This window comes from Cynocephalus volans, chromosome 15 (genome assembly GCF_027409185.1).
Source record: "Cynocephalus volans isolate mCynVol1 chromosome 15, mCynVol1.pri, whole genome shotgun sequence".
Lineage (NCBI taxonomy): Eukaryota > Metazoa > Chordata > Mammalia > Dermoptera > Cynocephalidae > Cynocephalus > Cynocephalus volans.
In genome coordinates this window covers 27,567,646-27,680,635 of record NC_084474.1, presented here as the reverse complement: position 1 = coordinate 27,680,635, position 112,990 = coordinate 27,567,646, and the positions used below count along the sequence as shown (strand labels likewise).

Sequence of the window (112,990 nt, the reverse complement as noted above, 5' to 3'; positions counted from 1 at the left end):
GAGGCCCAAGACCCGAGGCAACCACACACGCAAGGCACTAGTGGACAACTGAGTAGTCACAGAGGTAGCCATACCAAATTGGCAACCACAGCAACATCTTAGTCAGTCAATAGTGTCACAATGAATAAACATCCAAGAAAAGATACCAGAATTATGAAAAATCAAGAAAGTACACCACCCAAAGATAATAAATCTCAAGCTCTAGATCCTATATAACAAGAAGCCCTTGAAATGACTGACAAGGAATTTCAAGTGATAATTCAAAGGAAACTGAAGGAGATACAAGAAAACTCAGCTAGACATCATGATGAAATGAGGAAAAGCATACAGGAACTGAAAGAGGAAATGTACAAGGAAAACAATGCCCTGAAAAAAAATGTAGCAGAACTTGCCAAACTGAAGAAGTTATTCAGCGAAATAAATAACACAACGGAGAGTATAACCAGCAGCCTTGTCGAAGTTGAAGAGAGAACCTCTGAACTTGAAGATGGGCTGTTTGAAATAACACAAGGAGACAAAAGAAAAAAGAAAAAAGAATCAAAGGCATTGAAGAAAATCTGAGCGAGATATCGGACAACCTTAAGCGCTGAAATATCCGAGTCACGGGTATTCCAGAAGGGGAGGAAAACAGAGATTGCATTGAAAACATATTCAACAAAATAGTTGCAGAAAACTTCCCAGGTATAGGAAAAATCACAGATCTTCAGATCCAGGAAGCTCAACGATCCCCAAACGTATTCAACCCAAAAAGGTCTTCTCCAAGACATGTTATAGTCAAATTGGCAAAACTCAAAGACAAAGAGAGAATCTTAAAAGCTGCAAGAGAGAAGCGTAAAATCACCTATAAGGGAGCCCCAATCAGGGTAACATCAGACTTTCCATCACAAACCCTAAAAGCCAGAAAGGAATGGGATGATATATTCAAAATACTAAAAAACAGAGATTGTCAGCCAAGAATACTCTACCCCACAAGACTATCCTTCCAAAATGAAGGGCAAATCATACATTTCTCAGAAAAACAAAAACTGCAGGAGTTCACTACCACATGACCACCCTTACAAGAAATTCTCAAGGGAGTACTGTGATTGGCTCCTGAAAAATAACTACCACTACCATAAAAACCCAAGAAAAATCAATACCCACTAGTATAATAAAAATGGCATTCATGAAGAGAAAACAAACAAACAAAAACGCTATCTACAACCTAAGGAACCAACAAACACAGAAAACAAACAGTAAATCAGAAAGCAAGGAACAAAAGACACCTAAGACAACCAAACAGCAATCAATAAAATGCTAGGAATAAATCAACACTTTTCAATGACAACTCGTAATGTAAAAGGCTTAAATTCCCCAATCAAAAGACACAGACTGGCTGACTGGATTAAAAAGGAGGACCCAACTATATGCTGCCTTCAAGAGACCCACCTCACCCATAAAGACTCACATAGACTAAGAGTGAAAGGATGGAAAAAGATTTACCATGCAAACAGAAAAGAAAAACGAGCTGGACTAGCTATTCTTATATCTGACAAAGTAGACTTTAAACTAAAAACCATAAAAAGAGACAATGAGTGACACTACATAATGATAAAAGGACAGATCCATCAAGAAGACATAACAATCATAAATATGTATGCACCCAATGTTGGAGCAGCCAGATTTATAAAACAAACTCTATTAGACCTAAAGAAGGAAATAAACACTAATACCATAATAGCAGGGGACCTGAACGCCCCACTGCCAATATTGGACAGATCATCTAGGCAAAAAATCAATAGAGAAACACAAGATCTAAACAACACTTTAGACCAATAGGATTTAGCAGATATCTACAGAACATTCCATCCAACAACCTCAGAATATTCATTTTTCTCATCAGCATATGGATCATTCTCCAGGATAGATCACATATTAGGTCACAAATCAAGTCTCAACAAATTCAAAAAAATTGGAATTATCCCATGTATTTTCTCAGACCATAATGGATTAAAACTAGAAATCAATAACAAACGAAATTCTGGAAACTATACAAACACATGGAAATTAAACAGCATACTACTTAACGACATATGGGTCCAAGAGGAAATCAAAAAATTGATTGAAACTAATGAAAATAATGATACATCATACCAAAACCTGTGGGATACTGCAAAAGCAGTATTAACGGGGAAATTTATTGTGTTAAATGCTCACCTCAGAAGAATGGAAAGATGGCAACTGAACAACCTAACACTTCACCTTAAAGATCTAGAAAAACAAGAACAATCCAAACCTAAAATTATCAGACAGAAAGAAATCATTAAGATCAGAGCAGAACTTAATGAAATTGAAACCCAAAAAACAATCAATGAACCCAAAAAAGATCAATGAATCAAAAAGTTGGTTTTTTGAAAAGATAAATAAAATTGACAAACCATTAGCATGGCTAACAAAAAAAAGAAGAGAGAAGATTCAAATAACAAAAATTAGAAATGAAAAAGGGGATATTACAACTGATTCATCTGAAATACAAGGAATCATTCGAGACTACTATGAAAAACTATATGCCAACAAATTTGAAAACTTGGAGGAAATGGATAAATTTCTGGACACACACAAGCTCCCAAAACTGAGCCATGAAGACGTAGAAAATCTGAACAGAACAATAACAATAAAGGAGATTGAAGCTGTTATCAGAAAGCTCCCAACAAAGAAAAGCCATGACCAGATGGATTCCCAGCAAAATTTTACCAAACATTAAAAGAGGAATTGACACCAATTCTTTACAAACTATTCCAAAAGATTGAAACAGACACAAATCTCCCAAACTCATTCTATGAAGCAAACATCATCCTCATACCAAAACCAGGTAAAGATATAACCAAAAAAGAAAACTACAGGCCAATATCCTTGATGAATATAGATGCAAAAATCCTCACTAAAATACTAGCAAACAAAGTACAGCAACACATACGTAAAATTATTCACCACGATCAAGTGGGATTCATCCCAGGGATGCAAGGTTGGTTCAACATATGCAAATCAATAAATGTGATACACCATATTAATAAAGTCAAACACAAGGACCATATGATCATCTCTATAGATGCTGAAAAAGCATTTGATAAAATTCAACACTCATTCATGATAAAGACCCTCTATAAGTTAGGTATAGATGGAAAGTATCTCAACATAATTAAAGCCATATATGATAGACCCACTGCCAATAGCATCTTGAATGGGGGAAAAGCTGAAAGCTTTTCCTTTAAGAACAGGAACTAGACAAGGATGCCCACTCTCACCACTCCTATTCAACATAGTGTTGGAAGTACTAGCCAGAGCAATCAGAGAAGAGAAGGAAATAAAGGGCATCTAGATTGGAAAAGATGAAGTCAAACTGTCCCTGTTTGCAGATGACATGATCCTGTATATCCAACAGCCTAAAACCTCTACAAAAAAACTGTTGGAATTGATAAATGATTTCAGTACAGTAGCAGGATACAAAATCAACACACAAAGATAAGTAGCATTTCTATTCTCTAATAGTGAACATGCAGAAAGAGAAATCAAGAAAGCCTGCCCATTTACAATAGCCACCAAAAAAATAAAATACTTAGGAATTGAGTTAACCAAGGAGGTGAAAAATCTCTATAATGAGAACGACAAACCACTGCTGAGAGAAATTAGAGAGGATACCAGAAGATGGAAAGAGATCCCATGCTCTTGGATTAGAAGAATCAACATAGTGAAAATGTCCATACTACCCAAAGTGATATACAAATTCAATGCAATCCCCATCAAAATTTCAAAGACATTTTTCTCAGAAATGGAAAGAACTATCCAGACATTTATATGGAATAATAAAAGACCACGCATAGCCAAAGCAATGCTGAGCAAAAAAAATAAAGCTGGAGGCATAACACTACCTGACTTTAAGCTATACTACAAAGCTATAATAACCAAAACAGTATGGTACTGACATAAAAACAGACACACTGATCAATGGAATAGAATAGAGAATCCAGAAATCAACCCACACACCTACAGCCATCTGACCTTTGACAAAGGCACCAAGCCTACACACTGGGGAAGAGACTGCCTCTTTAGCAAATGGTGCTGGGATAACTGGATATCAATATGCAGGACAATGAAACTAGACCCATACCTTTCTCCATACACTAAACTCAACTCAAAATGGATTAAAGAATTAAATATACACCCTGAAACAATAAAAGTTCTTAAAGAAAACATAGGAGAGACACTTTAGGAAATAGGACTGGACACAGACTTCATGAATATGACCCCAAAAGCATGGGCAACCAAAGGAAAAATAAACAAATGGGATTATATCAAACTAAAGAGCTTCTGCACAGCAAAAGAAACAATTAACAGAGTTAAAAGACAACCAACAGAGAGGGAGAAAATATTAGCAAAATATACAGCTGACAAAGGATTAATATCCAGAATATACAAGGAACTCAAGCAACTTTACAAGAAAAAAACAAGCAACCCAATTAAAAAATGGGCAAAAGAGCTAAGTAGGCATTTTTCTAAGGAAGATATACAAATGGCCAACAGACATATGAAAAAATGCTCAACATCACTCAGCATCCGGGAAATGCAAATCAAAACCACTTTGAGATACCATCTAACCCCAGTTAGGATGGCTAAAATCCAAAAGACTCTGAACGACAAATGCTGGTGAGGTTGCAGAGAAAAAGGAACTCTCATACATTGTTGGTGGGACTGCAAAATGGTGCACCCTCTATGGAAAATGATATGGAGGTTCCTCAAACAATTGCAGATAGATCTACCACATGACCCAGCTATCCCACTGCTGGGAATATACCCAGAGGAATGGAAATCATCAAGTCGAAGGTATACCTGTTCCCCAATGTTTATCGCAGCACTCTTTACAATAGCCAAGAGTTGGAACCAGCCCAAATGTCCATCATCAGATGAGTGGATACGGAAAATATGGTATATCTATACAATGGAATACTACTCAGCTATAAAAACGAATGAAATACTGCCATTTGCAACAACATGGATGGACCTTGAGAGAATTATATTAAGTGAAACAAGTCAGGCATAGAAAGAGAAATACCACATGTTCTCACTTATTGGTGGGAGCTAAAAATAAATAAATAAATTCACACACACACAAAAAGAAAAAAACGGGGTGGGGAGAATACATAACAACTACAATTCCTTGAAATTGATATGACAAGCAAACATAAAGGACACTTTTGGGTGGGAGGGGGGAGAGGGAGGAGAGAGGAGGGTTTCGGTAAAGGGCCACAATAATCAACCACATTGTATATCGACAAAATAAAATTAAGGGAAATATAAAAAAAGAAAATTTTTTTAAAAAACAGAAACATTCAAAAAAAATATATAAAGTTTCCTTCATGTGGCTTAAAAAAAAAAAAGAATGAAGTGGAACTCCTGAAACTGAGGAATTCATTCAATGTATTGAATAAAATGAAAAAACACACTGCAGATCTTAACCAACAGTTTAGAGTAAGTAGAAGAAAGAATTTCTGATCTTGAAGACAATCTTTTGGGGTAGGGAGGAAGCAAAGCAGGAAAGGAAAGGGGTGGGAGTGAGAGAGAGAGAGAGAATAATGTTTTTAAATAAAATGTAAGAGAGCTAGCAGACAACATTAAGTGCACAAACATTCAAATCATGAGTGCTCTGGAAAGTGAGAAGAAAAAGAAGGCATTGATAAAAAGTCAACAACATAATTATGGAAAACTTCCCAGGTATAGGGAGAGATGTGGGCCTTCAGATCCAGGAGACTCAAACATCCCCAAACAGATTCAATTCAAAAAGGCCCATTGTGAGACATTTTAGAGTCAAACTGGCAAAAGTCAAAGACAAAGAGAGAATCCTAAAAACAGCAGGAGAGGGCCGGCCCCGTGGCACACTCCGGAGAGTGCGGCGCATGGGAGCTCAGCAGCGTTCCCGCCGCGGGTTCGAATCCTATATAGGGATGGCCGGTGCACTCACTGGCTGAGCACAGTGTGGGCGACACCAAGCCAAGGGTTGCAATCCCGTTACCGGTGACAAAAAAAAAAAAAAAACAGCAGAAGAAAAGCATCAATTCATATATAAGGCAGTCACCATCAGACTAACAGCAAAATTCTCAGCAAAAACTCCATAGGCATAAAGAAAATGTGAGAATATATTCAAAATACTAAAAGAAAAGATCTATCAGCCAAGAATACAATACACAGTAAGGCTATCCTTCAGAAATAAAGGAGGGATATTGTATTTCCCAGACAGACAAAAACTGTGGGAGTTCAGCACCACATGACCAGCCCTACAAGAAATCCTCAAGGGACTCCAGCATCTGGAATACAAAAAAAGATAATTGCTGTTATGAATACAAAAGAATGAACAAAGCCCACTGGTAGAACAAAAATGCAAATGAGAAAGACAAAAAACTATACCTTAGCACCTCAAAAAACCAATAAATACTCAATACAAGCAATAAAAGGGGAAGAAAGGAACAAAAGATATTTAAAACATCCAAATGAAAATTGATAAAAGGCCAAGAGTAAGACAATACCTCTCAATAACAACCCTAACTGTGAATGGATTAAATTCCCTACTCAAAAGACACAGACTGATTTGATTAAAAAGCTAGACCCAACTATATGCTGTCTGTATGAGACTCATCTTACCTGCAAAGACACAGACAGTGAAAGGATGTAGAAAGATACACCATGCACATGGAAACCAAAAATGAGCAGGAGTAGCTATTCTTATATCAGATAAAATAGACTTTAAACAAAAAACCATAAAAAGAGAAAAAAGGCCATTATATAATGACAAAGAGATCTCTCCAGAAAGAAAACATAACAATCATAAATGTATATGCACTCAACACCATAGGACCTGGATATAGAAAGCAAACACTATTAGACCTAAAGAGATAGATAAACCCTAATACAATAATAGTTGGAGACATGTACGCCCCCTCGCTCAGAATTGGACAGATCATCTAAGAAACAAATCAACAGAGAAACACAGGTTTTAAACTACACTTTAGACCAATTGGACTTCCCAGATATCTACAGAACATTTCATCCAACAACTACAAAATATTCATTCTTCTCATGAGCACATGGAACAATATTCATGGTAGACCACATGTTAGGTCACAATCAAGTTTCAACAAATTTTTAAAAACTGAAGCCATTTCAAGTACCTTTTCAGACTTCAAAGGATTAAAACTAGAAATAACAAGAGAAACTATAGGAATTATACAAGTACATGGTAATTAAACAATATGCTCCTGAATGACCTATTGGTCCAAGAAAAATTAAACATGAAATATAAAATTTCTTGAAACTAATAAAAATAAAGACACATCATTGCAAAAGCTGTGGGATACTGCAAAAGCAATACTAAGAGGGAACTTTATTTCAATAAATACTTACATCAAAAAAATAAGATTCATATAAACAATCTAATACTACACATCAAAGAACTAGAAAAACAAGAATAATCCATTCCCAAAATTAGTAAATGGAAAGAAATAATTAAGATCAGAGCAGAACTAAATAAAATAGAGACCAGAAAATGACACACAAGATCAATGAAACAAAAAGTTGGTTTTTTGATAAGATAAACAAAATAGACAAACCATTAGCAAGGCTAAATAAAAACATGAGAGAAGACACAAATTACAAAAATAAGAAATAAAAAAGGAGACATTACAAACAATACCACAGAAATAATAGAGACTATTATAAACAACTATATGCCAACAAATTTGAAAATATTGAGGAAATGGATAAAATCCAGGACATATGCAAACTACCAAGACTGAACAATAAGAAATAGAAAACCTCAACAGACCATTAACAAGCAATGAGATTCAAGCAGTAATCAAGAGTCTCCCAACAAAGAAAAGCCCAGGACTGGATGACTTTAATGCTGAATCCTACCAAACTTTAAAGAGAAATTAATAGCAATTTTTTTCAAAATATTCCAAAAATTGAAACAGAGGCTATTCTCCCAAACTCATTCTATAAGGCCAGCATCACCCTGATATCAAAACCAGATAAAGATACAACAACAAAAAAAAAACTACAAATCAATATCTCTGATCCATAGAGATGCAAAAATCCTCAACAAAATATTAGTAATCAGAATACAGGAATACATCAATAAAATATATACACCATGATCAAGTGGGATTCATCCCAGGGATGCAAAGATGATTCAACATACAAAAGTCAATAAATGTGTACACTATATCAATAAAATCAAGGACAAAAACCATATGATTATCTCAATAAATGCAGAAAAAGCATTTGGTAAAATTCAACATCCCTTCATGTTAAAGGCCCTCAGCAAATTATGTATAGAAGGAAAGTACCTCAACACAATAAAAGTCATATACAACAAATCCGCCACCAATTCATGGCGAACGTGAAAAGCTGAAAGCTTTTCCCTTAAGGACAGGAACAAGACAAGGATGCCCACTCTCACCACTCCTATTCAACATAGTACTGGAAGTACTAGTCAGAGCAATCAGGCAAGAGAAGGAAATAAAGGGTATCCAGACTGAAAAGACAAACAAACTGTCCCTGTTTGCAGACAACATGATACTACATAGAGAAAAATCTAAAGATTCTACAAAAAAAACTCTTAGAGCTGACCAATGATTTCAGTAAAGTTGAAGGATAGAAAATAAACGTGAAAATCAGTAGTGTTTTTATACTCCAATAATGAACCAACAGGAAAAGAAATCAAGAAAGCAAGCTCATTTACAATAGTCAGTCACCAAAAATAAAAAATAAGGAATCAATTTAACCCAGGAGGTGAAAGATATCTGCAATGAAAACTACAAATCATTGCTGAAAGAAATTTAAGAGGACACAAAAAGATAGAAAGATATTCCATGCTCTTGTATTGGAAGAATTAACATTGTGAAAATGTCTGTACTACCCAAATTGCATTGACTCACAGATTCAATGCAATCCCCATCAAAATACCAATGACATTCCTCACAAAAACAGGAAAAAAAATCCTAAAATTCATATGGAACAACAAAAGACCCAGAACAGCCAAAGCAATCCTAAGCAAAATAAATAAAGCCAGAGTCATAACATTATCTGACTTCAAACTATACTACAAAGCTATAATAACAAAAACAACATGGCCTGGCATAAAAACAGACACTTAGATGAATGGGACAGAATAGTGAACCCAGAAATCAACCCATATAATTACAGCCAACTGATCTTTCACAAAGGCAACAAGAATGTACATTGGGGAAAAGACTGCCTATTCAATACACAGTGTTGGGAAAACTATATATCCATAAGTAGAAGAATAAAACTAGACCCGTACCTCTCTGCATATACCAAAATCAACTCAAAATGAATTAAAGACTTAAGTATAAGACCTAAAACTATAAAACTCCTAAAAGAAAATCTAAGAGAAACATCACCTCTCCCAGGGTGATGGAGATGCAAAGGATTACTCAAAGCCCATTTCTCCAGAGCAGTGAGAGGCCCAGAAGGGGTTAATCCCAGGACCTATTTCTTCAAGCAAGGAGAATTCCTAGGAGTAACTCCGAATTAGGTTTACTTTCCAGTTTTATTCTCCAGGCAAGAAAATTACAGAAAAGGAACATAGGTGTTTACAAAAAGAACAATGAGATAATTGTTATGGCAACACTCAGTTCCCTAAGAAACTTAAAGAAAAAGCTGAAGACAAGATGAGCAACATCCCCCAACCAAAAACCTTGAAGCTTTTTAGCTCACATACTTTCCCATCATTAGGTTTAGCTGCACCAAGGACGACTGCCCTTAGAGCAAGCATTTTTGCTGTGTTACAATTTTTTTATCTACAACAGAGATGTCAGTCCTGTGAAAGTTTTCTGTTTTTCCCAAGCTTAGCATTTCTTTTTCTTTTCTTTTTTTTTTTTTAAAGATGACCAGTAAGGGGATCTCAACCCTTGGTTTGGTGTTGTCAGCACCACGCTCAGCCAGTGAGCCAACCAGCCATCCCTATGTAGGTTCCGAACCCATGGCCTTGGTGTTATAAGCACCACACTCTCCCAAGTGAGCCACAGGCCAGCCCCCCAAGCTTAGCATTTCTATGTGTAATACTAAAATGTTAGGCTATACCTTAAACTATAGGGCTGTGAACTCACTAAGCTATAAGTTAGGCCCTGTGAAATACATTTGTTTTATTCATGTTGGTATCCTCCACAGAGAGACACTTCAGGAAGTAGGAATGGGCAAAGGCTTTATGAATAAGACCCCAAAAGCACTGGCAGCAAAAGAAAAAATTTTAAAAATAAATCATAGCAAACTAAAAAGCTTCTGCTCAGCAAAAGACACAATTAACAGAGTGAAAACACAAGCTATAGAATCAGAGAAAATATTTGCAAACTCTATATCCAAAAAGGGATTAATATCTAGAATATACAAAGAACTCAAACAACTTAATGGTAAAAATACGAGTAAACCATTTTTTAAATGGGCATAATAATTAAATAGGCATTTCTCAAAGAAAGACATACAAACAACCAAGAAACACATTAAAAAATTCTCAATATCACTAAGCATCAGGAAAATGCAAATCAAAACCACACTGAGATATCATCTCACCCCAGTTAGACTGTCTATTATCAAAAAGACAGAAAATCACAAATACTCACAAGGATGCTGAAAAAGTGTAAAAATCATACACTATTGGTGGACTATAAATCACCTCCACCCAGTGTCATCCTCTTCTGCAAGGAGTTGCTGAGTACCCTAGCACCTAAGCCATGAAGGCATTTATAGTCAACTCCAATGTTGAATATAGTCAAAGAAATTACACAAAGACTACACTACTGCATTCACCCAGGAACAAACCTAAAACACCCTACCTGACTGATACAATCAAACATATCTATAGGAAAGAGTCTCTTCCTTCAAAAGCAACTCCAGGGGCTGGCTAGTTAGCTCAGTTAGGAGACTGTGGTGCTGATAACACCAAGGTCAACAGTTCAGATCCTTCTACTGGCCATACACACACACACACACACACACACACACACACACACACACACACACAAAGCTAATCCAGAAAATTAAAAGAAGTGAATTTTCTGATGCCCAGTCATTAACACAGGGATATGAGAAACATGAAAAAACAAGAAAATATGACACCCCCAGAGGACTACATAATTCTCCATTATCAGAACCCATAGAAATCTATGAAATGCCTGTAAAGGAATTTCAAATTATAATCTTAAGAAAACTGAATGATATGCAAGAGTATAGAGATAAACAACACAATGAAATCAGAAAAACAATTCATCAGTTGAGGAGAAATTCAACAAAGAGATATATCTCCAAGCAGAAAATCTTGGAAATGAAGAATTCATGAAATGAAATAAAATATTAAAAATGACAGCTGAAGCAACAGGCTAGATCAAGCAGAAGAAAAAATTTTGTAACTTAATGACAGGTCTTTTGTAATAATTGAGTCAAACAAAAAGGAAGGAAGGAAGGAAGGAAGGAAGGAAAGAAATAGAAAGAATAAAGAAAGACTACATGATCTATGGAACAACTCTAAGAGTACGAGCATCTGTATTTTGGGTGTTCCAGGAGAAGAGAAGGGAAAACCTATTTAACAAAATAATACCTAGAATGTTCCAAGTAGTGGGAGAGATATGAAATTCCAAATCCAAGAGGCTAAAAACTCCCCACACAGATTTAACGTGGAATGGTCCTCTCTGAATTACACTGTAGTCAAACTGTCAAAAATCAAAGACAAAGAGAGAATTCTAAAATAGCAAGAGAAAAGCATTAACTAACCTACAAGGGAATCTCCATCAGACCAACAACAGATTTCTCATCAGAAACCTTACATACCAGAAGACAGTGGAATGATGTATTCAAAGTGCTGAAAGAAAAATACTGCCAACCAAGAATACTATATCCAACAAAGCTATCCTTCAGAAATGAAGGAGAAATAGTGACTTTTCCAGTCAAACAAAAACTGAGCGGATTCATTACCACTAGACCAGCCTTACAAGAAATCCTTAAAGGAGTTCTATAACTAGAAGCAAAAGAACTAAAACTACCATCATGATAACACACAAAAGAATAATACTCACTGGCAGAGCAGATACACAAATAACAAAGAGAAAAAAATTATACCTTGTTACTTCAAAAACCACCAAATAGCAAATAAAAACAATAGAAGAGAAAGAAAGAAACAAAGGATATATAAAATAGCCATAAAAATATTAATAACATGTCAGGAGTAAACAAACATCTTCCAAAAACAACCTTAAATGTAAATGAATTAAATTCTCCATTTAATAGATATAGACTGGTCAACTATATGCTGCTGTCAAGAAATTAATTTCACCTGTAAGGACACACATAGACTAAGAGCAAAGGGAAGAGATTAAAAGAAGATATAGCACACAAATGGAGACCTAAAACAAGCATGAGTAGCTATACTTATACCAGATACAATAGATTTTAAACCTAAATCTATAAGAAAGACAAAGAAAGGCATTATATAATGTTAAAGGCATCAATTCATCATGAGGATATAACAATTGTAAATACATATGCCCATGACATCAGAGCACCAGATATATAAAGCAAATAAAAGGGAGAGATAGACTCCCAAAACAATAATAATTGGGGACTTTAACACCCATCTCTATGCACTGGACATATCCTCTAGTCAAAAAAGTCAACCAAGAAACATTGAATTTAAACTGCAGTATAGATCAAATGGACCTGACAGACACTTAGAGAACATTTCATCCAACAACTCCAGAGTATACATTCTTCTCATAAACACACACCTCATTCTCCAGGCTAGACCATGTTAGGCCACAACTACCATATGATCTAGCAATTCCACTTCTGAGCATTTATCAAAAGAAAAGGAAATTGGCATACTGAAGAGATATCTGCACTCTCATGTTTACTACAGCATTATTCACAATAGCCAAGACACGGAATCAACCTAGGTGTCCAATGACAGGTGAATGGATAAAAATAATGTGGTATATATACTCAGCCATGAGCAAGAATGTAATCCTGCCATTTGAGACAATATGTATGAGCCTGGAAGACATTATGTTAAGTGAAATAAGTCAGGCACAGAAAGATAGATAAGTACCACATATTCTCACTCATATGTGAAAACTAAAAATAATAATAAGTTGAATTTTTAGAAATAGAGAGTAGAATTGTGATTACTAGAGGCTGGGAAGGGGATTGGGAGCAGGGATAGGAAGAGGCTGGTTAATGGACACAAAATTGCAGCTAGATAGGAAAAATAAGTTCTAGTGGTGTATAGTAGTGCTAGACAACTATAATTAACAATAACTTATTCTATGTTCTCAAATGGCTAGAGGAGAGAGGAGATCAAATGTTCTCATCACAAAGAAATGATAACATTTTACAATGATTAATATGCTAATTACCCTAATTTGATCATCACACATTGCATACATGTATTGAAATATAACTCTGTATAACTGTGGCCCTCACAATATGTGCAATCAATACATTTCAACTGAAAAAATAAGCTCTTTTTGAAAAGATTGTAAAATTTATATGGAAAAGCAAAAAAATTACAATAATTAAAACAAATTTTTAAAAGGAGAAAAACGTAGGGCTAGCCAGTTAGTTCACTTGGTTAGAGCACGATGCTGATAACACCAAAGTTAAGTGTTTGTATCCTCGTATAAGCCAGCCATCAAAGAAAAGGGGGGTTAGGGAGAAGAAGGAGAGGAATCAGTCTATCTAACTTCAAGACTTTATATATAATCAATACAGTGTGTTATTAGCAGAGGGATCGACATACAGAGCAAAGGAACAGAATAGAGAACCCTGAAAGAGATCCACACAAATATGACCAACTGACTTGACAAGATTGCAAAAACAATTGAATGGAGGAAAAGTAGCCCCTATAACAAATGGTGCTGGAATGATTAGACACCCGGGGAGGGGGGGAGGAAAGAAACTCAACCTAAGTCTCACACCTTCCACAAAAATTAACTCAGGATCTAAGGCTAGGCAAAATGTTCTCGGACTTTATATCAACAGACAATCCATAAAAGAAAAAATTGATAAATTGGACTTAAAAATTTAAAACTCTATAAAAGACACTTTTAAGAAGACACAAAGAAAAGCTATAAATAGGGGGAAAATAGATGGAAACCACATATCCAACAAAGAATCATAATCTAGAATATATGAAGTACTCTCAAAACTCACCATCAAAAAAACAAATAATCCATTTAAAACATGGACAAAAAACATGAACAGATATGTCACAGAAGATACATAGATGGAGATAGCACATAAAAAGATGTTAAACATCATTATTCACTAGGGAAATGATAGAGGAATGTAAAGTGGTACTGTTTGGCAGATTTTTTAATTCTAAAAATGCAGCTAGTAAATGAAAATACTAAATGCATAAGACCCAGCAAGTATACTTCAGGGCATTTATCTCAGAGAAATGAAACTTACATTTATACAAAAACCTGTACATGGATGTTTATAACAACATTATTCATCATAGTTCCGAACTGGAAATAACCCAGATTTACCTTCAATAGGTGAATCGTTAAACAAACTGTGATACCTACATGCCATGCAATATTTCTCAGCAATAAAACGGAATCATCAGGGAATTAAGCTGAGTGAAAAAAAAGACAATCCCAAAAAGTTGTGTATGATTTCATTTATATAACATGTTTGAAATTACAAAATTATAGTACTGGAGAATAACTAGTGGTTGTCAGGGGTTAAGGAGAGGGTAGGTGCAGGACAGAAGTGGGAGCAGATGTAAAAGTGTGGCATAAGGCTTCCCTATGTTGATGGGAATGTTCTGTATCTTACTGTATCAATGTCAATAACCAGGTTAAGATATTGTACTATAGTTTTGCAAGGTGTTACTACTGGGAAAAACTGGGTAAAAGGGACCTAGGCTATCTCTGTATTATTTCTTACAAATGCATGTGAATCTATAATTATCTCAAAATGAAAATTTTAATTAAAAATAAAGAAAACATTGATGGATGTACATCAAAGGGGCACAGGAACCAAGTGATAAAGCTCCCCAAGGTCAGAACTGGAACAATTTTGGACACAAATAGTGTTGGACTATAACCTAAAGTTTAAAATAAACATCCATGAATCCATACTGATATAAGTAAATGATTGAAAATATTAATAAATGGGGGAGAAGAGATAAATCTCCCATGCAGAAAAACTCTAATTATGTAGAAACTCTGCCTTAAGGCGTGGGAGCATAATCCCCACTTCTTCAGTGTTTGCTGCACACGATGATTTCCATCTAAATATTACAGTGTAGAAAGGGGATTTTTTAAAAAGAGTACCTTTACCATGGAGAAACCTGATGAACAATTCTTCAAATATGTGATCAAAGCCAACATCAACAGTCATACATAATGTTGGTAGTATTCGCCCTTGATACAATGTAATGAAAATGCACTTTTCCTCTGTAATCTTCTTCCCCAAAACCTACAACTCCATTCTAATCATGTAAGATATTATTAATAGGGAAAACTGTTTGGGAAGGGTATACAGAACATATGGGAAAGGTAATGGGCATTCCATTTTCATTACATCATATCAAGGATATATGGGAATACTCTGTACTATCTGCTCAATTTTGCGTAAAACTAAAACTGTTCTAAAATAGTTTTTTCTTACAAAGCTAAACATAGTCTTACCATATGATCCAGAAATCACACTCCTAGCTACTTACACAATTGAGTTGAAAATGTATGCCCACACAAAAACCTTCACATGAATATTATGTCAAATTTATTCATAATTTCCAAAACCTAGAAGCAACCAAGATGTCCTTCAGCAGGTAAATAAGCAAACTATGGTACATCCATACCATGGAATATTACTAAGAAAAAGAAATGAAGTAGCAGGCCAGAAAAAGACATGGAGGAATCTTAAATGTCTATTGCTAAGTGAAAGAAGCCAGTCTGAAAAATTATCTACTGTATGATTCCAACTATTTGACACTTTGGAAAAGGCAAAACCACAGCGACAGTAAAAATATCAATGGTTACCAAGGCTTTTGAGGAAGGAAGAAGAGGGATAAATGGGTGAAGCACAGAGGATTTTCAGGTTGGTGGAACTATTCAGTATGAAACTGTAATGGTGGATACACATCATTATGCATTTGTCAAAAACCCATAAAACTGGGGGCAAGCCAAACCCAGCCACACCCAGGCATGCTGCCATTGCCACCCTGGGGCCCTGCCAGGGTCCTACGGCATTGAGCCGCGGGAAGCTGAACCCAGCTGCAACCAGGCACACTGTTCCTGCTGCCACCCCAGGACCCCACCAGAGCCCTGAGGCAGCACACTCCAGAATAAGAAGAAGCATCTGCTATACAATAATAGTGGGGAACCTGAACACACCTCTCTTAGTACTGGAAAGATCACTAGGCAACAAATCAACAGATAAACAGTTAATCTATCAGAAGGAGAGAATAAATCTACAGTTATTAGAGAAGGGAGGGGGAGGAGGATGGGGTGAGATTGGATAAGGAGCATAAAGAATAAGTATGATTCATAACAATGAATATACTAATAAAAAAATAAAATTATACTCCACAGAGTGAACCTTAATATAAAATATGGACTACAGTTAATAATAATAATATATCAATATTGGTTCACTAATTATAACAAATGTGCCACATTAACGTAAGATGTTAATAATAGGGAAAACTGGAGGGGTGAGTACATGAAATTCTATGTACTATCAGTTTAATTATTCTGTAAATCTAAAATTGTACTAAAAAATAAAGTCTATTAATTATTTATTTATAAATAAATAAAGGAACAAAGAACAGATAGTACAAATAAAAAAACACACATTGGTAGATTTAAACCCAAATATAATAAAAAAATAAATTAAATGTACATGGTCTAAGGACTCCAATTAAAAGGCAGAGACTAGCAGACAATAAAAAGCAAGACCCAACTATATGTTGTCTACAAGAAACTTGCATTAAAGACACTGGATATGTTAAAAATAAAAAAATGAAAAGAGATATGCCACACAAAAACTGTTCATAAGAAAGCCAGATATATAAACATCAGACAAAGCAGACTTCAGAAAAATGTTACCAGCAGTAGAGAGAAACTTTTCATAATAATAAAGGGATCAGTTCACCAAAAAGACACAATAATCATAAATATGCAGACACCTAATAACAGGGCTTTAAATACATGAAGTGGGCCACCGTGGAACCCATGAAAAAAGCTTGTGACCAAGCGAGGCAAAAAAAGAAGCAAGTATTAAAGTTCACCCTTGACTGCACCCACCCTGTAGAAGATGGAATCATGGATGTTGCCAATTTTGAGCAGTTTCTCCAAGAATCAAAGTGAATGGAAAAGCTGGGAATCTTGGTGGAGGGGTTGTAACCATTGAAAGGAGCAAGAGCAAGATCATGTAAATTCTGGGGTGCCTTTTTCCAAAAGGTATTTGAACTATCTCACCAAAAACGATTTTAAGAAGAATAATCTATGTGATTGGTTGCATGAAGTCACTAACAGCAAAGGGAGTTATGAATTAGGTCACTTCCAGATTAACCAGGATGAAGAAGAGGAGGAAGATTAGGATTAAAACTCATTTATCTGGAATATTTTGTATGAGTTCTTGAATAAAACTTGGGAACCAAAATGGTAATTAAATGGTAGTTTATCCTTGTATCTCTGCAGTGTGGATTGAACAGAACATTGGAAGTAACAGTAAAGGGCTTCACTTGGGCTACCACTCACCTATTTGTAATTACGGTTATTCTTAGAAATTTCTTTTTTTTTTTTTTTTTTTTTTTTTCTGACCAGTAAGGAGATCGCAACCCTCTGCATGGTGTGGTCTGCACCACGCTCAGCCATCCTATATAGGATCCAAACCCACAGCCTCAGCGCTACCAGTGCCACACTCTCCCGAGTGAGCCACAGGGCCGGCCCTTCTTAGAAATTTCTGTTCTCATGGTAGTGATACCAAAATAGAAGGAGAAGGCTAAGGGAACTGACAGTGATTTGACCTTGAACAAGTAGATAAGGGAGTGGAGGTGTGAGCCTTGGTTAGTCACAATTTTGTTTTTAAAAGTGTGACAGTCAATGTACACTTTTCTCAAAGATTCAGGAATACAAATGTGGGACTTCTGTCATTCATTAAAAGCAAAACAGGCAACTTCTTTCTGAGCTTCTCTTGTGGGAAAATGGCAGTATCAATAAAATGCAGTTTTCTGGGGCATTTATCTTATTTTCATTTTCTGATTACAAATTACTCAATGCACACAAATATGTGTGCTAATCCTTTTTCTTCCTACAGAAATAAAATGTGCTCCTTTAGCATTGCTGCATATTCTGCTACCCTTCACTAAAGGGTTTGGAGAATTACTATAAAAATCCCAGGTTTTAAATTAAGTAAATGTGTACAAAAGTGAATTTGTAAATAATTGCTTCTACAAGTCTTTGCAACAAACTGTCACTTTAGCTTCCAGCACAGAGAGCTGGAGACAGGAGTAATAGAGCTTCCTGTCGTGGCCTCCTGTGTGTTTCCCAGTGACGGAAAGCCTTTGATACTGAGAGCTCTGGCGTCTTTCACGGAGGGTGGCATGAAGGAGACGTGATTGCCGAGGAGATGGGAGATACCCAGGAAATAGCTGCTTCCATGCCACTTAGGCCATGACTGAATTTAGTGTCAAAACTCATTCTGCAAACAGAAAGTGGTGTGCCTGCAAGAAACTGGGGCAGAAAATGAGGCCTCATCTTGGGATTCTGTGCCAACATGTGCAGAGGCTAGAGAACTGTGAAAGGTTGTTACTAAGGCTGGGAAGATGTAATTGTTGCTAAGCATGACTTTGAAAGAGACCTTGATGCCTTATGGTGCTCTTCTGAAATCCAAACAGTACTACAGAAATGTTTGCTTTGTTTTATAATTATGGTGTATAAAACTCATGTTTTTAAAGAGCTTGCCTACAGCTGATTTCCACACCTAAATTCTTGTGCTCTGTGAATCACATAGTCGAAATGTTCCAAGTCCTACCTTGGCTCCAATTTAAAATTTGGTGCTCCTTGGATTGAGTTTGACATGTGGAGGCTTTGCAATTTCATTTGTGGTAAAGGCTCTAGCATTTTCCCATTTTTATGCAAATTTCTTGGGGCAGAATTGTTTGCACATTTCTTCTCTGCCCTCACAGAAGGCAGGATTTCTTTCAAACTTAGCTGAGGCATCAGCTGCTCTTTGGCTATGTCCCTTACCATGATTATTAGCTATAAGTTTTTAGGTTTGCAAATTTTGCTTGTTTGTTGCATTGATGTTCCCATGTAGTAATTTTTAGTTTGGTTGTAAAAAAAAAATTAGCCCTGGGCAGAAATTAGCATGTAAGTTTTTGTTTTAATCAGTCTCAGATTTTAAAATTTGTAATAAATTGAAACTCATTGGTTTTTCTATACTTTTTTGAACTCTTGTAATTGAGAAAAAAATCATATTTTACATTAAAGTGGCTAACACAGAGAAAAAATAATAATAAACAAGTAAATAAAAATAAAATACATAAAGTGGTCCCAGACTTGATCCAGCTGCCAAAAATATGAATAAAATAAAATACATGAAGCAAAAACTGACACAACTAAAAAAAGAAATAGACAAGTTCACTATTGTCACAGATTTCAACACTCCTGTCTCAATAATTGATAGAAATAGTAGGAAAAAAATCAGTAAGGATAAAGAAGACCTAATACAATTGACCAATTTGACCCCACTGACACTTACAGAGCACTGCATCATATCATCAGCAGAATAAACATCATTTCAAATACACATGGAAAATTCACCAAAATAGATAATACACTGGGCCACAAAATGAGCCTCAGTAAATTTTTCTCTTTTTTTGGCAGCTGGCCTGTACAAGGATCTGAACCCTTGAACCTGGAGTTATCAGCACCACACTAACCAAGTGAACTAACCAACCAGCTCTAGTCTCAGTAAGTTTAATACCACAAAACAAGTTTCAATAAATTTAACAAAAATAGAATCACACAAATTATATTCTGGGACCCCAATAGAATTAAAATAGAAATTAATACTGGAAAGATATGTGAAATACTCCAAAATATGGGGAGACTGAACAATACATTTCTATATAATCCATAAGTCAAAGAAAAAAAATCATAAGAGAACTTAGAAAATATTTTGAACTAAAGGAAAATGAGAACACAACACATCAAAATTTGCGGGATCATCTAACGCAAAGGCTTAGAAGGAAATTTATAGCTTTAAGTATATTAGAAAAGAAGAAAGGTTTAAAAGTCCATTGTCTAAGCATCCAGCTAGGAAAAAGAACAGCATATTAAACTCAAAGTAATTAGGAGAAAAGAAATAATAAAGATAAAAGTAAAAAACAATAAAATAAAAGACAAACAAAAGAAAAAAATTTACAAAATATGAGAGTTCTTTGAAAAGTTCAATAGAATTGAAAAAAATTCTAGCTAAAAAAGAGAGAGAGAAAGAAAAAAGACAATTACTAATATTTGAATTAAAAGAAAGAAAATCACTGAGATCCTACAGGCACTTAAAAGAAAATAAGACCATTATAAAAAAATTTTAAGCAAAAAAATTTTGATCATTTAGATGAAATAGACAAATTCTTTAAGAAAAGTTCAGGAAGGCCGACCCCGTGGCGCACTCCAGAGAGTGCAGCGCTGGGAGCACAGCGACATCCTGCCACGGGTTCAGATGCTATATAGGAATGGCCGGTGCGCTCACTGGCTGAGCGCGGTGTGGGGCGATCCCCTTACTGGTCACGAAAAAGACAAAAAAAAAAAAAAAGTTCAGGAAATGGATAGTGTTGATAGTTGTATAATTGTGAATGTGCTTAATGACATTGAACTGTACACTTAAAAATAGTTAAAATGGTAAATTTTATGTTATGCATATTTTAAACATAAAGGGAATAGTGACTACTAAGTTTTAAAATAATACCTCATAAAGTGCTTTGTAATAATGCACTCTACAAGTGTGAAGTCTCCAAGATACATAAGCTATATAAATGACATGTCTTATTTACTCCAACAGGAGAAACAAAAGTAATCAGTTAACAAGCTGACAGGTAAAATAGATGAATATTATCAGTAGTCTTACCACTTTACAAAGCAGTTTGAGGTCATTGTATTTTTGTTCTTACTTAAAAGTAAATTGACTAATATATAAAAATATGTTGTCCTAACAGAATTTGAAATAGCTATAGAATGATGCCTGATAAAGACATGCTAGTTTGATAATTAAATAATTATTTTTAAAGGTCATTATTCATTCTGCAACAAGTAACTTAAAGTGTGAATGTTAAAATATACATTATTTGAAATTAAAAATATGAAAGAATATAGTAAAAACAAGTTAGTACACCAAGTCCTCTAAAGAGTTAACATAAGCTGTAGTCTTTGAGCAGTCACCCTCTCGAACCATGTCTTTATAAATCTGATTCATTTATAGAGTGTTTTTGATGATAGGCAATTCTTTGTTGAAAGTTAAGTGCTCTTTTATATGAATAAATAAAGAAGGCTTTGGCTTGAATAATACATTATTTTGACAAATGTTTATTGGAAACCCAATTATGGGTTCATAACTCAGAGTTTTTTGTGGTCCATCAGGTGAGCTCACCAATGCCACCAGATGTCATGGTGAACACTAATAGGGTAATTAAAACAAGTCCACAGAATGCTGTCCCCTCTATATAATGACAGTAGTCAAAACAAGAAGAAATAGCTTATTATCTTTAATTTAACTTACTGAAAATAATTCTGCAAGATGTCATAACCATACCTTCAAAGAAAAAAAACATTTGTTTTCTATGTACTATTGGATTAAAATGACAAGGTCAAGCATGATGCATGATCTGCCACACATATGATTTTTAAACATTTCTCACAACAAAAGGGAAAAATATTCACCTGCATATATCCCATGACTGAACTACGTCCTTAGAAGAATTATTCCTTTTTATTTTTTTTCTTTCCTTTTCTCTCTCCACCCTCTTTCTCAAATAGCTGTTATTTCCTAAGAAGTGGTCCTTTAAATAATTCCTAATATACCTGGCCCAATGTGCATTCAGCTGCATATTGCATGGACCTAACCTGTTTGAAAAATTCCATGCTAAAAAAAAAAAAAAAGAAAAGAAAAATTCCATGCTAAAAGCTTGCATTCTTTGCTACCAAAAAGAAAACAGTTGTCAAGACAATTCTGGCAAAACAATAAATCCATTTTCAACTGAAAATTGGGAATACTTTTTACTATATAGACTTTTGCAAGTCCCTGTACAGTCCTAGTGCTACTTAGCATGAAAAGGAAGAATAAGGCATTTGATGCAAATAGGTATTTGCATATTATAGCCAAGAGAAGGAAATCTTCTTGACATTTGATTATCTAAATCCAGTAAAATATATAGAAAAATCAGATCTCAGTGATTAGCATGATAGTATATTACAAAACCCAAGAATTATGTCTCATCGATATCTCCAAAATTATTCAAATTATTTTTATTTTAAACCCTTTCTTGTTATAAGTACTTAACAGACTTAGTTTTGCTTCCTATGTAGACAAAGGATCTCTTCCCTCATAGAGAGAATGACACATGATTCCTTTAAGATATTTGAGTATATTTTGTGATAGAAATAGAAATTTTACATTTTCCTGTATAATAAAGCTCTAAATGGCTTCTGCTGATTTTGTTTACACATCACTGTTTAGTAGTGGGAACTGAAGGATCTCTGCCTGTCACAGGTTGGTAGACATACCTCTACATAATTCATCCCAAGTAATCACAAGTAACATAGACCAGCACTTCTGAGATTTGCCTCTAGACCAGCCAGGCAGCTCCATGTGAAGTGCCAGTATGGTAAGGTCACACATGCAGAGCTCTGCTATTACTTTATAACTGCACTGCCCAAACCTGTTGGCTTGGCTATTGATGATAATGTAAACAGAGGTTGAGAGACAACTTAAAAGGCTAGCTGTTGAGCTACTTTAATCTTAAACCAAAGAAATTATGTCATCAAGCTGACTTTAAAAACTATGTCTAAATACATCTATTATTTGTGAAAGGCAAAAAATGTTGCCATTGTATCACAGGGCAGTGTTTAGGAAGAACTGAACTGAGAGCAGAACATCCATGATTCCACATTATCTGGACAGCATCATATCAAAAAAAGTGGGAGGGAGCCCTACCAGTGCTGCTGTCATTCAAAGCTGTGCCTCCCTGAGGAGCAACATCAGAGGCTTAACACTATGGGAGTAGGGGACACAGAGCAGGAAGGACAGAGGGGGAGACTTTACTAAAATAATCCAGCCAATCTCTAAACAGATAAACAAGCAAATAACAATAACAAAGCCCCAGAGTAGGGGGACCAGTACCCAGAGCAGGTATATTATCTAAAATGTCCAGTTACCAACAAAAAATTATAAGGCATGCAAAGAAACACAAAATTATGACCCATTCTCCAGAAGAAAAAAATAATAAAAAGGCAGGCAATACAAACTGCCTGTGAGAGCAACCAGATGTCAGATTTAACCGAAAAAGATTTCAAAGTAGCCATTATAAAAACATGTTCACAGAAATAAAAGAAAGCATGATTAAAAGACTTTTTTTTTGGCAGCTGGCCAGTATGGGGATCCAAACCCTTGACCATGGTGTTGCAAGGCTGCACTCTAACCAACTGAACTAAACAGCCAGCCCAGAAAGCATGATTAAAGAAGTAAAAAAATATATATCAACAATATTATATCAAACAGAGAATATTAATAAAGAAATAGAAATTGTAAAACAGAACCAAATTGATATTCTGGAGTTGAAAAGTTCAATAACTGAAATACAAAATTTGCTAGAGGGGCTTAACAGTATATTTCAACTGGCAGAATAAAGAATTAGTGAACTTCGAAATAGATTGATCAAAGATTATGCAAGCTGAAGAAGAGGAAAAACTGGATGAAGAAAAATAAACTCTCACAGAAATGTGGAACACCATTAAGAACACCAACATGCACATAAAAAAAAGTACCAGGAGATGAAAAAGAAGATCCATGACCAAGTAGGATTTATCCCAGGAATTCAAGGTTAGTTTAACATCCAAAAATCAATTAATATATCATGTAAGTAAAATAAAAACCAAAATTCACATGATTATCTCCACAGACACAGAAAAAGAATTTTTTAAAAATCCTTCACCCCTTCATGATAAAAACATTCATTTAACTAGGAATAGGAGAGAACTTCCTCAGTCTGATAGCGCATCTATAAAAATGCACAGCTAACATCATACTTAATAATGAAAGACTGCATGATTTCTCTTAAAATGAGACACAAGTCAAGGATGTCCACTCTCACTACTATTCAGCGTTGTACTGAAGGTTTTAGTAATGGCATTAGGCAAAAAATAAATAAAATAAAATGAAAAACTAAAAAACTCTTATAACATATATAAGTTCAGCAAGACTACAGGATATAGATCAATATACAAAAATCAACTGCATTTCTGTACACTTGCAATGAACAATCTGAAAATAAAACTTTTTTTTTTTTTTTGGTGCCTGGCCAGTGCAGGGATCCAAACCTTTTACCTTGGTGTTACAAGACTTTGCTCTAGCCAACCGAGCTAACCAGCAAGCCTGAAAATGAAATTAAGAAAACAATTCCATTCACAATAGCAGCAAAAAAAAAAAAAAAAAAACTTAGAAAAAAATTTAACAAAAGAAGTGAAAAATTATACTCTGAAAGCTATAAAACATTGTTAAATAAATGAAATAACATCCTGTGCTCATGGACCAGAAGATTTAACATTGCTAAAATGGCAATATTCCCCAAAATCATCTACAGATTCAATGCAATCCCTATCAGAATCCCAGCCAACTTCTTTGTAGAAATTGAAACACTAATTGTAAACTTACAGAATTTCAAAAAGCCCAAAACAATCAAAACGATCCTGAAAAGGAACAATAAACCAGGAGGAATCACACTTCCCAATTTCAAAACTTACTACAAAGCAACAATAATCAAGACAGTGTGATACTGACACAAGGATAGACATAGGGACCACTGGAATAGAATTGAGAATCCAGAAATAAGCCCATACATCTGTGATCAACTTATTTTCAACAAGGGTGCCAAGACCAGTCAATGGAGAAAGAACAGTCTTTTCTAAAAATGGTGATAAGACCACCAACTGAATAGCCATAAGCAAAAAAAAAAAAAAAAGTTGGACCCTCATCTTACACTATACATAAAAATTAACTTAAAATGGATCAAAGATCTAAATTTAAGAACATAAAGATAAAACTCTTAGAAGAAAACATAGAAATAAACCTTCATGACCTTGGATTTGGCAAAGGACTTTTTGGATATGACACCAAAATCATGAGCAGCAAAAGAAAAAAATGATAAAATGGACTTCATTAAAATTAAAATTATGTGTTTGAGAAGATACCATCAAGAAAGTCAAAAGACAATCCATGAAGTGGGAGCAAATATTTGCAAATCATACATTTGATAAGGAACTTGTATCTAGAATATATAAAGAGTCCTTACAAGTCAATAATAAAAAGGCAAGTCAATTTAAAAATGGGCAAAGGATCTAAACAGACAAATAGAAATATATTTCTCCAGAGAAGATAGACAAATGGCCAATAATAAACACATAAAATGATGTTCAACATAATTAATAATCAAGGAAATACAAATCAAAACCACAATGTGATACCATTTCAAACCTACTAGCATTTCTAGAATCAAAAAGTCAGAAAGGTGTTGGTGAGGATGTGGAAGAATCCTCATACTCTGCTGGTGGGAACATAAAATGGTGTAGCTGCTTTGGAAGTCTGGCTGTTTTTCAAACACAGAGTTACCGTATGACCCAGCAATTCTACTCCCAAGACAAATGAAAACACATAACTGCACAGACATTTGCACACAAATGTTTATAGCAGAATTATTCATAATAGCCAAATAGCTGAAACAACCCAAATGTCCATCAATGGACAACTAGAGAAACAAAATGTGCCACATTCATACAATGCAATATTATTCAGCCAGAAAAAGAAATGAAGAACTGATACATACTATGACATAAACAGACCTTGAAAACATTAAGCTAAGTGAAAGAAGCCAGTCATGAAAGACCACATCCTATATAATTCCATTAACATGAATGTTCAGAATAGGGAAATCTATAGGATGGAAGTTAGATTAGTCGTTGCTTAGGACTGGAATCAGGAAGAAGGGAAATGAGGTGCTTGTATACACATCACACACACACATCCAAACATACTTCCAAAGGCCAGAAAATGACTTGCAATTTAATCCTTATTCTTGATCTCATTACTAACTAGTTGTATTTAACAGTTTCTATAGATTATATGTTCTACATATCAGAAATAATAACAGACAACATTCTAATGAAAAACTAATATGTTATAATGCTAAAGGATTAAACTTGTCATATGTTTCCAAATTTTTTCCAAAATTTATGATTATTGCTATTTTATACATGTATGAGTAATTTTTCAAAGATATAATAACATCAAAATCAAGTTTAAAAAACCACATAGAAGTGGAAGAATGTCAAAAATAGAAATTTTCAGGGATAGTTACAATCTACAAAGCACTATCTACAAAGCACATATAGTATCTCATTGATTTTTAGCAACAGCCCAAGGAGACAATATTATCATTATTAAATATAATTCATATTCTGCATATGTAGAAATTGAGACTGATTAAATGACTCATCTAGGTCATCCAGGTAATACTGTCAAGGCTAGAAATCCAATTCAGGTCTTCAGGTTTCAAATAAAAATTTCCACAATACAGTGAAAAGGAATTGCTGGCTTTGGGCTGGCCTGTGGCTCACTCAGGAGAGTATGGTGCTGACAACACCAAGGCCACAGGTTCGGATCCCATATAGGGATGGCCGGTTCACTCACTGGCTGAGCATGGTGCTGACAACACCAAGCCAAGGGTTAAGATCCCCTTACCAGTCATCTTTATAAAAAAAAAAAAAAAAAGTAATTGCTGGCTCAAGCCAAAAATCAAGACTACTCAAAAATGTGTCTAAGACTCTACCAATCAAAAGACAATTTTTAAAGAGTAGGAACAGCAACAGCAAAGGCAGCCTTCAAATTCTGTGCCAGGATAGGCAAAAAGAAAATACAGCAAAATTTCCACTGTTAAATAAAAATTATAGGAAGCCATTGTTTTGGACTAAGTTTCTGTACTAGGTCCCAAAAGACCAGAATAAAAATCAAAATGGACTCACCTCTGCTAAGTTCTGTGTCACTTAGACTGTGGTCTGACCTGAGAAATCAGGAGAAAGAGATAACAGCCAATTTCCCAAACAGGCCAATTTAAAGTTTCATTAGGTGTGATAATGAAGTTCCCTTTGCTATAAACTTTACACAAAAGAGATAGCCTGAAGTATTTGATATTAACTAGTCAGTTATTTTTCTATTATTCTGTCTTCCTGTCACTACCTTACAAGAAAAGTGACTTTGAAATGACCAATCTACTTTTTGTTCTTTGTTTCTGCTTTCTTCAGCCTTTTTTTTTTTTTTCTTTCTTTTTGTCTGTATTACTCACCTCTTCCGGTTGGCTCACAGGAACATTTATTCTATTTTAAGGAATAACATGTTGCTGGGTACTAGAATTGCAATAAAACCAATTGAGATCTTTAAATTTCTTGTAATTTTGTTCTTTGACACTTCAAACATGTAGTTTTGATTTTTCTCTAGTCCTTTTCTACTATCAACACAACTATTTAGGAGAAAGCAATCTTCAAATTCCCCATACCCTGTGATCTTTATATTCTGCAAACTTAGGTATATTATATACTAAGATTAATATTTTTAAAAGTACTTAAGCCACTTTTACAAAATAAAAGGCACATGTTTTAAAACAGTAGATACCACTTATGTATGGAATTGCCTCCACAACAAACTGATCTAACATGAAAATGTAGTCTCTTTGGGAAACCACAAATGACTCATATACCCCAGAGACTACTAGGTATATGTGCAAATGCTCACCTATGAAAGTCCAACTTTGAATTTATTGTGATCATTAAACGGGGCATCAGCCAGAGTTAAAATGCATTATATATCTCTGACCCCCACAACTACAAGGATAAGCTTTATTCTTTATTACAATTAGGAATGACCCTCAAGAAATAGTGCAGGAAATTAATGTTTGGTTTTGTTCTTGTGGCAATACATATTTGACAGCATAAAACAGGGAACTGATTAAGCAGCATGTTCAATTTGACTGTGGTTCCATTGCCCTCTAGTGGCTATTTGAAACCGGCTGGTATTAAACAGTGAAACCAGCCTTCAAAAGACAGCCGTGATTCTCAAAGTAGGGTGGGGAGGCCAGCATCATCAGCAACACCTGAAAACTGAAGATGTACAGATTTCAAGCCCCATCCAAGACCTACTGAAAACAAACTCTGGGGGTGGTGGCTAGCAATTTGTTTTAACAGGCTCTCCAGGTAATTCTGATGCACACTAACCACTGAGACTCAGTCTAAGAGAAGCATGGTATTCATACTTAAAGTAGATGTGAAAATGCATTTGAGTGTTGCTCATAATTATTTCTCTGCTTTTTCTAAATTTCAAAAAGGCTTTTATGTGCACAGAATCTAGAAACAGCTTAAAATTTAGTTGGGGAGATTTAAAAGTGCTATAAAGTCATGACAGAACAATATAAAAAACAAAGAGATAAAGTGAATAAAAGTAAATTCATTAGATATTAAAAGTTCAGTTTATGAGCTTGCCCACTAGCCAAAACATTTGATCAAGACCTACCCATTTATCCCTTGGCTATAAAATCAATGAGAAAATGTTTGTTGAACAGAATGAATATTTAATCATGATTTGAGGGGGGGCATTTAATATTCAGGCTCTAGAGGTAGATGTATTTTATTTTCTATTTATTTTTTCCATTACATCAATTACTATTTCCCATTACATAAATTTTTTTTCTTTTTCTTTTTGGTTTTTTGTGACCAGAACCCATGGCTTGGTGTCGCCTGCACCGCGCTCAGCCAGTGAGCACACCGGCTGTCCCTATATAGGATCCGAACCCGCGGCGGGAGCGTCGCCGCGCTCCCAGCGCCGCACTCTCCCGAGGGAGCCACGAGGTCAGCCCATTACATATATTTTTAATTGGATTACTCAAACTATAGTGACATTACTCCAGCCCTACCCTGAGCTAAGGCTGAAAAATAGCTGGGCCAGACTTTTTAAAATTGTATTGTGGAAAAATAAATAACACAATAATTTTAAAATCATGCATAACTTAGTGTCAACTCTAGAATACTGATGGTCACTTACCCTATTCATCGGATAAAGACAGCATGGTTCCACAGAAAGTAAACTGGACTTGAGATCAAAAAGCCTGAGATTTGATGTGTGAACTTTAGCAAGTTACTTATTCTATGAACCTTGGTTTTCCCAATTAAAGGGTAGTAATGATAATGTCTATACTGCAAGGTTTTTGTGAGGGTCAAATAAGCAGGGATAAGGGAGAAATAAGTATTAAATTTAAAAAAAGCTTTACATGTCTTATTTAAGCAAATATTACAGAAAGATTGCTGAAAATGCTATAGACTAATAAAAAAATGGGTGTAGCTCCTACTGCACAAACCCTCACAACCTCTGTAAACTCTGGACAAAACATAAAAATTACCTGAAGCACTTGAGAGCAAAAAAGCAGGCAGACACTGGAGAGTGGTTGGCATTTGGAAGGAGGAATGGCATTGACTGAGGATGGACCCTAGTCAGCACACCAAGTATACAAAACCCAGACAGAAAATCTGGAGTCTTAGTGGCTTTATGGGCAAGAGGACAAAATACAACGTGGCCACAGCCACTGAAAAGTGAGGAAGAAAATCGTGGGAAGGAGAGAACCAACAGACAGAAAGTCCCACTCCATGTATTAACTCTACCCAAATCTCTGGCTGACTCTGAACTAAGCATATGAGGGGCAGACTCCAAGCAGCCCACTTAAGGCTAAACAAATAAAGACTGTTTACAGTTCAAACGTTAAAATTCAAGTTAAATGCCTATTAAAAGAAAATTAAAAATACTCCTTTGAAGAACAAAAGAATCAAGAAGGTCTAAAATGCATCATTCAAGTTGGTCCGAGCGTTGTGGGTTATTGTTAAGTTGATTTAAAATGCATCATTCATAACATCAAGGACACAATTCAAAATTAGTAGACATACAAGGAAACATGAATATGTGACCCATACTCAAGAGAAAAGGCAATCAATGTAGACCAATCCCAGGATGACCCAGACAATAGAATTAGCAGACAAAAAGATCCTCCCCAAGACACATTATAGTTAAATTCGCAAAGCTCAAAGACAAAGAGAATTCTCCAAGCAGCAAGAGAAAAGCATCAGGTCACTTATAGGGGAACCCCCATCAAACTAACAGCAGACTTCTCAACCAAAACCCTACAGGCCAGAAGAAAGTGGAATGAAATATTCAAAATACTAAAAGAAAAAAACTGCCAGACAAGAATTCTTTACCCAGCAAGGCTCTCCTTCAGAAACGAGGGAGAAATAGTGTATTTCCCAGACAAACAAAAGTTGTGGGAGTTCACCACCACATGACCAGCTCTGCAAGAAATTTTCAAGGGAGTCATTCATATGGAATCTGAATAATGGTGACCATCATCATGAATACAGAAGAAAGGGCAAAATCCACAGTTAAAACAGAAATGCCAGCAAGAAAGAGAAAGAAGCTAAATCATTACACCTTAAATTCCCAACTAACATTGAAGAACAGAAATAAAAGGAGAAATAATGATCAAAAGATATTTAAACCACCTAAACAAGAAGCAATTAAATGACAGGAATTAAGCAACACTTGTCAATAACTAATGTAAATGTGAGTGAACTAAACTCCCCATTCAAAAGACGCAGACAGCTGGGTTAAAAAGCTAGATCCAAGTATACGCTGTCTTCAACAGACACATCTCACCTGTAGAGACACACATAGACTAAAAGTGAAAGGATGGAAAAAGATATACCATGCAAATGGAAACCAAACACGAGCAGGAGTAGCTATTCTTATATCACACAAAATAGACTTTAAACCAAAAAACATTTCAAAAAAGACAAAGAAGGACACTATACAATGACAAGTGGATCTATCCAGCTAGAAGACATAACAATCATAAACATGTATGCACCCAATACCGGAGCACCCAGATATATAAAGCAAATACACTTAGAAAGAAATAGATCCTAATGCATTAATAGAGGGTTATCTGAACACCCCTCTCTCAGTATGGAACAGGTCTTCCAGGCAACAACTCAACAAAGAGACACAGCATTTAGTCTATACCCTAGACCAACTGGACTTGGCAGATATATACAGAACATTTCACCTAACAGCTAAAGAATACACTTTCTTCTCATTGGCTCATGGTACATTCTCCAGGAAAGACCACATATTAGGTCACGAATCTAGACTCAGCAAATTTTAAAAAATCAAAATCATTCCAACTATCTTTTCAGACCACAATGCACTAAAATTGGAAACAAACAATAAGTAAATTGCTGGAAGCTATACAAATACATGGAAACTAAATAATAGGCTCCTGAATGACCTATGGGTCCAAAAAGAAATTAAACAGGAAATCAAAAAATTTCTAGAAACTAATGAAAATAAAGACACATCATACCTGTGGGATACTGCAAAAGCAGTACTAAGAGGCAAATTTATTGCAATAAATGCTTCTATCAAAAGAATGGAAAGACTTCAAATAAATGACCTAACTCTATGCCTCAAAGAACTTGAAAAACAACAACAATTCAAACCTAAAGGTGGTAGATGGAAGGAAATAATTAGGATCAGAGCAGAACTAAATGAAATAGAGAAACAAAAAAACAATAAAAAAGATCAACAAAACAAAAAGTTGGTTTCTCAAGAAGATAAATAAAATAGACAAACCATTAGCTAGGTTAACAAAAAAAAAAAAAAAAGGAAAGAGAAGACCTAAATAACAAAAATCAGAAATGTAAAGGGAGACATTACAACTGGTACCACAGAAATACAAAGAATCATTAGAGACTATTATAAACAACAGTATGACAACAAATATGAAAATCTGGAAGATATGGATAAGTTTCTAGACACATACAAACTACCAAGACTGAACCAAGAGGAGACAGAAAACCTGAACAGACCAATAATAAGCAAGGAGATTGAAGCAGTAATTAGCAATCGTCCAACAAAGAAAAGTCCAGGTCCAGATGGTTTTACAGCTGAATTCTATCAAACTTTTAAAGAGGAGTTAATACCAATTCTCCTCAAACTATTCCAAACAATTGAAACAAAAGCTACTCTCCCAAACTCATTCTATGAGGACAACATAACTCTGATACCAAAACCAGATAAGACATAACAAAAAAAGAAAATTGCAGGCCAATATCCTTGATGAACCTAGATGCTAAATCCTCAACAAAGTACTAGCAATCAGAATACAGCAACATATTTAAAAAATTATACACTATGATCAAGTGGGATTCATCCCAGGGATACAAGGATGGTTCAACATATGAAAGTCAATAAATGTGATACATCACATCAACAAACTCAAGGACAAAGACGATATGATTATCTCAACAGATGCTGAAAAAGCATTTGACAAAATTCAACACCCTTTCATGATAAAGACACTCAACAAATTAGGTATAGAAGGAAAATATCTCAACACAATAAAAGCCATTTATGACAAGCCCACCGCCAGTATAATTTTGAATGGGGAAAAATTGAAGGCCTTTCCCTTAAGGATAGGAACAATACAAGGATGCCCACTCTCACCACTTCTATTCAACATAGTACTGGAGGTACTAACTAGAGCAATCAGGCAAGAGAAAGAAATAAAGGGAATCCAGATTGGAAAAGATAAAGTCAAACTTTCTCTTTTTGTAGATGCCATAATACTATATATAGACAAACCTAAAGACTCTATCAAAAAACTCCTAGAGCTTGTTAATAACTTCTTTAATGTTGCAGGATACAAAATAAATGCCCCCAAATCAGTAGCACTTATATACTCAAATAATGAATTAACAGAAAGACAAATAAAAAAAGTAAGCCCATTTACAATTGTCATGAAAAAAATACAATACCTAGGGATCAATTTAACCAAGGAGGTGAAAGACCTCTACAATGAGAACCACAAACCACTTCTGAAAGAAATTAAAGAAGATGTGAAAAGATGGAAAGATAGTCCATGCTCTTGGATTGGAAGAATTGACATTGTGAAAATGTATATACTACCCAAAGCAATCTACAGATTCAATGCAATTCCCATCAAAATACCAATGACATTCTTCACAGAAACGGAAAAAACAATCTCACCTTTCATATGGAAAAACAAAAGACCCCGAACAACCCTGAGCAAAAAAAAAAATAAAGCTGGAGGCTTAACACTACCTGACTTCAAATTATACTACAAAGCTATTGTAACCAAAGCATCATGGTACTGGTATAAAAATAGACATTCAGACCAAGGGAGTAGAATTGAGAACCCAGAAATCACTCCTCAGGCCTATAGCCATCTGATATTGGACAAAGGCAACAAAAATCTACATTGGGGAAAAGATTGCCTCTTCAACAAGCAGTGCTGGGAAAACTGGATGTCCATATGCAGAAGAATGAAACTAGATATGCATCTCTCACCATACACCAAAATCAAGTCAAAATGGATTAAAGACTTAGGTATAAGACCTGAAACTATAAAATTAGTAAGGAAAAATATAGGTAAAATGCTTCAGCACTTAGGTATGGGCACAGGCTTTATGAACATGAGCCCAAAAGCACAAGAAGTGAAAGAAAAAATAAACAAATGGGATTATATCAAACTAAAAAGTTTCTGCACAGCAAAGGAAACAATCAACAGAGTGAAAAGACAACCTACAGAGTGGGAGAAAATTTTTGTTAACTATGCATCCAACAAGAGATTAATATCCAGAATATACATAGAACTCAAGCAATTATACAGTAAAAAAATAAATGACCCAATTAAAAAATGGGCAAAGGAGATGAACAGACATTTTTCAAAGGACGACATACAAATGGCCAACATATACATGAAAGAATGCTCAACATCATTAGTCATGAGGGAAATGCAAATTAAAACCACATTGAGGGCCGGCCCGTGGCTAACTCGGGAGAGTGCGGTGCTGGCAACACCAAGGCCACGGGTTCGGATCCCATATAGGGATGGCCGGTTCACTCACTGGCTGAGTGTGGTGCTGACAACACCAAGACAAGGGTTAAGATCCCCTTACCGGTCATCTTTTAAAAAAAAAAAAAAAAAAACCACATTGAGATACCACCTCACTCCAGTTAGACTGGCTATAATCAAAAAATGGTGAATAACAAATGCTGGCGAGGTTGTGGAGAGAAGGCAACAGTCCTACACTATTGGCGGGACTGTAAATTAGTACAACCACTATGGAAAACAGTATGGAGCTTTCTCAAACAACTACAGATAGATCTTCCATATGATCCAGCAATCTCTTCTGGGTATATACCCAGAGGAATGGAAATCATCATGTCGAAGAGATGCATGTATTCCCATGTTCATCGCAGCTCTGTTTACAATAGCCAAGATATGGAACCAACCTAAATGTCCATTGATGTATAATTGGAAAGGAAACTGTGGTATATATACACTACGGAATACTACTCTGCCATAAAAAAGAATGAAATACTCCCATTTGCAACAACATGGATGAACCTGAAGAAACTTACATTGAGTGAAATAAGCAAAGCACAGAGGGATAAATACCACATGTGCTCACTCATATGTGGGAGCTAAGAGAGAAAGGAAGGAAGTAAAGAAAGACAACAGTAGTGTGGTGGTCTTACAGAGGGAGGGAACATTCCTAGGGCTACAAAATGGAGTGGGGGGTGAGGGGGAGGGAAAGGGAGGTTGAGGGATAATTGGGTGGGAACATGGGGTACAAAAGTAATTTCTGATAATGGATATGCCCCCAGTATGAATCTTGCCCTCATATCATGGGCAAGAGGGGTGATAATTAGCTTTGTATCTCATGAATATTCTTAATAAAAAAATTTTTAGAAGATAATATGGGGCTCCTGGTCAAGATGGTGGAATAGATGGTCCCCAGAGTCACTCCCTCCCACAAATCAGCCAATTTACAACTATTAAAAAGCAACTACAGCCATTCTGGGGCCACTAGAGCTCAGGGGAACAGGAGAGACCTACAGAGTTCATAAAGGCAAGAGAAGGCATGATGAGAGAAAGAAAGGATCGCTTCCACTATTTCGAATCCCAGCCGCTTCAAGGCTGGAGCTGGTGAGCACACAGAGCAAGAGCTGGCAAAATCTGCAGCTGTGCCCGTTGTATGATGTTGCTTGGAGGTGGCAGGGAAAAGAAGACCTTGGCGGCCCTCAGGCCAGCAAGACCATTAACAAGTTTCCCATGGATCCACATAGAAGCAAGAAGCCACAACAACTGAAAAAAGGAGCCACTCAGAGGCTGGTGAGTCATCGCAAGGGACCAATACATGGACTGTCCCATGGGAAGTGTTTGGAGTATGGGCAGTTGGGAAGATGGGCCACTGGGGGAACACTGGGGCACAGCATGGACAGCTGATCTGCCCTCCAACCAGCACAGGACCACTCAGTGGAGACTGGTGAGGAATATAGAACTGCAGGGGGTACAGTTTGCTGAAAAGACTCAGGTCCAGACCAGAGTTTCTGCACAACTCAGTTGTACCACATCTCAGGAGACCCAAAAGTACCTATAAAGTCAACCATTAAAACCTGAGCTGCACAAAAAGCCTTCTCCAGATAATCAGCAGCAAAGCAACAATTTAGCTCAACTACAGGGCTCAAGTGCTAGTCCCCACAGGAAGTTCCCCTATTCTAGAAATAAGCAAAGGACAACAAATTCATTACAATGCAGGGTTTAAGTGGAGGGAACAGCAAATAATCCAACACAAAACTGAAAGAAAAAACAAAACACCCACAGACTAGAGACAAAATTTGATATTAACTAGTAAAGATCTCACATCACCAAAGAACACTTATAAAATCTAGAAGGACTGGGCGGGAGGAGGGACAGGATCCTCAGCTGACACCCACAACCAGCCCAGCAACAGCCACCGAGCCACTGCAGGAAGCACCCTGGGTTCCTGACCCAGGGCAGTGGAGGATAGAGGGCCTCAGCCATGCCCCCCTACACCTACAACTGGCCCAGCGATAACCACTTAGCTGCCACAGGAAGTGCCCCAAGCTCCCAAGCTGGGGCTGTGGGGGGCTGAGGGCCTCAGCCACACAACCTTGACACCCACAACTAGCCCAGCAACGACCATCGAACTACCACTGGAAGCTCCCTGGTCTCCCAAGGGGGGGCTGTGGGGATCTGAGGGCTTCAGCCAAACCCCACTGACATCTGCACCCAGCCCAGCAATGACCAAGCCACCTCTGGAAGCCCCCTAGTCTCCCCTGCAGGAATGAGGGGGGTGCCACAGGCCTCAACCATGCCCCTCCTTCTTCTTCCTCCTCCTCCCACCATATTTCCTTTCCCCTTTCTCTCTCCGCCTCCCCCCAACTGCTCCACAACACCTTAGAATGTAAAAATATATATTAATAAATAAACTTAAAAAGAAAAAAAATATGAATCTTTCCATGAGCTTTTTGAAGTAATCCTCATAAACAAAGAAAAAACTATACCCAAGAAGACAATAGTCAAACTACTGCAAACCAAAACACTAAAGGTACAAATCTCAAAACAGCCAGAGAAAAATGACAAATTACGTACAGGAGAATCATAATAGGAATGATCACTAAATTAAAAACAAAGGAGGCCAGAACACAGTGGAATAACATCTTTAAAGCACTTAAGGGGGGAAAAACTGTCAATCCTGAACTCTATATCCAGCAAAAATATCCTACAAGAATAAAAGACAAATAAAGACAGTTCAAATGAAGAAAGAAAAAGAATTCATCACCAATAGACCTATAAAACTATAAAAACATGCTATGAGAAATTCTCTAGGCTGAAAGGAAATGGTAACACAAGGACACTTAAATCTTCAGTAATGAATGAAGAGCACTCTCACTTTATGACTCAAAGTCTCTTGGTCCTTTATGACTCAAAGATTCTGACTCAGATGCTGCCAAGCATGGCTAACTTCTTTTCCCATTCACTCCCTCAAACATATACGTATGTACACCAAATATGCAGGGACAGTGAGATATGCAATAAGTGAGGTTCACATATGTAAGGATCACATGCCCAAGGTAAACCATAGATTCTTGTATTAGTCTATTTCTGTTGCTTATAACAAAATATCTGGAACTGGATAATTTTCAAGAAAACAAAACTTATTGCTTATAGTTTCAGAGGCTAGGAAGTCCAGGGAACACATCTGGTGAGGGTCTTCTTTGGGGGTGGCTTTACAGCAATCCTGGGTTCTCACACGGCAGAAAATGGTGGAGCAGAGAGAAAGAGAGTTCCTTATGCCCTCTCCTTTTAAAACCTTCAGAACCATATCCCTGACCACCATTATTAATCCATTTACTACAACATGGTCCTACAGCCCAATCACCTATTCAAGGCCCTATATTTCAATCACCATAATAGGATTTCCCACCCTCTTTACATTGTCACAGTAGGGACCAGGTTTAGAGAGGTGGGGGGTAGGGGAGACATCAATCCATAGCAATTCCCTAGCTCCCGCTAGAGTAAATGGTTTTTCCATACTGTCTAGCTTTCTCAAAGAGTAGCACAGGAAACATCTTGAGTCTTTATAAACTCTATGTAATATAGAAATGTAACCACTTCTGTTATTCAGTATTTGTTTCATTTACAAAATGAAAACTACAAACATTATAGTAAACATTCTGAACCATAGCTTATCAATATCTGTAAATGCTTCAGTATGTAACATTTCAAGCAACAGAATTCAATTCTGCACCTGTTTTGTAACCACAACAGTACTTGCAAAGTGCTGGGACAGAGCGTTAGAGCTTAACATCTATTTATTGTTTTCAAATAGTCGAAATGTGCTGTATCCTATAAGATCACCCTTCTTCCCAAGAGCTATATAGCAGTTTTGTTGTCAGGCACTCGCACAGAGGAATCCAAGACCAACATTGGTTTTATAGCTCTTTTAATAGTTGACAGCTCTTTTTGGTGTTATAACTCTTTATGATGTTGCTGCGCTTCATTGCTTGCAAGCAAAGAGAGCATGAGCATTAGGCTCATGTCTCCCCAAATGAAGGAAAAGGCCCACCTTACACAGCCAAAAACTTCCCACTCAAGTTCTCATTTAGGTCATCTTATGCAAATGAGGGGTGAAAGTCTGTTAGTCTGGACTGGTTGGCTATGAGACATAGCTCATTGGTCAGTTCTGGAACCTAATTTGCATGGGTGCAGGAAGCAAGCTAGGTTACAAAAGCTAAAGTTCACAATTAAGACAGCTAAGCATAAAATTTCTAAAACAGTTTCTCCAGTGGAAGGGGACAGGTTTAACAATCAGAAAATGTTCAGGGTTCCCCACTACAGTTTCATATTAAGTTGTAAGACTAAATGTGTAACTGTCAACTCTTTTTCTATTGGTAATAGAGAAGGCTATCATTTGGGTACTCATTCATTAAGAGGTGACCCCAAGGAGAAGAAAAGATGAAGAACTGAAAAAGAAAAGGTGGTTTGATGGGAAAAGTTTATTTTCAGGACTTCAGCCTAATCCAACTGGCATCTATAGTACTCCTAGGACCAAAATTTACTTCTTACTAGAAGGAATTATGCTCGAAACTACTAATATATATATAATTTGGTTACTTCAAGTCCTTTGCCATTTTTAATTGGGTTATTTGGTGGTGACGTTGAGTTGTAGAAGTTCTTTATATATTCTGAATATTAAACCCCTATCAAATATAGACATTTCTCCAAAGAAGATACACAAATGGCCAGTAAGCACATGAAAAGATGCTCAGTGTCACAAATCAGGAAAATGCAAATCAAAACTGCAAAGACATATCACCTCACACCCATTAGGGTGGCCATGATAAAAAAAAATTAAAAGATAACAAGTGTTGGTGGGGATGTACAGAAATTGGAATGTTTGTGCACTCTTGGTAGCATTGTAAAATAGTTTAGACATCATAGAAAGTAGCATGAAGTTTCCTCAAAAGATTAAAAATAGAATTACCATATGATCTGGGAATCTCACTTCTAGGTATATATGCAAAAGAATTGAAAGCAAGATCTCAAAGAAATATGTGCAAACCCATGTCCACTGTAGCATCATTCATAACAGCCAAGAGGTGGAAGCAACCCAAATGTCCATCAGTGGATGCACGGATAGAGAAAATGTGGCATATACATACAATGGAATATTATTCAACCTTAAAAAAGAAGAAAACCCTGTCACATCCTACAACATGGATGAACACTGAGAACATTATGCTAAGCTAAATAAGTCAAATACTTAGCAAGAATATTATGCTAAGTGAAAAAATACAAATACTGTATGATTCCACTTATATAAGGTATCTTAAGTAGTCAAACTCATAGAAACAGAAAGTAGAGTTGTGCTTTCTAGGGGCTTGGGGGAGGGGAAAATAGAGAGTTGTTTAATGGATATAGAATCTCAGCTTTCCAAGATGAAGAAGTTCTAGAGATCTGTGGCACAAACAGGGTGAATATAGTTAATACTGCTGAACTGTAAGCTTAAAAAATGAGCACAATGGTAAGTTTTGTTATGTGTTTTTTACAATGTAAAAAAATAAAAATAATAAAATATGATTTGGTTACAATTTTTAGCACAAATATATTTAATATAAATTATATGTCAAGAATGCATTAATTCAGAAAAGCTAGAAAATAAGTAAATAAAAGTTTCAGTCTTCTCAAATGCATACCAATTCTCTTCTACTTACTAAATTTGGCAGTTCATAAAATGAGCATAGTAGGAGCTTACTAAGAATTTTTTCTTCTTCTTTCCTTCCTTTCTCTTTTTCTCTACTCAAACTGCCCCTAACTCAAAATATATGCACTGAATGAAGACAGTAAAGGAAAGAATGAGTTATTCTGCTCTTCTCTTCCCTTTGCAGTTCTTTACAACAGGTATAGCAGTTGTAGTTCAGAAACAGTGAGAGAAAAGTGAGGGGGAAGCTCAACTCCAGCCTTTTAATTATTGGATCCAGACCATGTCTTCCACTTCAGGGTCAAGATGGCAGCTCTACATGACAGCGACAAATATCTGAGTACCAGAGATCTTCAAAACCAAATGAAAAATTAATTTAAATAACAAAATATTATTATACACTCTCATATTCACAATTAATGTACCAGAACTGATCCCAAATTAAAGGTATCAAAAATAAAAGACTACATGCACACACAACATACATTTTCTTTACTAACCAATAAAACAAAAATAAAAAAAAAACAGAAGTCATAAATGAAAAGCTTATTCCAGTAAGAAATACCTCATTCTACAATCTCTTTGAACTGATTTTCTATCAATTTCATCACATCTTCTTGCTTCACTTCTGTTTGGGTGAAAAGTCCCATAATAAACAATAAGAAAAATAATTCCGGCCCTGTGGTGCCAGCATGTAACCCAGCAGGTAGGCCTCGCCACCGCCACCCTACTCCATCACCAGCCTGGCTGATTGTGCACCAATCAGAGAGGCGCCCAACCAGAGAAGCAGAAGATACGTAGAGACCACACGCCCTGCAATGCCAGTGTGCTACCCAGCAAGTAGGCCTCACTGCTGTTGCCCAACTCCATCCCCAGCCCAGCCCAGTGCATGCTGACCAGAGAGGCGCCTCCCTGGAGAGGCCCAAGACCCAAGGCGACCATGCACCCAAGGCACTAGTGGGCAACCAAGCAGACACTGAGGCAGCCATACCAAATTGGCAGCCCCAGCAACATCCTAGCCAGACAATAGTGTCAAACCAGTGGACCATGAAATCCCCTGCCACAATGACTAAACATCAAAGGAAAGATACCAGAAATATGAAAAATCAAGAAAGTACACCACCAAAGGGTAATAACTCTCAAGCTCTAGATCCTATAGAACAAGAAGCCCTTGAAATGTCTGACAAAGAATTTCCAGTGATAATTCTAAGAAAACTAAGTGAGATACAAGAAAACTCAGCTGGACAACATGATGAAACAAGGAAAAGTATACAGGACCTGAAAGAAGAAATGCACAAGGAAATCAATGCCCTGAAAAAGAATGTAGCAGAGCTGGCCAAGATGAAGAATTCATTCAATGAAATAAAAAGCACAGCAGAGAGTTTAACCAGCATGCTTGCAGAAGCAGAAGAGAGAACTTCTGACCTTGAATATGGGCTGCTTAAAATAACACAGGCAGACAAAAAAAAAAAAGAATTAAAAACATTGAAGAAAATCTAAGAGAGATATCAGACAACCTTAAGCACTCAAATATCCAAGTCATGGGTATTCCAGAAGGGAAGGAAAAAGGACATTGCACTGAAAACATATTGAACAAAATAGTGGCAGAAAGCTTCCCAGGTATAGGAAAAGACACAGATCTTCAGATTCAAGAAGCTCAAAGATCTCCAAACGTATTCAACCCAAAAAGGTCTTCTCCAAGACATGTTATAGTCAAATTGGCAAAACTCAAAGACAAAGAGAGAATCTTAAAAGCTGCAAGAGAGAAGCGTAAAATCACCTATAAGGGGGCCCCAATCAGACTAACATCAGACTTTACATCACAAACACTAAAAGCCAGAAAGGAATGGGATGATACATTCAAAATACTACAAGACAGAGATTGCCAGTCAAGAATACTCAACCCCGCGAGACTATCCTTCTGAAATGAAGGGCAAATCATACATTTCTCAGACAAACAAAAACTTTAGGAGTTCACTACCACATGACCACCCTTACAAGAAATTCTCAAGGGAGTACTGGGTGTGGTACCTGAAAAATAACTACCACTGTCATAAAAAATCAAGAAAAATCAAAACCCACTAGTAAAATAAAAATGGCAACAATGAAGAGAAAATAAAAAAAGTTTATCCACAACGCAAGGAACCAACAAATACAGAAAACAAACAGTAAATCAGAAAGAAAGAAACAAAAGACACTTAAGACATTCAAACAAAAATCAATAAAATGCTAGGAGAAAATCAACACTTCTCAATAACAACTCTTAATGTAAAAGGATTAAATCCCCCAATCAAAGGACACAGACTGGCTGACTGGATTAAAAAGGAGGACCTAACTATATGCTGCCTTCAAGAGACCCACCTCACCTATTAAAGACTCACATAGACTAAGAGTGAAAGGATGGAAAAAGATTTATCATGCAAACAGAAATGAAAAATGAGCTGGAGTAGCTATTCTTATATTTGACAAAATAGACTTTAAACTAAAAACCATAAAAAGAGATAATGAGGGCCACTACATAATGATAAAAGGATTGATCTGTCAAGAAGACATAACAATCATAAATATGTACGCACCCAATGTTGGAGCAGCCAGATTTATAAAGCAAACTCTACTAGACCTAAAGAAGGAAATAGACACTAATACCATAATAGCAGGGGACCTGAACACCCCACTGTCAATATTGGACAGATCATCTAGGCAAAGAACCAGCAGAGAAACACAATATCTAAACAACACTCTAGACCAATTGGACTTGGCAGATATCCACAGAACATTCCATCCAACAACCTCGGAATATTCATTCTTCTCATCAGCACGAGGATCATTCTCCAGTATAGATCACATGTTAGGTCACAAATCAAGTCTCGACAAATTCAAAAAATTTGCAATTATCCCATGTATTTTTTCAGACCACAATGGACTGAAATTAGAAATCAATAACAAACAAAATTCTGGAAAATAAACAAACACATGGAAATTAAACAGCATACTACTTAATGACATATGGGTCCAAGAAGAAATCAAGCAGGAAATAAAAAAAATTATTGAAACTAATAAAAATAATGATACATCATACCAAAACCTGTGGCATACTGCAAAAGCAGTACTAAGGGGGAAATTTATCACATTAAATGCTTACTTCAGAAGAATGGAAAGATGGCAAGTGAACAACCTAATAATTCAACTTAAAGAACTAGAAAAATAAGAACAATCCAAACCCAAAGTCAGCAGATGGAAAGAAATCATTAAGATCAGAGCAGAACTTAATGAAATTGAAGCCCAAAAAACAATACAAAAGATCAATGAATCAAAAAGTAGGTTTCTTGGGAAGATAAACAAAATTGACAAACCATGAGCATGGCTAACTAGAATAAGAAGAGAGAACACCCAAATAACAAAAATTAGAAATGAAAAACGTGATATTACAACTGATACATCTGAAATACAAGGAATGATTCAAGACTACTATAAACAACTATATGCCAACAAATTAGAAAATCTGAAGAAAATGGATAAATTTCTGGACACACACAAGCTACCAAAACTGAGCCAAGAAGATGTAGAAAATCTGAACAGACTAATAACAATGAAGGAGACTGAAGCTGTTATCAGAAGGCTCCCAACAAAGAAAAGCCCAGGACCAGGTGGATTCACAGCAGATTTTTACCAAACATTCAAAGAGGAATTGACACCAATTCTCTATAAACTATTTCAAAAGATTGAAATAGAGGCAATTCTCCCAAACTCATTCTATGAATCAAACATCACCCTGATACCAAAACCAGGTAAAGATACAACTAAAAGAGAACACTACAAGCCAATATCCTTGATGAATATAGATGAAAAATCCTCAATAAAATACTAGCTAACAGAATACAGCAACACATACATAAAATTACTCACCACGATCAAGTGGGATTCATCCCAAGGATGCAAGGTTGATTCGACATACACAAATCAATAAATGTGATACACCATATCAATAAAATCAAACACAAGGACAATATGATCATCTCTATAGATGCTGAAAAAGCATTTGATAAAATTCAACACTCATTCATGACAAAGACCCTCTATAAGTTAGGTATAGATGGAAAGTATCTCAACATAATTAAAGCCATATATGATAAACCCACTGCCAATATCATCTTGAATGGGGAAAAGCTGAAAGCTTTTCCATTAAGAACAGGAATTAGACAAGGATGCCCACTCTCACCACTCCTATTCAACATAGTGTTGGAAGTACTAGCCAAAGCAATCAGAGAAGAGAAGTAAATAAAGGGCATCTAGATTGGAAAAGATGAAGTCAAACTGTCCCTCTTTGCTGATGATGTGATCCTATATATCAAACAGCCTAAAAGCCTCTACAAAAAAACTCATGGAGTTGATAAACGATTTCCGCAAGTAGCAGGATACAAAATCAACACACAAAGATCAGTAGCATTTCTATTCTCTAATAGTGAACATGCAGAAAGAGAAATCAAGAAAGCCTGCCCATTTACAATAGCCACCAAAAAAATAAAATACTTAGGAATTGAGTTAACCAAGGAGGTGAAAAATCTCTATAATGAGAACTACAAACCACTGCTGAGAGAAATTAGAGAGGATACCAGAAGATGGAAAGAGATCCCAAGCTCTTGGATTGGAAGAATCAACATTGTGAAAATGTCCATACTACCCAAAGTGATAGACAAATTCAATGCAATCCCCATCAAAATTCCAAAGACATTTTTCTCAGAAATGGAAAAAACTATCCAGACATTTATATGGAATAACAAAAGACTATGCATAGCCAAAGCAATGCTGAGCAAAAAAAATAAAGCTGGAGGCATAACACTACCTGACTTTAAACTATACTACAAAGCTATAATAACCAAAACAGCATGGTACTGGCATAAAAACAGACACACTGGCCAATGGAATAGCATAGAGAATCCAGAAATCAACCCATACACCTACAGCCATCTGATCTTTGACAAAGGCACCAAGCCTATGCACTGGGGAAAAGACTACTTCTTCAGCACATGGTGCTGTGATAACTGGATATCAATATGCAGGAGAATGAAATTAGACCCATACCTCTCACCATATACTAAAATCAACTCAAAATGGATTAAAGAATTAAATATACATCCTGAAACAATAAAACTTCTTAAAGAAAACATAGGAGAAACACTTCAGGAAGTAGGACTGGACACAGACTTCATGATTACAATCCCAAAAGCATAGGCAACCAAAGAAAAAATAAACAAATGGGATTATATCAAACTAAAAATCTTCTGCACATCAAAAGAAACAATTAACAGAGTTAAAAGACAACCAACAGAGTGGGAGAAAATATCTGTAAAATATACATCTGACAAAGGATTAATATCCAGAATATACAAGGAAGTCAAACAACTTTACAACAAAAAAACAAATAACCCAATTAAAAAATGGGCAAAAGAGCTAAATGGGCCTTTCTCAAAGGAAGATATATGAATGGCCAACAGACACATGAAAAAATACTCAGCATCACTCAGCATTCCGGAAATGCAAGTCAAAACCACACTGAGATACCATCTAACCCCAGTTAGGATGGCTAACATCCAAAAGACCGTGAATGATAAATGCTGGCAAGGTTGCAGAGGAAAAGGCACTCTCATACACAGTTTGTGGGACTGCAAAATGGTGCAGCCTCTATGGAAAATGGTATGGAGGTTCCTCAAACAATTGCAGATAGATCTATCATATGACCCAGCTATCCCACTGCTAGGAATATACCCAAAGGAATGGAAATCATCAAGTAGAAGGTATACCTGTTCCCCTGTTCATTGCAGCACTCTTTACAATAGCTAAGAGTTAGAACCAGCCCGAATGTCCATCATCAGATGGGTGGATACAGAAAATGTGGTATATCTACACAATGGAGTACTATTCTGCTATAAAAAAGAATGAAATACTGCCATTTGCAACAACATGGATGGACCTAGGGAGAATTATATTAAGTGAAACAAGTCAGGCACAGAAATAGAAATATCACATTCTCGCTTATTTCTGTGAGCTAAAAATAAATAAATAAATACACAAACAACTGGGGGTGGGGGAAGAAGATATAACAATTATAATTCCTTGAAGTTGATACGACAAGAGAACAGAAAGGACATTGTTGGGAGGGAGGGGGGAGAGGGAGGAGGGAGGGAGGTTTCAGTGATTGGCCACAATAATCAACCACATTGTTATTGACAAAATAAAATAAATTTTAAAAATAAATAAATAAATAAGATGTAAATATATACTTCAATTTAACGATAAAAATAAAATAAAATAAAAAATTTTTAAAAGTTAAATAATTCCAAGGAGAAGAGTAGAAACTACAGTGATACTGATACCTATAAAATAGTCTGAATTAAAAATAGACAGTGGGAAAACCCAGAACACAATCAACATGCCCACTGTGGCCAGTACCCTTACAATATAATAACAAGACATTGGACATTTGGTATTCTGTCTCTTAATATTAAAATATGTAAAGATAAGAATGAATCCAACAACAATTCTGTATAAGAATTATATACTAATAGAAGTACAAAACTGAGTTTGCTTTTTAAATGCCCATATTATACCTAAAAACCAAAGAAATAACAGCAGAATTAAAGCAATCATAACATTCGGGCCGGCCCGTGGCTCACTCGGGAGAGTGCGGTGCTGATAACACCAGGGCCCCGGGTTCGGATCCCATATACGGATGGCCGGTTTGCTCACTGGCTGAGCGTGGTGCTGACAACACCAAGTCAAGGGTTAAGATCCCCTTACCGGTCATCTTTAAAAAAAAAAAAAAAAAAAAAAAGCAATCATAACATTAAAGAATAGCAGAAGTACAACACTCAGCATCCAAGATAATAAGGTAAATAACTTGTAAAAGAGATATGTGACTTTTGGACAGAGTCCATTAAGGAGATTTTTATCAGGCAAGGATTTTCTTTAAGCTATTTGATAACCAACAGTTGACCAAGAAATAGCACAGCAAGAGACCGTGATGGCAGCATCTAAAAAACAAAAAATAAAAAAAGATATATTTTTACAGGAATAATATTAGCAATACTAAGTTATTAGATGCCATACATACTTTATCTGTACACACACAACCACAAACCCATTCCAGCACTTTACATACTCATCTCACCTAATCCTTCAAGGTAGATATTAATATTCCCATATTATATGTAAGGGAACTGAGGCTTGGAGAGATGTATTACTTGTCTCAAGTCACATAGCTAGCAAGTTGCAGAACTAAGATTTGAACCTAAATCTGCCTGATTCCAAAGTTGGTGTACGTATGTACTACATTAGAGTGCTTTATAATGATTTTGAATAAATTCACTGGACAACTTTTATCGAGAAACTGGCATACTGGAAACTGCATACTCTAGGAGTTAAGAGACTATGGTTATAATCCTAGGTTTTCTAGACTTTTTGGCTTTGACCTTTGGCATATACATACCTAATTCACTAAGATACAGCTTCATAGGAGAGAGAAAAGTTAGAAGAAATTATAACACAATATGAGGTATTAAAAAGCTCAATTTCTCACCTCGTGAAGATAATGAATCAAATGAACAAATATGTTCTAAAACTTACAAATTTCCATAGGTATGACATCTTTACTCCATTTTTCCTGCAGTAACAGAATAGTAAGTTCATTACTACTTTGGGAAGGCAAGTCATTATTAGCCCCACTGGCAAAGCTGGGGATTTTTACAAAAGTGAAAGCAAAGATTTTAGAGAATTAAAAAGAAATATTTTAAAGCAGAATACAGAGTGCTAGTCATTTCCATTAAGCCTCATTGGAGGTCTATTTAATATGATAGAAAGGCAGACTTATCATTTATCTACTGATGAGGGTAATGAGGACAGGACCTTGGGCCTTTGTGCACTCTTGGATTTAGCACATACCACCTTGGACCTCACCAGTTGAACTTATTTTCTTTTCTTAACTCAAAAATATTTGAATTAAAACATCACTTTCTCCAAATTGCCCTGTGGTTTCTTTCTTATAATTGGTTTTAATTTCTACCAAATTAACACATATACATAGTTTTAAAAAGCTAAAAAGTTCTACAAAGCTTATAAGAAAAAACCAGCAGTACTTCGCTCTACCCCTCCTCATCCCTCAGCAGCAACCCCCAGAAAAAATCATTATCCACTCCTCTAGCTTTTGTTCTGACACTTATTGCCATATTTCTAAATAAAACACACATTCTGCTTAACTTATCTCTTTTAGATACTGTTTATTGATTTCTTATTTGGAAAGAGAAAATTTTACTACATACACACATATATATACACATCCTCCTTCCATTTTCCTTTCCCTCTCTCCACCCAAAAAAGTAACATCGCAATTTTTGGTAAAATCAATATTTGGTATTTATTATAACTACATAACAAAAGCTTTTTTTTCCCACCACTCAGCCACTCTGATTACTTATCCTTTCTTTTTAAACTTTTCACTTTTCCTAGAGTTAACAATTTTCTTGTTACTAGCTTAGTTTTTCATGGCTCTATCACTATTTCTTAGCAAATTCTTCAAATTAATTAATAAAACTCCTCTATATACATCTATTAGTTCTTTTTTATCTTTTCTCTTTTTTTAGAATACCATCCTCCTGCTCTAAGCTGGTTGCTCTCAAGTCTTGCTTCTCTTCTTCCCAGAACTTCCCTTCACCTCTCTTCTATGTTGACTTTTCTGTTTCCTGGTTCTCACGAATCTTCTTTCTTGCTTTATTCTCTCTTATGTTTTCATTAAGCATTTTCCAGGCCTTCCTGAGAAAAGTTGTACAGAAGCCAAATTTTTTGAGACCATTTATGTCTCAAAATATCTTTATTCTACCCTCATACTTGACAATTTTGCTAAAAAAAAATTCAAAATTTAAAAACGTTGTCCATTAAAACTTTAAAATCATTGCTCTATTATGTTCTAATTTCAACTGTTTCAGTTAAGAACTTTAATACCATTCAGTTTCTCTGTCTTTAGTAAATGGTCTTTTTTCTTCAAATCTTCTAGAATCTTATCTTTGTCTTTGCTTTTCTGAAATGATATAATGCTGTGCTTTTTTATTTTTAAAAAAGCATTTTTATTCACCTTTTCAATTTAATGACCCACATCCTTCTGTAATATGCCTTGTTTTTATTCTTTGGTGAGTTCCCTATGAATTGACATGAAAGTTTAAAGCAAATAAATATGGTTCCCTTGGAGGCAGATTGATCATGAAGATAGTGAAGCTTAAATTTCTTTTTTTTTTTTTTTTTTTTAAAAAGACGACCGGTAAGGGGATCTTAACCCTTGACTTGGTGTTGTCAGCACCATGCTCACCCAGTGAGCTAACCGGCCATCCCTATATGGGATCCGAACCCGTGGCCTTGGTGTTATCAGCACCGCACTCTCCCGAGTGAGCCACAGGCCGGCCCGTGAAGCTTAAATTTCAAGGACTCTCACTCCTTCTGAGGCTGGCAAAAACCCCCGGCAATGTGCTCACCTTGTCATATGTTTTTATAAACTTTGCAAAAATAAGACACTTTTGATTTCAGATGATTAAATTCCCCATCTCTTTCTACTCCTACTTTCCTCTCTCACATTTCTCCTCAGCATTAAAGTGGCCGTGGCCATTGTGGGGATCGGCTAAGAGAAATTAAGTTGAGAATACATTTAGTTTAGGTGTAGAGACGTTTACAAGGCTTGCTTGGATAATTAATATTAGTAAGTGGGAGAGCCTTTCATATGATTATGCCATCAACAGGCCTTTGATTCGTAATGTTAGGGCATGATGTCTATCCTCATCCTATTGACACTATTAGTTTGACATTGCTGCCCATTTCCCACTTACTACCTGCTTCTAATATGTTTTTTTCAGATCGTATTGCTGCCTTAACCTATACATTACACTCTATCCAAACTGAATTCTTTATCTTCACCAAACCATTCCTTTAGTTATACATTTTCCTTGGTCTGAAATGACCCTGCCAGTCACATGATACAGACTCATTAATTTCTTTCTGATTTGACACTAAATACTGACACCATTGAAGAAAATATAAAATTCCCACTATTCACTAAATAAGATATTGACAATAAATTAGTGATGTCAATTCAAACAGTATTTAAAATTAGTCACTTCATCTAAAAACAAAATCTTGAAATATCCTGAAATCCTATAGCACATTATTAAAGAAATTGGTAGAGGTTTTCCAAAATTTGACAGCATTCCAAAAAATATACATATTACCAATCAATTATGAAGTTGAAAAAAACTTTTCTAAATTAAAAGTAATAAAAAACAAATTTCAATAATTATGCTAGAGAAAGTATTAATTAATTTCTATTTTCTCTATGGAAATTATACTATAAAATTGCTATCAAATCAAAAGCCAATCAAAGAGTATGACGCAAAAAAATCTAGAGAAAAGCGTATTAAAAAAGTAAAAATATATTTTTCTTCCTTTTGTAAAATTTGTGGTGTCAACTTTCACATATCTGTAATTTGCTGTATTTTCTTATTTTAAATAAATATTTACTTTCATATCTTTTATGAACTGAATTATGTGTCTCCAAAACTTATACATTGAAGCCCTAACCCCCAATCCCCCAATGTGACTGTATTTGGAGAAGAGGAAGAGACACTAGAGAGTCATTTTCTCTCCCTCCCTCCCTCCCTCCCTCCCTCTCTCTCTCTCTCTCTCTCTCTCTCTCTCTCATTGTGTGTACACAGAGGAAAGGTCATGTGAGGATGAAGGGAGAAAGCAGATGTTTACAATCCAAGGAGAGAGGCCTCACCAGAAACCAACCCTGCTGGCACTTTGATACTGAACTTCCAGTTTCCAGAATTGTGAGAAAATAAATTTCTACTTTTTTAAGCCACCAAGTCTGTGTTATTCTGTTATGGCAACCCAAGCTGACTAACACAATTCCCTAATATTATATTCTTTTTCTTAAATAAAGTCTCTCTAAATGTTTTTGTTTTACATCGCAAAAAACCCAGATCCACCTTTGCTTTAACTTTCTCCTGGACTATACAAGGAATTTAAAAGACTGAGTCCACGTATCCTCCACCTGACTTACATGTTATTGTTGTCCTGTATTTTCATTCTGTCTTTTTCTTAACACAATAGTATTATTTTTGTTTTATATAGTCAATGTTCACTTAGATTTATCCGTATATTTACTACTTTCTTTGCTCTTTATTCCTTCTTGCACCTCAGAACAGAAGTGTTCTGACTAAAGTACATTCTTTGGAATTTCCTTTAATGGTGACATGCTGTTGTATGGATTTCTTTATACTTAGTATGCTTGTGAGATGATGGGCTTCTTGACTCTCTGGGTAGGTGTCTCTCATCAGTTCTAAAATTTTTTCAGCCATTATCTTTTCAAATATTGCCTCTGCTTCATTCTTTCTCTTTTCTCCTTTGGGGACTCTGCTCAGATATATATTAGACCTTCTCATCCTATCCTTCATGTCTCTTAATATCTCTTTCATATCTTCCACCTCTTTGTCTCTCTAAGCTACAATCTGAACTACTTACCTAGTCTACTCAGTTGTGTTTAATATACTGAGTTTTTAATTTCAATTCTTGAATTTTTTAATTCCCATAAGTTTTTCTTCTTTTTCAAATATAAACTCATTTTTAACAGCTTCCTATTCCATATTTTCAAGTTCATCATTTACTTCTTTAAACATAAAAGAACAGGTTTGGATCCCCAGCCACCCACCCCCCACCAAAAAAAAAAAAAAAAAAAAAAACAGAATGTTTGTTTTATACTTTGCTTTATATTTTACGCTTTATACTTTATATTTATACTTTCCAAAATCTAAAGTCTTAATGAGTTTTTTCTATTCATGCTGGTTTTTACTCATAATACCTCATTACTTTTGGCACTATAAACTACTGTCAACCATTCATTTTGCTTGGAATACTATTTGTGAAAATTATTTGAGGCCTAAGAGAAGGCATATTCCCTCAGGGAGGATTTATTCTTGTTTCTGCCAGATATCTATGGGCACTATCAGTCTTGGACCACTTTAAACTATACTCACAGCTTGGCTTTTGTTAGTTTTCTGGACTAGCCAACAGAAGTAAATTTGGTCCAAAATCTGATTGTTATCACTTCTCAGGGATGTTCTCCCCTGCTCTACTGAGCATCAAAGCAATATTCATTAGTCTCTTGAAAGTGGTGAGGTAGAAAACTTCACTCTTACCCTGAGAAGGGTGCGTTTTGAAGTCCCTGCTTTATAGATTAGGATTTATAACCATAGAGATGTCCCTCCTTGTGGGAACCCTTAGTTTTATTTTCTGTCTTCTACACCCTGGAAAGTTATCAAAACTGAATCTCCTATTTATAAGGTTCAGCAAAAACCCTCAGGGCATAAATGCCTTCAGAGTCCTACTTAAGCATACTGCATTCCCACTTTCATGTATATTTTGGCCTGTTGTATCAGATATTTTATGTTTTAGGAAGACTTTTAAAAATATTTTATCCAAAATTGTTAGATATTTTCAGTGCGAGGGGTGACTAAAATAATTTAGCCTTTCAGTAGAAGGGTTGATTCAAATAACCCAAGTTTTCCATCTGCATTCCATCTTCTAAACATTTATTGACATTTCTAATCTGCTATTCTACTCTGCAATCTCTTTGTCCCTATGTTTATAATGTTTTTACTTTTTTATTCTCCTTTTTAGTGTGATTTCAGAAGCAGAGATAAAAGAATATGTTCAGTTTTCTGAAGTATTTCTATACGTAACTCTGCTAGAGTGAACAAAACTGAAGGAGGAACATGAGAAGAAGGGCAGGACCCTCCGTATTTGATCATATTTGATCCTTTTCCCCTAGGGCTGGAGCACACCTCAGCCTTGGAGGAAGTTTGCAAGGCAAACTTGCTGGCTGAATCCCCAGAAACAGGAATTTGCTTGTCTAGTAGAATACAAGACAAACATAAAAACTAGCTTAGCATGCATTTCTCTGAGTTCCCTCTTTTCCCATGGTTATTTAATATGAACCTTGGTTTCAGGGTAGGACAACATTATTTACATAAATGTAAAGCTGTTTTCCAGTCAGCCCAGAGTTGTAGACTTGCTATGAGGCACATATTATCCAGATCCTGAGAAACTCAGGAAGATATCAATAAAGCTATGCTGACTCCACCCCAAAGCAAATCAAAATCCTGCAGGATCCTAAGATAATGTCAAGGACGAGAACAGAAACCAGACAGAGCCTTGGCAAGATTTTACAAATGACTCCTTACACAGAACCCCCACAACCAATGTCCTCCTCTCTCCTGCTTTTCACTTTTCATTTCTTACCTTATATAAACATTCAATTAACTTGAGAATATGAGATAGGTTAGCCCACCATCTCCTCAGGGTACCAGTGTTCTGGAATAAAGCTGCCTTCCCTTTTTTCACCAACATTAGACTTTCAAGTCTTTTGTTTCTGTTTGGCAATAGGCAGCCAGACTCGGGCTTAGTAACAACCTGATTTTTTTAATTTTGAGGTTTTTTTTCCTGATTGTCTAATGATACGTTGTTACTATAGAAAATCTGAAAATTATAAAGATGATGAAAAAAATCATTCATAATCCCACTACCAAGAAGCAACCACACAATATTTTGGCACATTTTCTTCCAGACATTTTTCTATATAATAATTTCTTTGTATCCTTAAAAATGTGCTGATAGAAAGTTTTATAAACTGCTTTTTGCTTAAATTTCATTTTATAAATAAAATATACTGTCATTAAAAGTTCTTTGTAAACACTCTTTCTTGTGGCTACATAAAGTTCCATACTAACAGACTACAATAATTTACTTACTAATTTCTCTACTGTTAGACAATTGGATTATTTCTCATTTTTGCTATTTTTAACTAACTTACCACAACTTCTCACTTCAAGGAGAAGTTATAAGGATGAAAACAGAACCATAACATAAAGATAGTTGTCACTGGATCCTATAGCTGGTCTAGATGCTATGAATCACTTGGAATCATCATCACCTCTACCATAATATAGGCTGTAAGCTCTAATTGTTGAATTTCTAACTGCAGCAACTATATGATACATAACTTTTAAGTCCCAACAAATGAATTCTTTGCATCACAAGGAAAAAGAAATCTCATACATAATAGGTTCATTTTTGTGTCTTATTAACAAAGTAAAGGCAAAAATATTAGAAGGGGCTACAGTCTAGAGGTTTATGGGAAATTGGGAACAGGGAGTCTGTTCTGAGGGATAAACTGATCTCACCAGTGAGTCTAGGACAGTGAACTCCAGGGAAGATGACAATCTGCCCCATACTGAGAAGAATCCAAGTCTACGTGAAACCTTAGTCATTAATGAAAATTGGGACCATTATTTCACAAATAAATGGTTTTTTAAGCATCTCAAATGAAATATCTATTAAAAAATGTTTTAAAAAGAATGAAATACGGCTGGCCAGTTAGCTCAGTTGGAGAGCAGCATTATAACAACCAAGGCCAAAGTGTTCAGATCCCCTTACTGGCTAGCTACCAAGAAAAAAAAATTCCTTTGAAAAAATGAACATTTTAACCTAATGAAGAAATCTGCTATAAAACAGCAAGCCTATTGGCTAACTTGCAAAACTTTCATTAGTTTTGTAGCATTTCCACTCTTACTTGGTGATTCCAATTCTGGGAATTTACACTACGGATATATTTCACACATGTAAAATGATATATGCATATGATTATTCATTGGAGCATTTTTTTCAATGTAAAATATTAGAAACAACCTAAATTAACATAAATAGGAGGCTTGTTAAGTAAATATGGTATATCCATAATTTGCCATGCAATGCACATAATAAAAATGAATGACGAGCTCTTTCTGTAGTGATATGGATAGATCTCCAAGATATATCATTAAATGCAAAAAGCAGAGTTTTTATTTTATTACCATTTGTGTTAAAGAAATAAAAGAATATATGATTTTTTAAAATTCTCTCAAAGCACCATCAACTAATTGACTACAGAATTTTCCTTTCTGGGCAGACAAAAGAAGGAATGAGAAGAAACAGGAAGAAGATATTCTTTTTGATATCTGAACCATGTTACTGTACTTCCTTTTCAAAAAAATAAATAATTTTTAAAAGAAAAAGAATTTAAAAATGTAAAACCTGCCAAAGAGTTCACATAGATCTCAGTGGCAACCATCTAACATAGTGTGTTAGGAAAGACTTAACACTGATAGAAATTCACTTGACCATGCTCCAGAAGGACGTAGAGCTGAAGAACAAGTTGGGGGCAACCTTCCAGGTAGGTCTCAAATAGCCTGAGCATGCTCAAATCAGTCACTCTATCTATAACTTCTTTATGTGGATCAATTTGTTCTTCCATGAAGTTATTAGTTTTGCTGCTATAGTTGAAAGCTACATAGTAACCTTTTTTCAAGGCAAACCAATACCTGTAAAGTAAATATGAACATTTATCTTCAGTCATATATTCTTTATAACATATATGTTAATATACATAAAAATTTTGAAAAAGGCAACATGTGTTTATGTCCAGAATTTTTCCAAACTTTACTACAGATTTTTTGTGAACATCTCATGGTGGCTTTACTGAGATTCAGACTTCATACAATTGTATCGTACGTTTGATGCACTAGTTGTGTGATAAGCCTATTAAGCATACATGATCTCATTTCATCTTTACAATAATTACATGAGATGAGTAGGTATTATTCCCATCTCACAGATGGGAAAACTAAGACAGAAAGGTAGGTAGATTTGCTAATAGTTACAGAGAGTAAGGGGCAGACCTGGGGTCCAAACGGGAATCTTATGACTCCTAGTCTTAACCTTTGCTTTCTGAAAGACAAATCACAACTTTCAGTTTATATAATTATCTTAACTACTACACAGATACATTCCCTTATGAGAATGTTAAGTTTGAAGACAAATTAAATTTTCTTTCAATTTAATCTAGCAAACAATTACTCAATATCTACAAGGTGCTAAACTCTTTGACCATTACCATCCTAGAAAATGTATAAAACCTCAAGGACTCTTAAAACATCCCTGATCAGGCTCTTCTTTTGAAAGTATTTTAAAATGAACATGAGCTATCATGATATAAGTAAAATTAATAACAAAAAAACTGAGACACTTATTTAGAAGAAATCTGAGGCTAGCATTAAGGCAACCAGGATTCTATCCCAGAGCTTATCAAAACTTTTCATGTACGTCTCAGTTTCCTCATATATATAAAGGCAGTGATATATACTCTGTTTCAACCTGTTCCTTCTACCAGTTTCCCATTTCAGTAAATGGTGCTAATATTCACCATGTTGCTCAAGCCAAAATGTGGGAATAATTTCCAACTCCTCCCTTTTTCTCATACCCTATAAAAAAATTCCTCAGCAAGTTCTCTTGGCTCTTGGTTGTAACTTCAACCATACCCAGAATCTGAACACTTCTTACCACTTCCACTGCTACCACCCTAGTTTAAGCAGCCAAATCTCTGGCCTGGATTGTTTCAATATCCTCATAATTGGTCTCTTTGATTCTACTCTTTCTCCCCATGTAACCTATTCTCTACACAGCATTCAGATTGAACCTTTTAAACATAATTCAGATGTCACTCCTCTGCCCAAAAGTTCCAATGATTTCCATCAAACTTAGAATAAAACCCAAAGTCCTTGGCATATCTTACAAGGCCCTCTACGATCTGCCTCCCACACAAACTTACACTGCTACCTTTTCATCTCATTTCTCCCACTCTTCTAGTGTGGCCTCCTTGCTGTTTTTCCCAACTTAAAGGCCTTTGTCTTTGCTATTCCCTCTGCCTAGAACTCTTCTAAACCTCAGATATTTTAAAAATTTGTTCCTTAACTTCATTCAGGTCTCTACTCAAATGTCTCTTCCTCATAGAACCCTTCCAGACCGCATCATCTAAAGTAGTATTCTGTATCATATCCTACCTCTTTATGTTATTTTTCTTCATAATACTTACTGCCACCTAGCACATTATTTCTTTTGGTTGATTATCTTTACCTTCTCGCAAAAATGTAATGTTCGTGAAATGAGAAACTTTTGTTCATTGCTACGTGTTTTGCTTATCTGAGGGTAATTTCATGAGAAAGGTGAATACGAATATAAATTTTTTAATCGTAAACAACTATAACAGTACCTGGCACATAGTAGGGGCTCAGAAAATAATTAGTAAATGAATAAATAAAAGCTTATGTCATTTTTCCATAAATATAAAGTAGATATAAAGGGACTTTAGAAAGTTGAAAGTAAACATAAATATAAGATATTCCTATTACAAACAAGATGTATACATATATGGATTCGCAAAGATTATTCATCTAGCACAGTTTTGGAATAAAATGATACATCATATTCAATGTGGGCTAGATGCTAGGATGGAGAAGAATGTCTGCAAAAATGATGAAGGCGTAGTCTCCACCCTCAATGATCTTACAACCTAGTGGGAGGGTCAAGCCTATAAACCACTAGCTGCAATACAAGGCAAAAATAAATAAATAACCACTCATTAGAAATGTAAATACTGTGCTATGAAAGTACGGAAGAAAAAATGATTAATACTGCCTGGGATTTATAGGCAGGATTTATAAGAGAAGTTGTATTTGAGTCTTTTCTGGGTATTTGGCACAACAGGGAGTATGTGCTTTGTGTTCTTTAAGTGGTTTATATGCAGGCGGAAATCATTGAAAAACTTGAAAAATTCACAAACATTGACAGATACATACCCAGAGGATAATTAGTACAGGCTGCATAGACTGGGAGAGGTAGCAGAGCATAGTGGTTAAGAATACAAACTCTAATAATGCCAGAATGGCTGGGTTTAAATCCTGGCTCCACCACTTCCTAGCTTAATCTCTCTGTGCTTTAGTTTCTTTATCTTGAAAATGGGGTTAATCATCATACCTACTTCACTTGGTTGATGTGATGAATAAATGAGTTAATATATATAAAATGCTTAGACCAGTGCCTGGCACCTGTCGAATGCAATATAGTGTCTGTTAAAAATAAAACAGGTCCAGGGTTCCATTCCCTGCACCAGCCTGTGGCCATAAATTAATTCATTAAAAATGAAAGAAATTTTTTTTAAAATAGGGCTGTTTACAAATATGCATATGCACATTTCCAGTCACTTCGGGGAGGAATATTTTCCAATTCTGTAGCAATTAATGGCAAATCTATACAAAGTTTTGTTTATTTTAGTGTAATTTCATAGGAAAGGAAAATATGAATATAACTTTTTAAATCAACAGAACACTGTTTCAGTTTTATGGAATAATTTGTTTGAAATAAAAAGGCACCAGCTTCCATAATGATAAATTACCCTCTATCATGCTAACCTTCCTAATGATGAGAATGATAAATTCTGCACAAAATATTTTTAAAAATGAGGTATAGAAGAGCTGAATGTTTGTATGCCACAAAATTCACATGTCGAAACCTAATCCCTAATGTGATGGTATTTGAAGTGGGGTGGGGAACCCTTTGAGATATGATTAACAAGATTAATGCACTTATAAAGGTGGTCTCAGAGAGTTGCCTTGCCCTTCCACCATGGGAGGACATAGCTAAAAGATGCCATCTATGAAACAGAAAGAAAGTCCTCACCAGATACCAAATCAGCCAGGACCCTGATCTTGGACTTCCCAGCCTCCAAAATTATAAAAAATAGATTTTAGTTGTTTAAAAGCTGCCCAGTTTATGGTGCTCTGTTATAGCAACCTCACCGGACAAAGGCAACAGGTCATGAGAAATCATCCACACTAAAGCACAAACAAAAAAAAAATGGGGGAAAAATGAATATAACCTTGATAACATAGGTATAATTGAAGTCCCAGAAGGAAAAAGAGAGAATGCGGCAGGAAGAAAAATACTTGACAAAATATTAGACAAAAAATTTTCCACATTTGATTGAAAATAGTAGCATACAGATCCAAAAAGCTCAATGAACCCAAGCAGAAAAGATACAAATCATACACAGGCAAATCATACTCAAATTGCTGAAAATCAAATACAAAGAGAACATATTAAAAACAGAGAAAAATGACACATTCCACATGAAGAAACAAGAATGTTGGCTGACTTCTCACCAGAAACAACAAAAGCCAGAAGGCAACTATATTAATAATTACACTAAATGTAATAGGATTAAACATCCCAAGTAAAAGAAATTGTCAAACTGGATAAAAAAAGCAACATACAACTTCATGTGATTTGCAAGGGACTGTCTTTAAACATGAAGACACAGATAGTTTGAAAGGAAATGACCAAAAAGTTGATATGTCTATATCAATATCTCAGACAAAACAGATTTCAAATCAAAGAATACTACCAAAGACAAAAATGATCATGTCATAATAATATAATAATTAATTCATCAGGAAGACATAACATTCCTAAATCTAATAATGGAGTTTTAAGATATATGAAGCAAAAATTGTCAAAGGTAAAGGTAAAAGACAACAAATCTACAATCTTAATCAAGGATTTTAACTCTGTCTCTCAGTAAGTAAAAGAAAAAGTACACATTTCACATTTAAGAAATCAGTAAGGATACCAAAGATTTGAATAACACTAGCAGCCTAATTGATCTAATGGACATTTATAGAAAACTACACTCAACAACTGAAAATTACAAATTCTTTTAAAATGCACACGAATATTCACCAAGTTAGATTATATGGTGGGCCATAAAAACAAGTCTTAATAAATGTAAAAAGACGGTAATCAACAAAGTGTGTTCTCATAACGAAATTAAGAAATCAACAATAACATATTTTAAAAATCCCCAAATATCTGGAGATTGAGGTAAAAGGCCCAGATGCTAAAGTATCACAGTATTATACTCTAGGAAATTGGAACATTACCAGATGACCTCTCTCTACGGAATTTTTTTTTTTTTTTTTTTTTTTGTCTTTTTGTGACCGGCACTCAGCCAGTGAGTGCACCGGCCATTCCTATATAGGATCCGAACCTGCGGCGGGAGCGTCGTCGCGCTCACAGCGCCGCACTCTCCCGAGTGCGCCACGGGCCTCGGCCCTCTACGGAATTTTAAATTGAAAAATAGGTAATGGGCCTACCCCCGTGGCGCACTCCGGAGAGTGCGGCGCTGGGAGCGCAGCGACGCTCCCGCCGCAGGTTTGGACCCTATATAGGAATGGCCGACGCACTCACTGGCTGAGTACCGGTCACGAAAAAGACAAAAATATATATATATATATATAGGTAATAAAGAGGGTTCAACCATTTAATGCCCATTTAAGAAACTCTATAGAAGGACCTAGGGATCTGTGAGAGGAGGGAAACTCATCTCCTATTGTATACTCTTATACAATTTGAGCTTTTTTTTAACCATATATTTTTTTAAAAGCAAAAAATAACTTTCACATTTTAAATCATTCAAATGCCTTTCAAGTGTCCATCAAAGGAAAACTCTCCCTTGGCAAAAAGAGGTTTTCATCACAAATCATACATAAAATAGAAATGCAAAAGTGTCATCTAATTTACATTCTGGAAAATGAAACATTGTACTCCACAAACCCCTGAGCAGTAACAGCATACTTAATAGCAACAGGCACACATACTTAATAAATAATTAATCTTGATATTTCTTGTCTTTCATTTATCAACACAAACTCAATTTATCTATTACTTAGAGAAATGAATCCACAATTCAGCAAATCTCAAGTTTTTCAGTACTTAGCCTGGACAAACCTTTGCATAATTTGGTCCATTTTTATGAACTTTTCTAATTTTTGCTAATTTCTCACTATTTGTCTCAGTATTTTGCCATTTTCCAGACTAAAAAAATACGAAGAGAAAGAAACAGATAAACAAAAAGAGGGAAGTGTCTGTTTATCTAGCTGACATCTTTCAATAGACAACATAATTTGGACTCTTCTTTTTCTCCTTAATTGTTTCTATAGGCAAAATATTCACATAATTCAAAAATCAAAAAATACAGGGCCAGCCTGTGGCTCACCTGGGAAAGCGTGGTGCTGTCAATCCCAAGTCAAGGGTTAAGATCCACTTACTGGTCATCTTTTAAAATAAAAAAATACAGTAAGTTATACAGTAAAAAAAACTCTATCCCACTCCTATGACTCACTATCCAGCCTTCACTCTCCACCATGACCACAATGATTCACCATTAAAAGTTTCATTTCTACCCTTCAAGAGTTTCTTTATGCATATACAAGCAAACATAAATATATAGTACAGGGATGGCAGGTTAGCTGAGCTGGTTAGAATGTGGTGTTGTGATGTTGCAGATCTATCACTCCTCTCTTGTGCGCTCAGCCTGAGAACATTTCTCAGAGGCCAATATTTGATCTCCAGGAGAAGCAATGCGGTAACTGCCTAAGCATCATCGGGGAAAACTGAACCATGTATAGGACTTGGGACCGGAGAGATAGAGAACTGGGGAGATTTCACAGGAACCGCTGGAAAATGCTGTCGAGTGGGGTCTGTACATCAACTGTTCAGCTTCCTGGGAAGGTAGTTGTGGTCACTGGAGCTAACACAGGCATCGGGAAGGAGACAGCCAAAGAACTGGCTCAAAGAGGAGCCCGCGTATATTTAGCTTGCCGGGATGTGCAAAAGGGGGAATTGGTGGCCCGAGAGATCCAGACCGTGACAGGCAACGAGCAGGTGTTGGTGAGGAAACTGGACCTGGCTGATACTAAGTCAATTCGAGCCTTTGCTAAGGGCTTCTTAGAAGAGGAAAAACACCTCCACATCTTGATCAACAATGCGGGTGTGATGATGTGTCCCTACTCTAAGACAGCAGATGGCTTTGAGATGCACATGGGAGTCAACCACTTGGGTCACTTCCTCCTGACCCATCTGCTGCTAGAGAAACTAAAGGAATCAGCCCCATCAAGGGTGATAAACGTGTCTTCCTTAGCACATCTCCTGGGAAGGATCCACTTCCATAACCTACAGAGTGAGAAATTCTACAATGCAGGTCTGGCCTATTGTCACAGCAAGTTAGCCAACATTCTCTTCACCCAGGAACTGGCCCGGAGGCTAAAAGGCTCTGGCGTTACAACGTACTCTGTACACCCTGGCACAGTCCACTCTGAATTGACTCGGCACTCATCTTTTATGAGATGGATATGGCGGCTTTTTTCCTTCTTCATCAAGACTCCTCAACAGGGAGCCCAGACCAGCCTATACTGTGCCTTAACAGAAGGTCTTGAGCTTCTAAGTGGGACTCATTTCAGTGACTGCCATGTGGCATGGGTCTCTGCCCAGGCTCGTAATGAGACAATAGCAAGGCGGCTGTGGGATGTCAGCTGTGACCTGCTGGGCCTCCCAATGGATTGACAGTTGGTAGCAACTGGACCCAAAATTAGATTGCAGCAGACTTCGGAGTATTTCTTGCCAAAATGATTCTCCTTCGAGGTGGCCAAAACATTGAGCACAAAGAGAGCGAAACCTTCCGGCCTTGCCTGCTTTTGTCCAGATAAACCCAGTACACCGCCACATTCCTATCAATGCCTTTCATTCCTGTTACCACTGGAGTTACTAGAGATATCATAGCACAGGAAGAACCTCCTGTGATTTGCACAGCTCATATTTTCCTGCTGAAACCTACTACTACCTAGGAAAATGTAAGCTATGGCAGGGTTGATTTATGGGAATCTGGACAAGTTTCTACCCTCTTGTTCACAATGTAGTTCCTCCCAACCAACCAATCTTCACTTCAAGAGGGCCACACTGCAACCTCAGCTAAACTCCATGAGTCACAGTGGCTTGGCTCAAGAGCAGGGCTTGTTCCTCACCTCTTTAACTGTCAGGGCATCAACATCTGTATTCTTTCAGGACACTCCTGAATCTGAATTATAGCATGGCCTTATCTCTGATAATCTAAGGCCACTTTCCTAGACCACAGAAGAGCTTCCTTTTCTGAGAAGTATGTGGGGATTGGGGGAAGGCAGAAATAAAAACCAAGTTCAAAGTATCATTTTCCTACTGTTTCTCAGACCAGCAAGGGGGTATTGAAAAGAGCACTATGAGAAGATAGGCCACTTGGCTTCAGTTATTGACCCAGAACCATGGAGGCCTCCTTCTTGTACCTTAGTTTCTCTTAGAAAACCAGAAGAAAGGAAAGGCTTTTTGGTCATTTTCATTGTGTATGCCTTTGCATATCTTGTATAGTTATGTAGTTTGGAGTATTTTCACAAAATTCAAAACAGCTGGTAAATGATATGAGCTGGAGCAAACCAGTGTCATCCAGTCTTATATGAATAAGAGCTGCAGAGGGAAGCAGACTCTGTATATGCTGGTAACTACCCACTAAGAACCACATGGTTAAGCAGGAAAGAAGCCCCCAAAAAGAAGAATCTTGGGAGATAAGGCATGAAATGAAGGAACCAGTTAAGAATTTAAAAAACAATAAAAGACATTAAAAAATAGCTCTAGAAGAATTAAGAGTGAGCACCCAAGTTAGCAGGACTGATGAGACACTATCTTAACCAATACCAGTCAGTCAATGTGGCAGGAAAAAAACCCAAACTCAAACAAACAAAAAAAACAATTCTTCATTCAGAAAAATTATCTTAAGGACCGATATTGGTAATTATAGTAAATTTAAGTATCTTTCAGGGCATTTCCTTTCATTATCTTGACAAGATCAAAAAGTCTTTGTCAAAGTTCTGTATTTTATTTGAAGAACTTTTATTAAAGGAAACGCTACCAAAGGAAGTCTGAGGAATTAGTAATGTTCCCATCACTTATTCGGAGTATGTTATTCTAATAGTTTGTGATTTTCTTGAACTGACAATTATATGTTAACTTTGGTGGGGAAGAGTTATAAGACCACAGTCTTCACATATTTGTAAATTAATAATCTTTTATTGAACTTCTTTTGACCATTAAACTACATATTTAGAAATGGTCATTTTATGGAAACATTGGAAAACTTTTGATAATAGTGTAGTAGACTGAATATTTATGTTAAAATGTCAATGACAAATAAAAATTCTTTTCGATTAAAAAAAAAAAAAAAAGAATGTGGTGTTGTAACACTTAAGGTCAAGGGTTTGGATCCCCATACTGGCCAGCTGCCAATCAATCAATCAATCAATTGATCAATAAATAATTGATCCTTTTTACCACTTTTTTTAACACAGATTGTAGCAGACTCTACCTGCTGTCTGCACCTTGTCTTTCACTTAAAAGTACACCTTAGAGATCTTTTCAATTAAGTACATAAAGCACTTTATCATTCTCTGTAATAGCTATGTAGTATGCCATTGCATAGATATACCATAAACTCTGTCAACAAATACTTAAATTGTTTTCAATATTTTGTTATTATAAACAATGCTACAATTAAAAAATTGTGTGAGTATGTGATTTTACATGTATGCAAGTATGATAAATTCCCAGAAGATGAATCTCCAGGTCTAAAAACATATATGTTTGTAGTATGGTCAAACTACCCTCCATAGAGATTGCATAAATCCAAACTCTGATCAACTAAGTATGAGAGTACCTGTTTTCCAATGCCTTATCAAAAGAGTGTATTATAACTTGGACTTTTGCCAATCTGGTAGATGAGGAATAATATCTGTGTACTTTTAATTAGTATTTTTAAAATCATGAGGTTTAGCATCAAGGTTTAGCGTCTTTCATACAACTTAAGACCCATTTGTATTTCATTTTCTTTCTATGAACTACCCTACTCTTTTCTCATTTTTCTATTGCATGGATGATCTTCTACTTTTTGACTTCTAGAAGTTCTTTAAATATTAGAGGACTAGCCCTTTGTCTGTTATACATTACAAATATTTTTCCCTGTTAATCTTGTTTTGCTTTTGGCTTTGCTTTTTATTTTGTCTGTTTGTTCTGGGATTTTTGCTTCTGTTTATTGGCATGCATGTTTTATAGTCAAATCTACAATTTTTACAGATACTGGATTTTGAGTCCCTATTTTAAAAGGGAGGAAAAAAAGAATATAAGACTTCAAGAATTACTATAAAACTACAGTAATCAAGACATCATGGTTTATTTGCAAATAACATGATTATCTATGTAAAGAATCCTAAAGAGTCCCCAAAATGTCACTAGAACTAATAAGGGACTTTAGCAAAGTCATAGGATAAAAGATCAATATAAAAACCAACTAACTCTGTATACCAGCAATGAACAATTAGAAATTGAAATTAAAAATAAATATCATTTAGGGTTTCTGGTTAAGATGGCAGAATAGACATTCCCCAGCATCACTCTCTCCCACAAACCAACAAATTTACAACTATAAAAAAGCAACAACGGCCAAGCTAGGGCATCTAGAGCTCAGGGGAAGAGGAAGAGAGACCTACGGAGTTCATGAAGGTGGGAGAAGCCACAATGAAAGAAAGAAAAACTGCTCGGAGCATTTTGGGCCACAGCCACTTTAAGGCTGGAGCTGCTGAGTACATGGAGCAGGAGCTGGCAGAAGCCATAGCTGTGCCCTTCAGATGGAGTTGCTTGGAGACAGCAGAGGAAAAGAGGGTCTTGGTGGCCCCCAGAACAGCAAGACTATTAATAAGGTTCCCATGGACCCACACAGGAGTGAGGAGCCAAAACAACTGAAAAAAAGGAGCCATTCAGAGGCCCGTGAGTCATCGCAAGGGACCAGCGCATGGCCCATCCCATGGGAAGTGTTTGGAGTACAGGCAGTGGGGGAGATGGGCCCACCAGGAGAACACTGCAACACAGCAAGACCAGCCAATATGCCCCCCAATCAGCATGGGACCACTCAGAGGAGATTGGTAAGGAATAAAGAATTGCATGGGGTGCAGTTTGATGAAAAGACTCAGGCCCAGATCAGTTTCTACACAACCCAGGTGCACCAGGTCTCTGGAGAGCATGAAGTACCTACAAGGTCAACCATTAAACCCTGAGCTAACCAAGAAGTCTTCCCTAGAGAAACAGCAGCAAAGCAGCAATTTAGCTCAACCACACAGCTCAGGCACTAGTTCCCACAGGAAGTTCCCCCATTTTAGAAGTAAGCAAAGGACAAAAAATTAGTTCTGGCCCAGGTACACCACTAGCACCTCAGGCCCAACAGGGGACCTGAGGCTTGGGGCCAGGGACTGGACCTCCAGCCCACATTCAGGCACACCACCAGCGCCTTGGGGTCCACCTGGAGACCTAAGGCACAGAGCCAGGGACTGGACCCCCCTGCCCACAACCAGGCACACCACCAGCACCTCAGGCCCTGCCCAGGGGCCTGAGGCATGGATCTGGGGAGTGGACCCCCCTCCCACAACCTGGCACACCTCCAGTGTCTTGGGGCCTGACCAGGGGACTGAGGCATGGAGCCAGAGACTGGACTCTCCTCCAAGAACCAGACACACTGCCAGTGCCTTGGGACCTGATTGAGTCCTGAGGCACAGAGCCAGGGACTAGACACCCCCACAACCAGGCATACCACCAGCAATAAGGAGCATGCCAAAAACATCACCTCCATGTGGGTGGCCCATCACAGCCACCACAGTAACCACGGCTGCCATGAAAGTGGCTAAATTTTAATTTCTCAATATACATCATAGTTGATTTTCTTGTCCCTTTACCTGTTCCTCTTTCCCCCTCCTTTTCTCCCCCACCCATCAACATCATATCTGTTCTCTTGTCTTAACACGTTCAAGGAATTGTTGTGATTGTTGTGTCTTCTTACCGCCCCCCCATCCTTTGTTTGTTTGTATATTTATTTATTTATTTATTTTTAGCTCACACAAATAAGTGATAACGTGGTATTTCTGTTTCTGTGACTCAACCACCACACAGATGGTCCACCAGCCACTGGAGTGCTTTGAAACAAGGAGAGTCACCAGCAGAGACCAAAGAAAAGAAGAGGATGTCTCTCTCTACAAAGCTCATTCCAGAGAGACAGAAAAAGCATCTGCTCTACAATAATATTGGGGGACCTGAACACAACTCTCAGCATTGGACAGATCATCTAGACAACAAGTCAACAGAGTAACCACTACTCTTTCAGAGGGAGAGAGGAAATCTAAGGTTATCAGAGGTGGGAGGAGGAAAGGAGAGGGGGATAGGGAGAGATTGGACAAGGGACATAAAGAATAAGTACAATTTGTAACAATATACATACTAGTAATATTGATTTGATCAACATATCTCAACAGTGAACCCCAAAAATATGTATAATCAATTATGATTCAATAAAAATTTTAAAAAATAAAAATAAAAATAAAAAAATAAATGTCATTATAACAGCATCCAAAAATTAAAATACTCAGGGATAATTATAACAAAATATGTACAAGACCTATACATTGAAAACTATAAAATACTGCTGAAAGATATTAAAGAAAGTCTAAAGAAATAGAAAAAAAAAAAAACCCTGTTTGTGTATTGGAAGACTCAATATCATTAAGATGTCATTTAGAATTTTGTATTTAACATATGTACATTTTATTGTATATAAAATTATACCTCAATAAAGTTCATTTGTTTACAAATTGATTGATTTATTGCTGACACACATTTTCCTGAACAGATTCACATCCCATGTATGCATAACCTACACAGGCCAGGGAACCTCAAACCATGAAATTAAGTACAGACTCCATTTAATTGAGGCCTCTCCTAGGAACAAACTCAAAGCCTGTAGTGAGGGCTTTGTGAAGACACAATAAATAATTTTTTCAAGGGCAATGACCAGAACATAATCATTAATACCAACTGTGCAGGAAAACAAGGCAATATGAGTGACCAATAGTAGAAGCAGAGCCAGTAGTAACAAACCTAAAAAGGCTTCAGATATTGGAATTATAAATAAAGCAACTATGCTTACTATGTTTAAAGCCATAAATTGGACAAGTTTGAAAAGATCTGCAGTGAGCAGGAAACCATAAAAAGTGAAACTGCATACCTAAAAAGAACTAAATAGAGCTTCTGAAAATGAAACATAATAATCAAATTTCAAACTCAGTGGTTGGATATAACATCTTGGCCACAGCAAAAAAATTAAAAAATTAAAAAGTACTTGTGAAATTAAAATGTTATGAAAAATTACACAGATTGTACCATAATCAAAAAATAATTATTAAAAAAATCTAACATGTAAGCGTAATGTCAGATACAGTGGGAAGATCTAACTTACATTTGATTGGAGTCCCAGAAGGAAAAGAAACAGAAATGTGGTAAAGAAAATGTTAGAAAAGATAATGGCTGGGAATTGTGCAGAAGTGATAGAAGATAATCCACAGACTGAAGAGGACCAGCAAATCCCAAGCAAGAGAAATAAAATCTACACGTAAACATATCATATTTAAACTGGAGAAACCCAAAGATAAAGAGAAAAATCATAAAAGTAGCCAGAGGAGAAAAAGACAAAATACTGTCAAAAGACCAGCAGTAAAACCAAAATCTAACTCCTACAGAGCAACAACAGCAACCAAAAGACAAGAGAAGGTAATATGCAGAGAGAAAATAACTACTTATCTAGAATTCTACAGCACTAAAATATCTCTCAAGAAAGATGCTGAAATAAAGAAATTTTCAAACATCAAAAATTGAGAGATGATGTCACCAACAGACCTTCAATAAATGAAATTCTAAAAGATGAACCTCAGGAAAGCAAAAGAAAAGTGATTCTAGGTAGAAAGTCTGAGATATAACTACAGAAACTAGAAATTGAGTTGATGTTTCTACAGTGCTTGTTGCCTAGGGGTATTTGCTGATCCTGTTACTCAAGACAAAGAGGTTGAAAATCTGGATTTTGCCAGGCCGTTGTTAGGAAACAGAGAGACTAAAATTTTACTTAGTTTAAGAGGTCTTACAAGACTGCACACTGGGGGACCTCAAACTCTGTCAGTTTTTCTCTCAAAGACATTTGCCAAATCTTGAAACCGTAACAGAGACACTAAAAGCTAAGCAGAAAGTCTTGGAAAAGCAAAGCAAAATTTCTGGAAGTCTTGTGGTACTAAGGCAATAAGGGTTAGTGTTCAGAACCAGTGGGGTGAGACTCCTCCACCTATGCATGGCTCTCAGTGCCCTGGAGGCTGCACCCTAGGAACAGAGGCAAATGAAAAGTAGATTAATGAAAGAAAGTGAGCTGAAATGCCAGGTACTGATCAAGCTTTATTAAAGGAAAAGAATCTGCCAGGCTGCCCTCAAAATGGAGAGTAGCAGCCAGGGCTGCCCTCAAAGTGGAGAGCAACAACTGTCGTTGGGGTGGGAGAGCTTATATGGGCTGTAGGGCACCAATGGTTGGCTGAAGCAATCAAGGAAGGGCATTGTGAGGGAGGGGCATTGCACCCATGCAGAAGCAAAAGGATTTTTGTTTCTCAGAAATCATGAGGTTTCTTACAAAGAGAGGGGCTGGTGACCATTTTGTGGTTGGCTTTTCCTAAAATGGCACTGGTTATGTTCAGAACCTATCACTCCCGCCTTTTAAATATAGGGAGGGGAGAAGGGGTGGAGTTCTCCTTCTTCTGAAGCTACTTCCTGCTGAAACTGGACAGAGATCTTTGAAAAGAAAAAGAAGGAAAAATTATGTGGCAGGGTGTTGGTTTTGTGTTGGGAGGCTGTGTTCTTCTGGGGAAGGGTCAATGATTCTGAGGGGCTGATATCCTCCTCCCATGAAGAGTTCGGTGACCTTTTGGTTGGTGAAGGCTTGCATACATTCCCACTCAAGGATGTCGTCAACACTGGAGGTGGTGGGACGAGATCAATATGGAGCAGTTCTTGTATGAATGACACGCAGTGAGCCTGCAAGAGTGAAAGGATAATCAACAGGGAGAAAGATCATCCTTCTTCTGGGATTGGGGGAAGAGAGGAGGTCCTGGAGATTTTTATTTTTGTAGGTCCTAGAACGGATGAAGTGTAAGGTGATGTTAGGTTGGAGGTTGAGCAAGAGGGACCCCTCTGGCTCAGTGTTAATAGGTATTTCGGGTGCTAATTTTACTAAGGATAAATGATATCAAGGGGCTTTTCCTAGTATCTTTACTGTCATGGGGGTGGTGAGTATTACTGTATAAGGCCCTTTCCAACATGGTGAGCAGGGCTTTGGGGTTCAGGTTTTAATATATACTTGAACTCCCAGGCTTAGTTTATAATCTGAAGTAGTGGTAGGGAAGGAATGAGGTAATAAAAGGTTGGCCTGTTCCCAAAGAAGGTTTCTGATGAGAGAAAGAATAGGGAGGTACTGGCCTAGAGGTAATGAATTGGAAGGGAGAGGAGTGAGAGTGAAGGATCTGCCATACATAAGCTCAAAGGGGCTGAGGCCTGTGGGCTTGCGGGGAGCAACTCGCAGGCAAGTGAGTGCTAGAGGGAGAAGTTGGGCCCAAGGGAGGTGAAGTTCCATGGACAATTTAGTAAGGTGTGTTTTTATGAGGTGATTGGCCTTTTCTACTTTACCTGATGATTGAGGCTAATAAGGTATGTATAGGTTCCATTTGATGTGTAATGCCTGTGTTGTGAGTTGTGTGATTTGGGCCATTATTGGGCCATTGTCAGACTGGAGACTGGTAGGTAGGCCAAAATGAGGGATAATTTCAGAGGTGAAAGCGCATGTTACCATTGCTGCGTCCCCTGAAATGGAGGGGAAAGCCTCAACCCAACCTGAGAAGGTATCCACTAAGGTCAGAAGATAGCATGTCTTCTTGTGGGGAGGCATGTGAGTAAATTCAATTTGCCAATTCTGGCCAAGAGTGTATCCTCTGGCCTGGTGGGTAGGAAAGGATTGAACTTGGAGGCCACCTTGATTAGAGCAACAAGTACACGAGGGCCAATTTTCAGTGATTTTTTTAAGTAACTTGGCCATGTGGGGGGAGTAGTATAAGGGCTGAAGAAGGCATAGTAGGGGTTCATAGCCTACATGGACTGAATTATGGAAGTCTAAAAGGATTTGTTTAGCTTGTGTGGTAGGGAGGACAAGGTGACCAGAGAGAGTATACCAGTTGTTTGTTTTGTACTCCCAACTGTTGGAGGTGTTGTATTTCTTGGGGTGTGTATTGGGGTAAGGGTATAGGGGCCATAAGAAGGACCTGAGCAAGAGAGGAAGAGTGGGGGCCCTGGTGGTTGAGCAGCCTGTTTTGCAGATCTGCCAGTTTGTTCCCCTGAGCTATTGGGTTGTTGGGGGTTTGGTGTCCTCTGCGGTGTATAACCCCAACCTCCTTTGGGAGTTGTGCAGCCTCAAGAAGTATCTTGATAAGATGTCTTTATTTTAGGGGCCTTCCTTGAGTGGCCATGTATCCTCTCTCCTTCCATATGGCCACACAGGAGTGCAGGATGTGGTGAGCACACTTACAGTCAGTGTACATATTGACTCATTTGTTACCTGCCAGAGTGACAGCACAGGTGAGGGCAATGAGTTCTGCCTGTTGGGAAGTGGTGCTAGTGGGGAGGGGGAAACCTCAATAGTTTGTTTTAGATTTACTATGGCATAACCCACCCAAGGGGTGGGCGTGGAGATAGTGCTCCCATCTATGAATGATGTATGTTGGGGCCGTGTAATGGGATGTGGGGAGATGTGTGGAAAGGGATTCAGAAAGAGGTCTAAAGCCTCCATGAAATCATGTTCTAAGGGTTGTGAGTGGCTGGATGAGAGTGGCTGGATTTAACGGAAGGCAAAGTTTAAAGGAGAACTGGGAATTTTCAATGAAGGTAAGGTGGATAAGTTGTAGGCAGGAAGGGGAGAGTCAACATGGCCTCATGGCTGAGAAGGTCTTGAAAATGGTGGGGGGGAACAAATAACTGTTTGTTGTCCAAAAGTTAATTTAGAGCTTTCTTGTGCTAAAATGGTGGCTGTCACCAAGGCCCATAAACAAGGGGCTCATCCCCAGGCTGTGGTGTCTAATTTTTTAGAGAGGTATGCAACCGAGGAGAAAATATCTCCTGCCTCTTGTCCCAGGACCCCGACTGCCAGTCCTGGGGTCTCGGTGATGTATAAAACAAAAGGATGAGATAAATTTGGGAGAGAAAGAGCTGGGGCTGTGAGAAGAGCAGTTGTTAATCGCTGATAGGGAGAATGAACGGGCTTTGTGGGACATTAGGGAACAAAGAGGGGTTCTGCAACTTAACAAGGATAAGGGAATGGTACGTAGCAATGGAGGGAGAAGTGTCCCATACTATGGGATTAACCTTGACCAAGGGGTAGGGGAATGTGGAAGCCTCAGGGGCCAGGTATGGGGCAGCCTGTAGCAGGAGTATTGTAGTTGGAGTTAAAGTGTTTAGGGTAAGAGTAGACTTGAATTTGGAAAGGATGTCCCATCCCAGTAAGGGGGCTGGGCATTGAGGCATTATTAAAAATTTGTGTGTGAATTAGGTGTGATGTAGGGTGCAGGAAAGGGGTTGAGTGATCCATGGATGATATTCTGATCCCGTGACCCCTACTATTGTGATAGAGGATGGGGCTGTTGGTCCTGCATATTCAGGAAAGGGAGAGTAAGTGGCCCCTGTATTGATGACAAAAGAGATCAGCTTACCTGCTACGAGAGTTATCCTGGGCTCATGTTGTGATCTCCAGGGGCCTTGGGCCCTGGGCATTGTCAATCCTCCTCTGGGGTGAATCCAAGAAGTTCTGGTAAGGATGGCTGTGAAGCCAAAGGCTGTGGGTTGGGGACTGGACCACTCCCTCTCTGGCAAAGTGAAACAGTCAACCCCCCCAATGATTAGGCTGTTTGCAGTGAGGATAGGCCCAGGAGAGGGCCTGAGGTTAGGACAGGCCTGTGCCCCATAGCCCAGTTGGCCACATTTGAAGCAGTTTCCCAGCAGCTTGCCCCTAGAGGCAGCCAGCTTTGGGGTATGTGAACCCAGACAGCATTAGCCAGGAGCTGGTATTTGGCCTGATCTCTTTTGTAACAATCTTTTTTCTCCTCCTCCTCTCCATTGCTAAAGACCTGGAAAGCAGCATTGAGGAGGTCTTGCTGGGTTGCATTTGGACCATCCTCAAGTTTTTATAGTTTTTTTCAAATGTTAGAGGCTGACTGGGTAATGAAATGAGAGTATAAGAGAGCCATGTCTGCAGGGGAGTTTGGGTCTATACATGTGTATCTATGTAAGGCTTCAGAGACGTGGGTTAGAATCTTGCTCGGATTTTTGGTGGATCTGTGTGATTTCTCTAAGCTTGTCATAATTGGCCAACTTGTGAGTAGCCTTTTGGAAGCCATAAATCAAGTGCGTGATCATGCTATCCCGGAGATCCCGGTCCCCATGGCCAGCCTAGTAGTCCCAATTTGGATCCATGTGAGGGACAGCAACAGCTCCCACAGGCCACCTATTATTTTGAGCACATACCTTGTCTGCCTCCTGCTGGGCAGTTACCCAGACCTGCTCCCTGTCTTCAGGGGACAAAGTGGTAGTATTATGAAAATATCATGCTAGGTGAGATCACAAGACTGGGTGAGATATATGAATTCCTTAAGATATGTGTCCAAGTCGGACTGGAAAGATCCCAGTTGTTTTTCGATTTGGGAGAGATCGGAAAGAGAAAAGGGGATATGGACTCAGACAATTCCCTCCATCCCAGCCACCTAACGGAGGGGGTATAAAGGAGCCAGAACTGAGGTGGGGTTGTCATCTGATGAAGGGGAAGAAGGAGAGGGGCTGGGTGGCTGAGGACAAGTGTCGAGAGACTGGTTATGGGGAGGAGATGGAAGAGGTGAAGGTGCTGGTGAAGAATCTGGTGTGTAAGGAGGTGGTCGGGGAGCAGAGTGGTCTGAGGGATCAAAAGATTGATCCAAGTCTAGAAGGAGAGGTTGGGCATGAGCTAGGAGAATTTGAGACGTAGGACAGTTTTGACAGAGAGAAGGATGCGATTGGAGATAGAACAAGGCTTGAACATAAGGAATCTCTCCAGGTTTGCCACCCCGGTGACAAAAGTTGTCTAGGTCTCTGAGAGTATCCAAATCAAAAGTGCCATCTTCTGACCACTGGGATCCATTGTCTAGTTTGTACTTAGGCCAAAGTTGATTGCAGTAGAAAATGAGGTGTTTGGGTTTAATATCTCCCTGGAGGCCAAGAGGTTGTAGAAGTTATTAATGAAATAGAAATAAAACACAAGTATTTTGCAGGAGAGGACCAAAGTCCTTAGTCTAGGCCAAAGCCTGTAGCTTAGAGGAAATTGGCCAGGAGACAGCCCAGAGGCATGCTCTATTCAAAATTCTGCTTGAATTGTGAGGATCCCATGTGAAGGGTGAGAAAGGAAATGGGCAGTCCTAGTAGAAGAAGAGTGCCAACAAGGAGTGTCCTCATTGTTGTACACCTTCTTTTGCAACTGCAGTAGCGAGAAGAGCCACCAGCTAGAGGAGCATCCTCCAATAGCCAGGGCAAGAGAGGAGTTCCCTTGGCCAGGCTCCTGGTCTTCATGAAGTAGACAGTAGTCATAGAAAGTAGTCTGGGGAACCCATAGAAGTAGGACAGACCCACTGACTCACCCTGAATTGAGGCCGATGTTGAATGTGTTGGTCTTGAAGTGGCAAGAGGAGAGAGTCCTGGAGGTACCCGGTTCAGCAGGTCCGGGAAGGGCAGCCAGGGGCCAATCAACTCAAGAGAGGGGATCATCCAAAGGTCCTAGCCAGGACACTTCCCGGGTTTGGGCACCAAAATGAAAGAAAGTGAGCTGAAACACCAGGTACCGATCAAGCTTTCTTAAGGGAAAAGAATCTGCCGGCTGCACTCAAAATGGAGAGCAGCAGCCAGGGCTGCCCTCAAAGTGGAGAGTAACAACTGTCTTTGGGGTGGGAGAGCTTATATGGGCTGTAGGGCACCAACGGCTGGCTGAAGCAATCAAGGAGGGGCATTGCGAGGGAGGGGCATTGCACCCATGCAGAAGCAAAAGGGTTTCTGTTTCTCAGAAATCATGAGGTTTCTTACAAAGGGAGAGGCTGGCAACCATTTTGTGGTTGGCTTTTCCTATAATGGTGCTGGTTATGTTCAGAACCTATCAATTAACCCATGTGCTAAATGCTTAGCAGAGGAAAAGGGAAACAGTATTATCCAGAGCCCCTATGATTTCTTACATAAATGTTGATATTCAATCAAAAATTACTAGGTACATCAAGAGACACAAAAAATCAAGGCAATTTTGTCTTTCTTTTATAATACAATCTGTAATTTATAGTGCAATGTCTTGCAGTATCTTAAACACATAATTTGAAACACCAATGAAAATAGTTCTGTAGATGTGAAAATCTTCCATTAATAGATGTGGAGTATGCATAAAGCAAATGTACTTCACAGGGCCTGGTTTTCCAAAGCCTTGCAGTTTCAAATATTGACAGGAAATTTTCCCCAGGCTATAGTCTCTGTTGCAAGATAAAGAATTGTAACACAGCAAGATTGCTGGCTCAAAGACAAACAGGTTACTGATTGATATGTAAAGATACTGGGAAATTACTGTAAGAAGAGAATGTTTGCTCAAATCAAGGTTTTGTTGAAAATTGCATTATAGAAGATCACCTTGCTTGTCTTACTGAATGTTATCAGCTTCTATTGTTAAACTTGTTAAACTGTACTTAGAAAAAAACCCACCTATGTTCTCTTCCTGTACCTTCCTGGTCTGGAGAATAAATGCGGGAAGAGAACCCCAATTCATGGTTAATTTCCCAGATGGAAAGAATGCCTCTCTCTTGAGGGTTCTGGGAGATTAACCCCTTTTCAGGGCTTCTCACTGCTTGGAAGAGATGGGCTTTGAGTAATTTTTGCAGCTCTGTCACACAGGGGAAAGGGGTGACAAATCCGTGGGAGGCAAAGCAACAAATGGAATAGCAAATAACAGAGAATGTACCATATTTCTAAACTCTCTGCAAGAATAACTTTATCCTTCTTCAAATATCACAGCTACATAATTCTTATTATTGCTCATACAGAATACTCATTAAATCTTAACACATGTATTTACTTATCAGCACTTTTACCCCATTCCTTTAAACATTTTCATGTTGTTAAGAATGTACAGTTGCAAAACCGACTTCCGATACCAACTACTGAAGTACTTTCTTTCCAGCTTTCCTAAAACAGAACTGCACATTTTTTTTATCTAATATATTAAAACCCTACTAACTCTAGCTTTAAAAAGACAAAGTATTGTGAAAATACTTTGAAAACTATAAATCTCCACACAAATGTAATGGCATTACCATTATTATTAATTAATATAAGAAAAGCCTGAATTTTTTTAAATACTTTCAACTAATGGCCATAAATTTGTGGCTTTTTAACAAGACAGAATCAGAAATTAGCTTCTGTGTAAGCTATTAAAATGGCTTAAATTCAAAATCTAACTGCAAGAAACCAAGATATTATCCTCTTTGAGTAACTATCTTTCAATTTCTCTTTACCGTTAAGATATATATTGTTTTAACAGAATGAAATCCCTTAAGGTAATAACGGAAACGTCACATAAAATTAAGTATAAAAACAACCATAGAACTCTCAGGACCTATTTAGATTCTAGTTTCTTTATAAGATAAAGTTTTAAACAACACAATTTTTAAGGCTGTTTTTACGCATGCATGTATGTATTTTGATGGCTGGCCAGTATGGGGATCCAAACCCCCAACCATGGTGTTATAACATTAAAGCTGTTTTTAATTCTGTCTATGACTCTACACATGACTACTGCATTATTGTAGTAAAAATTTCATTTAGTTAAATCAATGAATGGTTTAAGTAACTTTAAAAAATTAAGTGCTCTCTCAAAGTTGCAATAATAAGGCATATTTGCACAATCAAGCTCAGAACACACACAGAAGACAAATATTTCACAAAACACAGAAATAAGTTCCATAAAAATTGAGTACATATCAGAACAAGTAACCTAATTAGGTAAATAAAAATAGTCTATTAATGAACCTGGAAAATTCCGACAGTACAGCAATGACTCACATAAGCAATGACAGTGAGGATTAAGTTAACATTTGTGCTTCATGCAAATAGGAGACCTTTGTACATTTTGCTATCCAGATACAAAAAGGTAGTTCAGATGAAAAAAAAAAACTTATAAAAACTTCTCCTTGCAAGCAATGAAGTAGAAGAAAATAATGCTGATTTTCTTGGCCTGCTTTCTTTAAATCAGCCTTCAACCAAGAATAACTAAAACAATGGACCACAAGTGTGCCAAGGAGCATTATGCTCAATGTTAAAACACCAAAAACATATTGTCCTTCATCAAAAAATCTTACAGATGCCCATATGTCCACAATTAAATCACTTATAAGGATTATAATGCCAAGAACTGACATCATAAAATTATGTTTAGTATACTTCATTATCAATCACTTTAGCTCTTGGTTATCTACTTTCTTCTCTCATACAAAGAGAAGAAAAAATGTCCAAACAAATATCACGGCATCCTTTGGTATAGCACTGAATTGTAATTTCTATTCCTTAAGAACAAATATGAAATTGGAATACTAAAATCAAAGTGATTGATTTTAACTTTCTTTTCTAAATCTCTAATTCAAGTCCAAGGTTACAAGGCTTCCTTCTGTTTCACAATGATCTTCATTACAAATGACAACACCTAGAACAAAATATATGGTTTTTTTTAATTGGCATATTAAGTTCAAAAACACTGGGCCATGATTTTATCAAAGCTCTATTTTTTCTAAAAATAATATATTACCACTAAAGAGAGTTCTAATAATAGCTTTGTAAAAGTAAAGTCTCAGAAATTTACTTCCTCTCAGACTATCTTTTTAAAATAAATCTACTCACAAAGATATTTATCACAGAACCATTTATAATATCAAAAATGTTGGAAACAACCTAAATATATCAACATAAGGAAGTGGTAAAGTAAACAAAGGTAGATTCATAGAAAGCTACTAATATATATTTAACAAAGGTGCAGTATCTGTGAAAATTCTTAATACACTTTTGATCCAGCAATTACATTTAGGATTCTATCCTAGGGAAATAATCACATATGTGCACCAAGATATGTACTCTTTGCAGAGCCTTTTTTATAACAGCAAAAAATTGAAAACTACCTAATGACAATTGAGTGGCTTAGTTCAATAAATTATGGTACATCCAACTAAAAGATTCATCATACAACCCCTAACAAGAATGCAGTAGCTTTTTGTATGAATTGACTTCAGATGATCTCCAAGATGTGAAAAAAGTGCCAGAAAAATAAATACAGCACTTACAGTTTTTAACCGTATATGGAAAGAGAAAGGGGGTTAGGAGTAGAAAGCAAATACACTTCAGTTGTTTACTCTCTATACTTCTATATTGTTTGAGTTTTTTACAACAGATCTGTACTCGTGTACTATTTATATAATTTCTTAAAATAAAAGCAACAGTAAATGATACTTATGAAGAATTTCAATGACTAGAGAAAATGTTTATGCTACTAATGAAAGCTAACATTTACTTATCACTTTGTGCCAAGCACCAAGCTAAATGTTGTATATGAAATACCCCAACTTAATAAAAACATCGAACTTATGATGTAGATACTATTATGATCACTATTTTATACACATGGATTGAATGCAATCTGCAGACAAAATCTGCCTGACTCAACAGTGTTTTTGTTTGTTTTTCTAACTAACTGCCAACATTTCACAAAAAATCCATATTTCTGGCTGCTATCAAAAAACTGAAAGATTTGCTACACTTGTCCTTCATGAGCAGTAGCTGCCCCTGTAGAGGGAGCATGCTCTCTCCAGTTTACCATAGTAGCCATCTGGCCCACTGCAGTCATTTCAAGAGCTGGATTTCAGTGCTAACGCAGCTACCTACTATCTGAAGTCATGTGTCCTTAAATATCTTCTTTTCTTCCTTGTGTTCTATTTTCTTCACCTGAAATATGGAGATAATAATGGTATTTCCTCATAGGGTTGTTGTGAAGGTTAAGAAAGATAATATACACAATACATACAAGGGGACTTCAAAAAGGTTGTGGAAAATGGAATTAAAAGATAAAAATAAAAACTATAAAATTTATTTCTCAAAACAAACTCCATCAAGTTCAAGACACTTTTATAAGTGACACTACCAGCCATTTAGTCCATCCCTAAAGAACTGAAGGTCCTGGGGACTTAATCATGTCAATGCAGTCTTTTTTATATTACTAACTGGAAAAAAAAAATGGGTGCCCTTTAAAGATTTAAGATTAGCAAACACAAGTCAGGGCCGCCTGGTTGGCTCAGTTAGTTAGATCACGGTGCTGACAACACCAAGGTCCAGGGTTCAGATACTAAAATGAAACTAAAATCACCTGTTAGTCACACGTGGCATTTTCTAATCTAGTGATAAGAGTCTATATCACTGTGAATGAAGTATACCCCTTTATGACTATCTCATTCAAGGGAAGAAATAACATGACTCCTTTTATAGTTGACTAGCTTCCAAGCTTTCCATTGTATTTGTCAACTAAGTCTTAAGAAAATACAATTTGCCTCACAGCATATCCAAGTGGATAGCAGCCCATGTTTGAAAAGGAGACATTCTTAAATTTGAAATACTCTGATAAAGAATTTACAAAGCATCATTAACTTAGCCTGACCTACTTTTCAACCTGTATACCTTCTCAAACTCTATGCCCCAAGAATATATAATTGTTGGTGTCTATTACCAAAATAAATACTATATTTCTTCTATTTCCAAGCCTTTGTTCAAGGTTATTTACTGTCTAGAATAACCGCCATCTATCTGATGAAGTTCTATTAATCCTTTAAGAATTAACTCAAAACCCACTACCTTTGAGCTTTCCCAGGTCTTCCCAATAAATATAATTTTCCTCTTCCTTCTTGCAATCCCATCACTTTAACTGGACTTCTCTTCTACGATATGCTTTAAAATAAGGTTGTGTATGCCTCCTTCATGGTTATGACCCTCTAAAAAACAAAGATTATCTTATTCATTTTTAACACCCCCCCCCCACCGCCCCAGTACATCTACAATACTTTGCATGTTGTAAGTAGATAATAGATTACTGTAACTGAACAGAACGTAGAAATTTTTGGTCTTATTGCTTGGAGAGGAAGTTAAATTTCAAGTCACATTGCTAAACATATCCAGAAAGACTCAATTTTGTATCTGTAATCTAGATCTCTCTTCTGAGATCAACCCATATATCCAACTATCTATATATTTCCTTACCTCGATATCCCACAATCACCAGAATCTCAACTTGTCTAAACCATGTTCACTATCTACTCTCTGTGCTCTTCCGCTAGTGTCTCCCTATACGACCCTACGCAAGTCACTTAATTTTTAAAGCATTTGTTGGGCCTTTTCTTCATCTGTCAAATGAAGAGCTTGGTTAAATGAAATCGAGATGGAAAGCACAGGGAAATTTTTTTTTTTTATTGATTGATTGATTGATTGATTGATTGGCTAAAGGATAAGAGAAAGGGAGGTTCTCAGAGTCTCTCTGGAAGAAGTTACTGCTCCATCCTCTTCTCCAAGGTTCACTGACTTCCCAGCAGGGTTCTTAAAAAAGGAAGATGGGGGTAGCTTCCTGCCTGAAAAGCCATTAATTGATGGCTACTAATAATAAATATTGGTAGGTTGAAATGCCTGATGTAAGAAATATTGATGGTTACTTAGAGCTTTTTTGTGTTTTGTTTTGTTTTGTTGGAGGTCGGCTGGTAGAGGGATCAAACCATAGACCTTGGTGTTATCAGCACCACACAATAATCAACTGAGCTAACCGGCCAGCCCCCAAGCATTTTTCATAGGGTATATTGCTTAACTTCCCACTACAAAGAGGATAATTTATATGATTATTTCAGCAACGGTTTTTTAAATACTTTCCCATTAAGAGCACATCTTTGAGGCACAAAGCAAAGAAAATTCTCACACATAACCACAAGTGTTGTTCAACCAATCTGTAATATGAAACTGCTGATTTGTAAAATAAACATAAGTTAACAGCAGATAGTCTTTTCTTCAGAAATATCTGCCCAAAAAAAAGAATGCTAAAAATGCCTATCCTGAATTTTAGAACCAAGCATCCGATGTGTCATTTATCTTTTAAAAAACAGTGGGCCAGGATAGTAGATATGTTCTACATCACTGTTGGGGTAGTAGTTACATACAGTAGTCATAATTCGATGGAAATGATCACAGGATCTGCGCATTTTCTTTTAGACAACTTATATTTCAACTTTTTAAATGCGGACTGGTAAACACTGCGGTAGTTATTAATTGGCCGACAGTAAAGGACGCGTTACAGTGTGAACAGGTCCCTTCCATGCTGGGCACGAAACTCCTCCACAAAACCAACCTCGTTCCCCTGGGCAAGCAGGTAGCACAGGGAGGGAGAGTCAAGCTCCTTGAATCTCCCCAGATACGTCAAGCGCTGGTGCGAGGTGGGATGTCCCAAGGCTCCCCACCTGGTCACATCTGCCAGTCTCCAGTTTTCATTTGTAAAATGGAGACAAACATACTGCCTATCTCTTACTGTGGTTTTGAGGATTGAATGTTTGTTAAAAAGCACTCAGGACAGCCCTAAGCGCTAAGTAAACATTAGTTACCGCTATTTATCATAAAAGATAAACAGGCTACTCGTCACACACACACATTGCCATTGCCAAAAAACCTGGCAGGCAAACCTCCCTGGGACGTAGTACTCAGTAACTAACCCCAGCCCTGCCCGCCCCTTGCTCCGTCACAGGACTTCCCCGATTAAAATGTCCCTCGCCCACTTCAATGCACTCGCCTGCCTGCACACAAACTCCCGCGAAGGCCGCAGGCTGTGTCACTGGGCCAGACCCCTGCCTTGCCTCACGCCACCTCACGCCACACGCCCGGGAACTCCCTCCCGCGCCGGCGTAGCCCACGCAGTGTCCCGTGGCCGGTGGCCCCGCCCACGCCAGTCCGCCGAACCCCTCCCTCCCGGCTCGCGCGGCGTCACGTGGACGGTGCCCCGCCCCGGCCTGCTTGCTAGACCCGGCTCCGGTCCGGTGGCAGGCGCAGCGCCGGAGGGCGGCTGAGGCGGAGATGGCTGCCGCGCTGAAGCACATTGAACAGCTGTCCGGTCGGGTCGTGCGCGTGTTGGGCTGTAACCCGGGTCCCATGACCCTACAGGGCACCAACACCTACCTGGTAGGGACCGGCCCCAGGTAAATGTCCCCTCTTCTCCACCCACACGTACACACCCGCCCGCGGGGCCCAAGGAGCCGGGGCTAAGACGACTGCCCGCCCCGGGCCGAGAGACTGTGCGTCGGCAGCGTGGAGCGCGGTGTCCTGCCCCGGGCGGGCCAGCCCTACCCAGGACCGCAGGCAGACGCCCAAGCCCGGAGCTCCGCCGAGCTACGACCACCCCGGTGGTAACCTCTCTAATTTAGCGAGAAATAATGCGGGCGGCGGGGGAATGTTTAACTTCCCTTTTGGAAACCCTGTTTACGTTGCTAGATGTTTGAATACCAGGGTGAGCGTGTTTAATATTAAGCTGTTGAGAAATTAGGATCTCCTGGAGTTAAGGATTCAAGAAAGTGTTTACGTACTTTGCTCCCTTGACCTTTGGTGTAACTTCCCTGCACAAAAGCGATTGTGCTGACATTTTCTTGAGGCTATTTCCTAAAGTCAGCAGCAGAGGGCAGGATTTTCTTGCTTCCAAATTGCGTGTGTACACCCCGAAAGAGCCCCCTAGGCCCGGGGAAGAAGAGCTGACCATAACTAATTTTGGTTTTTGTTAAAATTGTCAGTGTGTCCTCATTTGAGCTGTTTTGCAGACGGAGGAACATATCTGTATTTGTAAGAAGATACTTTTCCTCTTGTTCATCTGCATCCTGTTTTAGTGGAATTATGCCAAAGTGGGAAGGGGTGGTTTACTGCACAGTATGCTTTAGTAGGCATTGAGCAACTTCTGTGCAGTCTTTATTATACTAGATGATCTAGATAATACAGAGTTAAAATAAGATTCATGTCCTCCTGAGCGTAGAATTTAACTATGTAGTCGAGATATTACAATTAAAACAAAATAGTTGATTACTAAAAACAATTTAATAAGTTTAGCACGTTGAGTCTTCGTTTGAGTATCTACTGTATTTGCGTTTTTCAGGCAAATAAGAATTTTAGAAGCAGCAGAATGGGAGAGACTGGAAGTACTGCAAGTCAGGCAGGCGAAGGTCCACAGTAAACAAGACGGTCAGTAAAGTACAAGAGCTTCAGGCTGCCTCCAGAATCTAGGAGGACAGAAAATTAAGCAGAAAAAATACTAGATGTGTAGCGTATAGTCTGTCCTGGCTGGGACTCCCTACCCCAGTAAGTGCACAGGCTTTCTGTCTTCGGTGTGCCATCTTAAACACATTGTTGGATATCAGTATACTGTCTCAATAATTTCAACACAACTTGCTTTTCTTCCAACAGTTGAAACAAATGGTAGGTTCTGTTTGAAAACCAGATGAAGTTGGCTTGCGTTTAGGCGACATGTCATATGAAAAATACATATTGTATCTTTAAACACTAGAATCACATTCAGCATAGCAAGTGCTTGTGCTAAAGAAACTTAAAGGACCTGAAACTGAATGAGGGAAGAGGAGATTCAGTCTCCCATCTTAAACTACTTAATTTTTACTTACATAAACTCATGGAGTTGAATGGCCAGTGGAATCACTCACACTATTTAAATTATTTGTCCATGTAGTTGAGGTAGAGAGTCCATATAGTTGAACTAATTATGTCCAGATGATGCTACTCTATAAAGAGTGTAAAGTAAAAGATGGCTAGAAATGAATATTAATTGAGTCCAAGTTAGATGTTCTGAAATTAGTATCTACCTATTCCACTTAATAAAACAGTTCTAAGATCACAGGTGACTACTATATCACTAAACCCAGTGGCATTTTTCTGTTCCCATTTTCCTTGAACGTTGATATCTTTTGACCACTGATCACTACTTCCTTGATTTGGTAATACAACATTCTCAAGTTTTTCTCTTACCTCTCTACCTGTACTTTCTAATTCTCTTTTATGGAGTCATCTTTATCATATCTTTTTTTTTTTTTTTTTTTTTGGCAAATGGCTAAATCCTTGACCTTGGTGTTATAACATGGCATTCTAACCAAATAAGCTAACCACCCATCCCCTATCAGATCTTTAGTTATTAGAGTTCCTCAAAATACAATCCTAATCTCTCTTCTGTTCTCATACTATATTCTCTTCCTATCTGGTCTTGTCTACTTTCTTGGCTTATTGTCTGTTTTTTCAGAACTCCCAAAGTTATAGCTCCTGTTTAGACAAAATCTAAATTTGATTTTCAGACTCCGACAGCCAACTGCTTTCTTAAATCTTTACTTGCGTGGCTCACAACCACTTGAAACTTAGTGAGCTCCCAAACTGAACTCATGGACTTTTCCCTGTCCTCCTCCGGTCCTCCATACATTGGTAAACAGAACCATCCCCACATTTGATCAACAGAAATGCGTAAGTACCCTCCCTGACATTTCTTTGCTTCCTAACACACACTCAAGCCATTACGAAGATCTCTTCATGTCCACAGCTATCACCCAGTCCAAGCCAGTACAACTCTTACTTAGGCTTCTGTAATAGCCCCCTAACTGGCTTCCCTGCATCTACATTTGTCCCTCTTTAATCCATTCTGCTCCATATAGTCAGAGTGGTATTTTAAAAATGGAAATAGGAAAGCTTTGCATATTGTGGCCTCCACGTGCCTCGTAAGGCCCATCTCAACCGTCTCTCCCATTCCAGCCATACTGGGCTTAACAGTGCCTCAGAGGAGTTGTATCATTTCTGCCTCGGGGCTTTCGTGGGTGCTTTCTTCTGTCTCCCACCCATCCCTCCCTTCTACACCCAGCTAACCTCACCCATCCCTCCCTTCTACACCCAGCTAACCTCACCCATCCCACCCTTCTACACCCAGCTAACCTCACCCATCCCTCCCTTCTACACACAGCTAAGCTCACCCATCCCTCTCTTCTACACACAGCTAACCTCACCCATCCCTCCCTTTTACACCCAGCTAACCTCACCCGTCCCTCCCTTCTACACCCAGCTAAGCTCACCCATCCCTCTCTTATACACACAGCTAAGCTCACCCATCCCTCCCTTCTACACCCAGCTAACCTCACCCATCCGTCTCTTCTACACCCAGCTAACCTCACCCATCCCTCTCTTTTACACCCAGCTAACCTCACCCATCCCTCCCTTTTACACCCAGCTAACCTCACCCATCCCTCCCTTCTACACCCAGCTAAGCTCACCCATCCCTCCCTTCTACACACAGCTAAGCTCACCCATCCCTCTCTTCTACACCCAGCTAAGCTCACCCATCCCTCCCTTCTACACACAGCTAACCTCACCCATCCCTCCCTTCTACACCCAGCTAAGCTCACCCATCCCTCCCTTCTACACCCAGCTAACCTCACCCATCCCTCCCTTCTACACCCAGCTAAGCTCACCCATCCCTCCCTTCTACACCCAGCTAACCTCACCCATCCCTCCCTTCTACACCCAGCTAACCTCACCCATCCCTCCCTTCTACACCCAGCTAACCTCACCCATCCCTCCCTTCTACACCCAGCTAACCTCACCCATCCCTCCCTTCTACACCCAGCTAACCTCACCCATCCCTCTCTTGTACACCCAGCTAACCTCACCCATCCCTCCCTTCTACACTCAGCTAACCTCACCCATCCCTCTCTTCTACACACAGCTAACCTCACCCATCCCTCCCTTCTACACCCAGCTAACCTCACTCGTCTTTCAGAGCTCAGTTGAAATATTTCCTCATGGAAGTCTTCACTGATCCCTCAGAGTATGTTAGGTTAATGTAATATACTGTCTTAGCACTACCTGCTATTAATGGCCCTTTTCTCAACCATAAGTGGTTTTTGTGTGTGTGACAAGCTAATGTTTTTCCTCCCCTCCATGCCCCACTAGAACGTAATTCAGTGCAGATGAGTTGTGTCATTTCTGCCTCAGGGTTTTTGTGTGTGCTTTCTATATTCCCAGGACCTAGCACAGAGCTTTGTACACAGCGTGGATAGTACAGTAAATATTTGCAGAATGAATGAGCATTCTCTATGTTTTCTCTTAATTCCCACTCTTATTATAGGACTGTTGTGTAGCTGCAGTTTTAGCTGGTCTTCCTTCTTCATTCTAGACCTGTTATGGCGCATAGCACACAGGTACTCAGTAAGCATTTGAATCAACAAACAGCCAAATTTTCCATAGTATTTCCACATTCTTCCTCTGCTCAAGAATCTGTAATAGCTGCAATTTTAACCTTTCCTATCAAAACTGTGCATGCTTTGAGGGCAGATAGTGTATCTTATGATGGGAAAAGGCAATCTAGTGGAATAAAGTTAAAACTCTTGACTCTGGTTACCTAGATTAGCCAGATGACTTTGGACAAGACATTTCTCTCTCAGCTTCAGATTTCTTACCTGTACGTTGGGGGTTGTATAGTACCTACCTTGTAGGGATGTTATGGGGATTCACATGAAATTTAAATGAAAAGACATATATCGAAAGCACTTAATAAATTCTAGCATGTGGAAAGCATATAATGTTAGCTGTTATTTTTATCATTTCTGCTCTTCTCATAACATCAAGACAACACTGGATTCATAGCAGGTGCTCAGAAACTATCTAATGATTTTGTAAGAGTGACGGCAAATTGACAGAGACCAGTTAATAGCTATCTTAATATCAATATAAAATATCTATAAAGAAGTTGATTCCACTAACTTTTCACCATTTGAAGGATTTTTTTTCCAAATTCATGTAGCAGATTGTTGTTATGCCTGGCACTGTGCTCTAGTGAATAAATCGGTCATAGACAGGTAAAGATTCATTTACACTCTTCTCTTGAGCCCTTTATTAGCATAACTTGCATTTGCAAAATGACCTCCTGAGATAGGGATAGCGTCTGCAGCCATGAAGATAAAGCTGCCCAGCCCACATAGAGATACTATCTAATCATCTGCAGTAACTATTCACAGACATTATGGATGGGATAAATATTTGCTAAGGGGGGAACTGAGAACATTTTTCTAATTTATAGCTGAAGTTTTATTTATGCCATGTGAAGAAAGATTTCAGTGCTTGCCTAAGCAGTCCCCTCCACCAGAGAGGCAGTGAGTATCTTGAATTGAGAAGTCACTGGACCTTTTTTCTGAACATTAGTGCTTCCCAGCACTGACTCTTGCTAAATGTTAAATGTTTAACTCTTGATAAATGGCCACTAGAAAGTCACTTAGCCTTTCTGAAGACTAATTTCCCTTTCTGCAAAATGAAATAACAAATAATGAAATAATAATACCTCCCTAGAGTTGATCTGAGCATCAAGAGAGACAATAAATATGAAAGTTCCAAATGGTTTAAATTGCTGTGTCAATGTAGGATGTTATCAGTGTGACTTTTTTTCCCCCCGGATGCTTGGCACAAACTCATTTCTAGGTTTTATAGCATCTAGGCAACCCTTCTCCATTCTGAATAGATTGTGTTTGTTCCAGGAATTGTGAAAGTCCAGTTTTCTTCACTTTGAGAGTCCTTCCTTTGCCAATCTCAATTTTGTTAGCCCAAGACAGGACCGTTAGAAGACCTAAAAAAAGGAGGCTGGGGAACCATGTTCTCCAGTGCCAGAGGCCTATGGTCACTCACACTTCAGCTGCAAACAGGCATTCTAGAACATCTGTTTTCTTTGCTATTAGATTTTATCAAATATGTGTATTAACCCCATTAATTTTGTCATGTCTTTTGATCAGCATATATGATCTAGTCTTTAAAATATGAATATTTAAAGTCAGTTTTACGGCCAACCCCATGGCTCACTCGGGAGAGTGCGGCGCTGGGAGCGCAGCGGCACTCCCGCCGCGGGTTCGGATCCTATATAGGGATGGCCAGTTCGCTCACTGGCTGAGCGCGGTCACAAAAAAGGACAAAAATAAATAAATAAAATAAAATAAAATCAGTTTTAGATTACAAGATATTTCAAAATGGAGCTTCTTAGGAAGTAGGAGAAGGCAGGATTAAAAAATAATAATAGAAAGGGACGTTGGTGGTTTGGGAAAATTTGAGTCGTCTTGATCTGAAGCATGGAAAAATTCTTCTGAAGGACCAGAAGACCCCAAAAATGGTCCAAGTGACACTAAGTAAAGGGCAGCAGGAATTTGTGGTAAATAAAAATCAAATAATCCGAAATGCACAGGAGCAGCCAAAATCTGGGATGGTGAAACTAGACAGTATAATTGGAAATATCATGGTATTAAAGTATTGTGTTGTTTTTAGTTTAGTGTAACTAAATGGACACAGTGCCAAGCATGGCACAGTGTATTGCAGATGTGGAAGTAAATTCATGACTTCCCTGAACCAGAATAGACAAAGTTCCTGCCCTAATGGGGCTCAAATTTATAGGGTAGTAGAGGGTGTAGAGCTAGGCAGTAGGTAAATAAACCTGTAAATACATATGTTACATCATAATAATTACTATGGAGAGAAAGCAAGGGAAGATGCCATAAAAATTTAGAGGGCTGGCAGATTAGCTCACTTAGTATGGTGCTGATAACACCAAGGTCAAGGGTTCAGATCCCCTTACTGGTCAGCTACCAAAAAAATCTTCACTGTGACCTAAATCAAACTCATTTCAAATATTCTCCCTTCAGTGTTTACAATCTTGGTGAATGGCACGCCAGTCATCCCACCTGGAAACCAAAGAATCCCTTCCCTTCCACATCCAGTTGTTTTAAAAATACTGTTGACTGTGCCTTCTAAACCTTCTTTCTCACATTTCCACTGCCAACAGAATCTTATAATGTCCCCTTGGGCCACTTAACCATCTGGTCTCCTGTTTCCAGAATAGGCATTCAGAGCTGTACTTTTGGAGTAGTTCCACTGCTTTGTGGAACTTCGGATGTCATTTGAGGCCAGTGGGACATCTCCTCCCCTGAGAAAGGCCAGTTTGTTTTTATCGGCTGCAGCTCTCAGGAAATAGGGGTAGGGAAACAAACTATCATCCAGTATAAGAGAGCCATCCAGTTACTTCCAGCGATATGTACCCTATTTGAGTGCTCTGCAAAATGCTTTCTGTTATCTGTCACTTTTATTGCTTGTTTGTTTTCAGTCATACACAGCTTCTTCCTACCTTCCAGTAGAATGTAAGCAGGGTTGTTGGTTTTTTTATCTTGATTACTGCAGGAAAGAAAGTCATGGTATGTAGTAGTTAATCCATAAACAGTTACTGATGAATGAATGAATGACTCAGACTTTTCATGAAGAATAATCTCTCAGCCAGCTGAAAATAGTCGTTACTGTGAAACAGCATGAATTAAGAAGTTTGTGATTGGTTTTTGAGGAAATGTCACCCTAACTTCTTTATTAGTTCAGGCAAACTTCATAGAGAAACCCCCTACAAGCAAAAAAGCATAACTAATAAGGTTGTCTAAGTAAAGAAAGAAAACAGCTCATGCTTCACTACAGCTTTCATTTTTATGTGGAAGGGTGCTAGGGTGGATTGAATGTCTCCCTAAAACTCATTGAAGCTTGATCCCCACTCTAACAGTGTTAAGAAGATGGGAAATGCACTGTTGAACGGTGGGGACTTTAGGAAGTGATTGGATCATGATGACCGTGCTCTCATGAATAGATTAATCCATTTGGGGAGTAATGAGTTAGTAGTTTAGTGAGTTGTCACAGTAATGGCACTCGTGGCTTTATAAGGAGAGCAAGTGAGCATGTTAAAGAATTCTTGCCATCCTTGCCATGTGATTGCCTACATCACCATGGGACCTGTAGAGTGTTCCCAACCACAAGAAGGCCCTCACCAGATGTGCCCCCTGGGCCGTGGACTTCCCAGCTTCTGAAACTGTAAGAAATAAGTTTCATTTTCTTATAAGTAACCCATTCTCAGTTATTCTGTTATAAGCAACAGAAAATGGACTAATATAGGCGCCAGTGTAAACCTTAAGTGATAAGTTATGGATCTAGTGCAGAAGACTAAGTTTCTTTAGGAACACCATTGAACCAAATTCTTTCATGTCTATGAGACATTTGAGGACTTCATAAAAGTTCTAGAAGGCAGAGTAGAAAAGAGCACATGTTCTGGCAACAGAATACCTGGGTTCGAATGCTGGTTCTGCCACATATTTGCAGAATAACCTTAGGCAAGTTATTTCTTAATAATGAAATACCTACCTTAAACAGACATGAGGAATCTGATTGTCAAAATATGTCAGGTCTTCGGAACAGTGCCATGTTTGCTTTAATTGCTGTGTAAATGTTCAAGATTACTGCTATTATTCCACGTTCAGACATACATTTAGCTATAATTTTTTTCAAAGACCTTTCTTATGGTGAGATTACTTATAGTTCAGCTGAAGCAACATATAGCTGGTTTTCAAGCATGTTGAAAGCAAAATAATTTATGCAGCTTCTTAAATTTAATATAAATTTTATCTGTGTGAAAAATATGCTAATATTAACTCTGTTCCAATTATGTGATTATCTTCCATTTAATTTTCAGGAGAATCCTCATTGACACTGGAGAACCAGCAATTCCAGAATATATCAGCTGTTTAAAGCAGGCTCTGACTGAATTTAACACAGCAATTCAGGAAATATTAGTGACTCATTGGCACCGTGATCATTCTGGAGGCATAGAAGATATTTGTAAAAGCATCAATAATGGTAAACAGAAAACATTCCTTAAGCTTATTGAGGGAACCTATGTTTAGAGAATAATTTATTTCAGTTACAGAGATAAGTAATCTGTAAACCATTTACAAAATACATTCAGCCTTCGGTATTCATGGGTTCTGTATCCGTGGATGCAATCAACCACAGACCAAAAATATCCGAAAATAAAAATTCCATCTGTACTGAATGTGTACAGACGTTTTCTTGTCATTATTCTGTAAACAGTACAGTATAACTATGTACATAGCTTTTACATTGTATTAGGTTTTATAAGAAATCTAGAAATGATTTGAAGTGTGCTGGAGAATGTGCGTAGGTATAGGCAAATACACCATCTTACATCAGGGACTTGAGCATCTTTGGATTTTGGTGCCCATTTCCCCATGGATACCAAGGGACAATTGTACCTTATATTTAAATGGTACTTTTAGAAATGGATGTGATTGTTGAATACTGTCCCCAATTTTAACAAAGGAGGAAAGGAAAAGTCCTGTTTTCTGTCTCAAATTCTCTTCTCTTCTCTTACTTTTCCCCATTTCCCAGTGATATGGGGCAGTTTTAATTTAGTCTGTGTGACAGTTATTACTTCAGACTCAGTAATGACTAACAACTGTTGAGCATTTACTGTGTGCCAGGCACTGTACTAAACACTTTATGTAGATACTGTGAAGCAGGCACTGTTATTGTCCGCATTCTAAACAGATAGTCTCGGGCCTTTCGTATCTGAAAGGCAGTTACTAAGGTAGAATGCAATTCAAATGAAATATTGTATTGATAATTCTTTCTCCCTGAAAGCTGTTAAGTACTGACATTTTACTGTCTCTCTCCTTGTTCTCTCATCCCATCATCACACACCTAGATTCATTCATTTCATTCATTCATTCAAGTGGTTACTGTATGTCAGGCACTGTTCCAAGCACAAGGGATATAGCAGTGAACAAAACTGTGCTCTCACGGAGATTTCATTCTAGTAAGGAAGGTAAATAAATAGTAGGTGATAGGTGCTAGGAAGAAAAATAAAGCTATGTGAAGAGAAAGGGGAGAGAGTAAAGTGGAGAAGGGCAGTGACCATTTCATCTAGGGTGGACAGGAAGAAGGAGTGACCTCCTGAGAGGAAGGCACACGCGGGTAGAGGGCACTACAGGAGCAAAAATACTGGAATGGGAGTGTGCGTGGCATGTTCAAGGAACAGCAAGGAGGTCAAGGATGTTCATTCACACAAGGACATGCATAAGCATTCAAAGTTGAGTAGCACTTATCCAAACTGCTTGGGACCAGAAGTGTATCAGATTTTGGATTTTTTCAGATTTCGGAATGTGTGTATTAAACTTAACTGGTTCAGCATCCCTAATCCAAAAATGTGAAATCCAAAATACTCCAATGAGCGTTTCCTTTATGCATGATGTCTACTCAGAAAGTTTTAGAACTTCAGCTTAGGAATATTCAACCCGTATTTGTAAGGATCTGCTTTTTCAGGCCTTCAGACTACAGTTAAGACACCAAGGCAGTCTCAGCTATTGTACCCAATGTCACCAGGCTGCCAGTTATAAAAAACTGTCTAACCTAATTTTATTATTCTCTTACCTCCTTTCTCCCAGTCCAAGGGGACTGTGTACCACAGGAACCCCCACTCTCAGTCTGACTTTCTTGCTTTTCCTTTCTTGTCCATCTACCCGTTAAATTATGTGAATTGGGCTGGCCGGTTAGCTCAGTTGGCTTGAGCACAGTGTTCTAACACCAAGGTCAAGGGTTCAGATCCCTGTACCGGCCAGTCACCAAAAAACAAATAAATAGATAGTGTAATAATGTGAATTTAAAAATTATTCTGAGGGTTCTTAATTAGCTTTGTTACCTTGGTCGACTCTTTTACCATGACAGTCAGTCTGAAAAAATGTTTATCCACTTTTTTCCTTCATAAATCAACTTTATTGAGCTTTAATTTCTATACATAAAATGTGTCCATTTTAATTTTACAGTTTGGCGAGTCTAAAAAAGTGTAAATGTCAATGGGACCACACCAATCAAAATATAGAACATTTCCACCACCCCAAAAAGAGGTCCCCTCATGCCCCTTTGCAATGACTCCCCCTCCCCCAACCTCCAGCAAGCACTGATCTCCTTTCTTTCACTATATATTAGTTTTGCCTGTTCTAGAATTTCACATAATGGAAACATACAAAATCATTCTGTCTGGCTTCTTTCATACATCATCATATTTTTGAGATTTACCTGTTTCATGTATCAGTAGTTTTGTTACTTTTTATTGCCTAATAGTAGTCTATTGTATGAATATACCATGATTTGTTTACCTGTTTACCTGCTTAAATGGACATTTAACCCACTTTCTTTAAATTAAAAATTTAAATAATTCTGGGTTCCCTACAAAACAATAAATATTTATATAACAGATTACCTATTCAATTGATTTAAAGAAAATCAAGGAGAAATTTGACACTGCTTTTTATAGTCACTAAAATTTTAATACTTTATTTGAGGAGTGGCTTGTTGTCTTTCTTTCCAGACTTTATTGAAGCTAGACAAGCTGCATGCAGACCTTGAGTTGCTCAGCATTGAAACTGTACAGCAGTACCTTCCGGAATCTCCCCCCAAAAGTTCCATGTTCATTCTCTAAATCCTTAATCACTAGCATTTTTGTTCCATTTGTTTTAGTATTGTTTTCTTTGTTCCATATTGTTTTACTATTTTGTTTAATTATTTGTGTGGCAGAAATTTTTTGACTACTTTACTTTGCTAATAACCTGTACTTTTACAGGACCCACTAAAAATATAAATGCCATTTATAAGATTTCTATGGGAGGAGAGAGTAACTTCAAAGCAACCTGCTTATGAAATTTTGAAACACAGTCAGTATAATTTGGGAACTCCTAGGAGCTTACAGGGAGCCAGAATTTTACTAGACATGAGAACTATGTAGGCCCAGGCTGCTTGAGTGTTTTTTTTCTTTTTGGTTTCTTTCCAAGTAAATTTCATAAAGTATATTTTGTTATCTGATAATTAAAAATTATTTTGCATCTAAAGTTGTGTCTTTGCCACATATTTCACATCTGAGTTCTCAGAGTCAAATGTTTGTATGCTGTTCAATTAGAATGTATTTAGAAATTATTATACATAAACAGTATCACATGTTTGTATCAGCTTAAATTATTAGCATTACCAATGATGTTAGAATCCATAATTAATACTTTAACAAGTGACTGAGGGTTTGCTCCTGTTAAAATAATTATATGATAGAGACAGAAAATAGGTAAGTGGTTTCCAGAGCCTGGGAAGGAACAAATGGGGAGTGACTACCATTGGTTATGAAATTTCTTTTGAGGGCTTTGAAAATTAGGTAATAGTGATATTATCTAAGATACTAAAAAAAACTACTGAGTTATTTACTTTTTTTGTTTTCTGTTTGGTTTTTTTGGCAGCTGGCCAATGTGGGGATCCAAACCCTTGGACCTTGGTGTTTTCAACACTGTGTTCTAACCACCTGAGCTAACTGACCAGCCTGAGTCGTACACTTTTTAAAAGGGCAAATTTTATAATATGTGAATTATATCTCAACATATCTATCATTAAAACTAATAATAATTATTGTATGATTGCTTTCACCATACCATTCTCCATTCTGCCTGTGCGTGGCTATTGTGAATAGGATATGTACTTTTATTTATATTTGCACAATTTTAAAAACTGATGCAAAGTTATGACATTTGTTTTGTAATTTTGAGATAATTGTGATTTTTTTTTTTTGGAAGGATTGCCTACCCAAAGTCTCATGACTAGAAACATAATATCTCCACATCTTTACTAAAAGATGAAATTACACAGATTAAACAAAAACAAAAACAAATTTAATTTCAGTCTGTTATGTAATGTCAGTTCCCAGAAAGGCATATGATTTTTTTTTTTTTTTTTTTGCTTTGGCCTTTAAAACACAAAATTATGGAGTTTGGGTTGGGGGGGGAGGTGCTATTTGCTATTATTTGTTCTATTTTTATTTCAATGTTTCTGTCTTCTTTATCCTCTATGCCTTGTCAGTTTTTCTTTGAAATGTCTTTTCTCCTCCCATATATGCAGTGCTACCACCTTAATTCTAATATTCACTACCTTCTGGCTGGGTTATTAGTTATCCCCTCCTGGTCTTTCTGACCTCCCTCCCTCTAATCTCCCCACCCACAGCTGCTATATCAATCAGCCTGTTAATACTATTTCATTATCTTACTAAAGAGTGTGAAGTGGCCATATAGTAAAATTTGAATTTCCCTAGTCTGTGAAAGGCAATTTTAGGCCGTCAATGATCTGAACTCATCTTGCCTATCCAACTTTATCTCCACTCTTCCCAGCCAGTATTTTGCATTAGACAAGTTGTGGCATTATGTTGTCACACGTATGCAATGCTTATTCTCATTTCCATGCTTTTTACTAATGCCATTGCCCTTACCTACGAGCCTTTCTCCGTACCTTTACCCAGCCTACTCATCCTGTAGATCACACCTCAGGTTCTATCATATTTATGAATCTTTTCCTGTTTCTCCTTTCCTGTTGCTTTTATTAGCTGAATTGTCCTTTTAGTAGTCATCAAATTGTAATGAGTTGTAGTTCTTTGTTTTTTGTTTGTAAGTTTTATTTCCCTGACAATGACAGTTTTTAAGTACTTTGATGTCATGCTGCTTGTATTCACTATACGCAGTAGTAGTACATTGGTTAGATAATTGGCACTCAACTGTTGATTGGTTAATTAATTGATTTTCTTTGTGTCAGTGAGGGGTAGTATGTGTTGAACTTATTTTAAAGTTTTAATAATTAGCTCTGGGTTTGGGGCTGCCTTTTAGCACTCACAGCAAGGACCTTATGCTAACATACTTTTATTACTAACTACTGCCATGACTTCTTTACTATGCTATGCACCTAGACAGAGAAAAGCTCCCAGTTCTGTATGTTCTTAGGTCAAAGGTAACTGAAGAACTACTTTCAAATTTTTGTGTAAAATAGGAGTTACTAGAAAAACAGAAGGGCTTTTGTGTAGAACTAGAAGAGCATGAGAGAATAAAGAGCTCTTTAGTTGGGCTATATGAAATAGTTAAAACCTAGAGATAAGCCACTGTAATTCATCCCACTTTCTGTTGTCTCTGGATGTTAGTTTTTATGCAGCATTTACAAGTGTTAGCTATATGAAAGTCGATCTCTTTGCTCTCTGGATAGCTCACTTGGTTACAGCATGGTGTTGATAACACCAAGGTCAAGGGTTCAGATCCCTATACCGGCCAGCTGTAAAAAAGTTGATCTCTTAAAAGACTGAATTGTCATTTAAAGTGTGACTTAATATATTTTATATGTTTTGTGATTAGACACTACATATTGTGTTAAGAAACTCCCACGGAATCCTCACAGAGAAGAAATTATAGGAAATGGAGAGCAACGATATGTTTATCTGAAAGATGGAGATGTGATTAAGACTGAGGGAGCCACCCTAAAGTAAGTAAATGTCCCTTAGCCAGGGAAGGCGAGGGGTCTCTGTGTATGTGTTATAAACAAGAGGGGAAGGCAGATTTATGCATATTCGCTTGCATGTGCTAAGAATACCTCAGGAAGGATACAAAAGAAATCTGGTAACATTGGTTACTGTGGGGAGAGAAAATGGGTTGCTTGAGAAATGGGAAAGGAAAGACTTTTTATTCTGTAGATCCTTTAAAAAAATTTTTTTTTAAATCATAGGATTACCGTTTTTTTAAATAAATATAATTTAAATTTTAAAATTAGGATCTTTTCCTAGGGTGGTTTAGGAATCTACCTATCAATTCAGTTCAGAGCTTCCCCATGTTCTTACTTCCAAAAGATGACCCATACCTAAAGTAAATACATTTAAGGTCAGTCCCATATTCCCCCATGACCTATTTGAAGGATTCGAAAAGGTATTTCAAATTCAGTGATTTTAAAACTGAGCTAATTATGGTTCTCCTTTCTCACCCACAATCATACTTGCTTTCTGATCTCAGAACATATATTTTTCTGGATATTTAAGACTTGACTCGTTCTTCTAAGATAGAAGCTTCAGGATTACTTTCAACTGCTCTTCACCTTTACCATTCCCCTCCCCCTGCCCACCACATCTAATCAGGCTAGTTTTTACTGCACAAATATTTGTCAGTGCTCTTCCTCCTCCATGTCTACTACCACTGCTTCCTGCTTACTCTTCTTTTCTCTGGTCTACCATTCATACACCATGTCACTTAAAATTAATGACTCTCACTGCATACACGGTAGTGTTTATTCTCTTTACCTTGCCACAGTCTGGCCCCAAACCACTTTTCTGGTCTTACCTCCCACTTCTTACCTCGCAAACACAATTAGCCACATGCACATACTCTTGGGCATGTTATGTGCGCTCATGCCTTTGTATCTTCCCCTTTACTAGGTGTTCCCCCATCCCCCTCTTGTCTCCCTGGTAAATTCTTATCTATTTATTCTTCAAAGCCCGGTTGACATGTTACCTACTGTGAGAACCCTTTTTGGGCAGAATGAACTGCTCCCTCCTCCAGCTTTCTTCTACCTTTTATTATAGCACTTATTAAATTGTATTGTAGTTTTTGTGTGTATGGGTAGGTGACTTCTTAAAAGATAATCAGCACCTTAAGTTCACAGTATTAGTTCATGCCAGTTGCCATAGCAAACCAACTCAGAAATGTATAATGGCTCAAATATGAAATAAGTTTGTTTCTCAGTCACGTAAAGTCCAGAGAAGGTTCCTGATTAGCAAGTGGCCCCCCTGCAAGTAGTGATTCAGGCTTCTTCCATCCGGTGACTTCACCCTCCTCAACACTTGGCTTTCAAGGTTGCTCACTCAATCCAGCTGGTAGAAAAGAGTTTGGAAGGGATCTTGCATGGGAAGTTTTCATGGACCAAGCCTTCTGTTGCATTGGCTGTAAATTCAGTCATGTGCCCTCCCTAACTTCAGGGAGCCTGGAAAATAAGTTTAACTGCGTGCCCAGGAAAAGGAAGAAATGGGTTTGGTAATTACCTAGCCAATTAGCTAGCCATTCTCTCACACAGGCAAATACCAGGTTGATCTTTATATCCTCAGTCCGTGGCACATAGAAGGCACCAAATATTTATCCTACATGTAGTAAATATCTGTGAGGAAGCAAGAAGATGAACAGATGAATGAGAAAGAGAAAATGAATTAATGATGTCTGTGTCCTCTTTCAAACCATTACTTCCTTTTTCCACCAAGCCAGTGTTTTACAAAATGTAATTTATACACCACTAGTTTCTGGGCAATTTTCTTAAAATGCTCTTGTTGAAAATATGATAGCATCTATAATTTGCTTATGACACCAAAGAAAAACAAACATGACATTACTACTACTTCAAAAAATATTCTTGACAATACTGAATTTTCTCCATAGCACACCAGCCCCAGGCCAAGTTCATGAAAAGGGTAGAGACAGTAAGTGGTTCATTGAGTATTCTTTCTCAAAGATTTGGAAATTACAGTACTGGTTGTTCAGTTATTATAGAATCATGGATATTAGATCTATACCTAATTTTGAAGATTAAGAGTATTCAGCCCTTAAAAGTTAACTACCACCCAGTTGAACAGAACCACATTTTTTAAATCTTTTTATTAAAGTATAATATATAAACAGAAAAATGTACATATCACAAGAGTACAACAGGTTGAATTTTTTACAAACTGAACAAGCCATGTAAGCAGCACTCAGATGAAGAAAGAATAGTATTCATGCGCCAGAAGCCCTCTTCATGCTGGCTGGCTGTCACTGCCTCCCTCTCAGTTGAGTACTGTCTTGGATTCATGAAGTGAATTGATGACAAGGATCTCAATATTATCTGAATTCTATTTAATTTTTGTTTTACTACATACTGATTAGGATAAATATAGGAGTTTGTGTTAAGATATGGGGGGGAAACTTACACAAAGAACCCCCCCAAAAAAAACCAGGCACACTTTTTAAAAATGACTATTAGTAAATAATCTTTTCTCAAAATATAAATTCTAATTATACTAAAGCATGAATAAAACATTTAATTTCCTGATGACCATGATTTCCAATTTCCATTTTTATAAAGTCAGTAAAACCCAATTGTTTTAAATATTAACATGAAGTGATATTGTTAAGCAAAAGTTCCATAAATAGAAGGTTAAATCTGCTTAAGTCCTCAAGTATTCATTGTCCAGTTGATCTTGCCTACTTGCCAACTTTGGGGGAAAAAAATACCGTAGGAGCAGAGATAATACCCACCAAGAACCTTGTAGTAAAAAATAGAAAGCTAGAAAGGTTTTTCAGTAAGAATTTGATTCTCAATGTAACCTTCAGGAATTTTCTAGTAAACTGAGTTTAATTTCTTGAAGAAGAATCAATCTGACAGCTTTTGTTGACTCTCCCAAATTTTCTAAGATGACCATCCGTATAAAGTCTGCTCTCACAGAAGTGGCAGAACTAGATAAATTTTCTACCTGATGAATAAAAAGGCCACAGCTGCAGTTCCTCTGATTTTTAGCAGAACACCTCTGATATCATTTCCTTTTCTCCTCCTGCCTATGTGAAGTGAATTTTAACACAGTTTTATGCAAATTAGAGCATTAGCCACCCAGGTGACTGGAGAATTGGAATTTCTGATCCACTAATTTAAGAAGTCATACTGTCTTCAGCCTAGGAAATATCAATGAAAACTATTATTGAGTTCTGGTGTGGTGGGGGACAGAGGGTGCAGATAATAAAGGAGGCATTGCAAGCACATTGACAGATAAGACAATTTGCAGACTCTGAAAGAGTGGTTTTCCAAATAAGTTTTTGTAGACTAAAAAAAAAGACTGGGGGCCGAGCCCGTGGCGCACTGCTGCGCTGGGAGCGCGGCGACACTCCCGCCGCGGGTTCGGATCCTATATAGGACTGACCAGTGCACTCACTGGCTGAGTGCCGGTCACGAAAAAACGACAAAAAAAAAAAAAGACTGGGGTTTTATTTGTTAATGCATTCTATGTGTTCATAAGATTGTCCACACACAGACACATGTTTTTATAGTTAGCTGGAAATATACCTCCTGGAATTATTTTTATATAACATTGAATACTTTTATTAACAGGTTATAGCAGATTTAATTAGGCAAAAGAGAATTTCTGACAGCTTTTTAATACCTCACCATTGGAGCAACTATAATATAGTAATTTTTTGCAATATATAAAGCATCCACTAGGAAACCTTATAAGCATAATAGTTCTTAATGTCAGGCATTGGCCTTTCAAAATAATTGTTCCTATTATATTAGTATTTTAAGTTCTTACATCTTATATCTATTATGTTTTCAGTGGATTTTTTAAAAACTTCACAGTTTCAGTATATAATGTTAAGGGTTTGATTGGTTTTTATTTTTTGGCAAAGGAGAAACTCCTGATAGTCATTCCAATTCTCTTAAATACTGTTATTTAAGAGTTAAATTTTGTCTAGAGAGATGAGCTTATTAGTTTTCTCCATAGCTTTATTACTATTTTCAGGGATCTTATAATATTGGAACAAACACCCTTACAGGATATTATTTTTCAACATGCTTTGGGGTTCTAGTTGTTAATATTTTAGCTAATATATTTATAACAGTATCAGTGAAATTGGGTAATCTTTTTCTTATTGTGCAATCTTTGTCAGTTTGGGGCTCCAAGTTTTCTTCTTTTAATATGCTCCGGGATAGTTTAAGTAGTAGTGAAATTATCTAACTTTTAAAGGTTAAGTAGAATTATTCTGTGAAAATATTGAGCCTTTAGTTTCTAATGACAGTTACACATCTTTTTAATAGAGCTTCACTGTTCATAATTTTGGTTAGGTCAGCACTCAGTGTTTATGTTATTATGACTATAGACACTGTTTACAGCTGAACCATGTAGTAAACTATGCTTACTTTTCCTTTCCTGCTTTCCTGCAGTTAATAATTGTTTTATTTCATTATTTGAATGGTTTTCTATGTATTTATCACTAATTCACTGTTATTGTGTAAATCTTCTGTCAGGATGTTTAAACATATCAGGGATTCTCTCAATTTTATCTTCTGAAAGAACCTTCCCTCAGAGCCTTCTAATTTCTAACTTGCTCCATTTTGGATTTGTTTTCCCCCCAGTCCTGGTACTGCTGTCATCCCAGAATTCCCTTCACTCTCACCCAGGGCTTCCCTTTGCCTCTCTCCATTGCTGGATCTCCTATTTCCTGTACCCCATAACTTTCTTGGTACCCCCTCTTTTGGGGGAATGCATCTTCAATAGCTTCCGAGAAAAGGTTAATTTTTGAGACCTTACATGTCTAAAAGTATCATTTTTTTAATCTAACTTGATTTAAGGTTTGCTGGGTATAGATTCTAAGTTGGAAGTCTTTTTTCCTTCTCAGTTTTATATTCAAGATTTCATTTCCTTCTCTTTTCAATATTGCAATTGAGAAATCTGAAGCCCTGCTAATTCCTGAACTTTTTTTGTCAACTTTTTTTACTGGTTTTTTTTTTTTTTTTTTTTTTTTTCCTGTTCTTGTCCATTGTGTTCTGAAATTTCACAATAATGTGCTTTTGTGGGAGTTTATGGTGTTGGGTTCTGTTAAACAGAAAATTATTCACGACAATTTTTAAAGACAGTAAGGCAGACTTTATTCAAGAAGTCCATGGTGAAAGATATGGGGACCACTGCATTGGGGGAGAGAAGTTGGACTCAACAACATCTCAACAAGGACAAGTGAGGATTTATAATCAAGGAGCAGGCAGGGTGGGGCTCAGTAGATGGAAAATTACTACGAGGAAACATCATGGGTAAGGGGGTTTCTAGCTAAACCGATTTGATAGGATTATTGCTGAAGGCAGGCCAGGGTAATAAGATATTAAGTGGGGGTCAGATAGGATGGGTGGGGGATTTTCCTAAACTGACTTAGCAAGATTCTTGCTCAAACTGGATTCTAGAAGAGTAGAGAGGGAAGCTCAAACTCAGACTAGTCAGTGTAGGGGAGGAAAGTTTTCCTCAGCCCTCTTAGGGTCCCTGGCTAGGTCTAAAAATAAAACTGACGAAGAGAAATTAATAAGAAGAAAAGCATACAAGTTTATTTAATAAGTTTTACGTGGCACAGAAGCCCTCAGAAGTGAATACCTAAAGAAACAGGGAAACCTGTGTATTTTTATGCTAAGTTTGATGAAGAAGTGGATAGTCATGGAGAAGTATAATTGGACAAAAGGCTGTGGTCTAATGATAATAAACAGGGGAATTTAGCAAGGCCCATTTGTTCAGATTCTTCTCTGTTACTCTGTCTCAGAGATATGGATGTTTCTTTCATTCAGGTACAGGGAGGACACCTCTCACATGAGGGTCTTATGACCTGCTTCAGAGGAAGGTCAAAGAATTCTTTCTAGGTTTTGTGACCTGATTCAGGGGAAAAGGACAGGAGAGAGACCTTCCTGCTTTTGTGATTTTCTCAGATTCCTTCAGCTTAAAATACTCAGTATGCAAGGGTGTCATTTTTGGGGATAACATGTTCTGAGCCCATCATCAGAAAGGACTCAGTGGAGCCTGAGTTTTAGTCAAAGGAGGGCATTTTTGTCAACCTTTGATAGGCCTTTTCAGCCTGGAAACGTGTGTCCTTTCCATCGAAATTGGAGTTGCTTATTGATTATCTTCTCTCATCTGTTTTGTTCTGTTTTGTTTACTAAAACTTTTATTAGTTTGTTAGAACTCCTGTACTAATCCTCTTATTTTTTCTTCTCTCTTATTTTCCAACTTTTTGCCTTTTTGCTATACTTCCTGGGAGATTTTTATCAACTTTATCTCCTAATCCTATTGTGTTTTTCATTTCTGTTCTCACATTTTTCATTTTTAAGAGCTCTTTTTGTTCCCTAAATGATCCTTGTGTACTAACCTGTTCATGTTTCACAGTTGCAGTTTCTTCTCTGATCTCACTGAACATATAATCTGTTGGTTTGGATTTTTTGTTCTGGTAATTTTGTCCTCGTAATTTGTTGCCTCCAAATCCTTTGTTTTTATTCACCATCTTCAATGCAAGAGGCTTTCCTCAGATGTCTAGTAATCCTCATTATCTTCTGATGTTTACTAATTGTCTTCTGATGAAGACTACAGAGTTATTTGGGAGATCTGGGGTGGCAGCAGGGAGGTCTTGTAGGTTTTGAGCCTCAATATAGGGTAAACTGGGTGAACTTTAGTTGGGAACCTTTCAACATTGGTATCTTAGAGTTTTCCTCCTGAGCTATTTAGGTAACTTAGAAAAGACTCTTCTAATTTTCATATAGGCTAAAGGCCAGCATTATGGAAGCTGAGTGTGGCAAGAAGGCTCGGACATGTACACATACTCATATAATCAATCTTTCTTTGTTTAATATTTTGGCACTACCTCCATCTGTAACTTTGGTTTACCCTCTTCAAACATTGCATCTCCAGCCTTTTCCCTTAGTGGGATAGGGGCACTTGTCACACTGCTCAAAGTGGGAAGGGAACCTGAGGATCTGAAAGTTTTTTGAACAGACTTTCAACCAATCCTTTTTACTTTAGCCACCCTTCCCCACTTCACCCTCTACTTTCAGATTTCTGATGCCCCAAATCCTTAGACTTTGGGGGATTCTGCAGTATAAATCTGGCTAGTTCTCAGCTTTCCTCACTACACATTGAGGCTTCAGTTTTTTCATGTCTGATAAGTCACTTATCACTCATTTTTCTTTTTAGCTTCTAAAATTTGGATAATGTGGTCTCCTATTTCTTCATCCTTATGAGTTTATTGCCATTTTTAAAAAGTCTGTCGGTGGTAAATTTATTGGTGTTTTAGGAGAAAAAGCAAGCAGATACAGTTGTGCAATCCACTACCTTTAACCAAAAACCTATGTTCAATTTCTGAATATCAAATACAAATGTGCAATTACATTTGCCCTATCCCCCCAAAATACTCCAGTATTGAGTAAATTTATTAAAAATATTCCAAGCATATAAAAGCTCAATATTGTCTAGAACAAAGTGAAAGATAATTAACCTCTTACACTAAATAAAACAGTTTAAACCATATTCTGTCAGACATTTATTGCTACCTCATGTGATTCATTTATCTAAAATGTAAAATGGAGAGTTTAATAGTACCCACCCCAAAGTAGTACAAGGATTAAGTGTGTTAATACCTATAAGTCTCTGAACACATGCCTGGCATATAGAAAGCACAAAAAGTTTGTGGAAAAATAGAATTAAAAGATAGAATTAAAATTAGCTACTACTAAGTACCAAGCACTGGGAATATAAGGATGAGAATAAGACAAGAGTCCTTCCCTTCAGGAACTCATAACCTTGTGAGGTAGAATGGTAAGCAAGTAAGAAAACTATGTGAAACCTGCATAATTGAACTATAATCCACAGTACAAGAATAATGCAGAGGCTGAGAAATCAAGGGGTGCTTTGCAGAACAAATTAGACTTAGCTCCTTTTTTAACTGGTTTATTGTTGGTATAGTTATAAAACAATGTGGTTTTTTTGTTTTTTATTTGCTCTTTGGTGGCTGGCATTTATAGGGATCTGTACCTTTGACCTTTGTTCTATCAGTACCACACTCTAACCAAGTGAGCTAACCAGCCAGCCCTCATGTAAATCTAAACAAGAATTCTTGAAATAGGGGCCCGCCCATGGCTCACTTGGGAGAGTGTGGTGCTGATAACACCAAGGCCACGGGTTCGGATCCCTATATAGGGATGGCCATTAGCTCACTGGGTGAGCGTGGTGCAGACAACACCAAGTCAAGGGTTAAGATCCCCCTACTGGTCATCTTAAAAAAATTTAAAAAATAAAAGATTCTTGAAATGAAATGGCATGTTTCAAAAATATTTATTAAAAGTATCTATTTAAGTATTTATAATCTTTTTTTTTTTTTTTTAATGAAGATGACTGATAAGGGGATCTCAACCCTTGGCTTGGTGTTATGAGCACCACGCTCAGCCAGTGAGCGAACCGGCCATCCCTATGTAGGATCCGAACCCGTGGCCTTGGTGTTATCAGCACTGCACTCTCCCGAGTGAGCCATGGGCCGGCCTAAGTATTTATAATCATTTTATCAACAAAAACTGAAAAATGGAGGAGTAGGAAAAGGAAATAAAACCATGCTAGGGCTGGCTGGTTTGCTCAGTTGATTAGAGGGCAGGCTTGTAACATCAGGGTCAAGGGTTTCAGTTCCCCACACCAGCCAGCTGCCAAAAAATAAAAATAAAATGTAAAAATCATGCTAAATTTTTTATACAGAGTGACATCAATAAAAACTGCTTTGTTCTTAAAATTTTTAATTAGAGAAAAAATAGATTAAAGATTGTTTCTTTTAAACTTTTAAATAACTACTACAAAAATAGAATACCATTTATTAAGCATGTAACTTTGTGCCAACTACTGTGCTTAGTGCTTAAATACTTGTCTTTGAAAAATAAGGTAAGAGAATACAACAGTGAAGAATTCAAAAATCAGATATTAAAACAATATCACAATTTGTTTTCAAAATGTAAATATGCATAGAAATTTGAAGAAAATCATATTTTTAAATAGTAAAAGCACTACCTCTAAGTAATGGAAATGATTGCTGGTTTTTTTCTCCTTTAAGTACTTCCTTTTCTCTTTCCCAAATTTCTTGTAATCAATGTTTATTACTTATAAAATAAGGGGGGGAAAATGGGAAAAGTATTACATTTACACTTCAGAGTGAGAAATTTGATTTAGTTAAAGGGTAGAATTTTCTAATGATAATTTTCAGTGAGCAAAAGAAAAAAAGAGGCTTTTTAATTCACTGGCATCATTTACTTGTGTCTTGTCTACAGATAAGGATAGAGAATAATTTACTCCTCAGAATTCTTTCAAAGCCTAAGAGTTTGTAATTATTATTATTACTTATTTCTTATTTCAACCAGAGTTATATATACACCTGGCCACACTGATGATCATATGGCTCTACTCTTAGAAGAGGAAAATGCTGTCTTTTCTGGAGATTGCATTCTAGGGGAAGGAACAACTATATTTGAAGACCTATATGAATATATGAAGTCCCTAAAAGAGTTACTGAAAATCAAAGCTGATATTATATATCCAGGTGGGTAATTTTTTTAAACCTAGTAAACCATGTGGGTCAAAAATGAGTAAAGTTCATTTTGGCTTGTCTGTGTGTGCATATTATTTGTCTTTTTGGCCTTGAAGAGATGCATATAAACTACTTTTTTAAATTACACCCCTAAGTCTTGTCTAGCCATGCAGTTAAACCTAAAGAGAATGCTGAGAGTTATATTAATAACTGTTTATAAAGATGTGGGGTTATTTTTCAGCATCTACAGAATTGTTAAGCAACGGAAGTACACTTACACTGGAACAGGAAAACGTTTTCATCCAACAAGCTAACATCATTTTTGTTAACTTGATTTCTATTGTGGAGTACATGTTAGCTGTGTAACCTTGGGTAACATTTGACCTCTGAGGTTTAGCTTCTTAACTCACAATATTGAATAATCAGTAGCTTCCATATCAACTGTGAAATGGTATCTTTTTTTCATTCTCCAGAAAAAGAAACCTGTCGTTAGTATCTCAGATATCACTGCACTGCTGTACTCCCTGCCATCTTAAAAGCTAGGAAAGACACAGGATCAAAGAAGGCCCAAAAGGAAAAAGGGACGAGGCTACTTAATTCTCTAAGTCCTTCTGACTTGTTTGTAACCAAACAGCCATGGAAAGATCTGTCAATGTCGTGTTTTCGCTATGTTTACGTTCTCTTGTGAATTTCTGTTCTGAGGAAATAGGAAACATACAGTGGAGCTGTGCATTTAGATTAGTGTTATGACAAAAGGAATAGAAGCTGAGAGCTATTTTTAAAGAGAAGAGAGTAGATCTTTGGTCACTTACATTCAAGCTAGGCTAATGAGAGACTGCCTGGTAAAGGCTGTTAGAGAGTTTGCTTTAATGAATCCAGTGAACTGGCTTATTACACAGCAGTTGTTTATATGTAAATTGTGCTCTGTAGGCATAGGTATCATATAGTAAAGTCTGCTAGCCTTCAGGTACTGTGCAGGAGCCTTTACAGCTGTCATCTGCACAAAAACCCTGTGAAGTAAGTAGTGGTATCCTCACTGCACAGCTGAAGAAACAGGCTCAGAGAGATTCAGAAACTTCCTTACAGCCACACAGCTAATAAATGATAGTCTGTATCTGAGCAAAGCTCATGTTCTTTATGTGATAGTAGGTTAGCCTGCTTCTGGACATGTTGTTCTTAAATATTTGAAATATCTCTCTTGCAGGCTTACGTAATGTATTCATTTGTGCTGTCCTAAAGAGCAATTAAATTTCAATATAACTTAATATGGGTTATCAAAATTTCTGAATGACTAGCCTATGTGTAAGATTCTTAAAGTTCTACTGTGGGTCTTGTCAATTTTTAATAAATCTTGGTCACTTACATTCTTCCTTTTCAGTCTTTTGTAAGTAAGCTTAGCAAAGTAGTTAAGAGCAGATAGTGTATAAGAGCACCCAAGTCAGAATTCCAGCTCCACCCCCTCCTTAGCTGTGTAACTGTGGGCAGGTTATTTACCGTCCCCTCCCTATGCCTCAGTTTCTGCTATTAGTAAAAGAATACTAATAGTACCTCATGGGAGTCTTGTAGGAATAATGTATATGTACATTAGCATGTAGGGCAGTGTCTGCCACATCGTGAGCACTCTATTATTTACCATTTGTTATTGTTGTGATTGCTGTTTTTATTGCCATATTTTATTGTTAAAATTTATTTTATATTTTTTAATGTATACAATATTTTATATGGATTTCATTTGATATAATTCTCTAATGTTTTTTGGCATTGTATGTAACTTTTAAATCTCTTATACCTGTATAGCTTCCTAAATAATTCATATTTGTGTATTTAGTATACTTTTTCGATATATGAATTTTTTTTTTTTTTTATTGTTTTACATGTGAATTATTTTTAAATGAAGTAAATGAACTTCAGTTTTACTTAATATTTTTTATCTGGTTGAAGTAATATTTATAATTATTTTAATTCAGGACATGGCCCGGTAATCTATGATGCTGAAGCTAAAATTCTAGAATACATTTCTCACAGAAATACGCGAGAACAGCAGATTCTTACATTATTTCATGAGAACTTTGAAAAATCATTTACAATAATGGAACTTGTAAAAATTATTTACAAGGTAATTTTCACTTATCTTTCTTACACATAGCCACAAATTTATTAAAATAATCTATTTAAAAGACTATATAAATATGGTAAATTTACCACATCCCGGATTAGAACAAGTCTGTTAATTTTATAAGTAATGCCACTTGTCTAGTAGATTTGAGACCAGCAGTCTCAATATTCTAGAACACTGAAGTTAAACAAACAAAAAAAACTGGTGTTAGAAAGCAAAAGTAGCCCTCCTGAGCCATCATTAAACCTTATGTACTTTACGCTGTAGGAGAAACTGCTACTGACAGCCTGATGATTAAGTTTTGTAACGATTTATATATTATTCTAGCCATCTTGATTATCTGGTGTCCTAGCTTGCAGCACGTGAGAAAGGGCGATCTGCTAAAGACAAAAATTGGGATAATAGCAGTAAGAGGTAGTAGCAATGCCTAACAGTCGGGAAAAAGGGGGAAAATACATATCAAAGAACATGAGTAAACTAATTTGGTATATAGAGAAAGAAGCCCACACCTCAGAGGCCTCTGAGCACATCACTGTGTCACAGCACTGTGTGGCAATCAATATAAATTCAGTTTTTAAGCAAATGTTTATTAGATGTCTGCTGTGTAGTTAGTATAGTTTAGAGGTTAAGAATGTAGGCTTTGGAATAAGATTACCTAGATATAAAAACTACCACTACCATAACTTGTGCAGCCATAAAATACATGAGATTGTAACTAAAGATGAGTGTAGAAAGGCAACCTGGGCCAGTTGCAATTAGTAAAGGACCTTCTTGTCCCATAGTCCTAAGTTATCAGGAAATGGTTAATTCATTCTCATTGTGCTTTGTTTTAAGAGAGAAGGATGAATGGTTAAAATGTCTAAAGAAAGTGGGGGAGGCAGCAAATAAATAAATAAAGATAAAAAATGTCATTGACAAAAGAGTAATATAAATATTTAAATTGTGTGAAACAGTTCATTTCCTCATAATACTAGAGTATATCCACTCTAGACTGTATCTTGTTACAATGGGGTTTTTTTTTTTTTTTCTAACTTAAGTACAGATAGCAGAACTCTCTGATAACCCTCACAGATGAGTCATCAGGTAACTGCTCATGCCTTAAAAAATGCTGATTCTTCATTCAGAGGTGTATTCAGTGTGTATTCAGTGTACATATACATGAAGCATCTGTTGCATATAGGTATTAGAGTGATTTATTCATTCAGCAAACATTTATTGAATGCCTTTTATGTGCCACACACTGAACTAGGTACAGAGATACACATGTGACTATAGATCCCTGCCCTCAAGAGTTTCATGATTTAGTGAAGACAGATATGTTCAACATATACTTGTAACACTGGCTCTATCATAGTGGTTTCCATTTATTGAGCACATTAGTACATGCTAGACACTATACTAAATGCTTTATATATAGTATCTTGAATTTTTACCATGTAAAGATACTATTATTCCAATTTAATAGGTAGAAAAACTGAGATTCGAGAAGTTTAAGTAACTTTCCCAAGGGCACACAACTAGCAGATGTCAAATACTCAAATCTTTTGTTTCTTCTACACAGAGCTTTCTCCAATTCCTATACACGGTATGTCAGGGCACAAAAGAAAGAGAAACAATTCTATCTAGTGAAGATGCAGGGTAATGAGGCCTGTCTAGAAGGCCTGCAAAAATGTATTCACTGAATTGAATCTTGAAGGAGTAAACATTTTCCAGACCAGAGCAGAGGAGAAAGCAAGTTAGTCTAGAGGGAGGAAAGATGCGTTCAAACACCAGGAGTAATAAAAGAGCATTGTATATTTGAAAAGCCACAAAGAAACCACATATGACTAGAGCGCAGATTGCATATGTAGATGGACAGGAAGGGAGACATGGTCAGATCATGGGAAGCTTTGATAGCTAGCTTAAAAATCTGGGCTTTTAGCTAATAATCTAGGAATGATCACTCAAAGTTCTTAGGCAGGGAAGTCACATAATGAAATCTAGGAAATCACACTGTTAGATATAGTGTATGGTACTGGAGCTTAACAGGAGAGTTTGAGGTTGGGAGTTTAGATTTGGGAATTATTAATGCAAGATATTGCTGTAGTGAGTTAGCTGAGTGAAAAAGAGAAGAGAGCCAGTGATACAACTTACTGTGAACATCAATGTTTAAGAGAAGTCTGAGGAAGAATATCCAAGATGAAGACAATGATTAATGAGGTAGGATAACCAAGGAAAAAAGAAGATATCTTCAAAAGAGAGAGACTAGTTGATTTCAGTTTCAATGAGAATGAAAAGAGTCCATTGAATTTTGACTGAGATAATTTCATAACATTGGCAAAACATTTTCAATGAGCTGAAAAATGAAGAAGTAAGAAGCTTCAGAAATATAATTGTGGCCTGGCTGGGTAGCTTAGTTGGTTAGAGCACAGCTTTATAACTGTAAGATCACGGATTTGGATCCCCATATCAGCCAGCCCACGAAAGTGCAATTCTTATTTAAAGAATGAAAGGAATATTTGCTTTGTTGCTCATTCAAATAACATTTATCAATATTTCATCACTATTTTAGAAAAGTAAAGAAAAAATTGTGAGTCATAAGGTTGAAATATGTATACTTTTATAGAAATGTGCAAAGGTATTATCGTGCAACCAACCTAATAAATAAACCAGAGAACCAAGTGTATGTAGCATCATCAAAACTATCTAAGAATAATTTTTACATTTAATCATTCATCGATAAAATATTAGTGAGTTCCTACTGTGTGCCCTTATGTAAACACACTGGGTATTAGTAGTGAACAAAACAGACACTGCTTGTTTTTATGGCACTTATAGTCCGTTTTATCTATAGGAATATATAATCATCCCTCCATATATATGGGTTCCACATCTGTGGATTCAACCAACAGCAGAATGGAAATACTCAGAAAAAAGTAAATAAATAATAAAAAATAACAATAAAACAAAAAGGAACACAAATCAAAACAATAGCATAGCATTTACATTGCATTTACATAGCATTTACATTGTATTGGGTATTATAAGTGATCTAGAGACAATTTAAAGTATACCAGAGGATGTGCATAGATTATATGTAATACTACACCCTTTTATATCAGAGACTTAAGCATCTGCAGATTTTGGTAATTGCAGGGGGTTCTGGAACCAGTACCCCACGGATACTGAGGGACAATTGTGTAAAAGAATATAGCAACTTAATCCAAGACATGTACAAAGTGAAATTGTTTAAGTTGTTACTGTTTAAAAGTGTTTAACTTTTCTTCTTTTGTTGCATTTTGTTTTTCTTTAAAGACTTCAAAAAGATTGTGTTCTTTTTTTAAAAAGAAATGTTTTTCTTTCACCCTCGTTTTTCTTTTAGAATACTCCTGAGCATTTATATAAAATGGCTAAACGTAATCTCCTGCTTCATTTGAAAAAGCTAGAAAAAGAAGGAAAAATATGTAAGTCTATTTCCAAATTTTAATTCTTTTATTACCAGCCTTTAAAATATTTTTATGGATGCACTAGTTTCCTTTTAGGAAAAAGTAACACCCATCAAAGTTCTCCCTTGAATATCACTTTCAGTTGGAGAGACACTAGGAAGGTCAGTAATACAAAAGCCAATTGACCACAAATTGGAACCAAAATCTCCCACAGGAATTTGAATCTCTCTTAGCTTTCCAATCCTCACTCACTGGAATGACAATCAAAGGTGTGTAGCAGGAAGATAGCCTCTCTTCTCCCAGACCCCAAGACTACGAAGAATTTTACATGTGGTAGATTTGGGAACAGCCAAAGTTTTTAAGCTTTAGTAAAGTTAGTAAACTCAAAGATATTAAAGCAGTAATTCTGTAATTATTTACTAGTGTTAGATTAATTTGTCAAATTAATAATCTTTATAGAAGTTTAATCCTTAAAAATCAAGAAATTTGAAGCTTGAATTTCATGTAGAAGCCTCAGTAATGTTTTTACATGTACAAAAAAAAAAAAAAAAAACTTTATACTGAGCAACAAAATTATTTTTAAAATGAGTGCTTTTTCTAGCTACAAGATAACTTAAAATCCAGTGCATTTACTTACCTGTTAAGTTTTTGCTCTCTAATTTTCTTTCCACAGTTAGCAACATGGATCCTGACGAGAAATGGAAAGCTAATCTTTAGTTTCAGACTAATGAAAGCTTTGTTTTGTTTTGTCTTTGGAGAGTGGTATGTTTTCTTAACTGTGGATTATTTATAGAGAATATAGGTAGAGAACATTGAAAATAACCCTAGATATACTTTAAAATAATGTCATATTTATTATTATATATGTAAATTAGATTATACATCTGTAATGGAGGTTGTTTATCTAAACTTGGTCTTATAACAGTTTACCAAAAATTTAGAATCCAACAGTTTGTCAATTTTCAATGAATTAAGTTAAATGGTTACTTTAAAAATAGTAAGATTTATCTAATTCCAACTGGATATTATTCTGAGATATTAGTTATCTATTACCAACAGTCATTAATACTATTTTCTCTAGCTGTTTTAATTAACAGCACAGATTTCTATGTATTCCTTTTTTCTCAACCCTATATATTCTCTACATCTGTAGACATCATCTTTGTTTTCATATTTCTATCAATTATATCATGATTATATATTGGTTCCATAGCTTTGTATCGTGTATTTTTTTTATAATGGTATCCTACAAATGATTCCAGCAAATCAATTTTTGGTAATTAAAAAATTTTTAATTCCCAGTTAAAAGTATATGATGAAAACTATTTCTGTAATCCATTAGTACAAAAAGCATACTTTTTCAAGTTTATATTTTAGTATATGGATAGTCATCAGTTTATATATGAATTATATATCAAAAGTCTGTTTTAAATTAGAGGATTATAAGACAAGGCATTTTTTATATGAGTAATGTTCTTAAATAGTAGTTAGGTTCACAGGGTAGCCCACCAATGCTTATTTAAAATCCTTAAGGTTGCCAAACTACAATACTAAAATAAGCCCAGAATCCTAAGAGTGTGCTTTCTTTACTCTTCCTCAAATGTAAGACTTACCTTGGCACACTTCAGATACTGCAGGCTGCAAGTGGATCTATTGGAAGAGAGATGATAATGGAAGGCTATTAAATTTATTGGTTATTGAAAGAGTCTAGCAACGGAGAACTTTAACAGAAAT

At 37.0% G+C, this 112,990-nt stretch overlaps 3 protein-coding genes and 1 pseudogene across 3 annotated transcripts; 3 read left to right on the top strand and 1 right to left on the bottom strand.

Annotated features, from left to right (window-relative positions):
* The first annotated feature begins 17,261 nt into the window (after window positions 1-17,261).
* On the top strand, window positions 17,262-17,652 carry LOC134363651 (large ribosomal subunit protein eL22-like; annotated as a pseudogene).
* Window positions 17,653-40,556: 22,904 nt separating this feature from the next.
* On the bottom strand, window positions 40,557-77,278 carry XKR9 (XK related 9). The gene is given in 5 exon segments (XM_063080054.1): window positions 40,557-40,686; window positions 46,351-46,665; window positions 46,858-47,041; window positions 55,242-55,487; window positions 77,008-77,278. Coding segments are annotated over 5 exon segments (1,146 nt in total).
* Window positions 61,434-62,526, top strand: LOC134364128 (retinol dehydrogenase 11-like). The gene has a single exon (XM_063080057.1). The coding sequence runs from the start codon at window positions 61,434-61,436 to the stop codon at window positions 62,373-62,375; it is 942 nt and encodes a 313-aa protein (XP_062936127.1). The 3' UTR covers window positions 62,376-62,526.
* Window positions 77,279-81,911: 4,633 nt separating the features above from the next.
* On the top strand, window positions 81,912-112,334 carry LACTB2 (lactamase beta 2). The gene is made up of 7 exons (XM_063079709.1): window positions 81,912-82,090; window positions 90,454-90,617; window positions 95,984-96,110; window positions 105,549-105,727; window positions 107,683-107,831; window positions 111,193-111,274; window positions 111,930-112,334. Exons 1-7 carry the CDS (start codon window positions 81,969-81,971, stop codon window positions 111,971-111,973), a joined length of 867 nt encoding a protein of 288 aa, XP_062935779.1. The 5' UTR covers window positions 81,912-81,968; the 3' UTR covers window positions 111,974-112,334.
* Window positions 112,335-112,990: the final 656 nt, after the last annotated feature.

Excerpts from the sequence above, each read along its gene's own strand:
- LOC134364128 (XM_063080057.1), top strand. The coding sequence starts at position 61,434 with ATGTATAGGACTTGGGACCGGAGAGATAGAGAACTGGGGAGATTTCAC.
- LACTB2 (XM_063079709.1), top strand. The coding sequence starts at position 81,969 with ATGGCTGCCGCGCTGAAGCACATTGAACAGCTGTCCGGTCGGGTCGTG. Across the intron at positions 82,091-90,453 it reads CTGGTAGGGACCGGCCCCAG|GAGAATCCTCATTGACACTG; the intron begins GTAAATGTCCCC and ends TTTAATTTTCAG. Across the intron at positions 96,111-105,548 it reads ACTGAGGGAGCCACCCTAAA|AGTTATATATACACCTGGCC; the intron begins GTAAGTAAATGT and ends TATTTCAACCAG.